The sequence below is a fragment of the Acanthopagrus latus genome, chromosome 7, assembly GCF_904848185.1.
Source record: "Acanthopagrus latus isolate v.2019 chromosome 7, fAcaLat1.1, whole genome shotgun sequence".
NCBI lineage: Eukaryota > Metazoa > Chordata > Actinopteri > Spariformes > Sparidae > Acanthopagrus > Acanthopagrus latus.
The window spans coordinates 12,401,255-12,545,433 of record NC_051045.1 but is presented as its reverse complement, the minus strand read 5'-3'; the positions used below and the strand labels follow the sequence as shown (position 1 = coordinate 12,545,433).

The 144,179-nt window shown below is 42.4% G+C and overlaps 4 protein-coding genes across 15 annotated transcripts in view; 3 read left to right on the top strand and 1 right to left on the bottom strand.

Annotated features, from left to right (window-relative positions):
• Positions 1 to 1,320, top strand: part of ssuh2rs1 (ssu-2 homolog, related sequence 1) — a 7,703-nt gene extending 6,383 nt beyond the window's left edge. For 5 of the 6 annotated variants that reach the window (XM_037103211.1, XM_037103212.1, XM_037103213.1 and 2 more), the window contains 2 exons: positions 1 to 26; positions 573 to 1,320. The exon at positions 1 to 26 is cut by the window's left edge and continues 82 nt beyond it. In XM_037103211.1, coding sequence (XP_036959106.1) covers positions 1 to 26; positions 573 to 713 — 167 coding nt within the window. In that variant the 3' untranslated portion in view covers positions 714 to 1,320. The remainder of the gene's footprint in view (positions 27 to 572) is intronic. The other variant, XR_005075905.1, reaches the window with a different exon arrangement.
• A 60-nt stretch (positions 1,321 to 1,380) lies between these two features.
• Positions 1,381 to 17,342, top strand: LOC119022404 (DDB1- and CUL4-associated factor 1-like). Of its 2 annotated transcripts, none has more exons than XM_037103209.1 (25): positions 1,381 to 1,571; positions 2,963 to 3,083; positions 3,191 to 3,267; positions 3,368 to 3,441; positions 3,537 to 3,650; positions 4,791 to 4,928; positions 5,094 to 5,690; positions 5,931 to 6,032; positions 6,132 to 6,290; positions 7,136 to 7,315; positions 7,475 to 7,684; positions 7,793 to 7,962; positions 8,072 to 8,196; positions 8,604 to 8,839; positions 9,427 to 10,502; positions 10,594 to 10,792; positions 11,183 to 11,265; positions 11,752 to 11,836; positions 11,927 to 12,160; positions 13,216 to 13,309; positions 13,729 to 13,833; positions 13,989 to 14,062; positions 14,169 to 14,264; positions 14,357 to 14,633; positions 15,888 to 17,342. In XM_037103209.1, the coding sequence occupies exons 2-25, from the start codon at positions 2,971 to 2,973 to the stop codon at positions 15,941 to 15,943; spliced, it is 4,674 nt and encodes a 1,557-aa protein (XP_036959104.1). In that variant the 5' UTR covers positions 1,381 to 1,571; positions 2,963 to 2,970; the 3' UTR covers positions 15,944 to 17,342. The 2 variants fall into 2 exon arrangements, with proteins under 2 accessions (XP_036959104.1, XP_036959105.1); XM_037103210.1 differs by lacking the exon at positions 1,381 to 1,571 and adding an exon at positions 1,690 to 1,850.
• A 5,367-nt stretch (positions 17,343 to 22,709) lies between these two features.
• On the top strand, positions 22,710 to 77,276 carry LOC119023286 (dedicator of cytokinesis protein 3-like). Of its 5 annotated transcripts, none has more exons than XM_037105103.1 (55): positions 22,710 to 23,199; positions 31,570 to 31,653; positions 32,883 to 32,923; positions 35,019 to 35,074; positions 38,712 to 38,808; positions 41,196 to 41,344; positions 43,071 to 43,155; positions 44,436 to 44,477; positions 46,321 to 46,475; positions 46,635 to 46,716; positions 47,028 to 47,088; positions 47,175 to 47,322; positions 49,008 to 49,096; positions 51,222 to 51,347; positions 53,762 to 53,886; positions 54,055 to 54,217; positions 54,361 to 54,467; positions 55,920 to 56,091; positions 56,176 to 56,273; positions 56,656 to 56,739; positions 56,872 to 56,972; positions 57,086 to 57,167; positions 57,547 to 57,717; positions 57,961 to 58,023; positions 58,325 to 58,517; positions 58,614 to 58,741; positions 58,962 to 59,108; positions 59,225 to 59,323; positions 59,418 to 59,512; positions 59,712 to 59,787; positions 59,911 to 60,011; positions 60,112 to 60,170; positions 60,261 to 60,409; positions 60,541 to 60,626; positions 60,737 to 60,763; positions 60,858 to 60,953; positions 61,567 to 61,627; positions 61,742 to 61,835; positions 64,371 to 64,519; positions 67,056 to 67,142; positions 67,408 to 67,512; positions 67,857 to 67,998; positions 68,256 to 68,422; positions 70,194 to 70,280; positions 70,452 to 70,631; positions 70,723 to 70,806; positions 70,893 to 71,009; positions 71,140 to 71,264; positions 71,925 to 72,060; positions 72,353 to 72,434; positions 72,634 to 72,749; positions 72,961 to 73,045; positions 73,142 to 73,264; positions 73,403 to 73,485; positions 74,261 to 77,276. In XM_037105103.1, the coding sequence occupies exons 1-55, from the start codon at positions 23,163 to 23,165 to the stop codon at positions 74,867 to 74,869; spliced, it is 6,306 nt and encodes a 2,101-aa protein (XP_036960998.1). In that variant the 5' UTR covers positions 22,710 to 23,162; the 3' UTR covers positions 74,870 to 77,276. The 5 variants fall into 5 exon arrangements, with proteins under 5 accessions (XP_036960998.1, XP_036960999.1, XP_036960997.1 ...); XM_037105104.1 differs by having other exon boundaries at positions 22,711 to 23,199; positions 71,143 to 71,264; XM_037105102.1 differs by having other exon boundaries at positions 22,711 to 23,199; positions 71,122 to 71,264.
• A 2,922-nt stretch (positions 77,277 to 80,198) lies between these two features.
• On the bottom strand, positions 80,199 to 123,780 carry LOC119023614 (poly(rC)-binding protein 4-like). 2 transcript variants are annotated; one of them, XM_037105701.1, is made up of 14 exons: positions 123,282 to 123,780; positions 104,629 to 104,818; positions 104,410 to 104,433; positions 102,490 to 102,522; positions 99,683 to 99,799; positions 95,419 to 95,550; positions 93,371 to 93,499; positions 92,086 to 92,160; positions 90,667 to 90,738; positions 88,343 to 88,384; positions 88,172 to 88,247; positions 87,651 to 87,700; positions 83,538 to 83,707; positions 80,199 to 81,225 (listed from the first exon to the last, which is right to left on the bottom strand). In XM_037105701.1, the coding sequence occupies exons 2-14, from the start codon at positions 104,734 to 104,736 to the stop codon at positions 80,880 to 80,882; spliced, it is 1,374 nt and encodes a 457-aa protein (XP_036961596.1). In that variant the 5' UTR covers positions 104,737 to 104,818; positions 123,282 to 123,780; the 3' UTR covers positions 80,199 to 80,879. The 2 variants fall into 2 exon arrangements, with proteins under 2 accessions (XP_036961596.1, XP_036961598.1); XM_037105703.1 differs by lacking the exons at positions 102,490 to 102,522; positions 104,410 to 104,433; positions 104,629 to 104,818; positions 123,282 to 123,780 and adding an exon at positions 99,904 to 100,012 and having other exon boundaries at positions 80,880 to 81,225.
• Between the last annotated feature and the right edge of the window lie 20,399 nt (positions 123,781 to 144,179).

Sequence of the window (144,179 nt, the reverse complement as noted above, 5' to 3'; positions counted from 1 at the left end):
CCCAGTCATCACGCATTCTACAACAGGTACTATTGAGATATACAGTAATATTTTGTTGATGGTGGTGGAGGAAGTACTCAGATCTTTTACTTAGGGGAGCAAGTATTAAGAGTTTGAAAATAATTGTGTTACAAGTAAAAGTTATGCAATTTTAATCTTACTTTAGTAAAAGTACATACATTTTTAGAATTAAAATATCCTTAAAGTACCCAAAGTAAAGTACTCATTATGTATAATAGCTCATTTTCGAAAAATGAATAAATATTAAGGGATTACTGTCAGTGTCATTAATTTTGCAGCCGGTAAAGTTAGAGCTTCTTTCAGCAGCAACCTGCTGAGTAGCCCAACCTAATCATAATTTATTAGTTGATTTAAATTTTGTAGTAAAAATAGGAAAATGCAATGTAACTTAAGCTGTCAAAGAAATTAGGTTAGGTTAGGTTCAAGTACTACAAAATTGGATAGTATAGTAATAGTTGAGTAAATGTACTTTATCCACCACTGGTTAATGGATAAGCAAGCTTAGTTTTGTGTTTGTGTAACATGCCCATGTCCGCTCTGTTTGTCTGCAGCGTCAAACCATAGAGCTGATCCCCGTTACCAAGGTGACCTACACATGGAAAGGGAAATCACACCTTTACTTTGTTTACGGCAATGAGTTCAAAGTTGATGCAGATAACTATCCCGCTACCTGCTGCTGTACTGTGATGTAATTGCAATGTATATGTATGAAGGTTTTTACTTTCCACACCATCAGATCGCTAAATTGGTCAGTCTTACTGATGAGCTGGGAGTTTTTTTTCTGACATATGGGAAATTCTTACCTTATTTAAGTGTAAGGTTCAGAGGTTAAACAGAAGCATTTCACCTATGAACTTAAAGAATACACACAAAAAAACTGTTAAACTTAGACTACCTGCTAAAAGATTATTAATGGCTATAAAGGCATTTATATTGTCACATGCCATTTGTATGCATGCACTGCAGAAAATAATTGCTTACTGAAGTTATATAAACCATAATCATACTATAGTCCCTGAATCTGGAACCTTTTATCCCTTAATATGGCAGCAGTAATTTTTTGTCGTCTGTAAAAAAAAACAAAACAAAAACAAAACACAAAAACAACTATATGAAACTGAACTATATTTTTGTTGCACCATGATACTTTTTATATTACTAATGTATATTTGAAAGTAATCCATTTGCTCTCACGGCACAAGTGTTTGTTTTGATGTAACTGTATAAAATGTGTATGATCTTGAAAGACCAAAATGTGGAACACCTGCTTTGCAATTATAATAAATTGTTATTTCGCAATGTTTTGGCTGTTGAGTGGTCACGTCATTAAAAGTGGTCCGTCGCTCGTGTGATGACGCGTGGAACGTGTTCGCCATAATGATAATAAACCGTGAACACAAAGCTACATTAAAGCAAATTCAGCATTTGCTGTGAAACGGAGATCGATACGTGAATCCTTACCCGGAAGTGATCGAGTTTGGGCTGAAATCGGTGGATACGAGTCTCGGCCAGTCTGCTCAAACGAGAGAAGAACTGAGCGGAACAACGAGGTAAAGTTAGCATGCTAACTATGTAGCCAGGTCTACCTGTGAGGCTGCAAGCTAGTACCTCAGTGCTGGGCTACATGTACAGGCAGGTTCGAGTATTCACTGAATCTGAAGCAATGCCCCACACGTGTCTGGACAGCCCAGGCTTAATGTGAGCTAAAGCACTGGACATTCAGGATACGTGTGTCGCTAGCAAGCTAAGCAGACCAGCTTCCTTGTTTAGCCACAGGCTAGCTAAGGTTAGCCAAATATCGCAACAGGCAGTATCTCGAGTTTGTCACAGTGAGTATCAGGGATGATGATGTAGGGAGACACACAGAGTGTTAGAGCATAGAGTGCAGTCCCCAATACTATCAGGAAAAAGGCTAAGATATGTTACTCTGAATGCTAACTTGTGACGTTAAAGTCATAGTCCTGCGTGTTTGACAGTTGTTGTCCCTGGAGGGGCTGCTGCACCTGCACACACACACATTTGAGAAGCGACAGAACGAAACTACTCTCGCTCTTTGTTCAGCCGACCTTAGCGACATTTATTCAGATGTTGGGCCAGTTTCAGCGCTCCTTTAGCATTGATTCTACAAGTCAGGGCACTGAAAATCATATTCTCCAATTTTGTGTTTTGAGAGGACCATCTAACATAAAGCTACCGTAGGTGTTTAGTTAGGTTGAGATTAAATTCGATCAGTTTATTTACTCGCTAAAGTATTCAGTGAGCCCTCATGTCCAGTGTATGAGAAAGCGCCTCCATCATCAGGATAGAAATGTTTTATCGCAGGGTGAAGGTGATCACTCAAAACAACTTTGTATTGATTTGCATTTAGCCCTCCCTCTTAAGTGCACCCGATGGACCCAAACCATAAAAGGAGCCTTCAGATCGCCTCACCATGGGGGGGCATTAAGTCCTTACTTCTCTCTTGGTAAACACTACTCTTGCACTGGCCCACTTGTCGAGAATATGGTGCAGGATCTGACTCCATAATATGTTTTGACCACGTCTCTGCAGAGGGATGAACTCTCAAATGTGCATTCACCTTTTGTAATGAGTGGTTTATGCACTGCAGCCCTACTATCATGTATCTCTCTCTCTCTTTATGTAATTGCTGACCGACTGTTCTGGCTGACTCAGTCTGATCACATCCTGCGTTGGCATTAGATATCGCACAAACATCAGAGTCATCAAATGTGAACTGTCAACCGCAGTTTTTGACCCTTTTTATCAAAGTCTTTTCCATGGATCTAAATGCAGATGTCACTTTACTAATTGTTCCAAGTGAAAGAGTAAACCTGTTGGTTCCCCTTTGTTGTCTTTTCATCTTGCCATTTTTGATAGAAAATCAGAATCGAACAGAATCAAAGCTATGGGAATGAATATTAAACATGTGCCATCTTGACAGGCTGCGCTATGGCGTCGGCGTCTGCCAGTGTGGACTCCAAGGCAGAGCTGACTGCTCTACTGGAACAGTGGGAGAGGGAGCAACAAGGCAGCACACAGGAGCTGGTTAACATCCTCACCAAGTCAGTGGTCACGCCCTCTTGGTTTGATGAGAAGTTAGTTTCACATGCTGTGTTCTGCCGGGTGTGACTTAAAGGTGGTAAATGTGTTGTTGCGCTTTGACTTAAAGGATCTCCGAGCTTGTCGAGAAGGAGACGGAGGAGTACCACAAAGCCGACCCAGACCCTTTTGACGATCGGCATCCTGGTATGAAAAGAAAAGACAGAAATTTAGAATGAATAGTGGCAAGATTATCAGGGATTGTAATTGTTGTGTTTGTGTTTGACATTTCCCTCTTGGCCACTAGGGAGAGCAGATCCTGAATGTGTGTTGGGGCACCTGCTCAAGATCCTCTTCAAAAATGATGACTTCATGAACACGGTGAGAATGGATGGACTGATTGGAGACTGTTTTCAGGCCAAAAAAGGGCAACTTCACAGGGTGATTTATGTTTTTTTTTCTGTTTTACTTTCTAGCTGGTGAATAGCTATGTGATGACCAGCAGAGAATTTTCCCTCAATGCAGCAGCTTGCCGCCTGCTCCAGAACATCATGCCTGGATTGGAGACGGCTGTTGTCTTTCAGGAAAAGGTGGGTTATTTCTGACATGATAACAGCAAAACCCTGATACCGTTGCTGCTGTGCCTACTCCGATTAACGAACCTAACCTCCCTGTTGTGAAATGTGTGCATATTCTACAACCTGTTGCTTTCCAAGTCCTTCTATAATGTGTAAATTAGATGTGTTTATTTTTCTGACCAGAAATGTGGGATTTTCTTTTTGCATCCCTCCCCTGGCCGTGCACATTGTTGTCAAGGCAACATAGAGAGTTTAGTGTAAATGGACAAGGACAGTAAAAAACACTCATCAGAACCGTGATCTTTATTCTGAATATTGTCATACTCTGTGGAATATAGTCACAGCTTGAGTGGCAACGTTATATACTATTGTGTTGAACATTCTGACATGAAGTCAACCATCGCAACAGCAAAGAGAAAAGCTGCATTAGAAGAAATACAGCTGACTTCGGTATCGAAGCAGTTGAATTTGGAGTACTCGGAATTCGTTATCAATGAATCGATGTTGCTCATTAACAACCCCATCTTTAGTTAACCAGAGACACCATCACTATCTAAAAATGTCATTTTTGTTTGTTGAGTCAGAGTCCAGCCTGCATGTTAGTTACACTTTGACCACAGTGCTGTGACAGTTGACGTGAGGACATAGATAAACTGTTACCTGACTCTTTTTTTTTTTAAGTCACAAAGTCTTTTAAAGGTTCCTCTGAAGTATCAGCAATATCTACAGTATCAATTATTTTCTTTCAACTGCACAGGGGATCTCAGGCCATCAAATACTATTTGTCCAAAAAGTGAGAATAGGTCAGAGTAACTACACTATTCAGTGTTTTTCTTTATAACCTGTCGAGGTTACTGCTTTTGTTGAATGATGTGTTGTCCCAGAAATAATTGATACACTGATATAATGTTAATATTAAAGTGTACAATGCATTTCAAAGATAAATAAACTTTCTTATTTTTATTTTAGTGTGAAAAAAGTATTGAAACATCCTAAATAAATCATGAATTTAATAAAACCATACAACATAATATCAATAAACTGAAAGATATGCACAATAAGCTGGTAACGTAATTATCATGACTGGTCTGTCTCTCCATATTTTTGTTTCAACACTTATATTCTCCCATTCTGTGTGTTTGTCCTGCTCAGGAGGGCATAGTTGAAAGGCTGTTTAAATGGGCTCAGGAGGCAGAGCAGCCCCTCAGAATCTATGCCACAGGCTTGTTGGCCGGCGCAATGGAGAACCAGGACATCGCAGCCAACTACAGGGAGGAGAACTCTGTTTTGGTCAGTGGCAGTTTTATTTCAATGAAAATAGTGATCTACAGGGTGGCATAATGGCTAATAAAACTGTGTTACCCCACAAAGCATTGAGGCAGTTTACTCCTGGTCAGTGATTGGTGTGAAGGAGCAACTTTCCATGAACTTATTTTTCATGCTTCAATCTGATAGGTGCCTTTGATGCTGCATCGGCTGCGTGAGCTTCAGGATAAGGATGCTGAGAACAAAAGGGAAATCAAACGGCCGAGCCCCAGGAAGACCCTGAGTGAGCCTCTGTTACCTTTGGATGAGGAGACCATTGACGGAGGCTTTGAAGAGACGCCCTTCACGCCAGGCAGGAACGGAGGCGAAAGGGAGGGGGCGGGACCAGAAGAGGATGGCGGAATACCACTCTCGACCATCGAGCCTGAAAACGAGCTTTCGTTTCGCCTCAGCTCCCCTCATAAGACGAGCAGCCGCGCCAACTCGGCCGTTAAGACCATGATGAAGCCCATGTCTGCCCCGGGTTTGCTAACACACCAAAGCATATCTGATGGCAGCGGGTACCTAAGGAGGAGGGCAGAGAGGGAGAGTGGGAGGACTTCGAAACACAAGCTGAATTTCTCTTTGCCAGAGCCAGAGAGGAACTTCAGTGAGCTCTCCAACAGCAGCTGGTCTGAGATGAGCCCTTGGGTGATTGGCAACAACTATCATCTCTATCCCCTGACCCCAGAGATCGAGCAGAGGCTCATCCTGCAGTATCTCACACCCCTGGGAGAGTATCAGGAGGTGTGTCTGTGCTCTGTTTTTCATTTGATGAAATATTTGTAATCCTCTTGTCTTGTCACAGAGTCTCCAGCAGATGTCAGTCTCCATTAATTATGATTAAAGAAATGGGTCTATTCTCCGTCTGTGAAGAGGTGGTTTTGAAGGCACAAACAGGATTTTAATGTTATGTTCTAGCAACTAGTTCTTAAAAAGGGTCCATAGTAAAGCTACTTTACTTGTTCTTGATACTTCTACTTGCAGCTGCTGGCAGTGTTCATGCAGATGGGCGCTCGTGAGCTGCTCATGCATTATATGGATCTAAAGCAGACCAATGACGTGCAGCTCACCTTTGAGGCTCTTAAGGTAAAAACGTGTGTCCTCTGTAGTCGACCCCACATGTTACCCTAACATGAGGTCAAGCCTTTTAGTCTTATTTCTCTACTATTTTCTCTCTTCTCACAGTACCTGGCATCGCTGCTGCTACATAAAAAGTTCGCTGCCGAGTTTGTGGCTCACGGAGGAGTTCAGAAGTTGCTGGAAATCCCCCGGCCGTCTATGGCTGCCACTGGAGTGTCTCTGTGCCTCTACTACCTTGCCTATAACCAGGACGCCATGGAAAGGGTACAAAACTGACACGCGTCATGCAAATGCACAATGAATTAATGAATGCCGGAGAATTGTCAGAATTATGCCAGCGAAATGTTTCTTGCAGCTTTACATGATGATAATATATTAGCAATGTGTCATTATATTGCATTGTACTATGAGATTATCTGAAATGGTACTATTGTGATGTATCTCAAAAGTTGTCTTTACCTGAACCCAACAACCACTTTATAATTTAGTCAGTGAAAGGAGAGATATTAAGCTCATTTTCATAATAATTGTATTTTGGGTTACTACTACTACTACTACTACTACTACTATAGGTTTACATGTCTTAGTCCTATACATCTGTTTTCTCTTACCGTTCAGTGCTGCAGCTCTGTATTCCCCCTCTGAGTGAAATGCTCTGTTTTAGCTTCTGTCTCTTTAAAGCCCCCCAGTCTCCTCTGATTGGTCAGCTCACAGATGCCTCTTCAGGCACCACTAACACCAACAGAGCAGCTGTGCTAAATCAGTTCTTACATGCAGGGCTGAGTCACTAGGCATGAATTATTCAAATGTCTGTCATGGTGACGTAGTGTGATGTCACAAAGTCACAGTAATAAATGTGACACTACTGATGAGGCATTTCAGGAGCGGTGTTTTCTATGGGAGAGATGAGCTTCTTTGGTGTGGAAGATCTTTCGCATTTATGTATAAAACATAATTGGCCTCCTTTTAAGTTAAAGGAGCAACGGACATAATCAAAATGTATCTAAATCTTATCAATTGTGCAAAATATTTAGGTGTACTTTGTCAGTATTACATGGCTCCAGTCGCAGTGCTCATTTGCATTCACTGGTGTGTCCTCTTCTCTCAAGGTGTGCATGCTGCCCCACTCCATCCTGTCAGATGTGGTTGGTTACACGCTGTGGCTGCTGGAATGCTCACATGCGTCCGGCTGCTGCCACGCCACCATGTTCTTCTCCATCTCCTTTTCTTTCCGTGCCGTCCTGGAGCTCTTCGACAGGCAGGACGGGCTCCGCCGCCTCGTCAATCTGGTAGGACAAACCACATGTGATCCTGAGCGTAACCATGGAAACTCAACCATGAAAATACAATTTATTTCAAGGGCTGATAAACTGAGCAGTCGTTGCAGCATCACAACAAAACAGACGTTGATTTTGTGCTTAAACGTGATATGATCTGACTGTTTCCAGATTAGCACACTGGAGATCCTGAACCCGGAGGACCAGGGAGCACGGCTGAGTGATGATGAGATTTTCTCCAGCAGGCAGACGGCCAAGCACACCTGCATGGCCCTGCGCAGGTACTTCGAGGCCCATCTGGCAATCAAGGTGGAGCAGGTGAAGCAGTCCCTGCAGCGCACAGAGGGGGGCGCCCCCATTCACTCCCAGCCTTACTATAAGGTACACAGAGGACGAAGGATGAGGGAAATCTGTGTTAAACAGATGCCATAATTCTTTGTGCTGTTTATGCTTTAGTTGTTGATAGAATTTCCATTCTTTTTTTGCCAGGCGGTCAGTTACAGTCGTGAGCAGGTGGTGGAAATGATGGAGTTTCTGATAGAGTATGGCCCACTGCGACTTTACTGGGAACCAGCGGAGGTCTTTCACAAGCTATCTTGTGTCCAGCTCCTCCTGCAGCTCATCTCCATCGCCTGTGATTGGAGGACCTACTATGGCAGGTATAGTATGAGTCATTCTGATCAAATACCTTTCCCTGTTTTACATATTGTCAGCTCCCACTTCCATACATTAAATGACTTGTGGTTATCCTTCCCCTGTTCCCTGTAGGAGTGATACTGTGCGTTATGCCCTTGACATCCTGAGTATCCTCACAGTTGTTCCAAAGACGCAGCTGTTGTTGTCTGAGGCCGTCGCTGTGCTTGATGAGGGAGGATCTACTGTTTCCACTGTTGGTAGGTCTTATCAAAATGTTTGTTTAAGTTGTTGTCAGGCACTCCTGAAATGTGGTTTAGAAATATCTTTCTCTCTTCCTTAAGTGATTGTTTTTATTTTATGTAGAACATTTTATCAAACAATGCTTGTATACAACCAATTGTCAGTATTCTATTCAAGCAAATGTCCATCGTGCACTGGTTCAGTGCTTTTTGTAAATATGCTGCAATGAAAATTCAAATAAGTATTGATTTCCACAGAAAGTAATAACATGCGGTAGCTTTGTGTTTTGATCATTGTTTATCTCATAACGACTGTGTTCCTGGCCCTGCTGAGCGATGGCGCAGCTCCAAGTGTTATTTTCCTGCAAGGTTTTTCATTTAATTGTTCGTTTTTTGTTTTTTTTTTAAATTTTTTTCCCTCACAGGAATGAGTATAGTCCTGGCAGTGGCAGAGGGAGAGGTTTTTGTAAATGACGCCGAGATTCAGAAGTCAGCTCTGCAGGTCGTCATCAACTGCGTCTGTGCGCCTGACAAACGCATGTCCAGCATTGGCAAGTTCATCGCCGGCACCCCCCGCCGCCGCCTGCCACAGCAGACCAAAGCCAGCGAGAGTGTGCTCAGTAAGATGTGGAACGTGGTGCAGTCTAACAATGGCATCAAGGTACGTTAATTTATACCAGCCAACAAAGCCTGACTGATTTTTATTTATTCAAGGCTGTGCTAAAAACTCTTTTAAGCGCCGACAAATGACAAGTTTATAGTCTTTCTCGTCAGTCTGTAAGAACGTTTAAAGATGTGGCATTGGCTGAAATTTCGGGATGCATTTGGGCATTGTGACAGGCGGCAAATGGACTCGATTTAATGTAGTCGCTCTAACTTGTGAACATTGCACACTTTTAAAACAGTTTATAAAGCCTCTCAATCACCCATAAACACACTCACACATCATCTGTACATGGAATGCAGTGGAGCTGCCATGAAAGGTGCAGTAGAGATCACTATCACTTACTATCCATTATTACTTATTTTTACACGATTCATTTTCATGAAAAGAACTTGGAAGCCACACATCAGTTGATGTGATGGAACCTCACCCAACCTTAACGACGCATAATTTCTTAATTTCCTGCTAGAGTAGGTATCTGCAGGACCACATTTTGACACGATGACACAAAAACACACATCCATACTTCTGACACAGTTCTGTCAGCCAGTGTTTTTAACTTCCCATCTGCGTCTGTCATCTAGGTGCTGCTGTCCCTGCTGACAGTGAAGATGCCCATTACAGATGCAGATCAGATCCGAGCTCTGGCCTGTAAAGCTCTGGTGGGCCTGTCTCGCTCCAGCTCCGTCAGACAGATCATCAGCAAGCTGCCGCTGTTCAGCAGCGGACACATCCAGCAGCTCATGAAGGAGCCGGTGCTCCAGGACAAACGCAGCGAACATGTCAAGTTTTGTAAGTTCGCGGCCGAGCTCATAGAACGGATCTCTGGGAAACCGCTGCTGATAGGTACGGACGTGTCTCTGGCATGGCTGCAGAGGGCCAGTGTTGTCGCTCAGTCCAGGATCTCCTTCCCTGAGAAAGAGCTGCTGCTGCTCATTAGGAACCACCTCGTGGCCAAAGGCCTTCACGACACAGCCACCACACTCACCAAGGAGGCAGAGCTCCCAATGGCATGTCTGTCTCATTCATCACATTCACCCTCTGCTTTCCCTCCTGTCGCTCCTCCCCTACCTGTCCCCCCTGGTTCTACTCTACCTCGCACTCCACGGCTGGCCAATGGTGTTGCGTCAAGACTCGGGAACCACCCCTCTCATTCATCCACCCCAGGATCCAGCAATCCACAAACACGTCCCTCAACATCACAACCTGCTGGGTCATCTTCTGCTGCTTTCCCCTCAACGTCCGTCCCCCACTGTAGCAACGGCTCGCCACTGACTGGGCGAATCGTTTTCTCGCGCGAACGGCAAGCCGGTTGTGCTGCCGTGAGCTGCAAGAAACCTCGGGTGCTGAGACAGAAGTCTGACCACGGGGCCTTCAGCCAGAGTCCGGCTATGAAGAAGCAGTTCGACAGGCACCTGCCCTCCCCCCCTGCGTTAGACAGCATCATCACAGAGTACCTGAGGGAACAGCATTCACGCTGCAAGAACCCTGTGGCAACGTGCCCGCCCTTCTCTCTCTTCACCCCCCATCAATGCCCCGAGCCCAAACAGAGACGGCAAGCACCCATCAACTTTACATCCCGACACACACGGAGAGTTGTATATCCTAAATACGGAGGAGTGGACGGAGGCTGCTTTGACAGACATCTCATCTTCAGCAGGTTGGTGGCTTTCATACATTCATGTCTGCTTAACCGAATGCGCTCCTTCAACAACCATTCCTCTACATTTGTTTTTTTTCCCATTCCCCAGGTTCCGTCCCATCTCGGTGTTCAGGGAGGCAGACGAGGACGAGAGCGGATTCATGTGTTGTGCCTTCTCAGCTCGCGAGCGGTTCCTCATGCTCGGGACGTGCACAGGCCAGCTCAAGCTATACAATGTTTTCACAGGCCAGGAGGAAGCAAGCTACAGCTGTCACAGTTCAGCCATCACTCACCTGGAGCCCTCACGGGTCTGTAGAGGAAAACTACTTGAATATCAACAATTGCATGCCATGTTTTGCTTTTGTTGATGCATGTAGTCTAACTGGTCCTTTTACATGGAAGGTATTTAAAGTCAACCCTCTATAGAAAATGTGTTTTGCAAGTGATCCTTCACATGAACATGTGACTTTTGCTTGGAGTCAAAGTGTGTTGTGGAAATGTGAAACCTGCAGTGCTTTTCAGTGAAGCAGGAGACATTTTACCTCCTGCATTTAACTTTTTGAAATGGAAAAAAAATGTGCGTATTCAGATTCCATTTTTTGTAATTTGAAGTCAGACACGAGTTATATGTATGTATGTTTATATGTCTTAAAACATGTGTGGTGGGGATCTTTAATCGGTGTATTTTCTATTTTTAGGATGGTTCTTTGCTCTTAACGTCAGCCTCTTGGAACTACCCCCTGTCTGCTCTGTGGGGCATGAAGTCAGTCTTCATCATGAAGTAAGTGATTCAACCGATATTCTGATCAGTGACATCCAAAATGCATCGACGTAAACGAATCTGAAATAGTGAAACATTTGTAGTTCAGAACTTCCAGAAAGCGTGTACGACATGACTGCTGTCTGACAACAGAGTTAGTATTGATCAACAGTTGAATCGAGCCACTCTGTGATCCCACTGCCTCCATGTGTGTGATTTTTCTCTACTGCCTTATGCTGTCGAAAAGAGGGAGATGCCGAAAGGAGATGGAGACATGCTGTTTAATTATGCACGCTAACGGCCTGAGGGCAGAAGCTTCAGTTCATGGGACACAAGCACTTGGCTTTATTCATCTGCACACTTTGAGCCAAGGCAATACTGAGACTCTGCCGATGGGTTCAGATTTGTTCTACAGCGTCTTTAAGCCCGTTTTAGACTCAGCTTCTGTACTCAAACTGCCTCTGTGGTTTTGATTAAATGTTGAGACGTTGCTCTTGTTGTCTTTAGGCATTCCTTTCCAGGCGACCATTATGTGGAGTTTAGTAAGCTTTCACAAGACCGGGTCATCGGGACCAAGGAACATATAGCACGAGTACGTATGGCAGTATTTTTTTTTTTACCTGATAAAATGAAATGAAATGGGACAACAAAAATGCTCATGTTTTGCTCTCCTCCTTGCCAGATTTATGATATCCAGACGGGTCAGTTAACTCAAACTCTGAACAACCCGGACCTGGCCAACAACTACAAGAGGAACTGTGCCACCTTCAACCCAACAGACGACCTGGTGCTGAATGACGGCGTGCTGTGGGATGTGCGCACTGCTCAGGCCATCCACAAGTTTGACAAGTTCAACATGAACATCAGCGGCGTGTTCCATCCAAATGGCATGGAGGTCATCGTCAACACGGAAATCGTATCCTTGAGACTTCAGAGTCTGCAGCCATGCCAGCAGCTCCGACTGAGCTGTGGGTATGGGTGTCACCACTGATTTCCCGAATCAATTCAAATCTGCTTTACAATGAGTTGACTCAATTCCTCGTTCAATTTCATTTGGAATATTTTCAGTTACAACACCAATTTTGCTTGGATATGAAAGGGATTGCAATAGAACTAACGCTTTAAAACATTCTAATGCTGTAAATACAACTCTTAACGCCTCAAGAATGGAATTGAATAGTTTTGGAGGTTTGATTTCTGAACTAGCTGCTTTAGCTCTCTATTAGCAGAGCGGTCAGAGGCTCGAAGATGAGGCACTCTCCAAGTTTGATCTGAGGCCGGCCCTAGCTGAAAAGTTAAGATCACTGAAGCTTAATTCACCTGGAAGGGGATGTGAATGTTTGACAAGACATTTGACCAAACACCACCTCTTACCTGAATCAATAGGATTTCTCCGCTTTATCTCAGATTATAAAATATCTGTCGAAATTTAAAGCCCACTCATCCACTGGTTGCTGAGATATTTTCATTCTGGTGCAATATCTGACAGATATTTCCATCCCTAAGAGCCATTAAGCTTGCATAGCTTTAAATGCCATGTATGCCCTTTTTCCAGAGTGTTTAGCAGGACGTCGAGTGCTTACAATGGTTAAAATATGTCTACATGTTTTGAAAAATGAAAATGAAAAATGTCTCTGGTCATTTAGATGAGTGTGTTTACGTCTTCTTACCGTGCTACATCGTTTAAGAGACCCACAAACAATCTTTAACACTGCACCTAAGTGATGATTCCACATGAGAATGTTCCATTAATCTGAAAAATAAATATAGATCACTGTTTAAATTACTAGTCGCTCCAATGATGGGATGACTATTGAGCTTTTATTTCACTGCTTAACATTAAATATTTATTGCACTGAAAATTGATTTTACCACCCTGGGGATGGTTTTTATGGCTGTGTAATTAAGTTTGCAGCAGATTTAGTTGATACAAATGAAAAAGAGTGTAATGGTCCTTAGTTGGCATTTCAGTGGGATCTGCGGACCTTCCACCTCCTCCACACAGTTCCTGCTCTGGACCAGTGCAGAATAGTCTTCAACAACAACGGCACCGTCATTTATGGAGGTAAACAGAGAAGCTGCTGCACGATGGCTAATGTGCCGTGTCTGGCTTCGTGCCCACAACTCGCTCCACAGTCGGTGCGAGTGTGTGAAAGGTGCGGTTGAGTGAAAGTCTGGTAATTATGAAGCAAAGTGAGCACTTGTGTATTTGGGGAGAGGTGTGAATGGAGCCTGTCGAGGTGTGTGTGTGCACCACGGTCGCTCAGAGGCCATATGGGCTGGAGGTTCAGTGTTGGAGCAGCAACAGAGAGAACCAGCTGGTTCATGCCACCCCACAGGAAGAGCCATGGGCGTGTCGTAATGGCTCTGCCCAGACAACGGCCAGTCGATCCTCTCCGGAGCCCAGATCATGGCATGGCAGCTCGCTGTGCACAGTTTTTATTTACTCCCTCACTCATACTGTGGCTCTTTGCTTTTTTGCAGCAATGTTGCAGGCTGATGATGAAGACGACATGATGGAGATGCAGATGAAAAGTCCATTTGGTTCATCGTTCAGGACGTTTAACGCCACAGACTACAAACCAATTGGTAAGGCGTCCTGCCCGCGGCGCCCTCTCACTGATCTTATCTCCTCGTCTTTGTGATACTTCAGATGTTTTGCCCTTTTTGTCCCACTTCATGTTAATTAGTTCAAAATCTTACCATGTTATTGACTTCCGACACGTTCTTCACTCTCTTCTCAGCCACGATTGATGTCAAGAGGAATATATTTGACCTTTGCACTGATACCAAAGACTGTTACTTGGCTGTGATCGAGGTAAATTCTTGTCAAATGAGACTTTTAGAGTATTTTGTGTTGTTATAATTCGGTTAATTCTAGTTTTGAATACTTTTAATTATTTTTCTTCTTGCCTCTCCTGTAGAACCAAGACTCTGTAAACACTGACACAGTGTGCAGGCTTTATGAAGTTGGTCGGCAAAGACTTGCGGAGGAAGAGGAGGAGGATGAAGAGGATCAGGTTCTTAATTGTTTATTTATTTTTGATAATTTAGATTTTGCAGTGCGTATTTAGGCAGAGATTCAAAACTATTATTTTCCTTTTTCTGTTAGGAGGATGACGATCAGGAAGAAGACGACGACGATGACGAGGACTCAGACGATGATGTTGATACAGATCCCCTCATCGCCGAGCTGGAGAACGAGAACGGGGGAGAGGACGAGGATGACGAAGAGGAGGACGATGGCAACGATGAGTTCTCTCCCTCCGATGAAGAGGTGGCGCGGCTTCTCGGAGACGACGTTGACGTCGGGGATGACGATGATGACGATGACAATGATGACGACGACTCCGATAATGATGATGTTGATCTGGACGATGGTGACAATGGTGAGTTGTGCTTCTTATGAAATTTAGTTGTTTAGTTAAAATGTCCTAAATTTTTCAGTTCTTTGAAGCTGGTATACAAATTAAATTGGATAGTACGTAATTTCTGCCATTGGGATCTCTACATAAAAAGCGTGGGATCATGGGAGTTGCCTTCATCGTTAAACAACATTGGCGATTAAAATCTATTGGACGTGATGGAGGCAGAAACCTTCAGAGATGAGTGTACTAGTGTACTACCTGAGCTATTTTGCAAGGAAGAATGGGCAAATATTTCAGTCTCTATATGTGCATCGCTGTTAGAGACTTACCCCAAAAGACCTGCAGCTGTTATTGCAGCAAAAGGTGGTTCTACAGAGTGTTGACCTGGGGTGAATACTTTTGCACACTACACTTTTCTGTTTTTTATTTGTAAAAAAAAAAAAAACATTAAAACCATGTGTCATTTTCCTTCCACTTCACAATTATGCACCACTTTGTGTTGGTCTGTCACATAAAATCCCAATAAAATACATTTACATTTGTGGTTAAAATGTGACAAAATGTGGAAAAGTTCAAGGGGGTGAATACTTTTGCAAGGCACTGTAATGACTGTACTGTGTAAACTGGAGAACACTTTGTAGAATCCAATGTACAGCAGAACAAAATAACAATGGGAGCGATGATGCTAGAACACATAAGATCAGACTTTTGTCCCTGAATCTATTTCCCAGTTGCATGCTGGGAGGCTCTCCAGCACACCTACCTCATGTAAGTGCAATTGTATGATCGGTGCACAATTATGTATATGAATACTTTAAAAAGGCTTTAACTCTCCACTCTAGAGTAGAGTGCACTGTAATAGAAACTCTATCAGGGTGTTAATAACCACCTAGCTGGATGAGAAATAACAGGAGCTTTTAGCCTGATAGCAGCATGTTAGCCTCAATGAATTAAGCTGCATTTGAAGAATGGGGCCCTGATCTGAATTCTCAGGTTAATGATGTAGCTAGGCTGATGTTTGGTCTGCTTTCCGTGCCTTCATGCTTGTCTGGTCACTGTGAAGTAAATGTTGTCCTCCCAGTGGAATTTAAAAACTGCTGTCTTGCTTTTATTCCAGACGTTAACAACAAAAATATGGATGCAGTGCTCTTTTACATTTTGCCAAAGCTGCTTAGTTTTTTGCTATTTTGGCAGTTTTACTCGTCACCCACTGACCTATGAAGCACTGACTCTCCGCTCATTTTCTAAATCTGTATTTGTCTATCTTGCATGCAGACAGCTCCGACAACTCTGACCTTGAAGATGACATCATCTTATCCCTGAATGAGTGAGGAGCTGTCGGCATCTGGGACCGAGGAAGCGGACAACGTGTCAAGACTTCTGCCCTGTAGACATTTGAGCTGCAGAACAGGATGCAAGAAACCAAGATGATATCAGCAGATGAGGTGGGAGATAACTTGGAGCACTGCCAGCTTGAAACCGTAGGTGTCTGCACACCATTGAGACTCTGAGTGACAGGACCAAGAAAGAATAGTCTCTTAGAGATGTAGGGGGGGAAAAAAACATTGCACACAAATTGACTTAGTGGTGGGCAAAAAATGATTGTATTTGATATAGTTTTATAAAACAAGTGGGTTTGATGATGAGCGAAATGTCGAGCATGTAGATGCAGTGAGGAAAAGTTTTATATTTTATCACATTTACGGCTCTTTACATGAGCCTCTTCATTTGGTATTGATTCAATCACTTTATAAGCCGCTGTTTGGTCACAGATTAGTGTTTGTAGAGGAAAAGGCTTACATTGCAGGGCAGCGCGTCTGTATTTGTGTGGCGAAGGATACAATGCTCTCTCAAGCTTGTATTTTTGCCACACCGCTGAGAATAATCACCAAAAAGTACTGGAGTATTGAAATAGGCAGCTAATGTAATGCACAAAAAACGTTGCCGATAGTTCATTAAGCATCCCGCCCGCCTCCGGGTTCTACTATCAACATAAACAGATGACCAAAATGCCACACACAGCAGTGCCACTTGTGAACATCGCCTCCTGATTTCATGATGTAAATAGGAAAATCAAATCAGCTGTGTGCTCTTGAAGAAACCGTAACTAGTGTGGACACTGTAACAAAACTATTCACACCTGCTCACTGTTGGCACACGACATCTGGAGGCTCACCATTGTGTTATTTTACGCCCCTATATTGTGCCATGCAAGGATTTGGGATAAGTGGATGTTTCTTAAAGAAAAGATTACAGGGATTTATGTTGTTGAGAATGGCACAAATCCAGTCACACAATGAAAACGTAACTTAATGTTAGAAAACTGAGGATTCATCACATTTATTCTTGTTATGGACTGATGATATAATAAACCTCACCGCCTTGGAAATCAAATCTGATCTTGCTAAAAAGAGAGAATTCAGAAACTTTGGAAGTAGCTGTTGCTAAAATTCAGCAAAATGAATTTGATTTCAAGTTGATGTTTCCTCTAATGAAGTGATAGGAAGTTTCAGACTCTCAACATTGTGAAAACAAATGCCTTGTACTTGCACACTTTTTGAAAGCAGTGCAAATATTCATGATATTTTTCTCATGTTTCTGCCTTGTATCTTTTCATTTTGCCTGTTTTCTTTTCCATAAGGAACCTTTTATGTTGACTTTCTTGAGACGGTTTATGTACAGCTTGTATGTATCTAAAGTATTTTTACTATAAATAAAGCTGCAAAATTAGTTCTGTGTGCTTCCTGATTGATGTATGTGGGCATTATACATTTAAGAAAATGTTATAGTGGGAGTATCTTAAACATTTGTGGCTGCTTATTAAGGCAGAAAACAAGAGAAATGACATCATCACCTAAAAGCAAGGAGCTCCTGAGGGGAATCTAACAGTAAAACCGTAGTAAATGTCTTTTTGTTTTTTTGTCAACACAAACACTGGCAACCGAACAACCAAGGGGGTACCACAAGGGTTTGTGCTTGGTCCCCTATTATTTAAAATTTACTTATATTTTTATTCCAACACTTGCTCCTACCACTTAGTCCTACCACTCAGTTTTGCACTCATTAACATCAAGGGTTACGGTGTCCCAGTTCTTCTGATTTTTCACAGGCACACTTCAAATAAAGTGTTATGAGAACTTTCATTTGAAAGTATTATGGTCCATTTCTTTATAACAAGCATGAAACAATTGCTGCTAGTTTGCTAATGTCTCAGTAGCTAACTATTTAGCTAGCTTGCTAATGTTACATTGTTATTGCTTTTGATTTTGACATATGACACCCGAAAATTCAAGTCCAGCTGTGAAGTTGCTGCACTTGGTACCGCTCCTCTAACATCAGTGCAGACTGGCAGGGTAGGAGCACATGTTGCTAATCTTAGCCTTTAAAGTATCTACTGTTGTCAGCTGGCAGTAACAATGCAGTGTTCCTTTTTACTGATGACTTGACGGGCAGCGCGAAGTTGTGAAAGAATTGCGAGCGTCCATGCTTTTCTGTCTTCATCAGATAAACTGCAAATGGCATTTGATAATATTTGGATTGCCACAGTAACACCAGAAATCACCACTGCAGAAGACGCCATATTGGAAATGTCCGGTTGTAACATAGACACCAATCGTAAGAGTATCTTGAAGGATTCTCCCATCTCATAGGGGAAAATTTCAGTCGATACTTCTGACTCTCTTCTGAGACCATGAGTATGGGTAAAACTTGAAAATTGGATTAAGCCTTAATATCCATTTTTATGCAGATGATACAATCTGATACATACACAGTTCCTCTCAAAATCAAGCCATGTCGAGATTTTTTAAGGTCCTTCAGATATTTTCTGCATAAAATGAATTGAATTGAAGTTGTTCAATCTTCTGTATCTTATTATTACAGGAATGTGGTTATATAACTTTTTCAGAAAACCTCATGAAGAACAGATGGCTACGATCAGGATCAGAAAAAAATGGGTTTCTTCAATTGTAATGTTTTTTTTTCTCTCTCTCTCTCTCTTGAGATCAACAAAACCATTGAGTAATTGCCATCATTTCTGTGCTTCACTCTGGAAGGATCCTGTACTCATGTTGTTTGTTCCACCTCATAGCAACAAGAAGGAAAAAAATACTCTCTACTACTATTGTTTGTTAATGTATCCTGCTAAAGCTGCCTCAGTATTTCACATCTCTTTTCAAATTGAAAACAGACCACATCCCAGGATTGGCTTAGTCCTGATACGCCACGAGTAGACACTGAACTGGATCTGCCTTCTGGTACTTGGCACCGTATGAACTGAAGGAATTACAAAGGACTCTTAACACCCGTTGATTTAGTCCAAGTGAACTAATCACGCTTCTCCTGCTGTACTCACGTTTCACTTGCAAATTGATAAATTGAGATTAGTAGAATATGCGATTTCTATCGACAGTGTGCCTTTTGTAATACAAAAGTCACAATCTACTTATCAGTCAAAATTCCGATTTCCATGTGATAGAAGTTTTTCAGGCTGCTTCTACAAAGGAGAAACATAGAGAGAATAGACACAGTACAGTTTCCTGAAATTATAGAGTCAGCCCATGAAGTTATAATTGAAACTGCAACACTGTCACCAAAATTGCACACATTTCATTAGAAACACTAGGTCGCCTTCCCCCTCATTTTGCTCTCAGTCTTCATCTTCCTCTTTATTCTCAGTGCTGCTCCATTTTTTTTTTTCTCACCAGCACAGTAGAGGTCACCTGAGGCCTGTGTTTTCAGGGTGAACATATTGTGCTTAATGATGTGATTTGTGCTTAGAGTTTTGCAAAATTGTTCTTTGGAATTTCTGTTTGAGTTAAAAAAAAAAATGAAAAAGCTAAAAAAAAGCTTCTGTGTGGATACAAGCAACACCTGAATTTCGATATATTTAATAATCATAATTTCGTTCTGCTTTACATTTGTTGCATGTGAATAACTGCATCTTTAGTATTTATATGCCTTAAAGACATGACTCAGGTATCTTGACTGTTGAATTGTGCGTGCAGGGATTTACCACCTAATTCTCCCTTTGGCCTTCATCTCAGTTAATAGTATAACACGCTAAAAAATAGTCGGAACCGCTTTATGGCGATCAAATAAGTACTAAACTGTGTGTTTGTCTGCACGTGCATGCACATGTCCTTGTGTGCACAGAGCCCAGAGTGCATGGAAGTATGATCCCGAGGAGTGTAAAGAAATAAAAGTGTATGTGTGTGTGTTTGTCTGAAGGCAGGTGATGGATGAGTTTGCAGGACATGCTTCTTATTACCTCCTCGGCTGGCTCTTATTGTCTGCTGGATTTGGGAAAGTTGAAACAAATAGCAGCTCTCACTGTATTAGGCGATCCCTGTTTGCAGTGGACCTGTGTCTCATCCTGGCAGTGCTGCTGCATCAGAGCTAAATTCAGAGGCTGCTCTCCTCGAGCTGAACAAGTGAAATCATCACTAAAATGCCCTTTGTTCTGGATTTTTTTTTTCACCATTTGTATGCTGCAGTGTTACTGGAGCACATTTTCAGCAGGCTTTGTGGACGCTTTTAATTTGTTATATTTTATAATTTTTTTTCTCTCCCGTGCTTATTAGCGGGGATGCATATTTAGCTTGTAAAACGCCCCACACTCCTCCAGCTTTATGTATGTGATTGGAACACCGCCCACAGTGTTCCACTTGAAGTAATAGACAGATGGGAGTCAGTCACAGCGTCGCTATGATGGAGAGAAATTACCCTGCTGAATACTGCCCTCCCTCCCACACTACATCAAACTCACTGGACGCTCAATATTCACCAAATCACTCTATTTTTCTACTCATGATTGCCTCCTCTATAGGACAAGACAGCTTAGTGCACTGAAATAACAAATGGGTGAGACGCGGTATGACGGAGCTTTTCTGGACCAGTACTGTAAATTCATCTGGGCTTAAACAGAACAAGATGTTTCTGTGACTTGAAGTCTTCCCTAAAATAATTAGTTTATATTGGTGGACATGTGTTGGACTGTTGACGCCAGAGGTTTTGAAGCTTCACAGCAAAGTATTCATTAATATCCCAAAGGCCATTATAACAGCAGCAGCTCACTTAAAGGGTAAGTTTACCCAAAAATTGAAAATTCAGTCACCCACCCACCTCAGACAAGGTGTGTGCCAACCCTTTTAGCTTAGCTGCTACAGTGAAAGTGATTAATCCATTTACTATTGTTTGTAAATGTATACTACTAACTAAAGCTTCCTCAGTATTTCACATCACTTCCCAAATTCAGAACAGACCAGATCTCTGGACTGGCTCACTGTTTGATACCCCACGAGTAAATACTGGACTGGGACTGCCTTCTGGTGTTTGGCACCGCATCAACTGAATGAATTACAAAGGACTTAAACACCTGTTATATTTGTCCAATTGGATGGATGGAAACCTAATCGTTTTCTTTTAGGGAAGTCTGTGATCGTTTCTGATGCTGTTCATGTGTGCTTGTGTATGAATGGCTGTGACTCAAGAACAAGCGTAAAGTCACACACCCTTTGGACTGCTGCGCTAAAGAAAACTTCAAACCAATCATCCACAGGCTCATGTAGAGCTCATTCTCTCATGACATGTTACAATCTGCCAACATATGGCCAATTAAAAATGTCAATCCTTTCAAATTGTAACATAGACTACCTTTTAGCCAAAATCTTCAATGTAGCTGCTAAGCTAAAAGCTTTAGCATACACCCCTGTCTGAAGTCGTCAATAGTGTAAATATTGCCTGTACAACTCAGTTTGGGATCCTCAGAGCTTCTGGGGAATTGGATTATAAATGACGAGCTGCATGGAGCTGTTTGTTTTTTACATTGTTAAAAAAGAACTTGTGATCGTTCCTCAGTCGGTTGGTCTGTTGGTTTGTGACCAGACTTACACAAAAGCTACAGAATGGATTTCCGCCAAATTTGGAGGGTGGGTACATCTCAACCTTGAGTAGACCCCACTGGCTTTTCGTGTGGATCTGGTTAAAGGGACAGGTTCAATAATATTTTTTCAACATTTTTATAAACAGATAGATGCTGATGAAGCTAATCAGGCGTGTTGAGGTGTCTGGTGTCCAGTCTCCATCTACTTGTGCTGTGAAGCTCCAAAAATAAAAAATAAAAAATTGTGGAGGTCAAAACTTCACCTGACTTTCCACCTGCACCTGGATGAGTGCTGAATGACTGAATTTTCTTTTCTTTTCTTGTTTTTTTGGTGAACTCATCCTTCAAGTTAGACGTGAAGCTGTGAAATCACAGGTGAAAAAGCAAGTAGCCACCCCGAACTTGAGATCTGTCATGTAGCTTGTGTATAAATCAGCCCTGGCTTGTGTGATGCAGGGCCTGATGGGAAAATCCACAGTTCTTTAAACAGGAGTTAGTTGCATCTCTCTGTGTGGGAGCATGACTGCACTATGACAAAGCATTGCCGGTAGTGGGTCCATTTCTTTGAAAATGACTCAACCCCATGAGGTGCTCCCCCCCCGCCACATGGCCCCGGCCTGATCTGTTACACCGGGGGCGACTTTACGGCCAGCAGCCCCCTAAAGCAACACATCCAATCAGAAAGAAGAGGAGGAAGCTGAAGAGAAGAATAAGAAGAAGCTCAGAAAATGCAGTTTGTGTTTGCAACTGCCATATATATATATATATATATATATATATATATATATATATATATATATATATATATATATATATATATATATATATATATATGTGTGTGTGTGAGAGAGAGAGAGAGAGAGCGAGCATATATTTGCAATTGCTTGACACATCAGTGTTGACAAAAACGAGTCATGTGACGGCCGTGAAGATGGCGCAGCCTGTAGTATATTGCAGCTCTCTCAGTTTTCCCCCGCACCGGCTCGACAGCTCGGACCTCTGAGCACCGATCGCGACCTATTGCCTCCTAATTACCGCCAGGATCCCGTCCTCCGCTCAGTCAGGCGGGCCGAGCCGAGCCGAGCCTGAGCCGAGCCGGGCCAGCCTATTGTGTGTCAGCTGGACTCGGATTGGCTTGGAAGGGAAAAATCTAGAGAGAGAGAGAGAGGGAGGGAGAGGGAGAGAGAGAGAGAAAGGGGGTAAAAAAGAAGAAGACAAACAAAGAAATGAAATAAATAAGCTTCGAGGAAACAGAAATCTCTCGGTTCCCGCTCGAGACGCGGGGCTGCAGTAACACCTTTTGTGGAGAGCTGAGAAAAAAAAAAAAAAAACGGTCACCGTGCGTGAGTGCGTGCGTGCCTCCCCCCTCCCTTCCTTGCGTGTGTGCGCGCGTTACATTAGGTGGACACGGAGACTGCATCAGACCTGGAGACACAAGCCGGGGACATAACAAGAAGCGGAGACATCATCGAGGGGCTTTCTCATTTTAAATCTAATTTCTGATGGTCCCTTCGCGCACGTTCTCACAGCGTCGGGAGACATGTAGTCCCGCGGACGGAGCAGCCAGGGACCCGCTCGCAGCCTCTCCAGCTCTCGTGTTTCCAGCAGCATCATCTCACGATATCGACATAATGTGGCTCGCGCTACCGGAGGGAAAATAACCAATTATGTGGATACCTACGGAAGAGGAGAAGATCGGAGTTGGTGAGTGTAAAACGCCTGTTTTTGTTCTTCTTCTTCTCTCTTTCTTTCTCTCTGTTTGTTTTTTTTTTCACCGCGACGATTGGTTTGCAGCTTTGATTTTTTTTTTTATCTTTTATTTTTGGTAATCGACTTTAATGAGACGAGCCTCGCGCTGACACCCAGCGCGTCCATCGGCACCTCTCGCAGGCTACCCTAGCCCGTCTTCCTCCCCCACCACCACCACCTCACCCCCCCCACCCACCACCTACCTCCCTGCTGCTGTTAATGCCCATTACACCCAATGAAAAAACACATAATGGCTGATATACAAGGCCAGTGACTGCATAGAAGAGGGAAATTGCGTGGGCTGCTGATACAGCCCACCACCACCACCAACACCACCTTTTAAACAGATGCGCACCATCTCTAGATTTTTTGTGGCTTTGCGAAGAAAAAAAGAAAATGCGTCAGAGAGAGGAAAGCTTTTTTTTTTTTTTGGTCCTTTTTCTTCTTATGAGCGTATCTGGAAAGGGGAGGAGGGGGGGAAGGGGGGGCGATTCGTGTGGAATCCACGAGGGGGCATCGTGACTGCGTCCCTTTCCAACAGGTGTAGGCTGAAAACTAGAGGAAGGAGTCTACCTGTAGACACACAACTACACTACAGCCCGCAGCGCTGCTGTCTCCGTCTCTGTCCCTGCTGCAGACACCCACCGCACCGTGGCTCACTGCGTGTTTTCCCTCCCTGCGTGTGTTGCACTCTGACCCCCACCATCACCACCACCACCACCACCACAAACCCCGAGTTGGAGCAAGACCGGCTCCTTTTCAGATGCAACACAAAAAAAAAGAAAGAAAAGAAAAAGCGAGGTGGAAACACTTTAATAACCCTTTAAGTTGCCATACGGCCCCTTTTAAACCGGGTGCTGAACCCCTACAGCCACGACTATAGCGTCCATAGCGTGTGATTACACTATAGAAGGGGTTTCATTAGGGGGGAATGAGTCATGTCCAGATGCTCCACAGCTTCTTTCCCTTGCAGGGCTACTCATGCTGCCTCGCACATGATACTGCCCACCCCCCCATCCCCCCCTCCTCTCTCTCCTCCTCCTCCTCCTCCTCCTCCTCCTCCTCCTCCTCACATACACACACCCACACATATACACTTTGTTTCGAGGCATCACGTTGGTCATGATCGTTTCGTAAAGACCGCAGGATGAGAGAGAGCCCCCCCGACGGCGAATCCACCGCCATACGATGCGAGCACCTCCAGCGGGCCGCACAGTCATCTTATCGCGTTTTTAATCGCTCTGTAATCAGTCCGTTTATCCACCATGGAATCACTGCAGGTGTTTGTGTGTGTGTGTGTGTTTGTTTTTCAGCAGAGAGGGAGGCAGAAAGGAGTGTGTGTGTGTGTGTGGGGGGGAAGCAACAGTTTCAAGCCTCCGCAGCAGCATCAGTCGGTGCGGACTGACCTGGCGCTGTCCACGGTGCTGAAATGCGGGGAAGCAGAGCCGATGTGTACCTACACAGTACATACTGTACCTTGAACGGGAGGCTTAATTTACTCTGGTCCTCTTCCCCTCATGTAACGTGTTGACATGCGAGGTTCAGTATTTCTGACATCCTTGTAGATGAAGCTGCTGGCCTGTCAGTGCGGCTCCACGCACACACACACACACACACACACACACACACACACACACACACACACACACACAGAGGGCCCCTGTTATCATCTCTCCTCCTGCCTCATCTGTCGTATTAGTGGCACCATTTTGCATATTTTTCCTATCTTCTGTGCTTTATTTTTCTTTTCGCCGTGCGCTGATATGAAGCCGAGCGAGGAGCCGGACGGTACGAGTACACTGTCAGACCTAATTGCGATTCACGATATAATCCAGACATCTACCATCTAGAAAATGCTTTAAAAAACTGCATTGAACATGCTGATATCGCTTTAATCTCACATATTCTGTCTGGATAACAATATTTGTGATGCATCACAGAGTCAGAATCTTAAGGGTGCACTTTAAACTTTAAGATCATCATTGGTTGATTTTTAGGCCTTAACAAACTAAATAAACAAACTATTTTCGTTTTCATGACCAAATAAACTGGATAAACCAACAGACCTTAAAGGACAACACAATTTCATACTGCTTTGCTTTGTTTACATGTGGCGGACCCTGCCACCTTTTTCTTCAAACAGCATTCTGGGGACCTCATTTTCCTCTGAGAGCAGGTTGCTCATTCAGTTACAGAAAAGATGACTATTTTGTGTTTGTGTTATTACCTGTCAATGTTGTGCAATATTAATATTCTGCATTTGGATGTATTCTCCAGAACTACATAGTGCCCCTTTAACTGTACTTCATGTTAGAAAAACACACATTTTATCTGCATCACAGAGAGGACAAAACAGTCAGAAACCTAAACACACAATAATGAATCATAAAGGTCTTCCTGCACAAATAAAGGATAAATAAATGGTGGTAATCTTGTCTCACCTGTCGGTTTTGAGTTTGAAATCTGACGTTTTTTACACACGTCAGATTTAAATGTGCAACATGTAAGACTCTTAGTCACGGATATTCAAGAATTTACAAAAATGATCACCAAAATGTGAAGAAGCATCTGTGGTTTATGAATTTATTGTATTGTAGAGATGTCGACTGAGGTGTGCATGCTAACCAGCTTGCATTGCAAACAGCACCACTCCCATGACGCTACCAGCTCCCAGAGAAGTGCCTGGAGCCAGCTGAGTTAACCAGCTTACGGTTAGCAGTTAGCAGTGATATGCTGTTGGGTTTTAAAATTAAAACAGGTGGCCAATTCTTACACATTGCACCTTTAGATTGTTTTTGTGGGGGGATACAATGTTCAAGCTACGTCCTCAGCCATGGTGACATAAAATAATGGCTAAAATAATTCGGGAACCACTATAGGACTGTGTGTCAATGAGTTAGGCAGCTTTTTCAAGTCATTCAAGATATTCACGATTAATCCCGCTAATGAAAAAATCACCACAGTCACCTTACTGTGAGTGTTGTTTTATTGCGATCTGCGCTAAAATCTTTTGTCGTCACATCGCTAAACCAAGCGAGCCTTTCTGTAGGCTTGTGTGCACTTAATGGGCTCCGTCTAAACAGGAAACAGTTGGAGACCACCTCATGAAATGTTAATGCCTTTTCTTAGAGACGCTGCCTTTTCATTATGTTGTTCTTGGAGTGTTTATGCAGAGAATAACACTAGTTTCTAAATCACATGTAGGGCGGCCATACAGGCCTGGAATCGAATGCACCACGCTGCTGCCCGGCTCTTTTCCACGCTGGAGCAGCAACCGATGTTTATTTTAATCGCCAATTAATCTGTAATTACTTGTTTTGCTCCTAAATTAATAATTAGTGTGTAAAATGTCAAAAGCACCCCAACGTAAACACTCATTATAGAGTCCAAACAGAATATAAGATGTTTGTGAGGTTGTAAGTTGTGGATATTTGCAATTTTATGACGAATGGATAATCAAAAAAATATGAATTCACTCAACAGTCCTCAGTTGAATCTTCCTTGAATGGTTCTGCAAGCTGCACTTTGTTTTTTGAATCTCTTATTTGGGAATGAGTCACTGATGAATTTCGCTCACATAAGCAGCAGTATTAAGAGAATGTATTTACACTTCTGTTGGAAGAGAGCTCCGACTGTAAGTCAGTACCTGCCCACATGAGAGAGAGTGAAGTGAATCAGCCGCCTCTATCTGCGGGCCACATGGACGCGGCTCAGACGAAGAACTACTGTAGCAGTGTGTGAAATAATCAGGCAGGCCGGGCCACCATTATCTGAAATGGACAGCTCGAGGATCAAACGTGTTCATGACGGAACAAAAGATAGAGCTAATGTTCAGCTGAGAGTGGGATTAGAGAGATTAATGTAGTCCAAAGTAGCATTTCATCGTGGTTTTATCCGTGATTTTAACCTTTAATCTAATCCGCAGTGGAGAGTTGCTCAGCCTCATTTTGGTGAGCATCACAGGCTCTGGGTCACAAAGTTCATCAGCGCCGTAGTTTCCTGACATGCACAATAAATGCAAATGCAATAAATGCAAAACACAACGTGTGATGGTCATGTGTACGGTCATTTGGAAGTGCCCTGTAATATGGTCCTGATCTCACAGCAACACACACCCCTGCAGTAGTAAGCCTGGATCTCTATGACGCTCCTCTGCGTCCGTGGCAGAAATCCCTAGGTTAGCAAGACTTGAGCGCAGTAATGTCTCTGAGTAAGTGAGTGTGCATTCAAGTCGTGCTGAACAACATGACTCAGTGGGCGAAACCCAAAGAGCGTTGTGTAATTTTTAACTTTAGCCAGATCTGGGACAAGCCGGGAAAGCAGGACCTTCATGGTCCGTGTGCTCACTTTGCATTACTGAAATGGTTTAAGCAGTTTCAGCCTCAGTTGTACGAGTGATGATTGAGACTGGAGCTAAAAAGGAATTTCCAAGAAAGTGCTGCAGTTAGGATGAACACAGTGTCCTCTTTAATAAATTGTCTCTCAGCACACTGGTGCCATTAGCACTCGGTTGTTTTGAGGGAAAAAAAAAACAGATAATTTATGAGCCATAATAGTGTTTACTGTTGTACTGGCAGGTTTTTTGATGACAGCTCTGCTCTCTCTGCTGAATATTTCTCCCCCGGGGGCTGCCGCTCAGTTCACCGCCGTATGCGTCTCTCACTGATTCGAAAAGCAAGGTCACCATCAGGTCATGCATGTTGTGTTTTAAGCTTACACGTTGAGGAAAATGATTTTTAAAGACATGACGGCATGTCATGTTATCACACTGGATAATGATACTTCTGTTGATCTGTTACAACAGAACGATATACGTTTTTAAATAAATCACAGCTCACATGTTGGATTTGGCTTGATGCTAAAAATGTGCAACATGAACGTGAAGAGTAGGACAGGGGAATGGGTCAGAGGTCACCCTCAAAACACACACCAGCTTTCTATTCAGTATGTGGTGAACAGATTCTCTCTGGAGGTATTTGCATATTTCATGCAGTGCTTTTATGTTTGGTGCAGCAGATGAGAAAGACGTAGTAATGTGACTTGGAACATATTTTTTTTTAAAAACTCTGGTATTACAGTTAGCAGACACAATGTTTGTGGTGGTACGCCTTTCTCTCTTTTAACACCGCGGAGAGCTTTGCATCGCCACATTTTTTTTTTTTTTTTTAGTCATCATCAGCTGTTATAGAAAATCAACTCGAGCTTCTGTTCTCACTTCACGCCAACACAGAGCGAGAAAAAAAAACAAGACTGGGTTCTTCAGAGACTGTTTAAAATAAAACTTTCGGTAGTTTTGTGAGAAAGAAATCGACGCGGCGAACAGTGTGCTTTGAGTTGAATGGTAAATATCTAAAATACTCTGCTGTGTTCTGAGTCTCTAAATCTAAAGCATGTAATATCCACGTATCTTAATTTGGATTGACACCTGCCTGGCTACAGGTTGTTGCCTTTAGATCATTACACCATCATTGCGTGGTTCACTGTTCAGTGAACTCCAGTCATTTTAGACAATATCATTTATATTTAAACTGAAAAGTATCAAGTGACCACAGTGATTTTAGCTTGTAAAACAGAAACAATTGTTTATTTTTTGTGTCTTATTATTATTAGTGTCTTCCTCTTCTTCTTCTTCTTGTTAGTAGTAGTAGTACTGATTATTATATGTAAATGTATTTGCTAATCGCTCTTTACCGTAGTGTACTTGTGCTACTGGAGTGACAATAAACATCTTAATCCCTGAATCTTAAACTCTGAGTTTAAACTCCAATAAAACCCCAATGACTGTGTGAAATGTTGTTCGCCTTGAGATCGGCATTTACACAGGTGTGTATTTCAGTGTGTGCAGCCAAACTGTGTGAGTCATTTTAGATCATGCTCAGCTGTTACTCACTTTAATAAATTGTGTAGAGACCCAATGATTGAATGGCACGACCTGGAGTCTGGTCAGTCTTCTGTCATTGTTTGTGTATGTGTGTATTCTGATGTGTGCATTGAGGTACAAACACACAAAAACACACAGACACACACACACACACACTCACATAAAAGGCAGATGATGTGTTGTCGACCATTTATGCCAGTTGTTTTGAGACAGTTGGAGGTAAAATGAGATTTCTCTTCTCCCTGCCCCCCCTTTTCATAAAGGGCCGTGTATTGTGTTGTTTCAGTGAAACTGATGTGAGGTGCCCACTCTGTTCTCACTGTTTCAAATGATTCAGCTGTTTGCCCATTTTGTTTTTGACCTTTATTCATTCGCTAACGTTGATGATCATCTCTTTGCTGCCGTCAACGTTGTCACTTCGCTTCAGCTACATCTGAGAGTCACGACTAGATTACTCAAAAGGATCCGGTCCCTGTCACGTTGTTCTAAAGTTGCCACCTTGGGGAACTTCTTATCTGTACTATGAGCGCTTCTCAGACCTTTGATGAATTCAAGTACCCCGTAGTGTCATAGTTGGGGGGGAGGATTTTAAATTCTGAAAACGAAGGCCCCCCCTGCTGAGTCTAGACCACTCCATACCGAAATGTTCCCAAAACGAGGATTGGATGAAGCCTGAAAACAAATAAACATTCTTAAAAAAATAGACGCCTTTTTGTATGCGAAAGCAGCTGGAAGATTTAAAAAATGGTGTGTTTTTTTTTTTAAAATTCATTGCAGGTAAAATTTTCCCTTTGTGTGTGAGCAAGAAAAGTGTGACTGCCTTTTAAAAGCAGGCTAGCACAGGACCGAAAAGAGGTGGACGAAGGTGTGGTGAGTTGAGGAGGACAGCAGGGTATCTACTCTTGCACTCAAGCAACACAATCCCCCCTCAAGAAAGTTTACTGGTTACACAATAGCAGCCGCAAGATGCCGTGTTGACTTTGAATGCGACTAAATCGAGGGACAGTCTGGGCTTGATATACTGTTGCCGAGTAGAAAATGTTGCTTTTGCCAACATTTTCCTCCCTGCCTGTCCCGTCAGTCCTTCCAACATCCTACGTTCAACATGTCGAAGTCTAGAAGATGAATTCGGTTAGTTGTGCTTTGATGATATGCTAATGCGCTGTAGCTTTTAGGCACAATGAAAGAATGTTTACACAGCTTGGAGGTTTTGTGAGGGAGGACTATGAAAATATGAGCCTTTGTGACGCTCCTGTCTCTCTCTCTCTCTCTCTGTCTCTGCCTCTCGAACATGACAATCTCATCTGACATGGCCTGCGCTAAAGACTTCTCAAACGGTGTGAGTGCAGGTTTTTGCAATTCAAATTGAATAGAGGCCATTAAGGAATAGGACTCTCAAATAGGAAATACTTAGCCCCGGCTGAAAAAAGGGGCCCTGAGGCAGACTGGAAAAAAAAAAAAAAAAGGTGACAAAGAGGCTCTTTAAGTCCATCCATCTCTCTACCTCTTATACGTGGCCAATACGCTCGACTTGAACTCCGGCGCCGTGCAGCATCCATAAGCTTGCCATTTTAAAAACGCCCCGATCCCCGCAGCAGTAACAGCGAAGGAAGAAAAGCCCTCCAGTTTGTAGATGATCTGTTGCCATAGCTACCCCGAGCACGGGAACGGAGCAGTTGAGGCAAGCGGAGCCGAGCCCAAACCCCTCCTCCTCATCCTCCCCCTCACTGGGTCCCCTGGCTAGTTCATTAACATAATGATTCACATCAAACTCTCCTTGAAGGGCCACCATTTGTAGGTTTTTTTTTGTTTTGTTTTTTTTAAAAATCGTCAGCGGAGCCCTGTCATTATTAAACAAGTTTGCCTTCACTGAAGGCTCGCGCACTGCGTGTTACACGGCTTGGTGGTGCAGCGCTGCACAGACGAGCGCAGGCTCCGGATGACTACATTCTTCTGTGTTTGGTCAGAGACTGCATGATGCTGCAGAAGCAGGAGACACGGAAAGATTTATGCTAATAGTGACTCATGGTAAAGCAGCGTTTTTCGTCGTATTACTTCTACGGTTTGTGTGGGGTCTATTTTCGGATACAGTACAATTAAATTAACATTGCACAAAATCAGGCCGCTTAAGAATTAATTGCCTATTAAAATGACTACCTTCTTCAGGGCGGGAGCTTGTTTACAGTGCACTAAGCGGCGGCTCCTGCGCGACACCGTGATTAGATGTTTGCAATAAACGGCTTAATAAAAAGCACTGCCACAGCCCCAAAACACTTGCAGGGGGATGCACCTTCGTCTAATCAGAGGTCACAAAGATAAAACTAAGCAGAGATCTATATCCGTGATGTAATTTCCCTTGACAGTCGGCATGATGCTGAACCACTATAAGGTCAAATATGTTTTCAGCTCTGTTGTCTCATTGTTTTTCATCTTGTTTCTCACAGTGATCTGCAACTTCCGGTCACCAATATGTCAGGCCCTGGTCCTGGAGATCGGGGAAACTGTACAGATTCTGGAGAAGAGTGAAGGTAATAATCTAATCTTCTTTGGATGAGTACAGGCACAAATATAATGTTTTTTTGTTGAAATAAAAGAGCAGTTCTGGACTGTGGAAACATATCCGAAACTGAAAATTAGGTTTGGGCATTTTTAGCAACTAAGGGTATCTACATCCTACAGCTAAAAAGTTGCCTATATATATGTGGCTACTTTTCAGGCCAAATAAATAAATACATAAATGCAGAATCTTGTGTTGCTCCACCAGAACCTTTCTCCTTTAGCAGCATGGAAAAGCACAAGACCATAAATCCGCTATTCCTGCAAGGAGATAAACATGCTGGTACAAATTATAGGGAAAATAGTGGCAGTGTTCTAAAGAGCATCTGAGTTTAGAGTTATTTTAGATTAGCAGCTGTCGATTTTTAACGGAAATTTCCTTTTCAAACAACAGCACCATTAAACGTAATATTTACCAGTACCAACACCAACCCAAACAAATTTTAATCCATCAAACAGTGGATGAGTTAGCATGAAGTAGCCTAGCTAACTGCTAGCTAACAGAACCCCAGCTAACGTATCAGCTGCCACAGGTTATTTTATGGCCATTAGATTAACTGACTACCACAGAAACCTACTACAGCAGTAGTTACGGACCATAGACTTACGACAAACTAACATAGTAAAAAGCCACTAACCTTAGTTTTACCCTGGGATGAAGCCTAGCTAACTAGCTAATGGAACCCTAGCTAATGTAGCGACTGCTGCAGATTATTTCATAGTCATTCAATGAACTGACTAAAAAATATTCACAGAGGCATTTAAAATAGCATTTATTTGTTTCAAACTGTCAAGAAGAAAAGAATAATCAATTTGTTTGAGTTTTTTTGTGGAAATTACACCATAGCCTACCCTACTGCAGCAGTAGCTACTCATGCTAACAAGTTTTCACAGCAACAGTTGAAACAAAATGTTTTGCTTTTAATTGTCAAGAATCGTTGTGTTGAGGCTAATTTGTAGAGATCATACTGATACCCTCCCATAGACAGAGCTGCAGTAGTGGTTAGCTTGACCAGACTACTTGAAGTCTGATGATTAATCTAATCAGCTGTACACGGTATACATTGTTTACTGTCATAGCTAACATGTTAAAATGGCAAAAATATAATTTTATCAATATGTTAGCTACTGGGATAAAAGCATATAAAACACAGCAACACTGTTGTGATGTTTTCTGATGTGCACTTTGCTCTGCCCCCAGGTTGGTACAGAGGCTTTTCCACCAAGAAGCCTTCTATCAAGGTAATTACACCAACATACTCAGATCACTGGTTTGACATTGTGTGATTCAGTCTGGCTGCAGTATTGTCCATTTAAATGAATCATGAGAGACTTAAACACATGTTAAGACTCATAGGTGAAGCAAAAGGCTAAAAGAAAACAACCATTTGGATTGTGAAAACAAAAAAGTCTTAAAAATGTGTTGGTTCATATAACATTGATTTGCAGGATTGTTCATAATGATAACTGACTTTGCCAGCTAGCACTCAAATAGATTAAAATTCATCCAAACATCTGTGAAACCGGTTGCTTTGTCACACAATGGATTATCCAAACAATATTTAAAAAGTATTTTTTTTTGTATTTGTAAATAATGCTGTGATGTGAGAGACATATGACGTGAAGACATTAGTGACTGATTAACTTATTGAATAGAGCTTTGATTTGACAAAAATAGAAATCTCTTGACCTGTATTTCATGAGGTGCTTTCATAAAGGCACTATTTTAACCAGGTTCTTATCTCATAGCACAGAAGTGCCAAGTGTAGTGCCATCTTCAATGTAATTTACAAATCTTCAACAAGAAACCTATTCAGATAATAAAATGACAAGAAATGATTAAATGTAGTAAAAGAGATACACTGCATGTCTGTTACGTGTTTAATGAACACCTTGCTGCAAGCCAGCTCTATCATTTATTAAAACTGTCGTATGTCAGTTTGCAGATCATCAGAGCAGCAGGGACCCACCGATCTGAGTGCATGCTGTGTTGCTGCTGTGCTGTTTTCTCTGGTGGAGCAGAATTCAGTGGATAAGCCACATCTGTTTACCTTTCAACCAGCAGATGGTGCAGTTAGTGATCAGAAATCCAGACGCTACACCAAACCAAAAAAATACAATTTAGTTGTAATGCATTAAACTAAACAAAACCAAGCTCTCCTGCAGGATGGATGCACCAAACACTTGTTGTGCTGCTATACTGCATCTTTAATCAATGCAGAAAAGAAAGGCAGGACAGAGTGATTTAATCCAAAACCTCTTAGCGCTCACTTCAGTCTATTCGTGCAGCATTGTTTAGAGAAAAATCCTCACTGCACACCGCCCTGTAAGGAGAGATCATAGCTGCGGAATAATACAACACCATCACTGCTGACAGAGATCGATACTTTGCAGTGAGTGGCTGTTATATACGACTGGTACATCTGCTTCCCGTGATTGTTAGTAAAGGATGTTTTATGACAGACTCCATCCGTGATAACCTGTAGCGGAGCCGCAGAATCTTTATACAAGGTCGGAGAACAAGGATGTAACATTGCACATCCACAAATACAATCATGAGAAAAACTGAAATGCTGGATATATTATTAGAAACATGAGAATGGCAGGTAATTTTATCTATTTTTTCGTGTCCACTCTGCTTTAAAGTGAGATGTCAGAAGGCTGAGGTATTACGTGATGCTGCTGGGATGTTTTAAAGGAAAAAAAAGCACAAAAGCCGTCCAGTCCTGGTAAATGTAGGTGTTAGTGGCTACATGCTGTCCTTCTCTACTCTCATCAGCTATTTACAGTTCTTACTAACACCCCTCCATTTTGTTATGTACTCCGCTGCCCACATTCGTTCGCCCCCATACTCTCTCCATGCTGAGAGAATTAGTTGTGCTCACAGTGGCCAATTCTTCACATCTGGCAGATTAGAATAAGAAAGATGAACTGCAAGGGTGGCAGTTGGCACCACGCGGTCTCGCTTGCCCTTCCCCTGCTGAGCCGAGCCACAATAGGACTGTGCATGTTGCTCTGCATCTCACTTCTGCAAATGGTACGGGGATTCACAGGTTTTTTTTTTTTTTTTTTTTTCCCTGTGCATGGCGAAAAATGTTCGCACACAGCAAAGCAGAAACATTCAGAATACATATAAGGGAAGTGTGATCTTGCATTTTCCCTAAGCAAGAGTTGTAAAGCCTTCTTCCTCCCCCCCCCACTCAATACAGTTTAGGTTATTCTACCTTATAACACAAACACAACACAGTACTGTACATTTTGGTTACGTGTCGCAGGAGAATTAGGAACCTAATCCTGTCACACTCTGTAACGTCTCTGCTCCTTCCTCTGTCCACAGGGTATTTTCCCAGTCAGCTATGTCCACTTGAAGAAATCCACAGTGACCAACAGAGGGTAAGTTGAAGGATAAAGTGCGGCTACTTGAGCTTGTGCAGCGTCTTCATTAAAAAATGCAGTCATCCAAATCTATTTAAGATGTTTATTTTGAAACAGAATCAGAATGTATATGTACCACACCCAGGCGTGTATGGGAAAGAAAGACACGAACAAGGTTGCCAGATAAGTAAATGATTGTCCACTCATGACCAGGCAGGCCGTGTCCCCGGTGCCCACATCCACTGTAGCGAAATGGCCATGAAGGGCTGGAATCATCTGTTCTTGTCACAGTACTAAGTTAATTAATCGATTCATTATTTAGACCTTCTAGATGTCTTTGAATTGTGTCTTTTCACCCCTGCCACAAATCTCAGGGAGTCAGGGCAACACTCCACTACAGTAGATGTAATTCAAAAAACAGAGTCGACCAGGGCAACATGTCTAATATGAGGAAACACCCGGTCGAACATCAAATATAGGTATATATCTAAAAGCTTTCCAACATGCTGTTTGGTGCTCTTAAACAGTATGAAATATTTTTCAGTATGTCCAAAATCTTTGTATGAATCCAATATTAAGTGAAGAACAGCGAAACTTCTTTGGATCAGGCAGATTAGATACTGCAGCTGCCATTGCTGCCTTCTCCTTTTCGTTGTTACTAATATTCCTTTTGACACCTATTTATACTTTTTATACATTCCAATACTGTGCTGTTGTTACTTCAGTTTCTACATTTTAGTCAAGGTATCCAGGTTGTGAAAAACTGAGTAAAAACAGTTCAGCCACTTCCAGCTTTTTTAACAGCTTCCTGCCTTTAAAGGTGCAATCTGTAAGAATTTGATTAAACACATCCAGTAATAAATTGAACTTGAACAACAGAATGGGAAGAAATAACAGGTTTGATGTCAAGTCAAAGACATCTGTTTATTGTGTTGCAGAGATATCTACTGCAGTTAACATGCTAACCAGCTATGAGGTCTCAGTCTGGACCGCTAGCTGCACGGCTAGCTAGCTGATGGCAGCAACAGCTAGCAGCATTCAGTGGCTACTCTGCTGATGTGCTTCTCCCCATTTGTTTGGCGTGACCCCTGACAGGTGGCCAGTTCTTACATATTGCATCTTTAAAGCAAAGTCAGTTGTGTATGAAGATCAGATTAAAGTGAAGGAACACCTTGTACATCTGTAGGAAACATTGAATCATCTGTTTGAATGTGTTTATTATGAAGTAGACACACAGTGAGCACAAACAAACAGTTACATTCATTGTAGCAAATAGCATCTTATTTATGAAGGGACTGAAGCTAACACAGCTGTTTGCCTTTACCGATTCATCACTACCAGGCCTTCATTGAGACATGCTGGAAGATGATATGACCAATGATGATAAAAAGCAATTTTGTTTATCTTTACTAGTCAGGACCCTCTCATTACACAGGCACTGTGATACAGGTTTTCCTTTTTTTTGAGAAATTCAGAGCATGACGATTTGTAATGGTCAAGTTTTTAAGACGTTAAAGATGACCGTTAAGAACATCAGGAAGCTGCTGACTCGCATGCACAAACTCTCTCACACAGATGTACATTCGGCGGTCATCTTCAGTTCCCATCACAATAGCCGGTCATGGCTGTAGAGGCCAGAATAAAGGCGAAAACAATACCAGGCAGCAGAGCTCTTTATCAGCCTGAACTCATGGATGTTAAATCTGCAGGCTGGGATCTGTGGCTCAGCGTGGACTGGGGGTTTGCTGTTATATCACCACCCTCCAGTAGAGCTACCACATAGCAGGAGGACTCTCATTTGCACTCAAACAATTAAAAGTACAGACTTTAAATTGACATTATTATACTTCCTCGCTCCAGGAGTTGCACTTTGGGAAATCTGCTTTGCTGTCTCATGGAGTTAATGAGGTGACACACCTACTGCATATCTGTAGCTCTCCCAAAGCATCTTTGCCGCAGACAATCACCCTGACTCATTGTGTAATGCTTCCCTTGTTGCAAAAACTATGATACAGTATTAAAGATAATTCTCTGCAGCAGAGCTCAGTGAGCAAAGTGCAAAGAGTCCCAAGAGATCTAACCTTTGGTTTAATGTTTCCCTTTCAATGTGGTGACACAGGAAGGATGTGTGTTGTAGATTTTATTGGAATGCTCCACCTCAGATAAATCTCATTAGGCTGCATGATATCACCTCTTTGTCATTTCATAGCTGATCTCCAAAAGATTGGCGTGTAGCATCAATGATTTGTGTTTTTTTGTGTGTGTATTTGGCAATGCTGTTACCTTACTTTTGCCACTCAGCCCAGCCCTGTCAAAGGCCCCTTTAAAACAACTTTGTCCGCACCCACACCAAATATAGGTATTAAACCAATGTAGCAACGATGTTTAGGAATGGCATGTTGTAGTTTGGAGGTATTAACTGGCCTTCCATGGATAGCTTTGTGTCCGACCTGATGACTCAAAACAGTGAAATAAATCAGGTGATTTCTGAATGAGGCGTAACGTTATGGGTCAGCTACCCACGTCTCCACACCTCCATTTCCTGCACCAAGCTAGCATGTAGCTAACTAGTGTTACAGCACATTCTCTGACCAACGTTTGTCAACTAGTTATTTCTGTTTCAGCTCTCAATTCATCCAAATTTGCAAGCACATTTCACTGTACCATTGCTGGTCACTGTGGGCTATACTGTCTTTTAAATAACGCTGAGGTGTGATTTCAGTGTGATTTGTTGACTGTGCATTGTGTGGATTAATTGGTCTTTCATTTAACAATATTTAGTGTAATGTCACTTCTGCAAATATAGTGGCACATTTACTCAACTAAACTAAAATCATCAGGACAGAGGAAACAGAATTAAGATTGATTTAAATTTCTGAAATAAATGTTTTTTTGACAGCTCTGATGGAGCTCAGGTTTTATCAGGAGGATGGCTGCTTTGCTCAAAACAGTTTCACTGTATGAACCCAGCCTGTGTGCGTTACCTTTTGGGTGTGTAGATGAGCACGTAACATTAATCAATGTTAAATCCAGACTGATCCTGCAAACATGAAGTTTATGTAACTTATGAAATGAGCGTGCAGCATCTCTCTTAATGGGGACTCTTTCTCCCTATTTAACCCACCATCAGCAAATAGTTAATTTGCATGATCCGGCCCACCTGATTTGGGATTAAACACAGTGCTCGCGGACATAAATGTGATTCATGCGTAACTATTGTCCATATTTGGTTTGGTTTTTTGGATGTTACTGATTTTTCAACGTTATGAAGTTTTTAGTCCGTTAAAGATAAAGAAATATGAAGTTCCTTACAATGTTTAAATGACGCCTTGTTTTGTTTTGGTCTGATAACCTGTGTCAGAAATGTTAACCCTCATTTAAATGCTCTTCTGTTGAGGTGTACTTTACATAATAATTATCAGGTACTTGGCATTCCTCTCATCTTCTTTAAAAAACAAATACTGGGCTCTCACACACTCATTTTAAAGACTGAATAACAATAATGGCAGCAACCATTTATACAGCATTGTAACATCCGTACAACAGCGCCCCCTGTGGTCACACTTGATGAGGCTCAAAGAATATGTTGTAGCACATCAGAGCGGTCCATCCACTGAATGTAATGGTGAATGTTTGTGTGTGTTTTTTCTTTTAGCCTGTGCGAGACGGTGGTGCCCCTCGAGGACCCGATTATCACAGAGACCACCTCCACACTGCAGGAATGGGGCATCTTGTGGAAGCAGCTCTATGTGGTCAGTAGCACTATATTACAGCACATTGCAGTCATATAAAAACACAACGCTATGCAATAAATGTGACTGGAGCTAACATAATCAGAATATCCAAGGGGACTGGGAGAAAAGTAGCTCTTGGAGAAAGAAATTGCATCCATCATTGTTTCTCTTGTGTCCTCCTCAGGGGTTTTGATGGCTTTTCCAGTATGTTTTTCTTAACTGCGCCTAATTCCACACCTGGTTTACAAGGTCTGCCAGCAAGAGTACTGAATGGCCAGACACAAACCCAAACATACATTGACAGCTCCTTTAAATATTTCCCCATAGCATGTCGTTCTGACTGTCACCCTACATTTACATATAGTATCTATGTAGGAGCAGAAATGGTGGCGGGGCTCAGATAATGGCCTACAGACCTGTCGGATGCAATTTCATGCTGTGTCATTCAGCCATTGATTGATCTTGGCCTGCCCCTCACAGTTTCTGCATCATCTTAAGATCCGGCTCTGCTTACCACCTTCAGTCAGCCTTTACTTGCGGGGCGAAAGTGATTACTGGAAAAACCCAAAGCATCCTTAATCCTGCCTCACGTTGGTCGGGCAGGCAGAAGTGGTTGGTAGGGTTTTGAGTTTGGAGCTGAGTGGATACACTGCGGAGCTGGCTGCGAGTCTTTACATAACTCTCACTGAGGACTGAGCAACTACGGAGCCCTAGGCATTGGTGTGATGATGTAACTTCCTCTCAAGCTCGACTAATGTGAAGCGCTGATTTAACAGTGCTCGTTTTGGTGCTCACCCCCTGTGTGATATGGGCCATGTTGCCACAGTGGCATCCATAATAATGGGACACAGTTTTGGCTTGATGTTGATGCATTTCACCTTATTGTTGCCAATTACAATTCATGGTGTTACTTCAGGGAGCAATGGCCTAAGCATAACTGTGTGTCTGTTATAATGCATGTAATTAGCCCTGCAGAATAGATGTCTGAAAGGGCTCATCAACCCTGACAGAAATCTTTGTTTTCAGCAGCTACCAGCCTTTGAAAACGTGCAGTGTTTATCCCCATTAATTTTACAGGGGCATTGTGGCAGCGCTTAATCTTTGCATTTATGTAAACAACCTGGTTGATAATGTGGGCTTGTTGTACCATCAGGGAGAACAGAAAATGCCTGAATTAAAAGTGTTGCCCTTGATCCAGGAGAAACGATGATGAAATGCATGATTGTGAGGAGGTCAAGACAGACTTTTAATTTCATTAAATAAACCAGTGGACTAAATCTCAGTAGCAACCAGTGTTATCAAAATATTTATATATATCACTATATATCAATTCTGAAAATATGAAACAGTTTTAATACACATTTTCTGCGCAGGCAGTAGTCCATATTCATATGGTGGCCATTTTCTTCTGACATCACGCTCAGGGTGGGAAGTTAAAATATTGTACTGCTGAGTTCCAGGTGGCAGGTTGTATAAATGTAAATGTGGAAGAATCTGTCTAATTGTTGTCATTTCATTGTTTCCCGATTGATCAGCAGCTGCGCAGACAATGAATAATGAAACTCTGTAGGGAAATTGTGCCATCTTTCAAGGTAAAACAACATATTTGGTTACACGACAGCTAATGTTAGCTGATGGGTTATCAAATATGTTGCTTAGCCTTAAAATATATCCCTTTTAGATTTTTACTATGCATGATCTTTTTAGTTGTTGATCAGTTGGGCAGCAGTGAAAGTATAATATTTACTCAGATTCCCTACGCTCGTATGACTTGCAATGTGGAACACAGCAACATAACATTATCCCAGCATTTGAACCTCCCACCCTGAGTGTGAGTAAAATGGCCACTGTGTGATTATGGTATATATCCAGGCTTTCTCAATTTCTCGTCTCTCCGACAGCAAGCTTACTTTTGAAGCCATTAAGAGAAAAAAAAGTGTGATATTTAATGTTTACTACAGTCTTTCTGCTGTTTGTCTGCTGCTAGCCAGGAATAGTTCAATCTTTGACTTTTTGCGGTCTTGTTAATTATTGTTTAATACAAAAATCTAAAATCTGATACATTTTTTGGTATCAGTTTTGACCCCTGGAATAAAAAAATTATATCAATTATCGCTATTTATATCGAAAATAGAAATTCAACACTGGTAGCAACACAGAAATGGTTAGCATGTGATTAGAAGGTGATTAATGTCTGAATCATACTAATTGAATGTAAAATACACCAACAGATATCAGAACACTTTCTCAGTTGTCAGCTTTTTAGCTTCAATACACGTTTAATGAAAGAGAAGATATCAGATAATTATGGAAAGAGTTTAATTAATAGTTGATTATTATTTACACATTACATAGTGGGAGGAGATCAAATATCCTAACTAGGTCTTTTTGGCTTCCTTCAATAGAAACACAAGGTGGATCTGTTCCACAAGCTGCGTCATGTGATGAATGAGCTCATCGACCTGCGTCGGCAGCTGATCCAGGGCCATCTCGCCCAGGACCAGACTCGTGAGATCAAGCGGCACATCACCGTCCGGCTCGACTGGGGCAATGAGTGAGTGGACATGCTCGGAGAAAAAAAAAAACAAAAACAAAACCCAAACATTTGTTTTTAACTGTTGGCTACCGCAGAAGATCATATTTCTTTGGCACTGGAGAGATCTCCAACACTGGATGAGTGGGTGCGTAATAGCATCCTCTCTGATGTAATTTCATGGTCATTTAGCAGATGAGTGAATCTCAAGCGGCTTAAAGTCAATGCACATCTCCCTGGAGGAACTGTAAAGCCATAGTCTTACTGTTGCCAGTTTCAAACTCCATCCAGCTGAGCTATGACAGGCGTCCATAACAGAGATAAAGATGTGAGGGCTCCAGCTCGGCTAAGGAGGGGCCATCTGTCAGTTTAATATAACATCACTGCACATAAAAACACACAGTTATTCACTTTGAACCACGTCACCTGATTGGTCATAAATAGAATGTGCTCATATAGAAAACTGTCAGAGGTGGAGCCCACTGTATTTTACACCATTCATGCTGAGACCAGTGCTCTGTAAGTGAACACTGACCTGAGCGCTGTAGTGATCTAATTTCCTGGTCAAAGGATCACTGCAACACTGACAGCACCCCGTGATTTGAGGCTGCGCAATTGTGTTTAAGTGAAGGGTTACAGTATGATATAGGACACCATGAAGCAGAGGTGTAAGGCAACATATTACATCCACTTCAGTGCTGTACTTAACATCTTTAATCCCATAGACCCTTTGGCAGGTCTTCTTTAATGCAAACTCATGTTGAGTGGTTAAGTACAGTTAAAGCCATAAATCCTCATCCCACTACAAGATCCTAATGTTTCCGAAGATGCCAAAAATGTCCTCCGGTACTAGAATAACATAATGCACAAGACTAATCTAAAATTGTCTGTTGGAGCCATGAAGAATGTAGCTTTCTGTATCATAATGAGTGAAAAATTACAGAATGCAGTTTATATGTAAAGAAGTTTTAGGTATTTAAGGTTAATACACTTCTTGGAACACATTGTAATTTTATTACGTTGTTCCACTACATATCTGAGGGAAATGTTGTAACTTGTTTGGTCAGTATCGTACTCTGTTGCTAATTGTTTTACAAATCATTGTTTTGGTGGTGAAAACATTTGATAATCCCATCATGGTGAGAAGGAAAACACTCATCATTCAGAATGACTACCTATAGCAATTCATGTAATAATATATGATAAGTAATCCTGTGTTTTTTTATAAACCAAAGGCAATCCAGGTACTCAAGATGTAAGAAACTGTATCGAACCAAAAAGGAAATCTGTATTTATTTAAAAGCCTTTATTATAGTCGTGTTAGAAGAGGTAAAAAAATTCCAGTTATTCAAGGAACCAACATGTTTAACTACTTATGTTATAACAACAGTCAACAGGAGGCAATCACATTATCCAGATAAATGAAAAATCGCAGTAATTTAGTAGTTGTAATTAGTTACCTCCACCCCTTTCAAACACAAAAGTGGAGTTAAAAAAAACAATATTTGCCTGTGAAATTTATCTTGCAACAGAAATACAGCACTGTTGGTATACGTAAGCACATTACTGGAGTGATTTTACAAACACATGTTTATGAAACCTTCAAGTGAAAAATGAAGACCAAGAATGCACAAAGCTTAACATTTAATATACTTTATTTATTGTTTGAGTCAGAACCTTTATTTGCTTTGTCTTTTTCCTTCTGATTCCTTTCTTAACTGCTGTTTTCTTGGCCTTTCCTCCTCAGGCACCTTGGCTTGGACCTTGTTCCCAGAAAAGAGTTTGAAATGGTGGAACCGGATCAGATCAGCATATCTGAACTATACAAACTGGTATGTTGGGGGGGATTGTTCTCGCATCAGTGCATGCTGAACAAACGCACCCTGTGAATTATGAAACACTATGAATAATGAAATAAATGTATATTCTTAGTAGGATGACAACACATTTAAGTAGAATTCTGCTGGTGTATCTGTTGCCTCAAATGATGCTGTCCTTACACACTGTGAGCTCAGTTGGAGCTCGCTGAGTGCCTTTTGTTTTCATCGCACCGCCTGTTTTTGCATATAAGAACGTTTTGTTGGATGTGAAGGGATGTGTGAATGTACCGATTATCAAACCATCCATAAGAAGGTGACTCACAAGAGAGAGAGCACGATTCAGCTGTCGGAGCCGCCTCATGTGACCTGTTCTTTATGCTTATCTTACCGCCATATTGAGTGTGTCCCTTTCCCCGCATCCATGTGACTCTCGCAAGCGTGATTGCCAGCTAGCAATGCAGATGAAATGCAAAGTGACAGCTCCAGGTGAAGCTATGGGAAAAATGCATGCAAATGAATTTTTTATTGTTGTTTTTTTAAATAAATTACATATTTTAGTCTTGGTTGCTCTAAACCGACAACCAGACTAGAGACGTATTCCCATGAATAAGTAATGCCTCAAATGTATTTTGGTGATATGCGACTTGTGAATCTAAACACACACAGAGACACACACACTGAGGAGACTCACTGAAGCAGATCCAATTTTGGAAATATGCAATTACAGCACAGATGTTATGAAATCTACTGCTGGAGATGGTTATCTAGGAGGGAGATCCTTTCTGGTCAGAAGCTGAAGCTCCGTATGCTGATCAAAACACTCTCCAACTGCCCTGCAGCCTCCCATTATCTCATTGCCATGTTTCTCAGCTTTGCGCGCAGAATGTTTGTGCACTAAATGCTCTGTCCAGAAACAACAGCGTAGCTCTTCCTTGCCAAAAAGCCTCCTGACTCTGTCGATGAAAGCGAGCTTGTTTTTGGCAGGGCACGAGGCCTTGGCACCTCTTCAGGTTGGGGAGTAGAGGAGTCCTTTTAGGCTGCCGAGCAGAGAGGTGTGTGTGGGTGATACTGGCTTTGTCCTCTCCTATCCCACACACTCACGTTTTGCCTCATGTGGGCTTCTATTAGCGCTGCAGGAGAAGTAGTAGAGCTATGAAGCATCGACTGAGGCATTGCTCAGGTGGTGTTTGTCTGAAGCTGCTGTAAGGTAAATAAGTTCAACGCTGTGTGGGAAGAGTAAAGAATGGACCGACTGATCTGACATCTTTCTTTTGAACTCCACTCTTTTTTAGCATGTATCCAGCAGACACTGTGGTCAGCAAAGCACAAACCAGGTATAGTCTTTTCAAAGTTGCTTGTTAACAAAACCATCTAAAACCATACTGTCACTTTAAGTCTCATTTCATTTATTCTCCAAACACTGGAGTGTAAGACACTTTGACTGTCACATTTAGACTCTTTACTATAGGTGGCCATTAATTCTGGTGATCCAATAATGTATCTAGTTCCCATAGAGGAGGATACGAGCATGTAGGGATAAAAAAGCCTTGATATAAAATGTAGATTACAAGGTGTCGACACCATGCTCCATAAAAACCTCACACTAGCGCTGCCAGAGTGGGTCGAATCCCACTGGGACCACATATGCCCCAAGATAGCACAGTAGTGCACTATAGATGTCAACAGAAATTCATGTGTGAAAACACAAACTTATAGACTTGTTGCACTTTGACTCCATTAAGGGATTAAGTACTTTTTTAATATTTGAAGTATGTACAATCAGCTTAGTTTAAAACGAATAGTTTGACATTCAAAAGAAGGAAAACTATGTAGCCACGACAGGTAGCAAGTTAGCTTAGCAAAAAAGACTGGAAACAGGGGGAACAGTGAGCTTAGCTCCGTTTTTAGGTATCAAAATGAAAAGCATACAGATTAGCCTCTGTTAAAACCATAACACATTGTTTGTACACTTTTGTATACTAAATAAACAAAATACATATTCATTAGTGAATTAAAAGGTGCACCATGTAAGGAATACCTACCTTGAATTTATACTCCCATCAAATATGGGTGGCATATCACCAGAATAAATTATAACTGCTGTTAACTGTATTGTTTAACCAACTTTTATCTGTTGACTCAGTTAGCCGTTCAGCTAGCCCAACTACCAAGGAGGTGCACAGGACCGCTAGGAGAAAAGAGGTTTTCAGGCCGGCTGGTTAGCATACTAACTTCTTCTTCTTAGAGATTTGTGGTTAAATTCTGACTATGGAGAATAAAAATGGAAATATTTGTATTTATAGCAGTTCATTATTAGAAATGCCATCGTCAAAGAACAAGAAAGTAATGACAGATTAAGGTCTATGTATTTCAACAAGGTAAATTAAGTGTAAAAAATACACTTTACCATTTTAAACAACCTTTGCATATTCAAGTATATATTACAGAATACACAAGGTGTGCATGAATGCACTGTGAAGTGCCTTTCCTGGTGTGCATGTGTCAAACTGGGAGGACAGAAGCACGTCCATTTATTACACCAAAACATACTAGTGACTCTCAGTATAGTTTTTTAGTGACATGACTGTTTTGGTACAGAGATTTATCTGCCAAACAGTAACTCTACTTGCACTTGATGCTTGGCCAGTGTTAATTTTGAACCAGCATCCACCGGAAGAGATCCATTTCAGAGATTTCATGAATTGATACCAGATTATTCAAATGAAGATCAATTTGAATCAGCTCTTCCCTTTTAACTCTCTGCAAAAATATATATCTAACAGTTCCCTGAATAAGGACCCTGGCAGAGTCCTTTGCAACTGAGACAAAAATGTACAATGAGATGAGACATAATTTTCTTGTCATACATCAGAGAAATACAGAATCTTATCATCACAGGACTGCACTCTCCTCGCAGCCCCTATCAACAAAGACCCACCAGAGCTGCACTTTCTCATCCTTCATTCATCATTTCTTTATTTAGATGGCAGCCTGTATGTCTACTGAGTTTACTGTAAATAGCATGCACATGTGACAGGGTGAAACACTGCAGAGCATACATCAATACATTATTAACCCCGTACAGTACCCCCCCCCCCCCATTGATCTAATAAATAGGCTGTCTATATACAGAGTGGCAGCGAGGACGCTAACGGTCACTTTCTTCTTCGTTCCCAGGGTGACAGCACCAGGCAGCGCCATGGTGACGGTTGCCGTGTCCCCGTGTCGCACCACCTCTTCATCAATCTGAAGAGCTTTACTTACAACAGCATCAGTGAGGACGCCGATGTCTTCTTCTTTCTGTACGACACTCGTGAGGCCAAACAGATCAGGTACACGGAGGCCTCTCAGCGAGCACACAAAAACCCTGAGTGATCCATCAAGGGCAAAGAGATGCAAAGACACTCACACACACACGACTACACAATACTTCTGTTCAGCAGATTGACTGAAGCTATCTGTGGTTGACAGTGAACTGACTTCTTTTGCAGTGAGAAGTTCATGGTGAAACTGAACAAAAATGGCGGACCAAAGAATCCAGAGAAGGTGGATCGTCTCTGTGCCCTCTTCACGGTAACATAATTCTCCCTTTTAGACATGGATACAAATATTAGGGCTGCAACTATCAGTCATTTCATCATAGGTTCATTTGCTGATGATTTTCAAGATGAATCGATAAGAAAATTTCAAAAATGCTGATAAAAAAAATCCAAGAGCCCAAAGAGACATTTGTAAATTGCTTCTTTTGTCCAACCAACAGCTCCAAACCCAGACTCTTCATTTTATTATCATAAATATCGAAGAAACGCAGCAGGTTCTTACATTTACGAAGCTGAATCCAGCAATTATTCCATATTACAAATTTTCCTCTCATTTATCTTTAGGACCTGAGCAGTAAAGACTTGAAGAGAGACCTGTACATTGTTGCACACGTTGTAAGAACTGGTAAGTAAAGTACAGCGTGCAAAATGTGGCATTCAGTGACAGAGATTGCTGATATTCTGAGTGTCCCTCTCCTTGTTCACTACCAGGTCGCATGCTGCTGAACGACTCAAAGAAAGGCCCGCCTCACGTGCAGTACAGACGACCGTATGGCTGCGCTGTACTTGCCATGAGTGACGTTTTCCACACCATCACTGACCTCAAAGAGGAGAAGGACTTTGTGCTAAAAGTTTATACGTGAGTCAACATGAGACACTCCCTCCTCTTCTTGATATGCAGTTGAAGAAATCGGGGATTTTAAAGGGGCAGTTCACGCAAAAATGTAAAATACATATTTTTCCTCTTAGTTTGAGTGTTATTTATCCATCTAGCCTGTTTGAGTTGCAGAGTTTTGAAGATGTCTGCCTTCCCTTGAATATATATTGAACTGAACATTTGATAAACTCAGCATTCGTGCTTATTTCCAGAAATCATGATCCGGTTTCTCAAGATAATCCACGGACCTTGCTGTAAGCAGTTTACACCGTGCAGAAGGAAGCATCCATCTACTCGTGGACGAAAAGCTAGCTGACCATGCTAAGCTTGCTTAGCGGTACAGCTCAGCTGAGGAGGATGGCATTAATGTTTACATCCTGTGCTGTCTCGAGCAAGATCCTCTTGTCCAGGAGTAGATGCACGTTTTCTTCTGATGCGGTTGGTGGGTGTAGTTCAGTAGAAAGAAAATAGTCTGTGGGTTATCCTGAGTAACCGGGTCATGATCTCTGAAAAGAGTCACTGATGTCAGAAAGCCAAGTGTAATGTAGTAACATTACAGTCATCTCTATGGCCAATATTTCAAACAACCTTGATGGATAGATAGCACTCAAGGTAAGAGGAACGAAATATGTACTTGTGATTTGGGGGTTGAACTTTAAAGGAACTAGCGACTATATTTGTAAAAAAATGGTGTGTACACACTTCAGTTTTTCCGCAGTAATCGGCATAATTGCTTGGTAGCTGCGTGGCCTCTGATAAAGAGTCTTTTCAAGAGGTGGGAACGTGTGAATGTTCTGCAAATGTCTTGCATGACAACCTAGTGCTTCAGCGTTGATGCCTGCTGCGTTTTGACCAGAATGATAATGAAGTGTCCTCTGGAAAATCAATAGCTTCTCACCCCGGGCCTGAGATAGGGCACTTGGCGTGTTGTGAATCTGGCTCCTTCTGTTAGGCTTCGCCACAGAGAGCCACTCCTGTATGCCGGCCAACCCGGCAACAGAGGAGGAGGAGAGACGCAGAGAAGAGGAAGGGAAGAGGCTGAGAGAGATGACACTTAGATAATTGAGCAAAGTTAGAGGACAAACACAAAAAACACAAAGCTCAGCGTTTCTCCCGTCCGTCAAAAGCCAGAGTGTCCCCTCTGTCCTCCTCAGCGTCCGCTCTGGGTCAGAGGTCGTTCATGCACTTGGCGATCCTGTTATGACATTTTTCCCGTGTAGTACATTCAGGATAACTACACGGCGCGGCATGAAATAAAGATTTCTAGAATTGAAAGCTGTCGTTTTTATCGGATTCCTTTGCCGAGGCGAAGAGCTCCTCCTTTAAAAAGCAAGCAGTGATTCAGTGCTGAGCTGCCTCCAAACTGTCGGCTCCTATAACGCTCCAGTCTGTGCATTTCCCCATGCCATCCCAGGGGCCTACGGGCCCACAGTAATGAAAAAGGCTGGTAGAGAGCTGGCTGTCAGGTTTGCTTAGTGAGCTGTGCATTTGGGCTAATGTGCTGCTTGATAGCACCTCCCCCTGCTGCTACCTTTTCTCCAGGAGGAAATCGTCTCTGGGACACATGCTGATGATGTAGTCCCCATGCGCACAGTCCTGATCCCTCCATCTGGACCCACTAATGGGTGCTTTGTTAACAGCCCTACCCAACTGTCTGTCCCCCACAGATGTAACAATGAGAACGAGTGGTACCAGATACACGAGAACATCATCCGCAAGTCCAACACCAAGTACTCAGCTCCCAGCACCAACTATGGTAAATATGTTGTCTCTGCAGTTCTGGTACCTGTTTGGGCTGCCCGGGATTAGAATTATACATTTATTTTTGATTTGGTTAGAATTTAAAGAGAAGAAACTCATGAGCAGTGAACAGTTGTTGGGAATGTTTTTGTCTAAAGCAGTTTACAGTGAGTAAGCAGGGGTCCAGGTTCTGTTCAAGAGACCGCTGCCAACAGGTCATGTTACTCTAGACACACATATATATAGTTTTGGTTGTATTGTGGTATTTTATTTTGCAGAGTTTTGAGATTTCTGCCTTCAGCTCAGTACTATGGAGGTTAATTGAATTTCAGGTGCCAAAAGTCAAACAAAAAAAAAATGATATTCAAGCAAAATGATTTTCTAAACACAGAGTCTGCTTAACATGCTGTGTAAACAGGACATTGCTCCTGAACAAAATATACTACTTTTGACCTAAAATGCAATACTTTAAATCAAAATGTCCAACATTATCCTTAAAAACAAGTGAATACAGTTTATTGTAATATATATACAGTATAATAAACTTTTAGGATCTCATGATAAGATTCATTCTTTGGCACGATAACGTTTTGATCACAGTTAATTGCATGTCAACAATCTTCATATATATTTTTATGCTCTGGGAACTACTGGTTGTTTTAGGTTTATTTATCTATTTATGTGATGTTTTTTCTGTATAGGGACTAGTGTGTAGCATAAATTGAGCATTTATTTGCCTCACTGTTGTATTTTTATTTCTGTTGGATGCTCCTCGTGTTACTGTTACTGTAAATCAATGATCAGCTTTGACGTTGTTTACGATTTGATGAAATGTGATGAAGTAGATTTATTTTTCAGATATTAAATGAATTGAATAGTTTGTCATTTGGTATTTTTGCTTTATTGCTGAAAGTTTGAGCGAGAGCTTGGTGCCACTCTCATGTGTGTACAGTAAATAGGAAGCTACAGATGGCAGCTAATGAGTGTAGCACAAGGATTAGAAACAGTGTGAAACAGCTAGCTTGATGCTACCAGCGCCTTTTAACAAACAGTATTCTGTCTGTTGTTTTTTTTTTTTTTTAGTCAGAACAAAAAAGAAGTGTAAGAAATGACACCTTGTGGTTTTGTGGGGACTATTTCTCAGTCTGGAAAAATGACTTCTGCTCCCAGCCAAGATGTAGAAATTGGCCCAAACTGAACTAAATGACTGCTGGTTGTAGGATCATATGACAAATAAGAGAGTTGCATCAATGCTCTCATCTCATTCTTGGCAAGAAAGCAAGCATGGCTACAGAGTATTTTCTTGATTTATCATTTGGTCTTTAAATGTCAGAAAGTAGTTTCCTGTCAACTTGTTTCCCTCTGACCAACTGTTCAACTAAAGATATCCAGTTTAATATTACTGGAGACTATTAGATGTTTACATTTGAGAGGCTTGAACCAGTTTGTTTAGGAGTTTAGATTCTGCCATCAAAGTGAGGAGACATATTTCCCAAAATGTCAAACTATTCCTTTAAGTCTTTTATGTCATGGGCTGAACCAAAAACAGACATTTGTATTTCTGTAGGTGTTTAATTTCTTATTTTTCTATACCCTGGTAAGTCAAATTAGACTGACCTCACTTTACAGAAGATTGTTCTGTATTCATCCAATATCTAATTGTCATTATGATGATAATCATCTGAGGGAGAAAACACGTTGCAATTTCAGGTCACTTTGTGTCTTTTAGTATTTAACAATCTTTCTGTGTGGGATTTTCAAAATGGCTTCACTGTAAGTGTGACTGCTCCTCCATTCACTATTACTTCTCATCTTCTGAGCATCTCAGTTTGATTTATGACTCATGCCTCACAAAAAATCTGTCACCAGCCAAATTTTTTCCTTTCTTCTTTGCGTAATTTCACAACACGCCCCCCCCCTTTCCCTGACTCTGATCATGTCTCTCCATCCACTCCTCTGTCTGCCTTCTCCTCCCCCACATTCTGACTAACGTCCTTTAAATACCCCTATGTCCCTCCCTTCTTCTGCGTCCCTTACCTTTCTTCGATCCCACTTTCCTCCCACAACCTGACACCTCTTCATTTGCCCTTTCCCCCCTATTTTACACACATATGCCCGCCCCTCCCCCCTCCTGCCCCCAGGCCTCATCATTTCCCTGCAGCTGCTGCGAGGTGAGCTGGAGCAGATCAGACGGGAGAACCAGGCTGTGTTCAACAGGGCCCTGGCACTCACACGCAAACTGGGTTTCCCAGACGTCATCCTGCCAGGTAAGGAGTCAAAGAGCAGTAGGCGGTAATGGGGACAGAGAGGTTCAGATGGGAGGAGAGGACCTGGGCCCAGATGGCTTGGAGGGACGGAAAGAGGAGAAGGTCACAGATGAGGGAAGAGAGGGTGCAGGTGAAGGATCACAGAGACGGGGCATGGATGATGTCAGAAAAGCAAAGGATGTGGGTTAAAGAGTTGAAGATAACAGCAGAAACAAAAAGAGCAGAGCGGGCTGTTGTGATGGAGCAATAATCCTGTACAAGTTGGTTTCACAGCACACGCTTCATCTTTATTTATTGGCCATGGAAAATTGTTACACTTACACAAGTAGTGATGACGTTTAAGACATTTTACATGAGTGTTTCCATCAGATACCACTTGGATGGAGTGCGATGGATACTGCAGAGCCCCCCTCCACATAAGAGTGATTTGTCATCTTGGCGGTGTCCGATTTCCACATAATCCAAAAAATGGGCAAAGAGGTGGAGCCGACGTGGGCCAAATGAAGCCTGGTTACTCCTGTCACTCAAGTGCCAATGCCCTCAATTAAGCATAACTTAAAGCATTAGTGTAATTTAAATGAGTCATCCTCCGTACAGTTGTCAAGAGTGGATAAAATTAGCTGCACAGTCTGACAACGTTTTTGTAATAATCAGACTGTTAACTTGTTTATTTTCGCTTCCAAGTTGGGCATTTTAACAAGTGGCCTTTTTTTAAGGGAACTCGAGGAAGGTGCAAAAACTGAAATCATTGTAATTTTTGTAGCAGAATTTCATTTTTTCTTCTTTCCTACCTCATTTATGATCTCACAACCCATCCACTGGGCGTTACGTACGCTAACGTACCTTACTATATAAAGTGGTTAAAACTACACACACCAACCACAGCATTAGTACACATGTACTTTTTACGTAAGACTTGAATGCAGGACTTTGACTTAAGTGAAAGTGCTTTTATCACCACTGGTATTTTGGAGACTCTCAGTCTCTATTGGTGGAAGATCAATATTTAGGTCAGGTGCTGTGCAAATTATGAAGAGCACAGGTCTTCAAAGAAAACTTAAAGAGAGAGAAAAAGGGAGAGGTGTGTGTTTATTTCGGTATATTTCATCAGATAATACCGCTCTGCTCCGTGTCCTCTGAAAATGTATCGTCTTCTTCTCTCCTCTTCTCTCCTCTCCTCACCTCCTCGCCAGCTCCTCTCCAGCTTCTTTTCCAGTTAGCCTGAAATACCTCCCAATATCAACCCTTGTGACTCATCCGTCCCCAAGGAAATGACTCGGTTATAAATAACTATAATCTGATTTTATAAATAACTGCAATATCTTCCTCCACTGTTGCCTCTGATATTTATTCCATTAAACACTGACCTCACAAGAAGGTGCTGAGGCAGTCATGAGCTACAGTGTATTACAACTCAGCGGGGTCATTTCTCATTGACAAGAACAATGATGTGTGGTGCACATCTTAGTCCGCACAGCAGCTTAATTTATGTTGACCGCTCGCGGTTCATCTGTGGAGCAGAGGCTGACGCGTACATTATAACTTATTAACATCGGCGAGGCAGGAGACATGCTTGTTATCATCATCTGGGACTTTCTTAGATGTCTTTGTCCTGTTGTTGAGGGTTACATTGAACCTCAAGCTAGCAGGGCTATGACAGGGCTTTAGGGAAATGATTTTGCGCATGACGTTGTGGTGTGTCAAGCATAAAAGAGGGCTCAGCTGAATTAGCATTGTACTCTTTCAACTTTGTCATAAGAGAGGAATGTACAAATGAATGCAGCAGGTCCAGATTAAGTCTTTTTTTATGCATTTTTGTGAAAAAAAGCCCACAATGTGTTTGTGTTTGTTATGCTAGTGGCTAGCAATGAGGTGGCTCAAGAGGTCTTGTAACCTCATTTCTTACTCCGCACCATGGACAAAGGTGCAGTTTGTAGGATTTAGTGGCATCTAGTGGTGAGGCTGCAGATTGCAACGAACTGAACACCCCTCCCCTACAGTCAGTGTTAGTGTTACATTTGAAAGTAACTTGTTATCTTAAAAGATTATTGCCATTTAAATTGCGACAAGTGACATGTAAGAGTAGCCAAAAATGGAAACCTCTTTTCCAGACGATGCATGACTGCCTTTAAGTGTTTGACCCTACTGACATTTAATAGCATATTTGTTTTATGTCATAACCTGTAACTCAGCCAACATACACAGTTCAGCAGCTGCCTCTATGAGAACGAGAACACACAGGCTCCTGCAGCCTACAGTATGTCATTTTCGTGACCAAGGGAGCCACAAAAGGCAGGGCGCAACCAATGTTTTTTATGTACTAGCTCTTCCCAAGACAAATATACAGACTTTTGTATGTAAAATAGGTGGATTCCTCCTTTAATCAAAGTTTTGTTTTTTTGTAATTGTCATAGGTGACACACGCAATGACCTGTATCTGACCCTGGAGAGGGGGGAGTTTGAGAGAGGAGGCAAGAGTGTCCAGAAGAACATTGAAGTCACGCTCTATGTACTCTACGCCGACGGGGACACACTCAAAGTATGACACATATGTACATGACTTATTATGCACCATATCATTATTAATACATGAGTCATGATGAGTGCAACCTTCATTCCCATACGCCCACACGCTAAAGTTGATATGTCACTGAATGCATATATGTCACTAAAAGTAATCTAATCTGCGCTCGTTTGTTCTCCTCAGGACTGCATCAGTTTGGGCAGCGGGGAGCCCAACACCACCGAGTATCGCTCTTTCGTCCTGTACCACAACAACGGCCCTCGCTGGAGCGAGATGGTCAAGCTACCAATTCCCATAGATCGTTTCAGGGGGTCCCACCTACGCTTTGAGTTCAGACACTGCTCCAGTGAGTCAGTAATGCAGCTCAGTGGCAATCATCTGTCTCTTTATTAGAACGGATGGGATCGCGCGTTGAGTTATACAAATATGGTTTGCGCTGCATAGATGCCGCATGATGATGTGTGTTTATTATGATGTGCTTCCTTTCAGCTAAAGACAAAGGAGAGAAAAAGCTGTTCGGATTTGCCTTCACCCCTCTGATGAGAGAAGACGGGACCACACTGTCAGATGAGAGCCACGAACTGTATGTGTACAAGGTGTGTGCAGGTTTTGACGCACATTTCCGATGTGTGGTGTTCTTCATCAGCTGTAAAAACCAGCAAAGTACACACTTCAGGATCCCTCTAAGTTTGACCCTTTGTGTCCTTAGCTTTCAAATTAAAAGTTGAGTGCTTTAAATTGGCCCTCAGCTGTGGTGGTGTGTGTCTGTGGTGGTGGGGAGTCCACTGCTGGCAGCTCTCTGTGTGTCTTTTATTGCAGTTTCTCAGCAGTGGACAGTGGGTCATGGTGTGCTCCGACAACACGTAATGAAACGCACCATTCATTTTGTCTGCTCTACTTCACCAAAACATGTACAGTAGCTCCTCTGTGATAGTTAAGCTGCCCTGAATGACTCGTTCAGCAGCTTCAGCAACATTTTTTTTTTGTCTGGCGGCTATAACCAACCTCTTCTGGGCTGTGACCCACATCCTTAAGCCCTAAAATTCAAGAATGACCACAGCAATTAGAGAGCTGCCTCGTAAAAAAATATTTCAAGTGTGAAATCATTCACCAAGGAGCTTGAGAATGATGTAAAAAGTAATGTTCATTAAGATTGCCTTTGACTTTGTACCTCTATGTATGATTGAATTGATAATGTCCTATAGTTTAAGGCTGTTATTTTTTTTTTTATTTATTTTTTTTAACTTGCATTGATCTATTAATCTTTAACTCCTGTGACCCCTAAATCATATAGATAGCAATCAGACATTTTAGCATCAGCGTAACTTTTTGTTAGTATGCTAACGTAACATGTTTATGATACCACTAGCAAGCAATATAACATTCTATGAAGCCAGGTATAACATTTTAAAAGATACTAGCCTTTTATATTATGCTCAACAACTTGCTATTAGCATGTGAAATTATAGAACAATATTTTTGCATAGTAGCACAACAATTTAGCATGCTGTGAAGCCAGAGAGCTGAGACATGGCAAAAACTGTAGCATGCTAGCATTATGTTTTTTGATCAGTGTAACCTTTTGTTAGCATAGTTAACCGATTACTCTTAGGATAAGACTTTTACAATGACATTAGCAGGAAGCGTTAGTATGCTCTGAGGTGACGTATAACGTTTTAAGCATGCTAGCATTATGAATTCTGTTCAACATAACCTGCTGTTAGCATGCTAAAGTATCACTCTTGTATAGCGTCTTTGCGTTGGTAAAAACAATAATTAGTAGTATGCTATAAAGCCAGAAAGCCAAAATCCCTGTCAGACATGCTACCATTTTTAACCCATAGAATATAAGTAGGTGTGGTAGCACCACTAATGTTGCATTAGCAAGCAGCATTCGTGTGTTTGGAGGACAGAAAGCTACTCAAAATCTTTTTTTGGGCCATGGCAGGACACAAAACTCTTGCCACTTCACCCCCCAATATGAAAGCCAATCAAATGTCTCTAAACCTTAATGACTCTTCTGTTACCCTCTGGTATCCGTCCTCTAGTGCGATGAGAACGCCACCTTCAGTAACCAGGGCCTGTACCTGAGTCTGCCGTGCTGTAAGGAAGACTTCAACAGCTGCCCCAACCTGCCGGCCAACCTGCCCTTCCAGAGAAGCCCCAAAGAAACGTTCTGGGTCTCCACAATACTCTGCTCCACCAAACTCACACAGAATGGTAATGTTAACACCTTTTCATGCTCTTCTCCATGTTCTTTCGCTTCCTATTCAACTCAATTTTTATTTTTTTGTCTGTTTTCAGTGGACCTTCTGGCTCTCCTGAACTGGAAGGCCCATCCAGACAGGGTGTTGGACATCCTTGGCCGATTACGCCAGATTAGCGGAGAGGAGATTGTCAAGGTCTCTGTCATCGTATTATAGATCTATCGATAATCTATTGATTAACAGTGTTTGCCTCCTGGGAAGAAAATACAGTCAATTTTCTAAGACTACAAATGTTATGTGACTGTTGATTTTAAGTGATATTACATTACAATTTTAATGTATTTATTCACCAGATTATAGTCACAATGAATGTTGATGTCTTTTGGGTATTCTCATATCTGTTACTGCATTAAAACATATTTAACAGTGTTACGAAATCATCTCAGAATCTTAAGACAAAGGTTTTTTTATTGCTGTGTTTTTGGATGAAGGGGCTACCCTTTGTTTCTATTTTGGTTACCATGAAGGCCTTTGATGTGATGGGTGTGCTGAGTGTCGTTCCTTTCTCTCCTCACAGTTCTTGCGAGATGTCCTGGATACGCTTTTTTGTCTTTTAGATGACAACACTGATAAATATGGACCGCTGGTTTTCCAGTCACTGGTAGGAAAATTAAAGGAGCACGGCTATATTCAGCCACATGATTTATTCTGCTTGTAAGCACAGGAGATAAGTGTGTATATATTTTTATAAACAAAAACATTTTGTGTGTGTGGTGTTTGTGTGTGTCATTAGGTGTTCATCATTAACCTGCTCAGGGACAGCCGTTTCTACCACTTCAGACCCGTCATGGACTCCTACATCCAAAACCACTTTGCTGGAGCGTTGGCATACAAGTATACACAACATTTACTTAATTGTTTTCTCTCAAAAAATTACAAACCCACATTTTAATATCTATAAAATTACACTCAATATCAATATTGTCTCTGTAATATCAAACTTGCAGGGAGCTCATTCGCTGTCTGAAGTGGTACATGGACCGCTCGGCTGAGGTCGTCCGACAGGACCACATCCAGGAAGCCATGAGGGTAAAGTATTGCACACTTCCTCTCTGGTCTGTCCTCTGGGATTAATTAGTAAGACGTGGAGAAATAGTCAAACAGAAGGCTGAAAGGAGTAATGTGAAGCCATGTACGACCTCAGTGTGTGAGTGTGTGAGTTCCCTGCTGAGAGAAAGGAAGTTGACAAAAATATCCTCGGATACTGACGTCTACCGAGTGAAACATTTACCTCACGGTCTTTGGATTTCCTTTTCCAATGAGATCACGTGAAGAGCTACTTTGTTGTGTTCTTTCATGTATTGATTTTCGCTGGACGATCAACTACAAACCCAGCCGCTGCTCTGCGCTTATACATAAAATGATGCATGCTTTGACCTGACTGTATTTCTCCGTCTGCATCCTGCAGGCTCTGGAGTACCTGTTTAAGTTCATCGTCCAGTCACGGATCCTGTACTCGAGGGCCACCTGCGGGATGGAGGAGGAGCAGTTCAGAGCGAGCATTCAAGAGCTCTTCCAGTCGATCCGCTTCGTCCTGAGTCTGGACAGCCGCAGCTCAGAGAACCTGGTGTTCACGCAGGTCAGATAGTTCTCACCTCATGACGGACAATTTTCACCAACAATGCACGGCACGTCTCATTCTAACGTTTGTTGTCACTGTCTTTATTTTTATATATTTTTTTGTCTTTTTTTATCCATCCCCTGAGTTTGCATCCACAGTTTTGTTGATTAATTTGTCTTTTTTTCCATTCCGTTTTCATTCTGTGTTCTGTTGACTGATCTTTCAATCCTTTGCCCCCACTGTTGCCCCTTCCTTGGACAGTTTAGGGGTGTGATCAACTGCATGCCTTTCTGTGGTCATGCTGTGGGGCTGTCATCCGTCTCAGTAAGTCACAGCACCCCCCTGTGTTGGTTTCACAATGCAGCAGAGGCTGTGCGTCCTCCAGTTTGCCAAAAACAGGATGATGTATTCTTAAGTAACAGAAACACAGTTGGTGTTTTTGAGTCTTTGTAGGGAGAAATTTGTCATGTTCCCTTTTTTGGCGAGCTTCCTTTTGGGCTATTTGTTGGGTAAAAGGAGCTGTGTGATGATTTTATACATTTTATATAAGTGTCGCTTCATTTTTAAACATGTTCTCTATGTGAACTACAAATTCCCTCTCCTTGTCCTTGGTTTGTCCCCTCAGGCAGCATTGTTGAACAGTTTCCCTGATATCTTTGATGAGCTGCTGCAGATGTTCACTGTCCAGGAGGTAGCCGAATATGTCAGGGGCACCTTAGGAAGCATGCCCAGCACAGTGGACATCGGCCAGTCCATGGATGTTGTCAAACTGCAGTCCATTGCCCGGACTGTCGAGAGCCGCCTCTTCTTCTTCCCTGGTGAGACAAATGCGGCGATCTGTGATCTTTACCTGAAGATATTAAAACTGTCAAACATACAGCCACTCCTTCCTCCTTTCTTTGCCTCGTCCTCAGAGTCTCGTAGTATTCTGCTGCCGGTTGTTCTGCATCACATCCACCTGCATCTGCGCCAGCAGAGGGAGCTGCTCATCTGTTCTGGGATCCTCAGCAGCATCTTCTCCATAATTAAGACTAGCTCCATGGTACAGTACTATGTATCAAATGCATGCAAGACAAATATGACTGAAAACCCCCATGTGATTACACACTAAGGTTTAATTGAAAAAGCAAATGTAATATAAGATTTCCTTTTAAAATAGATCATGCTAATGCAGCTGAAGCCTGTAAGGAGTACCCATTAAGTGGCATGTTTGCATCTCTGTTGTTCACTCAGCGTTTCTCTGCCTGCTGTTTGTGTCTCAGGAGTCTTCTGTTCAGGAGGAAGTAGAGATGATGGTGGAAAGCCTCCTGGACGTGCTGCTGCAGACTCTGCTGTCCATCATGAGCAAGTCTCACTCCGTGGAGACGTCCAGAGGGCAACGCTGTCCCCAGTGCACTGCTGAGATAACTGTAAGCCTCCACCCCACATGTGCCTCTTTGATGTGCATTAAAAACAGGTAGAGCTTAGTGCTGATTAACCCGTCTTAACACGTGTGCGCCCACGTCTGTCATTTTCTTTCACGCAGGGCGAGTACGTCTCCTGCCTTCTCTCACTGCTCCAGCAAATGACTGAGATCCACTTTCACCATCTCCTCAACAACTTCCACAGCAAGGAGGAGCTGAAGGTGAGAGACCGTCTGAGTCACAAGAGCCGAGCCAAATCACCACATTTGCAACACACCTGCACTGCATACCTCTTCTTAATTTATTCCTTGGCAGGAGTTCCTGTTAAAGATCTTCTGCGTGTTCCGCAATCTCATGAAACTGACTATCTTCCCCCGAGACTGGAGTGTCATGAGGCTTCTAACAAGTCAGTGAGTCCGCTTTTTTCCTTTTCCGTCAGGCAGTCTTTTGTCCTGGATATATGGTAAGGGAATACAGCCAACCATTAGATCAGTCTCTCTTCAGATAATCCTGCTGTGAAGGTGACGCTTGTGCTGCAAATTTCTTCATCTATTTTTGGCAGCTACCTTGTTTTGTAAGCTGACAGAGTAATGTTTTGCGTTTCTGCAGCATCATCGTGGTGACAACACAGTTCTTGTCGCCGGCGCTGCACAAGAACTTTTCAGAGGCCGATTTTGATTTCAAGGTGCGTAAAAGGAAAAACAGCACCAAGCCAACGTCGAAGCCATTCCATAATTCATTTTCTGGAATGTAACGATTCACCGTCAAAATAATCAGTCTTTTTTCTTTCGTCTTCGCTTTGTATTAGGTGTGGAACTCCTTTTTCAGCCTCACTGTGCTTTACATCAACCAGCCCAGTCTGCAGCTTGAGGCGCTTGGCCCAGCTAAGAGAAAGAAAGTCCTTGACAAGTGAGAAACCAGCGTTGTATTCATTGTATTCCTTCTCTCCTCCACAGGTTTATTATTTATCTAACTCTCCCTGCTTCATCTTGCACACTTTTCCTTGTAGGTATGGAGATATGAGAGTGATGATGGCTTATGAGCTCTTCAGCATGTGGCAAAAATTAGGTGCGTCAGACAGCCCTCGTACATTTTGTTTTCTTTATCAAATCAGCAAGAGCAGTGTGCCCTAATCTGTGTTGATCTGTGTAAATCCAGGTGACAACAAGCCCCACTTCATCCCAGGAATGATGGGCCCCTTCCTCGGCGTCACCCTGGTGCCTCAGACCGAGGTCAGAAACATCATGATCCCGATTTTCCACGACATGATGGATTGGGAACAGAGGAAAAATGGCAACTTCAAACAGGTGAGCGCGACAGCATCGCGTTCTGAACTCCAGATTGCGCGTGTCGCCGCAGATAAAGATGAAAGATGGACAGCCTTTTTGTCAAATCAACACCCACGTCCTTTGGCTTGAATGTGTGTCTGTGTGTGTAGGTGGAAGCGGAGCTGATGGATAAGCTGGACAGCATGGTGTCGGATGGGAAAGGCGATGATAATCACAGAGAGCTCTTCAGTCTTTTGTAAGCATCAAACCTGTGTTTAGCGAGCCTGTGAAGTGATACTCGGAAAATTGCTGCTCTTTTATTATTTCCCTCTAACGTGTTCCCTTCTATGTGTTGCTTGGCCCTAGGACCCAGCTGTTTGGTCCTTATCCGAGGTGAGGACATATACCCGAGCACATTTTGATCCACATTTCTGTACTTCCTGTGCTCGTCGCCTTTAGTAAAAAGTGTGTTATTTTTTTTGCGCAGCCTACTGGAGAAAATAGAGCAGGAGACCTGGAGAGAGACGGGGATCTCGTTTGTCACGTCGGTCACAAGGCTTGTGGAACGATTGCTGGATTACAGGTACGCTGGGGTTAAAGCAGAAATAGACAACTTTTTAACTTTCTCCCCTGCTTGCGCTTCCCTGTGGTATTCCTGTTGGCATCGCTGTTGTGAAGAAACACCATTAGCCAGACGGCCACCGTGAGCTCCCTGGCTGCTGTCCAAAGCGATAAACAACTGTGAGAATCCCAATTTGACCTGGAGAACCTGATCTCACTGCTATAAAAAGGCAGAGTAAAATCTCTTCTATCACTATCGCAACCAGGTGAAACAATGCCTCTACCTGTTTTGGTTGCACAAAGGTAGTGCTTCCTTTCACATCATCACACTGTGTGATCAGCATTGACTTCAGAACGATGTGTTAAAGCATAAAGTTGTCTGCCACTATGTTATTTATGGGACAAAATATTTGAATGCTGTCTTTCCAGATTAGTGTCGAGTTGAGTCAGTTTTATCTCTATCACTCAAAATCACAATCACGTTGCCTCATTGTGCTTTATAATCTGTACAGTGAACGGCAGCCTCTGGATTTGACAGGGGTCTATCAGTGTCATATATAGTAATAGTTGCACTGATGGTTTATGTCCAGCAGTTGAAAAGCAATGAGAAAAATAAACCATTTTTTATATTTTAGGGACTGCATGAAAGGAGACGAGCTGGAGAACAAGAAAATCGGTGGTTCCGTCAACCTTATGGTGAGAAATTCATCTGATACATTTGACTCTCAGTTTCAGTAAACACATTTGTCAGTATTTTCACAGAATATATGTTAATCATGTGTTTTTTTTTTCTTTTTAATTCATCCCCAGAACTTCTACAAATCAGAGGTGAACAAGGAGGACATGTACATTCGCTACATCCACAAGCTGTGTGACCTGCATCTCCAGGCAGAGGACTTCACAGGTAACAGAGATGTCGGGTGCATAGTTGAGGACGGAGACAGAGTTCTGGGTGCATCATGGCCAAAATTTTAGGCTGATAAAACCCCTTCTCAGGATGTGGCCAGACTGTTGTTAATTTCCCGATAAGTTTATATTAAGTTTGGTTGGGTTCAATCTGATTTGAGGGCTCTTCAGTGTCCAGCTGGTTTGATCAAATGGGTGGAATTGGCCTTTGATTCAGGAAATATTGATCGATTACATCCTTATTTACTTTTGACAAGACAAGAAATTACAAACAGCAGAAAAGGAGGTAAATTGCGCCTGATAAAATCTGCTTTGACTGCATCCTCAGTTTGTATCTTAAAGTCTTTAAAGGCGAGGTTTCAGGACAGAATACATTTTTTTCAGCAACAGTTGTCTGTAAATCGTAAAAAGAAGTATGATCCAAAAAGAGAGTCTCTGGGCATCAGCGTATGAAAAACTGATGAAACTCCACAGCGCAGCAGTCTGGATTCCCTGTTGAGCCGCAGACAAGATTGCTAATAGATAAGAAAGTATGATGAAAACAGACTTGCAAGATAAATAACCTTGACAGGATAAAGAGACGAGCTAAATGTCAGGAGATGGGACGAGATAAATGCGCACTGGCAGCTCAACACGAACACATTAGAACATCTCTTGACAGTCTCAGCCGGGTTTGTTTGTTTCTTTTCATGTGTCTTGTGACTTGGGGATTCATATCACATTTGCATTATACATGAGAAAAAAAAGGCTTAAATTAATCATTTGCTGTAAATTTTAATAAGGTTTGGAAAACGCCACTCTTAATCATGTGAACAGGAAATCAGGGGAAGTTGTCAGTTGTTGTAATCGTGTTAACGGGCTTAAGTGTTCCTGCTTTACTCACAGTGTTGGCAGTGGAGGTTTCATTGTGCGCACGTAAATGTAGCCAAATATGACTAATTAAATGCAACCTTATTCATCAGTTACGTAAAACAAACAACAGGCAGCTGGCAAGTTAATTGAAACACATACTAGTGTTCTACAGAGTCGTCTGTGACTGCACATGTTTTTATAGTGTGAATCATTGCTGGCTTAAAAAAAAAAACTTAAACTTGGACAGAGGCATCTTTCATCTTTGGTTTTATACGGTGGAGTCATGTTCATCGCTGTTTTATTTTAGAGTCGCAACTAACTGATTATATTTATGATAGAAGCATTTGTTAATAACCTTGAGGAGTCTGTAAATTGTGAGAAAATCATGATTTCTTACACTTAAGGTGAGGTAAACACACGCATAAATACAACTTAGTAACCCATAGAGAATTAAAATCCTCACTATTGACACGTTTTGGTTTTTTTTTACTAATCAACCATGGCATTGTTCAGTTTGTCAGCCCAAATCCTTTACTGGCATATACAGATTTTAACCTGATTTGTCGGTGGTTTGAAATGCGTTCCAAATCAGATTTACACTAATGCGTCTCAGATTTGAGACAGCAAATCTGATTTCTCCTGCAGTCTGAACATTCCCTAATTGTTACAGCTCTATGTGACAGTAAACCTCCACACAGTTTAAACAACTTTTTCTTTCGTCACAGTTAATACTCAGTGCCAGGCAGTGCACTTCTTTACAGTGCCTCACAGATTTTACGGCCAAGACAGCCAAATGTCAAAAAACTATTTCACTTTGACAGGAGTCACTAAAAGTTTCTGTCATTTTACATAAAGAATGAGTAATATAGTCAGCTCACAGTCATGTATTTAAATATCCTCAGAAGATATATCTTCTAAGATACTCAGTCTAACCGCGATTTAAAACAGGGGAAAGCAGGACATTTCCATTTTCGCGAGTCTGAATAAACCATTTCCTCCATTTCTGTGTAAAAAAAGGAAGAAAAGAAAAAGGCCTCAGCAATTATTTGAATAGTTGCAGATTATTTTTCTGTGATTTCAACTAATCATTGTAGCTCGACCCAAAAGTGAAATTAAATAGCTTTTACAGCTGACTGAATACACTTGTGTCATACAAACACCCATCTTTTTATTGTATTTGTGTATATGTTTTATATTTCTTTAGTATTTGACAAGTTTAAAAAAACAGTTTATTAAAAAATATATAGATCACACAGAACAAATGTCATAACTATTTAGAAATGTTCAGTGTTCAATAAAAAAAAAAATATTTCCATCCACCTTATTATGGGTTTGACAATTCTGTTTTCCAGTCTCCAGTGTGTGTTCCCATAGTCTTCATTTTCATGTCAGGATTTAAGCAAATGACAAAAAAACTGAGGGAAGCTGATATGATTTGAACTGTGCAGGTGCACTTTTCACCTCTAGCCATCGATATACCAAAACACACCGGCGGTGCTCTGGCAGCTTGTGCTCTGTGCCACTGACTGCGCTTTGTGTCAAACGCCATCTGTTCACAAATCCTAGACCCAAAATGTCTGGAAGGTATCAGTTCATTACTGTGGCACGACATCTGTAGCTGCACTATCATCGCGACGGTTCGGTTTTAATCTGACGACCTTTGACCTGTGCTTGACAACAGAGGCAGCGTTCACCCTGCTGCTGTACTGGGAGCTGCTGCAGTGGGAGGACCGGCCCCTGAGGGATTTCCTCCACTATCCCTGTCAGAGCGAGTGGCAGCGCAAGGAGAACCTGAGTCGTAAAATACTCCACTACTTCAACAAGGGCAAGGCGGGTGGATTTTTTTTTATCTCTTACTATCTACTATCTACTTACCGACTTCAAGACAGTTAAAAGCAAATAATTGGTGACCCACAGCATCTTTTGGCTGAGCTGCAGCTGACACTCAAACAGTAAAAATGATGGTTTTGAAAATGTTTCAAAATGCTGAAGTGATTGTTCTCATCTGCAATGCAGCTGTTCTCAAACACAATCAGATTTTGCCCTCATCAACCCTCATTTCAATCTTCATCTTCATCTCACAATCTTTATCCCAGAATTTTTACCATGTTTTACATCTTTTGCCAATTCCGAGTTATTGTTTTAGCTCCAGTATGAAGATGTGTCCTTTTTATTCTATAAACAAATGTGTTTATCAAAATACTAACTCTTGCTTAAATCTTTTAATCCAGATTTATACGGTGGTGATGAAACACTGAGATCCTTTGTTTAAGTAAAAGTAGCAGCACCACAGTGTATATTATAATATCTGTGTTATGTTATTTGATACTCTGGTAGCACTTTATTTGAAGGGGTGTGATGAACATTAAGTCTGTATGAAATGTTTGTCTCTTGTCACGAGGTATGAAGGTGGTTTTGGCTCCTGAAAGTTAGTTGGCAGTCGTTAGTGTTGAGCTGACTTTAGCAACAGTAAAACTCCCCAAATCACTTTGGCAGTTATTCCCTGGTGTCAAACTGGGCTTTTTTTTTAACTACAAAAAGTGATGTAATGTGATTAACTACATTTACTTCAGTACTGCACTTAAGTTTGAGGCACTTGTATTTTAATTGTGTATTTCCATTTTCTGCTACTGTATTTTTCCATTTGACTACATTTTGCAGGCAAATGTTATATTTTTAACTCCACTAAATGTATTTAATCATTTTAGTTACTAGTTACTTGCACTAGTTACTTGATGCCTGCTGCATCAGAGCAAATTATCTCATTGATTCTATCAGCAATTTGGCAAATGTGTGCATGTAAATGTAGCCATTTTGGTTTGATTCCAATAATATACACTGTTCAATAACAGTGCTCATCGTATGTTTTATATATGAAATAAACATATCAATATAAATGTAGTAAAGTAAACAGATAAAGTAGTGTCAGATTTAGATAAGAAAGTATCTCAGTATTGCACTTGTACATGTACATAACATGTACATACATGTAAATACCACATACAGGTTTGATAACTAAGACAACATCCTCTCAGACAAGACAGAAATGTTATCAAAATAGAATGGTCTAATTGTCAAGGCTTTTCCTGTAATGTCACAGATTTCTATACCAAATATCTTATCATGTATACACACATATATATATATATATATATATATATATATATATATATATATATATATATATATATATATATATATATATATATATATACGTAGCCTTTGCCTACATCACAGCACTCCTCAGTTAGGATCAGATGTCCACACGAATGTGATTTGCTTCCCAGAATCACTCCTCCACGGCTGGTATTCATCCACAAAATGAAATTAGTCGACTGGTCTCTGTGCTTTGGAGAGCACGATGCCCTCTGGACCGGAGCAGCTGAGGAGGAAATAAAAGTGGCCTCCTTCATTAACTCTATGTCATCTCCAGTTTTTATTGCTGCTCGTAGCTGCTCTGTACCTGTGGACTCACCTGCGCATACCAATGTTGAAAATTCACCCAGGACAAACTGAAATTTACATAAGCTTCGATATTAACGCTAGCAGGTTGGTGACACCGATGAATAAATGGTGAGAAAACCTCACTGAACTTGAAACACTCATTCTTACTCACTTATAGAAACAGCAAACTACAAAGATTCGTTTTTGATTTTTTAATACTACCATAAGTAGTGAAGCCATTTTGGTTATTCAGCCAGAAAAAAAATTGCGTAGTTTCTACCAGTTTCTCCCCCTTTAAACACAACAATATAATGTCCCTCATGGTTTGTTTTCAGTACTTCTGAAAATGTTTTAAAATCTTTTTCCTCTTCTCCTTCTCCCTCTTCTTCTTTTTCTTCCTTTTCTTTTTCTTCTTCTTCTTCTTCTTCTTCTTCTTCTTTGTCTTCTTCCACTTACGCTTCTTCTAATATAATAATAATAATGCACTTTATTTATAACGCACCTTTCAAAGCTACATGCTTTACATGGAAAAAAAACAAACTAACATAAAATCATACATTGAATTCAAAGTAAACAGAGATGCCTGTTGATGTTTATACAATTCCATTAAAAGGCAAAATCACAAATAAAGTGTGACATCAGATTGTCCTCTCTGCGTTGATCGTGCACATTTTCAAGCTGTAGTGAATTCTAAATATGACATTTCTAATTGTAGCTGTGAGTTGAATATTAGATCTACAGCAGCTCAGCGGGCAAACAGAACTCGTATGGACCCTTTAAAGGTTCAGATGTAGTCGTCTCATGTTTAGCATGCTGCTGTAGTTTCCCCCTTCTCACATGGTCATTCTAATGATGATTTATTTTTGTTGTCAAGAGCAAATTGAACTTTATTGATTTCTTCCGCTTATGTTTGACTTTGCAGTGCTGGGAATATGGAATCTCCCTCTGCCGGGAGCTGGCTTTCCAGTACGAGACTTTATATGATTACCAGAGCCTCAGCTGGATACGGGTGAGTAAGGCCCCGCGTGCTTCCTGTTTCTGCTGTTTATTATCAAACAATCCTCCCGTGTGATGCTGGGAGGTAAGATTGTTCAGCTCCCTCTGTCGTCCTCCTCCTCTAATATGCAGCGCGAAGCGTGTGTGGCGTCGCAAAACAATGTCCTAATTACCTGTGCACGCCCACACTCATCAGGACCATGCAGCCGATTCAGTGTTGTGTGTGATTAAATCATTATTCACCATGACTCCTTTGCATGTTTATCTTCCTGTGGCAGAAAATGGAGGCAGCGTACTATGACAACATCATCGAGCAGCAGAGGATTGAACCAGAGTTCTTCCGAATGGGCTTCTACGGCAGGAAGTTTCCTTTCTTCCTCAGGGTACGGCTCACAAAGTCTTATCTTGTCTGTCTGACACACTTAGGTTTCTGCTGATGCGTGCAGCTACACTGCTCCTCCATGCTTCAGCAGGAATAAGTGATTACGGGTTTATCTGCATGCTGTTTTATCCACTAGTATTAGAACAACTAAAATAGCACAACTAATGTTATAAGCCCTAGTTGTAGCACGAGTTAAAACAATAACAAAAAAAATATCTAAGATTATCCAGATCTCTTGTTAGTCTGTAGTTCATTAGAGGCGTCAGAGTTATGTACGTCAGTTTCTCGACAGCATGTCACTGCGAGTCCTGGAGAATTCTAAACGCTGTCCTCCTCGTTCTACAGAACAAGGAGTTTGTCTGTCGTGGTTACGATTACGAGCGGCTTGAGGACTTCCAGCAGAGAATGCTGGGGGAATTTCCGCAAGCCATCGCCATGCAGCATCCCAACCAGCCTGACGACACCATCCTGCAGAGTGACGCTCAGTGTATCCTCCTCAGTCTACGGGGCTGCCTGCCTATTTTATGAAGAATATTCTGCATTTTTTGCTTCATGAGTTGATTGAATGAATGATATCTTATAAAAAAATGTTCACAGTTGTAATAGAAACACTGTTGATGCTCCAGAGTCAGACTGTGAGAGCAAACGCTCTCTGTAAGCATTTCCTTTGAACATCCCTCCTCTGTGAATACGTCTGTCTTTCTGTCCGTCTGTCTGTCACTTCCTTGACACTGGGGCTTCTAGACTTGCAGATCTACGCGGTGACTCCAGTGTCAGACATCTCTGATGTGCCTCAGCTGGAGCGTGTGCCCGAGAGGATCAAGAGCTTCTACCGCATAAACAACGTCAGCCGCTTCCACTATGACAGGCCGTTCCACAAGGGGCCCAAGGACCGCGAGAATGAGTTCAGGGTACGGTGAGCCAGCAGTGCCACACTCTCACATTTGAATGAAACACTGGTTATAAAACACGACATGATCGGATTCATGGAGTGAACTGTTCTAGATACAGTACAACAGACCTTTTGCATGATTTATTTAAAGCCAAGTCCATTTGATTTATATAGTCCAAGATACCCTTTTTCTTTAAGCTCAACATTTGGTAAAGAAAACTCCCTCCAGAAAAAAATTTAAGAACACATAAAATATACTAATGACAGTATACGGACAAATAAGATGATTTAATTATAGGGTTTGAGAGTAAGAGAGACAGAGGGGGAGACGGGGACATGAACGCTCCAACAAACAGATGTTTCAGCAGAACAAACATGGACCAAAGGTACCCGGCAAAACAGATTAATTGAGACTGAGAGGAATATGATTTTTAAGGTGATCAGACAGGTATGAAGAGGAATGCCCATTTATGTTTTTTAAGTCATCAGAAGACGAGGATACAGAGCCACTGAAGTGAAGCTAAAACTGATGTAATATGATCAAATGTTCTAGTTTTTTTTTGATGCGGGCTGCAGAATTCTGAACCACATGAAGAATGTTTGGACTCGCAAACATATATTTCATAACTGCAGTCAATATGACTAAATATTGACTGAGGACCCTACTTTAATTACCAAACAAAAAAAAAAAAAAACTATTACAGTCCTATGATTGCAGCCACTAGTCCCAAACATAAACAATGTCAACATGAGTGGTGAGCAGGGATATTAGACAGTCCAAAAACAGAGAGCTGAAAATAAAAATGAATTGCTGTTGCTGTTGTGTGTTCACGTGCTGTTTTTATTTTTTGGGGTGTTTTGTTGCTCATGTTTTTTTGGGTTTCTTATCCATGAGTTTTCCATGTAGAGCTATATAGAAAAAGTGCAGAGATGTGGTATAAAAACACAGTTTAATTAACAGCAGCAGCACACAGAAAGGCAAAACAACATCACAGATATCAAGTGTGGATCAAACAAAAACAGTATCGGGGGACCAAAAGTCAGAATGGGTAAAAAAGAGTCTCATAACTAACATTTCTCCTGTGCACATTAGATCCTCTATACTTCCTCCATGTTTGGTTGAGGTGTTCACATTTTTATCATAACAGTTTGTTTTCTTTTACTTTGTCACTTCTTTGTGAAGCAGCGTTTGTAAATCTGACTGACGGTGGCCTCTGCCTGAACTCCAGGTGCACCACTCAGAACAACTGCAAAATGATGTAATGTTGGTGGGGAAAGGGAAAAGTTTCCATGATCGTGACGTTGTCGGACGGAGACAGAAAACCGCATTAGCGCAGAGGAAATGACCTCGAATTGAAAAACAGTTTTTCAAAGACAATCAGCTGCAGCTATTGTATTTAATACATCTCTATATTGTATTTTTTCTCCAGGTAACTTTCCATAACTTTAAATAAAATGGAACATTATGAGCTCCTTTTTTTAGTTGTTGTACCTTTGCTCACCCACTTGTATCTTGCACAAATACAGCAAATGGTGCTACGAAATCGACAACCCATGAGGCTTTAGACACTTGGACCAGACTTGATACTGTAGTTCGCTCTCACACAGTAACCTACATTTGGGCTCAAACCACAGGAGGACTCTTTACTGAACTGACCTACATGAGGCTCTAAAACACTGTTCTAAGGGTTTGTTTTCCCCCGTCTGGTCATTTATCTACCTCAAACAGTCTGTTGTGTCCTGACACCTTCGTGATGAACCTCTATTCTCTCTGTGTTCATGCTCAACAGAGTCTGTGGATCGAGAGAACGACCCTGATCCTCTCGCGGCCTCTCCCCGGGATCTCTCGCTGGGCGGAGGTGGAAAGGAGAGAAGTGGTGAGTGGAGATCAAGCATTCATTCTCTTCCAGCTGATGCTTCACACGCTTGTCCTCCTGAGGGTTTTAACCCCGGTAGCCATGATTCAGAGGGAGGATGGAATGTGTTTGTATAAACCTACTTCCTCCCCTTTATTATGGATTCTGCTGATTGTGTCTGTTAATTTCCAGGTGGAGGTGAGCCCTCTGGAGAACGCCATCTACGTGGTAGAGAATAAGACCCAGGAGCTGCGGACTCTGATCAGCCAGTACCAACACAGGCAGCATCACGGCAACATCAACCCGCTCAGCATGTGCCTAAACGGGGTCATCGACGCTGCTGTGAATGGAGGCATCGCCAGATATCAGGAGGTAGACGACAGAAAGGAATTTTATTTGTAGATTTTTTTTCACAGAATTTGTGGAATCAGAGATCCTCATCTGTTGCTTCTCGTACAAACAGGCTTTCTTTGACAAGGATTACATCAGCAGCCACCCAGAGGACACGGAGAGGATCACACACCTGAAGGATCTGATGCAGGAACAGGTCAGACTTTGCTTTAAAAGTTCATCAGATCATGCTGATCCGCTGTTCGAACAGACTCACACGATGACGGTGCTTTTTCCCCTCAGGTGCACATCCTCGGAGTGGGACTGGCCGTCCATGAGAAGCTGGTGCACCCGGAGATGCGTCCCCTGCACAAAAAGCTTGTTGATCAGTTCCACATGATGAGGACAGGTTTACATCACGTGAGTTGGCCCACTTGTGACTCTGTTTTACAAGTTTGTGTTGGGAGTCTTGTGTGGGATAAAACGCCCACTGTTTTAATCTGTGCGTGAGCGGTATAAATATTCAGAGCAGTATATGGTTGGGTCCCAGCAGGGCGTGCCCGGCGTGGATCGATTCGGCCCGGCGGGCTGCCAAGGGGTCAACTCTACCAGAGGCATCCTGTCCTCCCACAGCCACATGAGCCCCGAGAGTGTGCGCCTCATGCACAGACACAGGTCAGCCACACACACACAAACCACAAATAGTTGTACTACATTTCTGGTCTCAACCCAAAATTGAAAATGTAAGTGTCAATTTTCTAAATTGAACATCCTGTTTAGAGATTACATGGGGCCAAAGCATTTCCCAGCATGCATTTGGCAAGAAGTCACTACTTTCTCTCAGGACGGTCACATATAGATAAACGCCTTTACATACCGCAAGGCTGGACTGTGTTTCAATATCATTTCATTATCCTGAAACTAAATATTATCTTTGATTTTGTACATCAATATATCATGAAGTGGAATATCTTTTTTTCCCCCATGTTTTTAAACATTGTTTTACAGTAAAGTGATGTCATTTTCTAAACTTCCCAGACTGGTCTACTTCTAATTTTGTACTCACTTGGTCATTATATCCACATTACTGATGATTATTTATTAAAACTATCATTGTGTTAATTTTTTGTGAGAGTAGCAATCGTTAATATTGGGTTATTTCATCAAAAATATTTTGATTTTGTCTCGAAGATCTGGCATTTATGAAGTTCTGTTGAGGAGATTTCAAAAAACAAAGACATATATCTGTCAAGAAAGTCAGCTGCACAGGTTTTACAAGTAAACACACACACACACACACACACACAGTCTCTAACACTGTCTCTGCCCCTGCAGCCCTCTGAATCTTCAGGGTTCGATCCGTCACTCGTCCTCCTCTCTGTCCTCTCACACTTCGAGCGAGGCAGGAAACCTCGTCATAATGACCGACGGTCTGATGGGGGAGCACCCCGAGGACGCACTACACATGCAGGTGAGGCCTGACATAAAATGCACATCCTAACATGAACATTATATGAATTTGTACTGCGCAACTGCATACTGTAAGAAATCGTGAGTCACACATGAAAACTTTTCAGGATATGAAACGTTAAATAAGACTTCAACATTTCTATCTTTGTATTTTAATATAACTGCCTCGATGCACAAAAAAACATCATTAGTTTTACTGCCTGCCGCATGGAAAAAAAAATAAAACCAAAGATGTTTTTTTCTGTTATAGATCAGCGCTCTTCGTTATATATAGAATACTTTTTGTTTTGCAGCCGAGCCCCTCCTCCTCCAGCCTGAGCTCCATCCGCTCCAACTCTTCTCAGATTATTAACTCTGCTCCCTCGAGTGCCAGAGGTGAGTAACACAGCTGCAGAAAAATAATATGTTTTTAAGGAGGTTTTATCAATCACGGACGCTTGAGAATTACAAAACAACTTTCGGATATCCCATCAATTATATAGAGCGCTGTAGTATGGCAAGTCTTTTCTGGTAGATACAAAGAGGTCGCTGCGAGTAGAAAAATAGTTTTTTTTCATTTAATTTGTTTCCCCAGGCTCTCCGTCCTTACCCGACAAGGCCAAACACAACCGGGAAGTGATGATACTGTTGCCGTCTCATCGTGAGAGGGCCAACAACTCCATGTACTACAACATGGCAGAGAACGGACAGGTAGGACAGATCTACAGCACCACAGAGGTGTGTCCAAACACATCTGGTAATCAAAAACTGTGTTTATAAGCTATTCAACTTGTACAAAAGATCAACAGATAATCCGACAGCTAAAATGGAATATTACCAACGAGCCTATTTAAAACTGGAGCCTTACTTTAAAACATAACTGTCACTAATTCACAATGATTCACTGGGTTTCTTGTTACAGAACAACCACATGCAGCGTGCCTTATTCCAGCAAGTTAGCCCCTGTAAGCCATGTGTTGATCCTCACATGAACCTACCAGAGAAAGGTAACGCATGCACAGGTTGAAACGAACAGTATGATGAAGGTTGGATTAATCACAGTGTGTGTTGACATGTTAATGTGTTCTCCCCCCTCCCTCCAGTGTTTCCCAACACTCCCCCCGGCTGGAGTCTGGATGGAGAGAACAGGGAGCAGGTGTCCTACATGCCAGCTTCTACTGGAGGGGTGATCATGCCTCCCGTCCCACCGAGGTCCTTCCCACCAGGTACTTTCTGCTTTTACCTCACACACGAGCGTTATAGGTTGCTAAAAATATATATTCCCATTTCATATTGGACTTTGCTATTCACCTGCTGCAGACGACTCTGTGTGATATTTTCTCCTCGTGAACTTCCCTCTGCAGGACACTTCCTGATGCACTGTGATGCGTTTCACCACCAGAACAGCGACCCTCCCCCCGCCCTGCCTGTCCGCTCACTTCGAAAGGTACAGCCTTCAGAGAAACAACATGTAAAGTCGTGACAACAGCAATTTTTACTTCTTGGAACTTCAGTCCAGTGTTTCCAAATCTGAAGGGGCCAAAGATAAATGTCAGGGGCTGCGACATGACTAATAATTAGTAATATTTAATACTCTATTGTTTTGATTCTCCTCATCCTATTTTCATTTTTTTATTGAATATTGAAAACATCTGAGAAATGTAGAGGTTGGGAAACTTTTTTTAAACATCCTTTTAAATGCAGTAGATTAGAAGTATAAAATAGCAGAGAATAAACACAAGTTTAAGTACCTCAAGATCTCACTTGGTTGACTACTACACTTTGAAGACTGCTTCATGTTGAGATCCACTTTTCGTCCTCCTCTTCCTTCTAATCTTTTTTTCCTTGCTGGTCTTCCCCTTCCTTGAAATGTACATGAATAATTCATGTAGATATGACGCTGAAATTGTAGCTTCGAAAATGAAGCTCCCAGACGTCAGTTTATTAAATATATATCACACCTTCAGATGATTGAGTGTGGAGACATCATATATTTCACTCGGGCAGTCAAGTCATAATTTCGAAGCCCTGTTGAAGTGCCTCGCTGCTTGAAAACTCAGACAGTTTTAGAATGATGAAGCAGTTGTTGACTCCTCACCTGCTCTTATTCCAAACTTGGCTCTCTCTTTCTGACAGCATGTGAAGGCAGCTGTTAATATTCAGGTTGTTGTGATCGAGATAAGCACACCCAGGACACCCTCCCTTTCTCTCTCTCTGTCCAGTCTCCTCTGCACCCGATCCCTGGCTCCCCCACCAGTCCTCAGTCAGCTCTGGGTGGCAGTAACTCCACCCTGTCCGGCAGTGCCAGCAGCGGCGTTTCCTCTCTGAGTGAGAGCAACTTCGGAGGCCAGTATCCAGAGCCGGGCCCCATCAGGAACGACGCCTTGGAGCCTCTTCCCAGTCACCTGTGGTCCCCTCCCGAGGAGTACCTGGCATCTCCCTACCTGCACATCCACTACGGCGGACCGGAGATCGACTCCATGGACCAGGTCCGCCCTTTCCACTACCGCAGCCCCGCTTCGCACCCACACAACCACTCGCATCCCCACGCTCATGCCCACCCGGGGATGGACGGCCACTCCCACGGGCCGCCGCCCCACCACCACGCACCCGGTCACGGCCCTCACCACATCCCCTACCGCAGACCTCAGCCTCCGGCCGTGCCGCCCAAACCCTACCTGCGAGAGGGCTGCATCCCCGAGGAGGAGCTGCCGCCTCAGCCCATCCCGCTGCCCCGCCGGATCTTCCACTCCCCTCACGGCCACAGAGAGGACCAGGGGAAGCACCCCTGGGAGCAGTGCATCAGCGAGGAGCACGAGGAGGCGCAGTGATGAAGATGCTCCAGCTATGTTTTCAGTCAGAGCTTTCTTCTCCTTCTCTTCTCCCCCTTTATCTGCACTGAGCCAAACGAGCAGCCGTAGAAAGATTCTCATGTGAGGCAGCGGGGTTTTGTCGTTTGACCCTTTTTCTTGCTCTGCGGTTTCAGTGCACATGAAGGAGAGAACTGAAGGAGTGAGCCTCGATGAGTCTACAGAAACTACAGGCACAACTGCCGTCACTGCTCCGCGTGGCCTCTCTTAGATTTAACTAAAAGAAAAATGATCCGTCGAACAATGACACAGATCAACTTTGTTCGGAAATTGATATTGATTGTACACACCTGTACAACTTGTCTGTGAGCATGTTTTTTAATTCGAGAATAAATACGACAACAGTTTTGTGAAACATGACAAACCGTGATCATAACCGACGTGATCCCAGGTGCAGTATAAGCTCTGAACTCCCTCCATTTTTATTTATTTTTTTGCTTTTCACGTCATTTTCACAACACAAGGCGACGACCGAAGGGTGTTACTCACAGTGAAGTGACTTCTCTGCTTTAAAATGCTTCATATATATGAATTCTTATTTTGATAAATAAATACATAATACAAAATACATTATAGTGTTTTCAAAGGCTTATGTCCATTATGTTTTTCAAAACACTGTTAAGTGCTCCTTAATAGTGAATCATATCAAATGGCGCACTCTGATCCGTGTTGCTGTCATAAAATCGCAGGTCTTTGTGGTTGGACTCTTGGACCGACACAAATTTCAAGTCACTGACGATTTTCCCCGCCACCGTACCCGTGCGTACGGAAAAACCTACGTGAATGTATCCAGATGAGATGTTTCTATTTGTATTGCACAAGCTGCAATGCTGTTCTTTTTTTTTTGGTTTCTTTTGTTCAAGTGCTTTAAGTTCAGTCCATGTTGAAGAAGTCTCTATTTGTCTCTTCTGTGCGACAAAGATATCTCGAGAGAGAGGAAACTGAGGACAGTGGCGGACAGGTTCCCAACCACCGGTCGTGTCTCATGTTCACGGTGAATGAAGAAGGGAATGGAAACGAGAACTCTCCACACCTCAAACTCAAACCTGCCTGCTGAACACTTACATCATTCTCTCTCTCTCTTTCTCTCTCTCTCTCTCTTTCTCCCGCTGTCTTTTTCCTCCTCTGTGTGGTCATCAGACCGTATTAAGCAGTGAGGGCTGAACCCTGGACAGCTGCGGCGGATTTGCGTTGCGTCTGATGACACTTGACTAGACCCCACCCACCCCCACCCTCCACGCGCGCTGAGTGGCCGGGTGGAGGAGCCCACTCAGACGGCGTTGGAATCGCCTACCTGCCTTAAGTGCACTCAAATGCAGTTTGACCTCTCATCATCCGGACGTTGAGAGAAAGCTCGACAGCCGCTCTCCTTTTCATTCTGTTACACTTTACGCTCCCCTGAAGGAAACAAGACAAAACAAACAAACAAAAAAAAGATATCTACCTAGTGGTGTTTTTGTATGGTTTCGTCCCGCTTTTGGTTCCAGATTGTTGTTTGCTTTGTAGCGCTAATACTTCTTATTCTGCCTGCGGCTCTTTCTCGATCAACCTTCTGCTGTGCGAAAAAAAACGAACGGCGTGTTTCCGACAGAACGCTTGAGGCCCCTGAACTGAGAGAAGAAGTTGTTTATCGCGACGTGTTGGGTTGGAAGGATATAGCTAATATTTTAACAATAACTTGTTTTTCTGGTTGTTTTTTTTTTTTTTTTTTTTTTTTGCAGGTGGATGCTTTTGTGTTACTGTACATCGAGTTGTCAGCTGACTAGACAACATCTATTTTTGTATGTGAGATCATCAGTTGTGTGAACATATTTCAGAAACCGTGCTGAGACTGAAGGCCCCAGGTACTGACCGCATCGGCTGCTGTACTTTGTCTGGAGATGGACCTGAGGTTAGATATATTAGAGTATGTGAGTATCTCTCGTGAGCCCGACGGCACTGAGGATAACCGGTGACTGAAGTGATACTCAAAATATAGGTACAATAGAATTTTTCAATGTAAATTCTGTTATTGTACATACAGCAGTATTGTGAAATATTTTTGAGAATTATTGCAGACGCCCCCAACAAAGGTTTATCGTTGTTCTGTGTATATACATGTACTCCAGAGATCAATGTAATTGATAAATATCTATAATCAGTGTTTGAAAAAGGACAAATCCATTAGACTGTGGCTGTCTCCACCGTTCTTGACTTTGAGTCTTCTCATATAAATACTTTATACACTTTTCAATGTGCTTTCCTGTACATATGGTGTTAGCATGATCAAACAGTGTTTGGTTGTAAAAGTGGTTTTCCTACTCCCATAACTGCTGTGGTATGGAATTCATTAACGATGCCAAACATTAAAGACAATCTTTTATCAGCTCTAACTCTTCCTCCTTACCTTTTGCTGTGCTGTGATTGGTGGAGCGGTATGCCGAGTCGACAGTAGAGGGCGCTGTTCATCATGGAAAGAGACTCAGAATCAGAAAACAGAGTGATGAGAGTGAAGGATGCTTTGTGTGTGTGTGTGTGTGTGTGTGTGTGTGTGTGTGTGTGTGTGTGTGTGAGGCTACATTCAAAGCACTGGTAACAACTAGAAAGAGCAAATTTCTGCTAAGCCCCCATCAGTACAATCAGCCTTACTTCGATGTCAAAAAATATAATAAAATCTGCGGATTCAGATTTTTATTTGGCTCACATTCAAATGTGCACACTCACAGATACTCGCCACCTACATGTACTCTATTTTCACTGTTTTCTCATCAGGATCCATGCAGAAATCCCGGAGAAATTAATGTCAACAAACACCCCACTGTATCTCAAATGTTTAAAAAAAAAAAAAAAAAAAAAAGAAAGGTGGGGATCCATCCCTTTCAACCAGATCCAGAAAAGTCTTTGGTAACTTTATGGTATCCTGGGGACGAGACTCATCTTCTATTACAAGTTTCTTAGAAATCTTGTCAGTTTATTTTTGTGTAATCCTGCTGACAAACAACTATGAACGGACACGGGCGGAAAACACAAATTGAATGAGGTCACCAGGAGTGATGAAGCTACAGAGAATTGACACCCGACTTTGCTGCTCTCCTTCACTGTGAAGGATGAGTTAACCCAAAAATGAAGATTCGGCCTCTGTCTGATCACCCTTGCTTTAAAAACGTTAAAAACAAAAACAACCAAAAAAGACATACAATGTCTCCATACAGCTTATCCAGTGTAATTCTACTCAAGCCCATAAATAATATATTTTCAAATCAATTTGTTGTCTCTGGGCTTCCGTACACTGGGCCAGCTGTGTGCAGACATCTTATTAAGCTGAGTAGATAATGACTTAACTTTCATGTTTGGGTGAACTTAACCTTTTAAGAGCTTTGAAATAAATTTCAGCTCATTGTTTAAGAACATACTGTTCCACTGTCAACACTCTCACAGTGTCACTGTTTTGGCTGCGGTAGCCGGCTCTTCGCAGTGAACAGCCCTAAAAAACAGACACAGTTGGCAAGTTGATGGTGAACACTGCAGAATATTTAACAACCTAAGAGCCAGATTTAAAAAATTTTTTTTTTTACCAAAATAGAAACTAAGAATAATTATGGTGCTCCGGAACTGCTGGATGTGTAAATAAGCGACTGTTTTCTAACAAGTATAACATAAGGTGTTCCAGAGCTATATATGGATGTACATGCACACAACATGTAAGTAGCACTTTGCTTTTGTCAGGTAACATGTGACAGTAGCAGTGAAATGAACTGAGAGTGGAGAAATGGAACAATATTTCCCCAAGTGGAGCAGAGGAAGAGTAAAGCAGCCTAAAATGGAAATACTGAAGTACAGTGCCAAGGACGGGACTTCAAATGCTTGAAGCGAATGCATGTGAGTGTGTGTGTGTGTGTGTGTGTGTGTGTGTGTGTGTGTGTTAACAGTATGTCACACAAACCCCTGGGTCCTACACAAAGAGAAAGAGAAGAAGAAGAAAAAAAACTCAGTTGACAGCTGAGGTCCCGGCGCTCACCAGCTCGAGCTTCACACTGTCACTATAATCAGACTTTGATATTCAGATGCTGCTTTTTTTATTTGATACATGGTAATGCAGCTGGGATTAAAGCGCTCAAATAGGTTTTATTTGTTCATATAAAAAAACAAACACTGTGGCAAATCCTTGAGTATGAATATGGTGAATAATGAGTACTGGTGTGCGGCCTACAGGTGGCACAAGTGTCCCACTATGACTTCCTGTAGGAGGGAATGGTAGAAACAATCACAGAATCTGTTTAGTTTCTTTTATTTGATGATGTTTGAAAAAATTTAATTGGATACAGTAGATTCAGATGTTTTAACGAGAGTGAGGATAAAATAGATAAGAGGATAAATAGATACAGAAAGAAAGAAAGAAAGAAAGAAAGAAAGAAAGAAAGAAAGAAAGAAAGAAAGAGCCCTTCATAACAGACAATCAGGAAAAACTCTCGAAGCTCCTCCGCATCACATTTCGACCTTGTCGCTTGCTGGACTCGATAACGCTGTAAAGTTGTAGGCGTGTGTCTATTTGAAAATGTCTTTGGTAACAATGAGGACTGTGTGCACTCGCAGTGCCTCACACATCCACGATGCAGTCGCACAAAAAATAAATAAATAAATAAATAAAAATAGGAGTCGAGGATGAAAGAATCCGAGCTGCCTCTCCAGAGGATGATGATGCCGCGGTGCATGCTGATGCAGATACTGAATTTTCCATTTTTACAGCATCGCTGTGGCTCCTCTCATTTTACCCACTTTCTCTCTTTCAGTCCTTTTTTATTTCCTCCTCACAAGCTCCTCTGTGTTAAAGCCTCACAGTGTTTGTCGTCTTAAGGGACTTACAGTGAGTCAATTCAGTATGATAATGGGCTCCACACACACACACACACACACACACACACACACACACACACACACAGAGCAGTGTGTGTCTTCGTGTCAGTTACATGCATGTCAGTGCATCGCTTGTCATGCAGGAAGATCTCCTTTTTTCCTCCCTCTCTTCTGGGGTTTCGCTCTGTCTCATTCTGCTGTTATTGTTCGGGGCACAAGAGCACGATGATGTGAAAAGCGTCTCTCATAAATTCTGGCAGCTAGAATGACAAGCTGCCACACCGCCTGTGTTTGGAGGAAAACAGAAATAACCTGGATCTGGCATTGCATCCCCACCCCACCTCCCTCTCCTCCTGCTATATTAATTTGACATTGATGTGGTTCAAGTGTTGTTGTTGTTTTTTTTTTCCCGTGTCCCCTGTGTGCCGGCAGGAACAAACACAGAGACAAACACACATCCAGGAAACAAAGACTTTTAATAAATGAAAACAATACTAATAAATAAAGATTAAACAAGTTGCACGTTCAAAATAAAATCCAACAAATTGAAACGTAACACTGAACGGGGAAAAAAGTACAGTACCATAGCACGGATCGTTACAAAAAAAAAACAAAAAAAAACCTCCCTCCCCCTCACCCCCGAGACATTTACAAATTTTTCTTAAAAACTTCAAGAGGCAAACATAGACATTGTATAAAAGCATCATACAGTAGAGCATTTGTCATCTGAGTATAATTTACAAATTTTATGGAAGGATAAATACTTCAGAGCTGACCTCGAACCTGAGAGACACACATGTGAAAACAGCTGTTTTGGACATGTGCGTCTCAGGCTGAGGTCGCAGCCCGCCTTTTTTTTTAGTGATCGATCGACAGTGATGAGGTGACGATGAGAGCGGTCCATCAACTCATGGGGAAAAAAAAACAAAAACTCAGAAATTATCTATAACCGTAAATAAGTTTTTAATAGCTTTGTCCACACCTCCATTGGTCTCTTCTCTGTTGGTGCATCGTAGAATAAAAGTCAAAAGAGCGTCTCTGCCGGCGGATATGGCTACATCAGGCGTTTGTGAAAGAACACTGCAGCTGTCCTTCACTGGACTCTCCAGAGGAAAAAAAAACAAAAAACGAGACTACGTCAATAAGGAGCGAACTTCTGTCTCTCTGGCTTTTTGATGCAGTTGGCTGAGGAGATTTTGGCGGTGTAGGCGGCCAGGGAGGTGTGGGAGGGCGCCGCGGTGACGGCCACAGCGGGGGCGGGGCTGGACAGAGTCAGAAAGGGGACAGACTTCATCCCCAGCAGGCCGGACAGGGGCATGGCGGCGTAGGGGCTGCCCAGCATGTGAGCCGGGGTCAGGGCGCCCATGGTGGCCAGGGTGGGTGCTGGGGAGGCAGCTGGGGAGGCTGGCTGGGTGAAGGCCATGTTGAGGTCGACCGGAGCTGCCATGGTGGCTGCCTGGGACGTGGATTTGGCTGTCTCTAAACTGCGAGGGGCAGAGAGAGGGGGAGGGATGGCAGAGAATGAAGATTAGAGGATAACACTGTTGCTACAACACTGGGGGAATTTACTGAAATCTGTTAAAGGGGGAAACTCTGCTGATTTTAACACACAGAACTCTGTTTGCGGGTCCAAGGCAGAACCCAGTCTGAAGCCTTTTGTGGCCTCGGACTGGGTTCAAGTGGTGTCAGTCGCCTCAAGTGATGTCAGCTGACAAGTCACTTGAAAATGAAAAAAAAAAAGGAAATTCAGGAGGTAGAAAAAGAAGTCAGGCCACCAGAACTCTGTAGCTGCTCCTTGGCTCTGCTGGAGGCTAATGGCTCGAGGCTACTTCAGCCAGCGCTAGCATGATTCCCCTGAACAGTCAAGATTGCATATTGGGTAACTTCAGGAAATTAAAAATAAAAAATAAAAAAATACACCCTCTTGTTCTGCCTCAGTGATCAAACAAACAAAACTGTTTTGTGATGTCATAGATGTGCAGTGACTGACAACGACCGCCTCCTCCTGACGTCTCTCCGTGCTCTGGCGACATCAGCAGGCAACTAGTTGACATGGGAGGGTCGTCAGCTGATCAAGCGTCTGGGCCCTCGGGCTACATGTGATCCTTCCTCCTGCCCTCGGAAATCTCAAATAAGTCTCTAATACGGTTGTTAGAGAGATCGAGAGAAGCCCTCAGCACCGTTCTTTGCTCTTCTTCCAGCACAAAATACTCTCCACTGCTGTTAACAGATGCTATAGCAGCCATGTTATCCCACTGATGAGCTGCCATTGTTCTTTTCAACAAGCTGCCGGTAACACCATATAGGAAGCTGAGTGGTTCAGTGCCTTTGTGTTTGGCCACGCGAGTGTAGCTTAGAAGCCAGCTGTCTCTTGCGAGGTAATCTCACAAATACATACTCGCCAGCCTCCAGACCTAAAAACTCGGGAGGATTTTTTGAACCAAAGCTGGCTTCTGGGGGCGAAACTCACGAAAAAATATCAGACTGAAGGAGTGTTTCCTGCATTGTAGTGACTTCTGAAGAATTTAAATAATAACAATCAGCATTTCGAAGTCAAATAGTTCTCAGAAAACAACCCAGAAATTCACCCTCATTGACAAATGAAAAACACAGAAGCAGATTTTATACTTCCTTTACTTCAAAAATCAACGTAAGAAAAAGGGAATTTTTCCCTCCAGGTTTGTTGATATTCTTTCCGCCTTGCACTCACTGAGGATGAGGAGCACCAGTGCAGCAGACGACATGCTGTACTGTGCCAAAAAACACGTTCTGAGAACTAAAAGAGTGACAGACTTTGATAATTGTGAGAAATCCATGAGAGGGCAATTAAAAATGCGACTATCTGCTAATAACACAACACGGCAGACACCGTGGAAGACGACCTGCTCACTCTGTAGAAAAACAGAAAGCCTCGGAAACACCCTGATTCACAGTTTCAGGTGATTATACACCAACTGAAAACGTTGTGTTGTGAATATCATATTCAATTTCTGCCCCTAAATCCATCTTCATCCTACATGCTGGACGCTTAAAATGTGAAAAGAATGTTTAATTTTGCAATTAAGTGCAGTCGTTTGCAGTCTATTATATTCTCCTTTTTTGGAAACAAATAATCAAAAGTGCTCCCGAGAACCAGAAGCGATCCTGGTGCGCACAAACGAGGAAGGAAGCGTTACAAAGCCTTTATTATAGCGGCTGAATTATTAAAAGGTCAGTCATTAAAAAAAGGAGGTCTCCTCAGGGCTCCAAACAAGCGAACACATTCAAAGTAATCAAAAGTATTGGAGAACGGTTGCATGAATCATTAGCACAGTCTGAAATATTAATTACGAAACAGGTCTCTCCTACTTCTGTGTAGTTTATTCTCAATACCCGTAAAGAAAGCGACTGAACAAACTTACTTTCTTTAATATGAAGACATTTAAGTTGTTTATTATTTGTACCTCTGATAGTTGGACTCATTTTTAATCTGTATTCATTACTTGTTTGTCTTCTTACCTGCTCTCCAATAATTCACGTGTGGTGCCGTCTGATTTTTATGCAGCAACAAAAAGTTCATTTGAAAAAAGAAGCCAGAGCTCGGCTGCTTTTACTGAATTCCAACAAGACGCCGCTGCTGTGTTTTACAATACAACCAGGCTTTCTACTCATTCCCTCGAGGCCAATTACCCGGCAGCACAAGGACATATCTCATTATCACTTATCACTCTATAGCACAACCTCTGACCCTTTTAAACCAATGCATTCCCTGTCGCCGTGATTCATTAGATGTCTGCGCCGTGCTCCCGGGCCTTACCAGGAGGTAATGAGGTACTGGGCCAAGTTGATGCTGACCGGCGTTCCTGTGATCGTGACATGGCGGTCGCTCGTCCCGTCCAGCTGGCTGCCGATCTTGATCTGCGCCCCCGACACCTGCCTGATCTCGTTGATCTTAGTGCCCTGGCGGCCGATGATCGAGCCGATCAGCTGCGGGAGAACAGAGGGCGGGACGGGTGAGTGAGCGTGGTGGAGAAAGGTGAACGGTGATGTAGAAAGACTTGAAGAGGACAGAATTCAATCACATCATTTGACTGTATCCGGGTTTTTCTTCCCCTTCTCATTGCTGTTCGCGAGCGATTCTCACGAAAAAAAAAAAAAAAGGGGGGGGAGGTGAAACACGAGAGCTGTTGAGTCGACCCTAATGCAGACCACTTCAAATTTTCCAATTACATTGTCTTTAGTGGACTGGTCATCCATCATGCATGTCAAAAGCACTTTTTTTTCCCCCCATAGTCCCTTTAATTGCAAGCTGCGCGTGCACCGGTAAAAGAGACGAGAGAAGGCACATTTGCCTCTCATTAATCTGAGTGGCTAAAAGGTTATTGATTCCTCAGAGTGGTGATGACTTCCCAAACAAATCACTTTCCCAAACGCACGCCAGCCAGATGCATCTCCGCGCTAATGGAAAACATAATGGGAAAATAACTCAAATACACAACATACCAGTCCCATCCGCTTGAGCGTTCCCTCTGCTGGAGAGTAGATTAGACAGTGACACAAGTTTTTATTGCGCTCCAAAATACATTATCACTTTTTGTTGCGCTTACATTACCCAACCTGGGACCCCCCCCCCCCACTGCCTATTAGGGCCCAGCGATATCTAGCTTGGTGGGGCTGCGACGTATCAGCTCAAGTGCAGGGTGTCAGGGCTCAGCGACAGGGTTACGCTGCCAGATAGTGATGAAGTGCTCACAATGTATTTGTGTGTGTTGGAGGCACACAAACAGCGGTCGTGCCGCGCTCGACCCCTGCATTTCACATTCCTTTCCTGAGAAGTAAGCAGCCTGTCCACAATGTCTGATTCGTCACACAGCGACCTGGTTGGTCGTGTGTGGCTATTATTGGCCCTGTAGTTTATTCAGGGGGTGGAGGAGGGAGGGAGGGAGGGGGGGACAGAGAGCAGCCGGGCCTAAAGAGCAACTCCAGAGACAATGGGCCACTACAGACCTCAAATCAGAGATAACCAGATAAAGTCTCCGCTCCACTCGGGACAAGAATCTCCCCCCTGGATGCCGGGCTTTTTAAACCAGCTGTCAGTAGAGCCCAGCTGTCAACACCCGCTTTGGTATTCGTGACCTCAAACAGCAGCGATCCTATACGAAAAACAAAACAAAAATGGAGCTTAATAAAATGGCACAGGGGGACACCGCAGGTATGCTCGCTGTGGTGATTATTTTTCCCTGCGCATACAAATAACAGTAATGCATCACAGCGCTCCTGGTGCTCTTCGAGTATTATAAGTGGCCTATATATTGTTGAGTTCCTGCTGAGGCAGTCATTAAAAAAAATAAATAAATAAAAAAAGGACACAGGAAAGAAGGGATGAGACGGTGCGAGTGCAGCCATTTTTCTTCCGGCTAAATCCTCCCTGCGCACAGAGGTACAGTACATACTGCTGACGGGGGGTGAGCAGTTTCTCAATGCATCTGTGCGTGTGTGTGTGAGGACAGAGTGAGATTGTGTGGCCGGACTGAGGGGTGGTGGTGGTGGCGGGGGCGCAGGGCTGAGGAGGCTCAGTCATGGCTATAAGTCCTCTCTTCTGGAACAATGGCTGGAGCTCACAGCTGTCCCTGTCACGTATAGCACGGCGCTCCCTTCATTCCTCTGATGCATTGTGCCACTCGCCATGTGGGGGTTTACTTATGGAAAAAAGAAAAGCCTTCAGGCATTTCAGAAATGTTGCTGGAGGGGGTTCAGACTGTGTTCTATACGGTACAGTGGAACCCAATCAATCCACGATTTGTTTTTCTCCTCTTCTGTCGATTGATAAACGACAGCAAAGAGAAAATATTATTTTACTATAGTATTTTTTTTTTTACAGATAGTAGAGAACCTTTCAGATGTTGATTTCCTGCCCAGTTTGAAGGATAAAGCTGGTACTGTTGGACTGTATATGTTCCATAACACCGATTGTTTGGAGGGTTGATTTATTATTATATACCTGTTTTTTATTTATTTATGATTGTTTTCCCATTCTCTAATGTCTCTATTTTCTTAGTTCGTTGATATTCATTAAAATCACCGAAGCTCTGACCATGGTATCACTCTCTGAAAAGACGTGTCCTTCTCTTCCTATGAATTGAGTTTTAAAACGAGGATGAGGCCGGCAATATTCTACATTCTTTACTCCCAATCCCACGGAAAAAGGCGAAGGAAAGCACACCAGCGAGCGCGCCTCACTGCTGCGCTGGGTGACATGTTTCCCTCAGAACCTCGGCACTGCAGTTTATTTTGAGTCAGTCCCACACACGCTGTCCTGCTGCTGTAAATACCCGCTACAGCGTACAAATCCACAGGTGAGAACATTCCCCACGTAACTGCAGTATTTACTGTTAGAGGAACATTTGCTAAAAACTAAGCTGCCCAGCTGCTTTAGGACAATTCTCAGCCTTTTGTAAAAAGAATAAAAAATATTTTAAAAGGCCTATACATTTATGATGTATTGGTTAATTTTGATTTTAAAGATTTACATTCATTTGGAAGGGAGAATATTTAGAGGATAACACTGGCTAATAATCATAAATTAAGGGTACATTTATAGTTGATTAAACTTTCCCAGCCCGGCTGATAAATCGGTTAGCTTGTATAATGGTTTCGGCCCAATATGCGCTGGTGTGGAAACTTTCTTTGAAAGAATATAACGCAGAATGATATGCTAAGGATGATTTCTAATAACTACATCCTGGGTTAAACGTACTGTTCCAATGCACTCAAGTCATTTTGCAACAAAGTTGATCGTTGTACTGTGAAATATCCCGCCTCTCTTTGTGTCTGATGACCACATTCACAGGATAACTAGCAAAAATGTGTGTGGATCAGCCAATGAATCTGAATTTCTGACTGCCTAATACTGCAGAAAGTTCTGCTATCGTCAGGCTCTACTGTGGTTCATAGTTGTTTTACTGTTATCACAATGAAACGTAGAGCATTAATTGAGCAAGTGTTTATTTTAAAGTTGCAACTTGTGTTTATGTTATGTTTAAATGCATTCACAAAGCATCTCATTGTCTAGTAATAGTGACATAATTATTCACAAAAGTTAAACAAACTATACATTCACCATATACTAGTGATGTTCCAGTTTAAAGGACCAACACACTCTTTGTTTTGGTCTTTTGTTGCCTCGTCCTTTCTTGTGTCTGACTGTGTGGTTCAGTGGCAGATGAATTCTACATTATAAATGGCCTCATTGGGAATCTGACTTCAGACGACAGCTTTCTTTGTCTCTCATTCCTCTTAATGAAACCGAATAGGAAGCATATCGCGGCAATTAACAGCCAGATGCTTTCTGCCTGAACCAGCCAAACCCGATACGAGAGTTCCCATCTGGAGGTAAATGCAGCCTGACGTTGTTATGAGGAGAATCTATGCGTTGCGATTTCCACCCTCAGATTGGAGAGGCATTTCATCAAACCCTGGCGGAGGCTAAGTGAAGAGGGAAAGGATTTTTGTCTGTTTTCTTATTGGCTGTTTTGACAGCAGACAGCCTCTAAGTAGGTCAGGGAACATGAGAGGATTTACTGAGCACTCTTGGGAGTCACTCTAAGACACTGCAACTGCAGCCCAGACAATAACGCGAAAGGATCCATATCAGCTCAGAATCCCTTTAACCTTGGGTTAGTCCTGGGTTAGAATAATGGGGACAATTAGTACGTTGCCAACATGTCTCTCGTCTCTTTTGAAGTCGCACCAGACGTCTTTGCGGGCGCAGCTACCGCATTCGAAGTCACCTGCTATACCACGCCGCGTACATGTGAGATGAGCGCTGATTTCCTGTTTTTCTCTCGCCGGTTGGTCTGATGGGGAAAAAAAAACAAACAAACAAGGCAAAGAATAAAAACTGTAAAGTTTGGGGGTTGCTTCTCCTTACATCATTGGGAATAAGCAGCTCCTGAGATGTCTGAGAGTTGGAGTCCATCCCTGATGAGAGAGAGTGCAAGCGTTAACTGAATAAAATTGACACATCAGACATTTTTTTTTTAAAATTCATTCAGCTGCACACAAAAACTGCCACTGAGATGCTGGAAAAAGCCTTTTTTTGAGAGCCCAGAACTGCGAGATATAGTAAAGCGGTTAATTTCCATTTTAATGGACCGATGTTTAACACGGCGCTCATTCTTTTCTTTCTCGCAGCTCGCTCACTCTGCGGAACGTATCATTTCACATAATAGTTTCTATGAGGGAGCTATAAAGCCTCGTCTCCGCCTTCCTCACCGACACAGGGACATAATCAGAGCAGCTAATGAAAGCGAGCTTTTACTTCTCACGGCTAAAAGGCAGGTGGAAAAATCTGCGGCAAGTTACGAACGGAGGTGTACTTAATTCAAGACAAATTGTTCAATTAACACAGAATCCAGAGCAAACACTGGCTGTTATTGCTGCTGTACGTACCGGGCATGATAGTCGACGCAGGCTGGGCAATGGGACTCAGGCCTTGCTGCATTGACAGCTGATGTAGCTTGGCCAGCTGTGAAACAGAAAAGCAGAACTTAATGGACTGTACACTAAACCTGGAGCTACTCATGTTGTATTAAATTATGGTATTCCCACAGACGCCCGTACCTCTGAGTGTGGAATGCCGTATTGGTTTTGCAAAGTGTAGGCCTGAAAGAGAGCATCCTGCATTAGGTAAATTACAGCCATAAAACATCACACCCGTGCAATAAATCTGCAGCCTCTTAATGGAAGTGCTTCACTGTCAATACACGGCAGGTTTTTTTCCAGAGGAAGAGAAATGTGTGTTTATAGTTGGGCAGGCGCTGAATAGGCTGACCATATTTTCAACCACAACAAAAACGTTCCCACGTACTCCAAGCGGTCTTTTCTCATACGGAGAGAGTTTTGGTTTTATTTGTCCGAGTTTCGAAAATATACATCTCTGAGATTTCTGCTTCAGGCGGAAGGTGACGGATGCAGCATTACAATTACTATCCTACAGGAACATCTCCTTCCATAACCTGCAGTTCTCAGTGTGAGCAGCTTCAGTAGTGAAAAACATATATATTTTGCGAAATAGACACAGTTCTTGGTTCTTTACCTCTTTACCTCCCTTGAGTCTGGCGCCAAGCACAAAATAAAAATAAATCCTCTACTGTATCACTACATAAATGACCATTAAGCATTGTCGTACATCAAATAAGTTCATATTCAAGTTGTACAGGTCTCCTGCGTATGCATGAACAAGTGTTTATTCTCTTTCTTTTTTTTTTGCAAATGAGCAAGTCACAGACAAATAAAAGTACATTTTGTCATCCTAAATAGTGACATTACTTATGGCTTGGATCAATTGGGCCTGTGACTGGTTTAATCTGATGTTAGACCTCTTATAAGAAACTGGTATAAACCAAAACACACTTATTTAAGATGTGGAAGAAACAAGTGCTGCATTAAAGGAACTGTCAACATTAAATGGAAATCCATTCCATGTTTTACAGCTGTGGGGCCTCATTTATGAAACAGACTTACAATCAATTGCAATCTTAAGTACAACAGGTATAGGTAGTTATTTAAAAAGCTTACTTTGGCATTGAAATTATCTTCATGCAAAGTTTAGACTTGATATGAGCGCATTCTTCCAGCTGGTAACATCAAGGTATTGCAGTTTGGGTTGATAATGTGTCCGAGCCAGTGGTGAACTTGACTAAACCCTCAACCGTGCAGGCATTACATAGTAGTAAATCACAAGACAGGTGACGTCAATTTAAGATGATTTGAGATTCTCAGAACTCGCTTAAACAAGGACGTTTGTGCTCAGTGCCTTTTTTTTTAATCAAACGTAAGCAAACCGCTGAAAATGACCTGAAGACAAAGTTTCCAGATCCATGGTCTCTGAGACAACAAACAGACAAATGAGCTAATTCTAATAAGATCAGGTAAATTAACTATTGAGCTGATAAGAAAATGATGAGGATTGTTTAAAACGCTTTAAACAGGAGAGAGACTCTCCTGGTCCGCAGACAGACCATCAGTTTTTTTCAGTGCTGCAATTAGCACAAACAAGATCTTTTTTCAACCCCACTTTATTGGCTGACTGACACCTGAAGATTGGAAGAAACGCCACTTCCAATATAAATAGAATATAATGACAACAAGGTGTTTCTTAAGTGTAATAAACACAAAAAAACTGCCGATGGAACAAGTGAAAAGTGTCTTGAAAACAATGGTCCTACAAGCTGCTGCATTCACAGCAATCCATCCATCTATCTTCTCTAACTCAAATCTGTCTGACGCCAGCCGTCTGGCTGCTATTACCAGTCCATCCTATATGGTCATAAACTGGAGAGGAGAGCCCAGCCCCTTGAAATGTATCAGTACATTACAGCTGTGTTTATATGGGAAAGCACAAAGGCAGCACAAATTAGTGCCAATAATCCAGTTGTTTACAGCATGATTGATCTCAATTGTTCTGCTCTTTGTATTTCATTACCCACAATTGTTTTTTTTTTTTTTCCCCTCAATCCAGGGCTGATTTGTCAGCGACTGACAGTATCCGCTGTTGTTGTCATTGGCGGAATATTCCTAAAGCTGAAATGTTTCTGGTGCAGAGCTGGGCAGGACTAAAAAAGAGGCTGTGGTGTGCGACGGCATCGTGTTTCGTGGCAGAGGCGGTGGTGGGGGAGTTGGGGGGGGTTGTGGCTCTTATGACAGGTTAGAACAATAGCTGCAGCTTTACGCTCAGCTGTTGTTTTTAATGCCTCATGCCAGATGATGGACTGTGTAAATTTGGACATGCCACACAACGCCTGCTCTCCACTCACCACTCAGCTCCCCCACAGCCCTGAGACTCACTCCTGTGCTCCACAAGTTTCAGACCGACGTTTGTGAAAAACTTGAGCTCATTTCTGCAGCCCATCATTCAGACTTCATGTTAATGATGATCCAATTACCTGCTGGAGGTCCAGGCCGCCCTGGGTGACTGAGTACATAGGGTGGGGTGCGAATTCTGACGCGTCGAACACCTACAAACCCAAGAGAGAAGCGCAAAAAGGAAAATATGCAGCTCATTACTGAAACATCTTCATGTTTTAAAAAGTCAGCATGGTCATTATGTTTGCAATGGGAGTGATGATTAGTGAGAGTAAATGTGTGCTTACCAGCTGGAACATCCACGGTCAGTTTGATGTAAAAATAATGAATATAAACTTCCAATTTCATTTTTTTTTTCTCCCTTCGCTACTGATCAAATTCAGTCTGCGTCGGCCCCTCGAGGCTGCATTTCTTGACACTTTAACACACCTAACAGGCTTATGGGCCATGACTCATCCACAGACCCTTTTCCCAAGACACTTCATTTTCCCCACTGACAAATTAGACAAACATCCCTTATCACTGCGCAGCCTTCATTAAAGCCGTCTCGCACTGACCGGGACCTCGCCCCGAGTATAATTTGATGGCTTATTATGGGAAATATCAAAAACACAAAGCCACTCCATAAATTGACCAGAGTTCTGAGGCAGCACAAACAGTGTCAGAACTGCTGACAGCTATGCCGAGTATCTGGCTGCTGCCGGAGCCAGAGGAGACGGCAGGTCTCCGGTCCCAATCGCTAATCTTGACTCTCTCCGTGGGAGGGTGGGGATCTGTCCCTGGCCCCCATCCCCCACCCCCCCCACACACACGCACAAACACAAACACCCGATCCTCCACCAAGGAGCACCCACACGAGTCTCGTTTCCCTGCAACAGCGAGCCAAGAACTTCAATGAAGGACCAAATCAATTGTTATGTCGTCTCCAGTGACCATATGTTGGGAAGGTGAGTGAGTCAGTTAGAAAATGCTCATCCAGTGGTTCTCAAGCTTTTTGTAGTATGACAATTTCGCTGAGTCTTTTGCTTTGGCCCACTCTAAAATATCTCTTCAACAGTGGACTGTATTAAAATGGCGGCCATTTTCCTCTGTCGTGTAAACTTTGGGGATCTGACAAATTGTTGCCGTTTCACAGCTTGCCAACTGATCAGCCACTGAAAAGATGGTGGAACGCGAACATTTGGAGGGAAATTCGGGACATGTTTATATATCAAACAACATATTTCATACCCTGCAAGCTAACGTTAGCATTCATCAACATCCCAACTGACCTTACTGTCTGATGACACGTGCTACCCTTAACTGTGATAGCCTTGCTAGCTTGAAAGCAGTTTTACAGTTTTTATTCAACTCCTTTCCATTCAAAGTCCAAATTTCCCCCCCCCAAGTCTAAGCCTGACCTCTTGTAAAGCCTCTGACAGTGACGGGAGATTCATCACAGTTTGAGAACCGCTGTTCCGGTGTATCATAGGAAAGCTTGTGTGCTAAAAATCTCTCACCTGGTTCCCTGCGATGAGGACTGCAGCTGGCGAGGGGCTCGGCCGATAGGGGATGGTCGCACCCTTCGGTGGTGACTGCGGAGTCAAAAACAGGACAATGAATCTTTATCGCGAGTCTCACAGACATGAATAAACTTTACAGGCGTACTCTGAAGTCAGAGAGTGCATCACTAAGTGCAAATGGTGTTGAACTCAGTGGTACATTAAGATACAATTAGAATTAATGATGATCTAAACTGCTAATGACACTGACATTATTCTCCCCTTGTTTTTTCTTTTGATAATATTAGTCGTTCTTTGAATAATTGAAGCAGTGTGGTGAGAGCTCTTTGTGGATAACAGCCCCGAGCCTCGGCTTGCATTGGGGCTGCAGACTCGCTAGTGGTTTGCCCTCTGGATACATCAAGCATCCGCTGACAAGGAGACACGTGAAGATAAAATTCTTCAAACACCAATAAGAAAATGAGATTATCCGGTGTACATGGCACCATATATCTTATCAGTAACTGCAATGTTGATGACACTGTTTTTGGCTTTAAAATATAGAGCATCTTTTTTTCTTGCCGGAGCAGTCACAGCAATTTCTTTGTATAACTTTGCATAATTTAAATCTTGGAGCCACAAGCAAGAAGCCGCTGGTACAGAATCCTAATGAAACTTGCAAGCCTTTGAAGAAGGCCCTGGAAAACTGGATCAAACTAGCAATTAGTCAGTCAGGTCCAGCTGCAACGCTAAAACAAAAAGGACTTGTGCACTGCGATGAACACACAGGGAGAAACTGTGCTTTGGGTTGTTTTGCTCTCATCTCCCATTTGATTTTCTCAAGAGAGCTGTTGTCTAAAGGTGGGCAGATTTCGCCGCGGGCCAGTTTGTTTTCTGCTAGCAGCTTAGCGTCCTCTCCAATGCGACTGAGCTCTGACCTGAGAGCTTGCACCTTCCGACTCCGTCCGAGATCTTGCCGAGCGGATTAATGCACGGAAATCCAAAAGAAAAACTGCATTTTCTTGATATCACCTACAGTTAGATACAGCTAATGCCACGTTCAAGCGCTCTGGATACGTGAACTCTGTCACAGGCAGCGTTACGTAACAAAGAAGCAGCCCGCTTAAAAATGCGCCAACTTCTGCTGCAGTGGAATAGACAGCTAATGCTCGCCGGTGAAATTAAAACATGCATGTCAGCGGCCATTATTTCCTGCACGTAGCTGCAGCAGCTGAGCTCTGACAAAATGTCAGCTAGGTGTGTGGGTGTGGGGAGCAGGAGAGAGGAACAGCACGCTTCCTACCTCCAGGATTACTGTGCAGATGAGCTTGACACACTGGATTACGGAGTCCTGATTCCCAGATATCGTCACCCCTCGCTCAGTGGAGTTGGGCAGCAAATCCCCCGCCACCTGTATCTGAGCTCCAGTGCTCTGCAAATGATAGGGGTTTTAAAAAAAAGATTAAGTTTGATGCCGCGGATAAGACAAGGCGTGATTACAATGGCGTGGCTTTCTTTCCGTGTCCTCCTGCCGGATTTGCTGACCTCATACAGTATTTTAACCGCCTGCCCTGAAAAAGCGGCGTGCTTAACTTCAGGTCTTGTCAGGTTAGCGATAAATGAAAAGTCTCCTATGGTCAGTAAATGTAATTCTCTACATTTTGGCAGATATATTCTGAATGTAGCACGCCTGCAGGGAAGAGAGGGCGCTTTTTAAGAATTATCTACATTTGCTGATGTCTGACAGACTGCAGGGTTTTCTTTGAAGTGGTTGCTGAACCGAGCACGTCGCATCGAAATGCTCCTGTGAGTGAGCGTGTGGCAACCGAACCAACAAAACAACTCTGGGTTACGAGCGAGACGAGAAAATCCCTCTAACCACAGAAATCGACTGGATGCCATCACAGATGAAGGTAAGGGCTAAAATGAGAGAGACTCTATTTGTAGACCAGTGCAGAGCTAATGTTACAGTGTCGGACTTCTCTGGCAACAGATCTATTGAGTTTAATCCTAACGTTTCAACCGGGCCTCAACGCAGTCAGGAGTTTTTCCCCTCTTTCAAAGTTGCCACTGCTGAGTCATACTGTGTTTTGTGTTCAGCGATCCATTCGGGCTGCATTAGCCCCATGAATTTCCTGCCTTAATAGTCCAAATCCAATTTAAGTCAGGTGTCGTCCTAAGTGCAGACGCCACGGCTTTGTTTCTGACCAAAATATCTCAAACTGTTGGTTAGATTCACATTAATGCCTATACAGACGTTCATGGTCTCTAGAGGAGGATTCCCAATGTCGCTGATAATCCCCTCACTTTTCATCAGCGCATCTGCTCCCATCCTAGCATCCTACATCTCTCAGTTCAACCCTCTGTTAACACACATTCACCCTAATTTTGTCTTCAGGTCAAGATTCAAGTATTTGATACATTTAATCCAGGTTTTAAATTGAATCAAGGCCTAAAACAGCTGTATGAACACAACAAAACCAATGGGGATCATTTTATCTGCCCAAACCCTAACATGCCCTGCTGGTGCCCATTACGCCACCCACAGCTGGGCAACACAGGACACAACATGGGTACAAAGGTCACATAGGACTTTTAGGATAATAGATCTATGCGCACATAGGACACTAAGAGAGTACACGTGCAGAACTAAAGAACGAGGACTTTTGGAACATAGGCATTTGAGACTTAAGACCCTGGAAGAGTACAGTAGAAACTGGGGAACATAGGACACAAGGTACACAAGACAAAGAACCTCAGGGCAGCATCTATGCAAAACTTCAAAACACTTTGAGAACACAGATCCTTGGGAACATCCTGATGTTAGCACTCAGCACGGCTGTCCCTTGGTACAGCCCCACAGAGTCACTAGCACGACCGTAGACTTAATGGCTCGTCATTTACTGCGTACTAATACTGCTGGTGCATCTTTAATCCCCTAATTACATGTAAACTCTCCTTATTGTCGCTCATCGGCGGGCCTAACACACTTCGCATGTCGTGATCTGCGGCACATTATCCACACATTCATTATTTTATGTACATTTGTTGCCATAAATGAATGCAATCACCATATTTTTTAAACATACTATCAAGATAGATATATGAACTTGCTGTGATTCTGTTCTGAATAAGCAACATCTGCCTTGAATGTATTTAGTGCAAGCAGGAGGACTAACAGGGCAAAGAAACATCAGAACTGTGGAAAAGAGGAAATATCTCTCCCTTCCAGCTGCAGTTTTCTTTCCCCTCATCTCCAGGAGCAGATTTGTTCTGTACATATTTCAGTGCAGGAGAGGCTGGGGCGGGGCGGGGGGGGGAATGGAGTAGATTTGTGTTCTGGCTGCTCACCTCTCTGATCTCCTTTATCTTGGCCCCTCCCTTGCCGATGAGAGAGCCACACTGGCTGGCAGGGATGACAAGCCGCAGGGTGACTGGGGGCTTGGAGCTGATGGTGCCGTTGGCCACCAGCGCAGTCAGGTCCTGGACGGAGATATGAGGAAAAAGAAGAAAAATGTGGCGAGAGTCAGCAGGAAAAAGGAAGAGGGAGAGAGAGAGAGTCCCAGAGGAAAAGATCAGGCGGCAGGGGTCAAGGTGGAGAGAAAAGCCACTGGAGGGTATTAACTCCAACAATTGGGACCGATGGGCCATGAATGTGAATCTAGCGCCAAGCTCACTTTCAGTTCTAGTTCTATAAGGTTATGTTTTAAATACTTTGGCTGAAAGTGGTTGAAATCAAACAGTAGAGACTTAATTGAATTACAAATCACCCTGACCATGTTGTTATGATGAGCCAAGTCAACATGCCCCTGCTTAATAGCAATGGCTCAAAACCCAGAACTATGACAAAGAACTATTGACAACTCGGCCAAGCTCAGCTTCTACTGCATCAACGTGAGCCGAACAACAGACAATGGGATCCATACTGGAGAGGGGCAGCTGGAGCCTTTGGGTGGGCGGCAGACGGAGCAAAGAGCAGGGCGGCATAATTAACCTCCGGCGCTTTCAGCATGAAGTTCAGTTCAGGGTGGGGTCGTTAAAGGTTGTTCAATCATTCATATGAGCTGCAATATTCTCCATGAAAGGGGAAAATATCAATTGACGCACCGCTCGAAAAGCAAACCGTGCTTTGAGCCTTCAACTGGGCCGCATACAGCTGAGCCAGAGGACACTGTCCACGTGTCTGACCCAGTCACCCTGGGATTTCACTCCAGAGATCTTTTCAAAACAACTGAATGAGTGGAGTTATATGAAAGACGAAGTTAAAGGGTAGCCAGAGTTAAATCCACGTGTCATATAAACAGTAACTCACTGCTATTTTCATTTGCTTCCTTCTTTTTCTCGCAACTCACAAAACTGCGGTCAGATTAGAACACATTTTAAGGAAAGGTGCAACGTTTTCAAGTCAGAACATTTTGAGCGTTTTCTTTGCTGAGAGTTCGATGGATCTACGAGACGACAGCCAGTTAACCCCGCTTAGAATAACAACTGAGGAAACAGCTGCCCCGACCTCACACAGACCTAAAAAACTTTTCTTTAAAGCTCACTAATTAAGACATCGTTTGATCTGCACAGCGGGGTCGGGATGACAGGGGAAGTCATTTTAAGAATACCCTCCACTGGAAGGAACAGAGTTCAAGGCATTTGTAACGTGTGGGAGAGAAAATGAGAAGAAGTTTGTTGCCGCTCATTGCATTAACTTTACGTCTCCAGGTCCTCTTTATTATTCTCTTAAAAAACTGCGCTTAAGACACTTGATTGCCTTTGTGGCAGTGGTGTTTCGTTCCTGTTGTCCCCAGTTAGTGTGTTTCTCTCAACCGTGCTGTTGTTATCTGCATTTACTTAGCTTAGCTTCATTGTAGCTAGCCAGCTAGCTTTGTTTCTAGTTGCCGAGGCTGCACAGATAAGTTACTGACACGAGGTGGAAAATCATTTTACATTTTTGGATGCGTGTCGGTGGTTACTGGAGGCAGTTTCCTCGACTGGGTGATTTCAGTGCGTCAGAGCGACACTGACGAACAGCGGCGACTACAGCTGTGAGCTACCTCTGAGGGGACACGCTGCCTAAAATTTCAGAAACAAACAGTACCCTCCACGCACCCGAACAACGACCGCACTGTCTCCTGGCCACAGCCTCGGATTTTTATTCACAGATGTGTGTGTTGTCCGTTAGAAATGTTGACTCATATCACTGACACATTTAAAAAGGTAAACAACCTCAAGGAAACAAAATGTAATGACAAGACCTCGGTGGGGTGAAGTTAAAATGTTCCTCTATGTGTGCAGTTAACCATATCTGACGATTTTAAATGTATATCTACGTGTTTGTGAGTTTAGTCTGTATTAGTAAGCATTTGGATCAAGAACCTCGATGACCTGATGAGTGTGTTCCTGCGCAGGTAGCAAACATCCTGTGTGCGCTCTGCTGTGGGTGGAGACGGAGCTTTAATTAATGAACAGCGTGCCTCTGCGAAGCTTTGAAGTGTAAATACGCCGCGCTGTCTCTCTTCCCATCAGAGTTCAAACCCACAACAAAATGTGTGACAGAATGCAAAGCGCGCTGCTTGTTCTTGAAAGTCTGACTCGAGAGAGAGAGAGAGAGAGAGAGAGAGAGAGAGAGAGAGAGAGAGGATGGCGTGCATATGTAACTTCAAGGGATTTTTCTTTCTTTCTTTTTTACAACACTCCATGATGTTTCCAATAACTGAGAACTTTAAATTTGAAAAAGCACATTCTGATGTGGCTCTTGTGCTCCCTCCGCTCTGCGTCTATATTTAGTGAGGCGGATCGGGCACTCTGACGTCTTGTCTCATCAGGAGGGGGGGGCACACGGCTCGTCTGTACAATCACAAGACTCAAGGGTGTCATTTTCTTGATTTGATCTAAAAATATGAGCCACGTCTTACCACACATACTTCCCCCTTTTGCCATCATCCGTAAGGCAAGGTGGATGTTATGAGCCGGGGCGTTACACAACCACGGCTCACGCAAAGAGTTGCTGGGCCTAAAATCCCCAAAGCATATTGTATCGCTGGTGGGATAAGGACTCTGATACAGGCAGATTATACGGCTTTCATTGCGTATGGTTACTCGAAATACACCTGGGAACAAAACGCACACGTAGTCTCATGCTGTGGCGTGTTTACTGTGTTACTAGAGTATTTTTTCGGGTTATCGGATCACTCCGCATAAATGGGTGTTTTTGCTCTTGAGTGGGGGAAAGAAATACACACAAGTGATCACCTGCCAAATGAAAGAACAGAGCGATCCTGCAGCTCCTGCTAATCATAAAATAACTGAGACGGGAATAAACGCCAGGTCTACTTAGCACTCACTGAAAAAAAATCAGATTATTCCCCCTTTGTTTTTGATTAAAGGTGTTACACGTACAATAACTCAACTATTGTCGAAGTGGCTCGCAGCGGGTCAGCCGCCACGTTGCCATGGAAACTCAAGAGTTTCAGGGTTGAAAAGAGGTGAGAGTGAAAGATCTTTAATGAATACTGTGCTGTGCTCGCAGCCAGCGTGTGTTTACTGAAGGCTGTCGACCTGCGCGGGGAGCACCTGTTTCCCTGCCAATGTCTGCTGTGATGCTAAATCAGAGCAAGGACGGCTCCTTATTCCACCGCATTAATTAGCGCACCGCTGGCCAGTCACCACGCTGATTAATAGGCATACGGAACCTGTCATCTATATCTCATTAGCAGACGATGTGACGACACGCAAATCCTTTCTCATTAACAGGTACAAATCAGCGTCGTTTTGCCCTGTGAAGAGTTTAATGCGTTCTCGGGGAGCGGAGAAACAAATATACAATGTGCATCACGTCAGTCTGGTTACAATAGTCAGCTCAGTCCACTTATCCCCAATTTTTTTTTTTTTATCTGCAGTGTAATCTTATCTGAAAGCACATCAAGTGCTTTGAAACACAGCTAAATTTCTTTCCTTCCATCACTTCAGTTCAGAGAATAATCGATAGTGGTGAAAGCACATTAGTGGTAATGTTGAGATGACGCTCAGGAAGTGATTTCTTCTGATAATGTGGTTAAATGGCGTCTTTCATTTCGACTCCAACGAGACTCTGATAACTACCGAAACTCTGCCGGGTTTCCTCTGTAAAACACTGTTGTTACACACAATTATTATAGTTTTGGTATCCTTAATTAGATTGCGTTTTAAATTTTCGTTTTTGTGTTCAAGTTTCCAGAGTGGGTTTGTTTAGCATTTACTATCTCCGCCAAAGGAGGCTGTTGGTTTGTCAGCAGGATTACACAAAACCCACTGAGCGGGTGTCGACGTGACTTGGATGCAGGATGAGTCTCGGCCTTGAATAGATCCCATTAACTGTTGGTGCAGATCTGGATAAAGAGACACTGTCTAACATTGCGAGATTGTGATAGTTTGGGTTTTTGGTTAGTTGTTTCCTGTTTAATTTGGTAGATTATGTCCTTGTGTCTCATATTTTACTTCTACTTCTTGTCTTTATTGTCTATCTTGTAATAACCTTGCTTAAGACACATAAAATGACACATTTTTCTAACGTTTTTCTGAGGAGATGTGTTGAATTCACTCATATGTGATGCCAATCAATGGCATGACTGACAGTTACAGTTACCTCCTCCAGTTTGTATGTGATCATGGTGAAAGCTCTGAAGACGCAGTCTGTGGAGCCGGTGATGGTGATGATCCTCTCTGGACAGGAGCCCTCAGAGATGTTGACCCGAGCGCTGCTCTGTGGGGAGAGAGGTCATTAGGTTGGTTAATGGCCCGCATTAACACGATAGTTTTTACAAGGGAAATAATTTCTTGCAGATTGTAAGATGAGGAGATTGATACCACTCTCATGTATGTCTGTTAAAAATGACGCTACAGCAAAGCCAGCAGTTCACCAAAAAATGAAAAGACAGTCATTATCTGCTTGGCCTCATTCCAATGGCAAGTCTGGTTAAGTTTCATAGTCCACAAAACATTTTTGGAAGTTTCAGAAATGTTTTGTGGACTACAAAACTTCATCTGACGTTAGGCTTGAGGCCAAACAGATAATGACCGCATTTTCATTTTTGGGTGACCTTTTCCTTTCATTCAACATTTAGAAACAGCTGGCTAGTGACTGAGTTGCCTTTGCACAGGATCATGCTAGCTAGTTTCCCTCTGTTGACAGTTTCCTGAGAAACAAGAAAGGGAACTTAATAAATGAACACAGAGTAACAGCTAGCCTGGCAGCCAGCACCAATAAGCTAACAAATTATAATTTGTCCGTTTACATACAAATACAAAAATGACACTTGGTGAAAAATCAAACAAACATGCTAGCCGTTTTCTCCTGCTTACACTCTTTGTGCTAAGCTAAGCTAACCGGCTATGGATTGTACCTGCATATTAACCGTACAAACATGAGAGTGATATTGATTGCTCTCATCTGACTCTTGGTAGGAGGGCAAACAAACATATTTCCCAAAACTCAAACTTCCCTAAAACTATTCTCTCGATCATCCTGCGGCGAGATTTCAAAATGTCAAGTTCAAATTGGCCACAGACGCAGAAAGGTCAAGTGACATAAGGTAGAGGAGGTGAGACTAAAAGCTACACAGCTCATCTCTGTTTTCAGACTGACAATCTAATAGAGCTTCTCCTCGGGGCATTGCCCCTCAGACGATCAATCTCCAGCACTCCTCTCCTCCATTTTGTGTCCTTGCGCATCCCCGAGTAAAAGTCACAGTGACAGGACAGTGCTGTGACCTCTGGGGCATTTTTATCCATTCACTCCAGTGAGTCACGCTCCCACTGTAGCTGTAAGGCCTGGGGAGTGACTGTCAAGACGAGGCTCATACAGTCGGTAAGTAACAAAAGCCATAACTGGCCGGCTGGATGGATGAATGGATGGATGGCTAGCACGGGTGAGTGGTTTATCCAGCGGCTCGGCAGGGCTGCATTGTCCCATGACCTCACTGTTCCTCTGTTTATCCTTCTGCCTCATAAAGCAAAACCTTAGCAGGCGCAGAAAGAATCAAGTGTGCCGTCACAGTGTCAGCCTAATTACTTTTTAATACAAAGAGTTAACCAAGCAGCATGAGTTTGGCTGCGCCCTTGAGATTTATTAAGAGCGAATGGAGGGGGCTGACTGAGAAGAAGGAAGTTGTTTCAAGCAGGAAAAGAAACAGAAAAGGGATTTGGCGAGAGAGCAGCTAGAGGAGGAGCAGTGAGTGATGGAAAGAGAGAGGGAGAGGATTTAAATTGAAAAAGGTGTCGTTATTGCCCAAAAGGCAATTCGGACAATGTACCTGTTCTGTATGCTTTTCAGACTCAAAGCTCCCAAACAGGCAGAGAGTACTGAGCCTATTAATACATACAGAAAGCCTGAGCAGCATTAGAGGCCTTCTGAGATTGAATTAGGTTTTTCTCTCGAGTGAACCAACAATGACAGAGAAAAGGCAGAGTCATCTTGCAGAGGAAACAGGGGACAAAGCGTGCGTATACAGCCAGTCACTCCAAAACAAACATGCGTACGATCTGATGTCGCCCTGTTGATCTCGTTCTTACAGCATCATAATTAATGTTGCTCCAGTTGTTATAATGTCTAAGTTTTGTGATTCAGAGAAAAATAGCCGCATGGGTGAAGTTATCTTTACAAACACGTGTTTAACGTTGTGAAGGGGTGGGTTAGGGTTAACCCCAACCATGTTTTCCTTCAACCAAACCATTTATTTTCGTCACCTGAACCTTCCCCAAACAGCTACACACAGCTGAAAGGGGCAGAAAATGAAATGATTCAGTCCAGTTGATCAACTTCAACTGTCAAAGTTTCATCCACTAAAAGTGCTCATTTTCTTGTCACTCACAGGCTGAAGCTGTTATTCTCGGGGTTGGACAACATTTTGGAGACGACTCCTGCGGACAAAGACCTTTTTGTTCAATAAAAGAGATCCATTTTGTCTCCTTCAAGGGATGATTCTTGTGTTGCTAGTTACAAAACAAATCTTTTTATCTAACTAAAAGGTCCGTCTCTATAGGAAATCCTTTATGTAACGTTGTAAGACACTTTGAACAAGTTCATCTGTCATTGGCAAAAAAACAACCACTTCTATACAGTCGGAGTTACCCCAAAGGATTTTTTAGCTGTTTTGGAATGAATCATTTACAGACCAAAACATGTAAATACAGAGATATAGGGCCGAGACACATGACACAGAAATTCCCCTTTAAGTGATTAAGCCATGATGACGTGCTCCAGTTTCAGACTTCTAAGTTGACATAATGATCCTAAAGCAACATTAACGATGATGTTCCGGGAACGACACCAACAGAGACATCAGATGCACCACAAACGCACCATCACCAGCAGGCAGTATAAAGGCTTTGCAGGAAGTGAATCATGCCAACGCTAATGTACACGATGAGAACTCTAAACGATGCGCACTGTACCTCTTCTCGTATTCGTTTCACCGTCTCTCCTTTCTGGAAAAGAAGAAGAAGAAGAAGAAGAAGAAGATGAAGGACAGCTTTAAACAGAATCAAATGTGCTTCAGTCTGAAAGGCATCACAGTGTCCTCGAGCTCTGAGTGAAACCTTCCATTTCAAGCCACGAATGTCTGATTGGAAGCGAGCAGAACAAATCTCAGCTAGGGTTTCACTGTGCAGTCTATCGCAGCGGTGTCCTTTTGCACTGCAGATATCGAACACATCTGTGCGTCTGCAGGAGATGTACACCTGCTTGCAAAATGGCTGCACATGGCAGTGTGTGTGTGTGTGTGTGTGTGTGTGTGTGTGTGTGTGTGTGTGTGTGTGTGTGAGAAGACCCCCTGCCAGGGACGAGAACATTTTGTCAGACTTGAGTCACACTGCAGCACATCCTCCGCTGCTTTTTTAGATTGCTTCTTCTCCTTTTTTTTGGCTTACGTCCATCCGAGCTGTCACACCTCTGCTCACACGAATCCACTCCATCCGTCATCTCGCACGCTGCGCTAACTAATGTTAGACTCTAGGAAAAGTTATCATGTACAGTCCATTGTGACAGTGGTGCAGGTCCTCTGTTGATGATACAGAGATGAAAGCGATAGGGAGGACTGGAGGAAGGTGGGGCAAGTTATTAAGCTCGAGCATCACAGATCAAGTGCCTCTCTATGTCGAGGTGTACCGTACGTGCCAAGCTCATCTCCCGATTTCTCTCCCCTTTCTTTTCAGTCTCTGTTTCTCTCTCAGGTGTTTCGATTTTTCAGTGTAGCAGCGTCCAGTGTGACATCTTTCTCTGCAGCGCTCTTTTATTTTCCCAAGTCATTAATTTTTTTTTCTGTCCCTGCTCTTTCTTCTATTGACATCTTTTGTAGGTGTCGTATTACAGGGCACGATTGTTTGAGCCTCTGAAGCAACATGGAGCAGCCAGGCCCTCCTTCACAGACACTTAAAGGGCCCACAAGGGGCCAGTGGTAATATGTCTTTGGAGCTCAGTTTCAGCAGGAGGCTCGCAGTCAATGCACTAATGTTTCTCTGTGAAGGATTACTGTGTTGCATTATGGGTGGTGGTGGTGGTGGTGGTGGTGGGGCGGTCTTAAGAGGGTTGGTTTAAGTCAATTATATTTAGGATTTGAAGCAACAATTTTTTTCTGCAGGGCTTTGAGGGGAATTTATCCTACAGGGGCTTATTATGGATACTGGACACTGACTGCATCTGATAAAGGAACATTGTGTTTCATTGATGAATACATTTAAATACATGCAGAATTATGTGTAGTCACATTGTCACTCCCAACTCATCAAATATGGCAGATTGGTTTGAAATATGAAGCCCTACCCGTCAAATAATGTCGGCCCCTGTATACAAATGTTCATTTTTGGCGATTTTGACATTTATAGCTGATGTTTCAATGTACATATTTATTTAACAATTAATTCATCTATATTAATTATTATTATTGTATTATTATTGTTATTATTGTTATTATTAATATCATTATATATTATATTGTTATTATTAATAATAATAATAATAATAATAATAATAATAATAATAATAATAATAATAATAATATGACATATTATGACCTCAGGAATGTTATTAACATTGCAGTTTGGTTTGTTTTAGGCTCCAAAACGACCTGGTTATGTTAAGGAAAAGATCATATTTAACATACATGACATCAGTTGCGTCATTTATGTATGAATTAAAAGCACATCACTGTTGACTCCTGGTCACAAATGGCAACAGAGCTCCCGTTCTCCAGACTTAAAACTCTGTGAATGACCCACCCAGCCGCCCCCTGATATCACAGCAGATTTAAATGCTGCATTTGATGCGCCGGGAGTGAGAACAGGCTGGTGTAGAAGAATAACGGTATGAATTCTCACCTTTCCTATGATGCTGCCGACTTCCTAAAATGCAAACAGATACAAATTATTGCAAACACATTTTTTAAAAGGAAAAAAAAACATATGCAATCTTTATAAAAACATTTAATTATCTATACATTCTGTGAATTTATGGTGTACAATTTACAGGCAGTTACAAACGAGGGCTGCAGCATTCATTCATTCATTCATGAACAGCATGAGCAGGGAGGCTCGTACCTTTCCGTGCATGAGCAGTCGTAGTGTGAGGGTCACTCCCAAGCCCCCGTCTCCAAAGTCCTGCTCACAGTTCATAGTGATATGGGAGTGGCACGCAGGGAGACGCATGAACAAGGCTCATTCGCTGGTCACACAGTCAGACGAAGGCCAGCACTCGTTCTCTGGCTCTCCGAGGTCCTTTAGTGCTGCACTGAGAGAGGAAATGATAAAATAAAATGTTAAGTATTTAAAAATAACTCATTACCCACTGAACGTTATGAGCCGCTATAAAAGAAAAACTAATGGCCTTCAATTCCAGGAAACTGCATGCTTTTACAGGACCCAACAGTGATCGCTGGCAAGTTGCCATTGGCAACCAATTAATTGCATTTGGTTGCCATCAGTGGAAACACTTTTGACATATAAAAAACAAGAACAACAAACAGCAAAATATGCACTCCAGTCGTGATATATAAATTGCTGTTACAATCGGACAGATGCACAATGGTGCATGTGTGTTGGTGCGATTTAGTCTTGTGACACAGACATCTGTTTTAGAGCTGAAGCAAATAAAGATGTTGCAAACACATTATCATAGACATAAAAAATAAATGATAAATGAACAGTTAATTAAACTTTGGTTAACGGTTGTTAAACTGTACAATTATAATTATCATAGTGTGTTACCAAGCTGTCTAACAAGATTCTGTAAAGCATCAAAACATAATCTAAATATCGTGTTCTTCTGTTCCAGTAATAAAGTTTTTAAACCTTTTAGGTCACATTTTCATTGTTGCTCCTATATATCATGCTCATTTTCAGGTTCATAATTTCATTTTTGGTTACTACTACAATAGTTGTACATGCTTTAGTGCTCAAAAAACACATTTATGTTCTTATACTGTCCTCTGCTGCAGCAGTGTATCCCCCCTCTGTTTGAAAAGCTGTTTTAGCTAATGTCTCTTGAAGGCCCCCCCTCCTAAATAACCAGTCTGCTGATTTGTCAGTTCACACACGCCTGAGCCAGCACAGCTACATCAATTCTTACTTGCCAAACCAGCAGCTAAGCATAAATTATGCAAATGCATGACAAGGTGACATATTGTGATGTCACAAATTTACAGAATTAAAGGTGATCAATAAAACTGACGGGGTGTTTTTTTCTGTGGGAGAGAGGAGCGTGACTAAAAACGACAATCATAGTTTCAGCGATAAACAGTTAAGCCTTGTTGACAACCACTTTATTTTAATATTTTGATTGACAGGACAGGCAACTAGTGACAGGAAACGGGTGGAGAGAAGGGGGATGACATCAGCAAAGGGCCGCTGTGCTCCCAACTGAGCTCGAATCACCGCCTGGCAACCACTTTCAAATGTTACTGTTGAGCCCTGCTGTATCTAATTGCAATGCTGACTGAATGACAATTCCCAGTGATCAATACATTCGGATGAACTGAGGACAAAATGAAGCTAAAAACCAAACACATTCACAGCCATCAAACCCCTTTCAAAGCGCACATTGAAATCAAGTATCTCTGTGAGGATCTTCATTAGTCTGAGTCAGGGGGGATATTGATGGCTATTCAGAACAAAGTCATAATGAAGCCCATAGTGTGCGCAGGATATTGACCACAAGCACCAGCGGTGTCCGCGCTGCGAGCTTCGGACTTGTAACGGACTGTGGGCGGCCATTGATGACTAACACACTGCCTTCATTAACTGACGAGCAGTTTCTCTCCCAGCGAGCTGAGTGAATTTTTCAAATTGACTCTCAGACGAGCGTGGCATGAGATTCATGCAAAGTTAATCAAATTCAATTTTTTCATGAAACCGAAATTGTCTGGGGTTTCTTTGGGGACCCGGTTTTATCTCCTCCATCACAGCAAGTCGGAGGGAAGACAAATAACACTGTTGCGAGGAGACGGAGCAGAATTGACACACAAACAGCAACCAAGAAGCATCTGCACTGAACCAAGAATGATAATGTGGAAGCAGCTACGTGCGTGTCGGTAATGTGACATACGGTACGATGATTAATGTGTGAGATAACTGGCTGCTCAACCAGCTCAGCATGACGTGTTTAATCAGTTCATGGAATTATTCATGTTTCCTTTTGATTTATATTGGTTTACATGTGTCGTTGTGGACAGGGGAGGTAGATACATGCATGCATACTGTCAATGTCTGTAATTAGCAGAACTTAAAGGTTCATTTTCTTTATTAATTAATTAGCTGATTATTCGCTCTTTTCAAGGACTCACAATGATGATCTAAGTATCCTAGAAACCTAAGACTAAGAGTCCTCAACTGTCCTCATATGAACAGATTCAGTTTACTGTCACATAAATACAAAGAAAAGCAGCAAATACTCATATCAGAGAAGCTGAATCCAGACTGTGTTCAGCATCTCGACTCAAACAAGACCAAAGCTGCCAGAACATTCTGTCAGCAGTGCTCGTTGGATGGTCAGATAACTTCCCCCTCACCTGTCTGACGTCAGCTCAGGGCGGGCTGTGTCCAGCTGTTCCTGCAACTTCTTGAATCTGGCAAATGTGACGTCCACACCCACATCATGCTGCACTGTTGGTGAGCACTGTTATTACCTTGAGCTTTCTGTTTGTTCATTCTTGACACAACTATTTCTGGCACTTTTCATGTGAACAGCTGAGTGCAAGTCTAAGAACTTCCAGATCGTCCAGGTGAGTCTGTTTAAGATGTGTTTCATTATCTCATTGTTAATGGTATCAGGTCAGTTGTACTTTGGCACAGTAGAGCTTTGCGCTTCTCTGGAGTTTTAATTATCTGAATGGAGGGTCTGAGGACAATTAATGCCAGCTTAAAAGTCAGGCGATCATTTCAATCATTTCATTTAGTGCTGATGTGAGGTGTGAAGTGAGGTGTGGCCTATATAACATGTCAGTTCTTTTGTCTCAGTATGTGTTGATAAGGCCTGAGGGCCAAACGTCACCAGTTAAAAAAGAAAAATGAATACTGCAGCGTTCGACACTTCAGAGTCTTCTTCTGGTAGCTAATTAAAGCCCTCTGTGTGTGTCACCTTTCTATGATACAGCACCAAATTTCATGGCAATCCATCAAAATTGCTGTCGATATATTCCAGCAAAAAAGAAAATGTCAACGGTGACACGAGAGGAAAAGACGAGGGATCAACAAAGCTGAGTTATTCAGTTTCATCAACCCTGAAGGTCTGTAGAAATCCATCATATTTCAGTCTGGACAAGCCGACTGACCAGCATCACTATTTCTGGACATGCGCCACTAGCATAGATAAAAAACACTAATAAATACATTTTTCAGCGTATTCGCAAATTAATTTCGGTTGATTTACTTATCGACTGTTTGTCTCAGCTGAACTTTCAATACGATGATAAAATGCTTTTGATTTTATACTGAGGGAAATGAGAAGTCCTGTCTTTTTGGATTATCAGGGAGGTGGTATATAAATTCTGTGGAAGTGCCAAAACTCTAAATGCAATCATTGTAATCAAGAAACTGTCCCTTTAAATTAGTCATCAGGACTTTCATAACATTGTGATGTCACACCTAAACACTACAATCACTGCCCTCTGTCGTAGATTCAATAAAAGTACTAGATACTGAAGGCAAAGAAGGCGCTGATTCAGTCCAAACAGAACCCCTCATCAACCTTCCAGGTTTACGTCCTGCGGCTCAGACGATAGACTTTACATTGTGATGAGGTCACAACTTTTTTAATTGTTTTCCTGCTTACCTCAAGGAAAGTTTTGCTATTAGAAAACTTTAATGAAGATAGCAACATAATTGACCTTGTTTGCTTTTTCGACCGCAGGGGATTTTATTTTTTTGCTCCAATATCACAAGTGACCTACGGGTAAAAATTTGAAGCAAAGCTGAGCCATCGTCTCCAGGTGTAAATAGTAAATTCATACCCTCAACAATACCCACAACCCATCCATTGTTGCAACAACACCAGCACAGCTGATGCAGAAACATGTTGGGGCTGACCTACTCAGGCCTGTGGGAGCTGACCAATCAGAGCAGACTAGGGTTTAAGGGAGCTTAAAATGAGAGCATTCAGACAGAGGAGGAATTGAGGAGCTGCATCACTTGACACTAGACTTTTTTATGAGAAAAAAAAAGTGTTATGTAACATTAAAGCAGAATGTGAACACTTCCGAACAGACAACCAAAATAAAAGTGTTGAATTAGATAATATTCGACCTTTAATGATTCCTTTCATTTGAGGAAGGACCACAACTGAAAGTTGAGTCCTTCATCGTCATGAATCCTGTTAGTGACTCATTCAGCAACAACACAGTCACAAACTATCCTCTCCTTTTTCACTCATCAAGGCCACTTGTTCGTCTGCCCAGTGCATTCCAGCCAGCCCACAGAGCCACTGTATACCAGCCTACTGCGGCGGTCCAGCTGACACTGCCTGACATACGTGTGTGTGTGTTGTTTATAAATCTGCATGCCGCCTGTAGTTTCTGGTGAGCTATGTGAGGAGATCATGTTTAATAAATGGATGTTATTTTAGATGAGATCCAATTCCTGAGAGACTTGTTGTAGGCAGGTTTATTGCTTTTGCTCGGTGCACAAGGCCACCTCTGCTTCCCTGATTTATTTATGCAATGGGTGCTTGCAAAGACACATTCAAATGCTCACACGCATCCTTCTTAAGATGTCACAGAGCTCGGCTGCCTGCATGGGTTTAACATTCCCCTCCGTGGACGCGGCTCACTCTGACATGCCAGCCTGTATAGATGTGGTAGGAAGTGGAGCAGAAGTGTCATTTCACTGGATTAAACTGCGCCAAATCAAACTTCCTGTGCTTTTCCGAGGAAGACGCTCATTGGATTGACTTATAGATATATCAGTTAGAGGCTGATCTCCATACAATTTCCATAAATATCAAACAAAGCCTTCAGGGAGGTGTCAGGAAACCATCAGAAAAACGACTCATTTTGCTCACTGTCAGCTGCAGATATATGGCCAAGTAATCATGACTTTAAGCTTGATCGATGCACCCTGAACACATGTGTCTCCACAGAGCACATTTGTGCAACCCGTGGTCTAACTTCATTATGTTTAGGCACTGAAGGGCATGGCTAAAATGTTAGCACTTTATTGCATTAGGAGCTAATGGTCGGAGGGGTCATTATGTGCTGCTTCTGTGGGTTGATAACAAGGCATGTGCTCTGTGTCTGCGTCTGTGTGAGGACGGCGGGCCTCTGAACTCCTCATATCCAAAATCCCAGGCAGCAGCGTTCCAGGATGAACAGAGCTCCTCTGTTCTAAATTAGACCTGGTAACTCAGAACAGGGAATTAGCAAAGTGCAGACTGCAGCGCCAGGCTGCCAGAATACAGTCAGGCCAGGACAGGGAGGCGGAGAGAGCCGGTCCACAGTCCTGCTCCCCTCGCTGGCTGTGTAACCTTGGACCTGCTCTGCCTGACTGAGTCCAGCATGCAGGAGCCCCTTGTTAGCAGCAACCGCTTGGATTCATCTCCATATAAACCGAATTAAGCGTGACGCTGTGAAACCGAATGACTGACACAAAAACAAATGGCCGTAAGAGGCAAAGCTTCAGTCTGTTTTTGGCCAATTTAAAAAAACTGTTAACTGTTACTGTTAACCGCAATCCACAAAACCATTGGATACATTGTCATCAGGGCTGCAATAACGTGATTATTTTGACAGACATTACGATTGCGATATGACTCACAGTTAGTGGGAATGAGCATCACGATGTTCGTTTTTTACTTGAAATCTGTTAATGACGTGACATTTGTTTAGGATTTTTCTTAAATCTGGAGAACATGATTTGTAGTCCAGGGCGTCTCTGCAGCATTACAGTCGTTCATTATGATGCTGTTTTTTTTTTCACTTTTGTCACATTTGGATATTTCAAACTGTTTCAATGATATTTTGATGAACTGTGTGTCCTCATTGCCGTTTCATTCTGGAGAGACATTCACATCCTCCTAAGGTTGAACTGTAAACACTCATTCTGAAGTCATTCTCTGACTTGACACTATAAGGTCAGTTTCATTCCCAAATATTTGGATTCTCATCAGCTTGCATACAACCCAACCGAGACGATGTTGTCAAAGTATGTTTCTGCAAACCACGGACTGGAGATTTCCTTATATTGCAACTTTCCATTTCTTTAGGTTTTATTTTTCTATTCCACACTGTGACATCACTTTGGTCACGGTCTGGTCAGGGTTAGGTACAAAAACATACTGGTTACGGTGAGGGAAACACAGATCAGGCCACGGAGATGGCTGAAAATTGAAAACAGAATACAGACTTTTGTTCACTTCTCAGTGAAGTTTTAGCTAACCCTGCTTTTTGTTAACCGGCTTCCAGTTTTCAGACGTTTTTTCCAAACATGATGTTCCATTACACATTCAGCAGTGTTGCACGATGTTACAGCTACCAACAGGGCAAAAAGGCTTGTTTTGATCCACATTTTCAAGTTTTTTTCCCCCCGCAACTTAGAAATGCACACAGCACTAACACATACCGGAAATCATGAAAATATATCTGTGTTCTAATACAAAGTGTCAAGATTTCTTTCTTTCTTTCTACACACATGGTAGTAAATGAAATACCTTTAGATTTTGATTGTTGGTCATACAAACCATGACATTTTAGGACGATCATTAATTCCTGACAGTAATCATTATCATTACTCCCTGGAAAGAATAACACCTAATAGACGTACATGTTGTTCAGTTTCATCTGCATGGACCCGTACGAATTCTCATGAGCATGAATAGATTCATGTGTATAGGTGTAAATGTGTGTTTACCTGTGCAGAAACTTCTGCCAAAAACTTCAAATATAACACGCATTTAATTGCTAAAATATGTTATAAACTGAAATCATCCTTTAAAATAGAGAAGTATGGGTTGTTGTGTTTTTTCGGTCTCTCTAACATGAAGCAAACATCAAAGATTTCATGGATAAAAGCAGCCAGCATACATCCCTTGACAGCCGCCAGCAGTAGTGTTTTTTTTTTTTTTTTTTTTTTTCCTGGCGATGATTTTTTAGGAGCATCCACACCAGAGACACTGTCAAGATGAAAAGGACGCAGTACAACCGGCTTGTCTAGAGGACTGGACACCTGTTCTGAGGCAACCACGTCCCTCAAACAAACAGACGGCTTAGAGGAAGTGAAAAAGGAATGGGGGACGTGCCCGGTCTCCATGGTGAGAGGTAGAAACAGGGTTCCCCTCTGCATATCGTATACAGGAGGTCGGATAAACAGGCGGCGGTGCGAGAGGATAGGGTGTCCCCGGGGTGGGGCGCATATATAGAGCGGTAAGTGAGAGGGTGTCAACGTGTGCACACGCACACGGCGAGGGCAAGAGGTGAGAGACCGCTCACACACACACGCGCGCTTGCAAGACCTCTGCACACGCTCATAGACACGGCTACATTCAGCAAAACACAGCACGCAAATACTGATGTACAGCTGCTGGGATGAAAGGAGCCGACAATTCACACACACACACCGAAGTGTCTTGTTGAAACACAAGAGTGGACAGGCTTTGATCTGCTGAGAAGTTCCACGGGATGACGCAAGCTCAAAACTCAGAAGTGGTGCCACGTTTGAGTACACGGGGATAACACAATGAGAGCGTCATCTCCTGAGCTGATTGTAAAGAAAGAGTCCTCAGCAGACTCCTCTTCAACCAGTTGGTCAGCAATGTCAGAGCTAAATGAGACGCTCGGGGAACAAACATGTGTGTACAGGGGAGTTCCTATCGACCACATACTGAACCAGAGAGCGGGCGTAAAGGCTCTAAACGGTGGAAAGCGCAGCAGCTGACAGATGCACAGTGAAGAGAGTTTCAGCAGCATTAGGACTCTACGCAGATGATGCCTCTTGGTTAAACGAACTCAGTTCCATTGTTAACGATATATTCAGAGAAAGGCTGCGTGTTTGGATTAGCTTTAACCACATCACAGCCACGTGTCATGCTGGGATTCATCTGTAATGTTGCTTTATGAGCCGAGCCCTCTGCTGATTTAAACGCAGCGGAGATGAGTCTATACACGAAGCGTAAACTCTTTTGCAAATGAGGCACACAGGAATACAGAAATCATTTTGGTGCTGCTTTATATTACGCATTACTTAATAGGTAATAAGGCCCTTATAAGGCTCCAAGAGATGCCTATTATGATTTAGCTTATAATGAATTGTTATTAGGACTATAAGGAGTCAATAATAGTACTAGAAACATGTTTATTGTCAGGATAGAAGACATTTATAAGAAACTCAGTGCTTCCAAGCCACTTTATGTTTTGATGCTGTTTTTCTACATTTTAAAACAAGTCCCCACCTCCTTCAGTTGTTTACAGTGATGCCACATTGTTTTGCTCTGAAGCTATAGAAACGCTTTGTGGACTATGAAACTTCACCCGCCTTTTGATCGGCACGAGGGTCAGTAGCTTATGACTGTATTTTCAATTTTGGGTGAACTAATCCTTAAATCACTTCTAATTGTTTATGATGGCTTTACAAGCACATTTATTGCATTACATTTCTTTAAGATTAACACAGCTTTAAAGAGTGAATGAAACTACTTTAATAGGCATTTATTAACAGTTAACAATGCCTTTTTGAAGGTAAAGGTGCTAAAGTGAAAGAAATCTCTTGTTAATGTTAATAAATCCATTTTTATTCACTTATGACAAGTTTTTAACAGGAAAGGGTTTTTTTTTACCTTTGTTGTGTAGTACAGCTAAAAAAGGGAAACATGCAGTAAAAGAGTTTATAAATCACTTATGATCTTATAATGAATGCGTTTATGATGCCATTCATAAGCACTTGTATAGTCTTATTAACTCATATAAATAATTATAAGCATTTCAAAAAGACTTAAAAAGGCACTATTACCTCTTAACGCTGATTACAAGGCCCTTATTCAGTGTTGCTCTTATTTTTTTCTGCAGTGGCTCCAGAAAAGTGTTTTATACTCAAAAATCCAGCTACTGTGGTTCCTGTCTTTCAAGTATGACTGAGTTCTGACTGGTGCAACACTTGACATGGCGTTACATTTTACCCAACTGAACCCCAACCTCTTCAATCCACGGAGAGGAGAAGAAAAGAAACCCACAAATATAGAAATCTCCCGTAGGAGAGTAACCAAAACTGTGGCAGAAAATTGTCTTCAAAAGGGTTCACCCATGTTGCTAATAACAAAACTGATTTCTTGGCCTTTAAGCTCCATATAAATAGATCCTATAGCTCTATTATTTTACACTTTGACAGGCTAAGTGCAGAACTTTAAGTCTTAATAGCATTTTATCTGAGTTTGAAAAGGTTTCTCCGCAATGGCTGCCCTCCCTCTCCATTGAGATGGGGGGGGAGACAGGAGGCTTTAGTTGTGAAACGGGAGAGGCTTGAAATTAAAGAGCAGTGTTTCATCTCTCAGCATGTCTGTCTCAGCTCTGTCACATATAATGGGAGGGGTCAGCCCTCTGCGCAGAGGGGACTGTCCTCTCCTATCAGCCCCCGGCTTCATCTGGTGTTTAAAGCATAACCGTGTCAGCCTGCAGTGCAAGCCGCCTGTCAACCACACGGCTCCAGAGAGGGTTATCAGACCCCTGGGCTGCCTGCTGCTCCTGGAGCCAGATCGGCTTCCCTGCAGCAGAGACGAGGCCAACAGCCGCAGCCACCGCACCTAAATGTGGGCTGACGCTGATAAGAAGGCCCAACGGCGGCGTGTGTTTTAATTCGGAATCTGTGCGGCTTTAAATGGTGAATGAAACTACAAGAGTTCTTACAGATTGTGTTAACAAATCCGCTGAAGAGGCACAATGACAGTTTCAAATATTAAGAGCTGTGATGAGATTTACTCGTGGAGGATTTTTTTCCAAAGCATCTTCTTTTATGGCTGACATGACAATTTTATAAATAAAGATGAATGCAAAGTTGGTTATTAAATCAGGTTCTGATTCATAACAGAGCCTCAACGATACAGGATTTCTGGGCCAGTATCGGTACTGATATATCCGCATATAATGACCGATATACACAGAATGTATACATAAACACATATTTTTCTAAATTAAAAAATATATTTACACTGATGTATTTCAGGGCATTATTTGGAATGTTGGGAAAAAGGCATGTTATTGTTTTATTAATATCATGTTTTATATGTTGCATTTCATTATAGTGAAATTTTGCACATCTGCTACCCCGGCCGGGACCCTATTGATCTCATCTGATCTCCTATATGTGGCGTATATGAACCGCTCGTCCTTTGCTTTCGGTATTAACTCTACATTTATGTCAGTGCTCCATAGCTCAGTTAAAATAATTCCTTTTTGACATTCATCGTTAATAGTTTTTATATATAGTGTTTTGACATTTTTTTTAACATTTAGACAATCAAATTGTTATTTTTAACTATCGAGGTCAGCTAGCCTAGCTGGCTTCCCCAAAAAGCTCTGCATGTACACATAATAACAGAACCAGTGACCCTTCTCTCAGATCTGTGATTTAAATCCCTTATCTAGGGTTGGATACAGTGTTTCTCTCAGCTCTGCATCCTTTGACAAAATGTGGCAACAATGTCTTATTTATCCAGAATGCCCTAAAGTGTTGGCTTGCATCTGTTTATGTTTGTACACACAGGTACGTACATAGACTACTACATATGTGTAGACGCACTATATGTATATGTATATTTCACCTGGTCAATGAAACATTGTAGATGTCCATTCAGTGGCTGGTGCAGATTGTTCTGCTTATTGTATTACTTTGTATCCTATATATATATTTTTTTTTTTAATTTCTGTATCCTTGAGGGTGGGGGGTTGACAATTCCTTGTCATTGTGATGTATGTTTCTAAAACTGAAAATGTATAAATAAAATATGTAAATCCCTTATCTAGCAGAGGGGTTGGAGCTTTACTGCACACTTTCACGAAATGGTGTAAGACAGTGTGGCGAGCTAACGCCACAAACGGTTATCCTTCAACAGTATCTAAAGGATCACAAATGAACTTGGAATTGTATAATCATGTATTAATCCCAGCATCTGTTTTATATTATGTTAAAAAAAGCACATATATAAGCACATAAATGCTGATCATTATCGGCCGATAACGTCAGTCAGTCAATATCTCGGTCAGGCTCTAATATCAAAACCAATATCCTGTCACAAAGCTTCTTTAGAAAACTAAAGAAGGTTCAAATCCAATGCAAGCTTGTCAACTTTTACAGAGGAGCGATAGAAAGCAGACTCTGCAGCGGGCGAATAAAACTACCCAGAACATCATCAGGACCCATCTCCAGAACATCAGTGACATCTGTGAGGTGGGAGATCTGCGCAGAGCCCAAAGGATATTTAAAGATGACACCCATCCCTGCCACAGTCTGTTCACCCTGCTGCCATCTGGCAAAAGATACAGAAGTATCCGCTTCCGTTCAACCAAACCATCCAGCAGCCTCATTTCTCAGGCGGTGAGACTCCTGAACTCATCTTGAGCACTTAAAACACCTAAAAGTATTTTAGTATTTAAGTATTTTTTCTTGTGTAACATAAAGGGACAACTACTTGCATTTTATTGAAAAATGACAAATGAACCTTGAATCTTGATTCCCCCCCTCATCATAATAGAACTAAAAGTGTCCCACCTCAGCACAAAGAGAGATTATCTCCACCATTAAACCCAAGATCTGTCATATCACAAAGTGGTGTGAATCAATACGTTCGGGGCTTCTTCTTGTCATGGCAACTTACAATCACGTCAATCTGGCGGCAGAATCTGCATAATTACGAGTGAATCCAGCAGCTAATGAACAGCAGCTTAATCGACTCTCCATTATTGCGTTCTATCCTAAGCCATCACAGTTTCTGTGCCTGTCAGGCTGCGGCAGTATTTAGTTAGTTCTGGCTCAGCGGTTATTAATAAGCGTACACCCTTGAAAGAACACGGCCACTCTGCGAGAAACATACATTGATCAAGCGTTGATGCAGTTGTTTTCACAAAGGATCCCGTCTCCTCATTAGGTAAACCCCGAGTTCTTCCTCCTTCTCATTATTGCCGGGAGGGATAAAACAACACAAACATGCAGATAACGAACCTTACAGGGCCACGTTTCTGGGCTGTCAATTGTTATCTCCCCAGTGGCTGCTGGTTCCAGACACACAGTGACACGGTCTGAGCCTGTATTTACACTGGCTTTAGTCAGTATGGGGACAGTGTGGCACAAGCACATATGCTGTACATTCATCACACATGTCCTCCTCTCAGTTTAGGACTTTTCTGGATTAATATCGCATTCAAATATCAAACAAGCGTTGAAAAATATCTTGGTTGATGTCATCAAATTCCTCATTCTATCAGACAGTTAAATCATATATGACGTAAAAAAAAACAAAAAACAAAACAAAATAAAAAAAACAGAAGTCAATAGCAGCTCCTCTCTCTCACAGAAAAACTCTGCTCAATTAAGGCCTCCTCAATAGCCCCATTTTAATTCTGTTACTTTGTGACATCACACTATGTCACCAAGTGACACATTTGTAATTTATACCTAGTGGCACGTAAGAATTGATTTAGCACAGTTGCTCAGTTGTTGTTAGCATTGCTGGCTCAGCTATGTGTGAGCTGACCAATCAGAGGAGACTGGGTTTTCGTGGGGGGGGCCTTAAAGAGGCAGGAGTGTTTCAGACAGAGGGGTTATACAGAGCTGCAGCACTGGACAGTATGAGAAAAATGATTTGTGTTTTGGAGCATTAAAGAATGCAAACCTATTCTAGAAGTAACCAAAAATAAGATTATGAACCTAAAAAAATTGGAGCAACACGTCTCCTTTAAAGACGTTTGTTTCCAAATGTGTAAAAAGCAAACAGGGACCAAATGTTTGTAATTGACATGAAGACATGTCATTTCTTATGTGGATATTTTTTTTTTTTTTATCCATAAGCCATGTGAAAGGCAAAATTCAAAGAAATGTTGACATGGCTTTTTATGTTTGAAAAGAACTGACTGACAAAAAACAAAAAAGAATAGAAGGGACTGAAATGATAATAAGTTGAATATCTGTCTCCTCTTTTTCATATTACAGATCTCTTAGAGCAAACTTCTGGAAGATCTCTCACTGAGCACCGGCCAGTGCTGTTTTCACTGGATTACACAGTTTTATTTGGCTCATGAGACACAAAAATACTTAAAGATGAATTTTGCAGATTAGGTGAACTCGTAGATTTTAACAGCTCCATTTCCTCCTCTTCCATATTCTAGATCTCTTACAGCACATTTGAGAAAAAAAAAATCTCTCGCTAGGCTTTGTCGGCTTGCGCTGTTTTCATTTGATTATACAGTTTGACTTCTCCCGAGTGTTTATCCCTCTGGATTCGACGCTGGAATTTTCTGTTCATTTGCCTCGCCCCAACTTACAATGGAACGCTTCTTATTATTAGAGAGCTTCTATTAGGGCCGTAGATCACTCTGAATGGGTTTTTTTTGGCATGCTGGAGAATACACTTTGGCAGGGTATTAACTCCAGCTTTTATCCCATCCCTCTCACTGGATGAAGGTCACTCTCTCTATCTACAAAATGACTTTCCCTCTCTTCTCTTTCATCCCTGCTTTCCTCCCATCCTCCACACCAGGGCATGAGTCAGAGAATCTGACACCTCGGAGGAGAGAGGAGAGGAGAGGAGAGGAGAGGAGAGCATAGGAGAGGAGAGGAGAGGAGAGGAGAGGAGAGGAGAGGAGAGGAGAGGAGAGGAGAGGAGAGGAGAGGAAAGGAGAGGAGAGGAGAGGAGAGGAGAGGAGAGGAGAGGAGAGGAGAGGAGCGGGAGGGGAACAGTGGAGGGAGAAGGAAGACAAATTGAGGGAAGAACTGGGGTGGGGGTGACGAGGACAGTTTGAGACGACTTGATTGATATCTTGCAGAAACGTGAGAAGGTGCATCCTGGGTCTTGATTCCTCAATGGACATTACCTTAAAAATTAAATTAATCAAAGCGCAGATGGCGCGGGAGTCCTGGCTCCTGTGTTCTGTACAGTATCCTTTACAGTATGGCTCCAAATTGCAGTGTTTACAGCATCACCGCCCGGGCGCTGGGGTATTATTTGCTTCACAACAGTATCATGCACGTTGAAGCCGAAACTACATATTACATAAGCCCCTCAACAAACCGAGCACAAACCCAAAAATAGTGCAGTCCCTGTTAAATATTTCAGGCACTCGGCAGCTGGGGGGGGGGGGGGGGGAAAAAAAGGCTTCTCTCCTTCTCGGTCGCAATACAAAAACAGACACACACATGCACACACACACACTGATGCAGATGGCCAATTGAAAGAAAACCTCCATTTAGTGTACTGTAGAGCAAAGCGGATTACTGTCATGAAGGCAGTCTTCTTCGCTTTGATACGCAGCACTTAGTCGCCGGAGCGGCTGTACTTATGTGGCGCACACCTATCTTCGTTCCTTGAGTCACCCTCTGTACAGTGAAGGCGCACATGAAAGCGGCCCTTTGAGGGCGACTGGTGAACTAAATAAATCACGCTCATGAGACACAACAGGAGAGTCACGAGGCCCGCCGGGGGTCAATCTTTGGAGCTCGACACAGTGCTGTCTTTTCATAGCAGGGGACAGCCCTGGAGCTCCGTCAGCCACTGGGTCAGTCTTAAGAACAGCAACGAGGGTCAGGTTCGGCCCCCTCAGAAGAAAGGCTCCCTTCATAGAGGATCCACGACAAAGGGATCCACCCTACAAAAATGAATAATCACGCATGTGACTTTGGCCTCATGCCTTGTCTTGTATAAGCACAGCACGGTAAAGCACAAGGATAATGAACTCTTAGTAAAAATCTATTACGATCGACGAAGCTGTAAAAGAGGGAGCGGAGCCTCGAGAGTCTGCAGTTATTAGACAGCGACAAGCACAGGTTAATTGCAAAAATGCAGGTTAATAGCTACGGGGGATTTATCTCAAATATTGGAGAAGGAAATTAATTTGTATCACAACAACGCTCCTGTGACAACAAACAGCTAAATTAACGCCTGAGCGGGGGATGACGATACAGGGCTTGCCTCGTAAAAAGTGCAAGGGCAACACAAGCTATTTCACAGCTTATTCCCGCTTGTGAAGGGCTCGCTGCACGGGCGGAGCGTAATCTTGATTAAAAGTATAAAGCGCTGAAACAATCCAAGGAACACTGTAGGATTAAAATGGCTTTATTTTACATGCCGACAGAGGTCCCCACAAGGGTCACTGTCAGCGTTACTGTAGGTTTTAGAAAAATTGAATAATGTCAGACTTTGAGGTTGGCATGAATAAAATGAAATCTCACATGCAATTCACGATGTATCACCAGTGGAGACACGTCTGCTCCCCCATGTTGTGATTGGCTAAATTAACCAGGAAAGCTCTCCTCTCTCTGCAGAACTGTTTTAATAGACTAAAGCTGCTGCAGTCGGGCAGCATTTATCTGATGACTGCAAACTACAAACAACAGCATTCTGTCTGTTTCTCTTCTCCCCCCCGCAGCCTGCAAGAACAGCATCTTAGCAGATGAGGGGGGATTATTGGCAGTTCCCAGACGTTGGAGCAGCACGTGTCAGGTCTGCTTTCTGTTATTTATGAAGCCTCTCGGCCCCAGCCCCTCACTCTGCAGCACAGATGCAGGTGGGGTTTCATTATTGAGGATGCTCTTCCACTTCTTATTAGATCTCCGACTCTCAGAGTGCATTAAGGAATTGCATTTGGACAGAGAGTCAGCAGTACACCATGGTCTGTCTCTGTGCCCCCCACCCCCGAGTCTCTAAAAAGATATGTGTGTCTCTAACATCAGCCAAATTCTACAGTACTTCTTATTCCCTTTCCCCCATTCAGGAATAAATAGACACACATACATACACACTCATAAAAGGAGGAAGATTCTATTCCTTATTGATCTCATGTTATGTGCTTAGGAAGATAAATCTGAATCATGTTCTCCCACTACTTGCAGTGAGACGGTCACACAAATGCGTTATAGCCGAATGAATTCCTCCACAAAGGGCTCACAGTTACACCCCTAAATGATGTGCGATTCTCCAATTGTGTCCCATTGCTCTGCACTTTTTTTTCGTTAGAGAAAACAACGCACACTGGAGGAGGTGCACATGCAAGATTCATGAGCGTCTCCAGGCAGCCAGGACCGCGATTTCCTGAATCAATCAGCTGGTCCACTATCAAGATGCTGTTTTTATTGATTCAATTGTACAGAAGAGCCCCTAAGAGTGATCAGTCTCTTGTATTTAATTCAGGCCTGTTGCTGTGAAGTGGATATATGTAGGCCAGAAGATGCACAACATGTGAGCGCTGATGAAAGAGTAAATGTAAATGAGTAAGTGAAAATTGGACACTTCAGGCTTTAAAAATCTTCAAGATTAAGATTAAGAGCCTGAAGGATACTTGATTTTTGAGACCGATTCAAAGGCAAATATAACTTAACTATTACCTTTACTGTCCAAAATTACATCAGTGCACTCAAAATGTAATCTTTGCCTGACATTTAATCCAATTACAATGTGTCCTCTGCATTCATTCAGGAGCGGTGGACCACCACAGTACAACATTTCCACCACAGATAGATAAAACAGGAAGTTTAACATTAATGTCTCAATAACAAAACAAAAGAATGAGGCCTGGTGTGCAGAAGTCGCCCCTTAATCATGATCAAATAACTAATATAACAGGAACAAAAATAAACTTAACAGGGGATGTTACCCCCTGCTGCCATCGCTGGTGCAAAACAATGACAGAGGAAAATACTGAATTATTCATTATTCAAAGCATCTTTTTCTACAGCGTAATCTCTTAAAAGAAAAAATGCTCATGTCAGCACACACCAGGCGACATACCGACACATCTATTGGTCGCAAAACCAATAAATCAGTCACACACTGTTATCATAATATGAGATTCATCATCTTAGATTCTGCGATACGGCACAGGTGTTTTGTTCTCCTGGTTTCAAGGGATGCATTACAGTAAAGTGACGTCATTTTCTAAACTTACCAGACCGTCCACATCCAAATGACCGACGATTATTTATAAAAATTCTCATTGCGTTAATATTTAGTGCAAGCTATAGATGCAGCCGATACCAATGCAGTCGATAATGACTGATATACTGACCAATAAGATGACCAATAGTCAAACATTGCGGTTATTTTAAAAAGACGTTCATAACCTGTAGTTTCTGCACACCTGAGGGTAAAACAGGCAAAGATTTCCACGCACAATGGCGTCCACATGTCTGGCTCTGTAGTCTAAACAGTGGATATAACAAGAAAATCAGGATACAGCGAGTCTGAGACCTGTCATTCCTGTTACAGCTGTTCATTGGCCAATAAAACAAAACAACCCCCCCCAACTTCCCGGGTTTAAAAATGACCTTTATCTAACCACGTTGTGAGGCTGATGGAGTGCATGCACAAAAGACTTATGGCCAACTTCCTGTTACCTTGAACGGGAATTCAATTAAGCAATCGTGCTGCTGTCCTGGACGTTTCTAATGTTACCAGACAGAAGGACTCAAATTATGACAGTGAAATGGGTCACTGCGGTGGGATTTTTAAAAAAATGATTTTAGTGAATACTGGTGGATCACAAAATGACTTTAAAAGGTCTAGACCTACTTGTACGGGGGTTGTCTGGATGCTGTTCTCGTCCGCTATAAAGTCACAGATATGGAAAAATAGCTCATGATATGGAAATCCCAGCTGTTGAGGAATTTACTGGCTTGATATATATCGTGCATACTGACATAGCATCGATATCGAGGCATTCGGCTAAAAATATCACGATATTCGATCTTTTCGCCCAGTTCTGACATTAATGAAGTGCCTTTGAGGTGAATTCAAGATATCGACATATTCAAATTGTTTGCTGTGATATGACTCTCAGGCCATGAGACCAGTCCAATCAAACGAGGAGTATTTACCGGCTGTCAGTTCATGTAGACAGACAAACACAACTATCTGTGCAGTTTGCCAAATGTGACCATAAATTCCTCAGTTTAATGGTGAGAATCTCCGTCCGAACCGCGCGAGCACTGAGGTTTCCATGTGGGTCAGCTCATCAGGACAGTTTTTCTACCCAGTGTAAGACTAATGCAATTAGGCGCCTTGGTTGAATAATGGTGCTGTCACACACACTCGCTGCCTCAGCACCAGGCAGGCGCCCACAGTACCCGACTTGTTGAGAATGATCCCTGTGTTCACGACCGGCCTGGCCGACCGGGTCCACTTTCATTATCATAAAACCGTCCTCACACAAAGACAGCGATTGTCCCCTTCTGACTTTGTGCCATATGCTGGATTTAACAGCCTCGGTCAGTTTATTTCTGCTTTAATCGAGTCTGCGATTCCAGCTCATATGAGTTAAAAAAGAAAAAAAAAAACAAAACCAAAAAACCAAAAAACACGAGACACTGTGGTGATCTGATTCAGGCTCGTTACAAAGAGTTTGTAGGCCGAATTAGTAAAAGCACACGTCTCTCTGTCCGCTGGGAGTAAAGACGCTGAATGTGACAGCGGACAGCGATCGAGCCTGTCACCCACTGGGCGAGAGAGCTTGTGTCAAGTTGGACAATTGGGAACATGCTGTCCACAAACGTGCCCAATCTAAATATAAGTCACCTACCTGTTCTCATGTAAAAGGTCGCAGGCTGCAGTTCCCACTAAAGTATCCCCATGGATGTGTGCTGCCCGGGCTTTGTATCCACATAGAGTCCAATGACACGGGCGTGCGGTGCGGTGCGGTGCGGACTGTCCTCCTGGTGTGTCAGCAGACTGGAGTGCAGGGCGCCTGTGCGCTGAGGAGGGGAGAAACGCGCGCGCACACACACACACACACACACAAACCAACAAACATTAACACACACGCGCGGGGAGATGCAGGCGGCGGCCACCTCGCTCACCCTGATCCTGATCGCTATTAACCGAGGCAAGCCGTGGGAGCCGAGTGCTCTCTGGGTAAAATATTTTATTTAAAACAACCCTCCAGCGCGTTTGCGTGTCCGCCTCGGCCGGTGTGCTGCGGTCCTGTCCCCGCAGGACCTCCACCGGGAGCGCGGTGCGCTTCTCCCCCGTGCGTCACATTCAGGATCACCGAGGCTCTGCGCGGCGTGAAATCGTGGCGTGACCGCGGGGAAATGACATTAAGCAGAATCAATCAGACAGGATGTGTGCGGTGTTTGCCTCGTCTCAATCACAGGAGCGCTTTGGAAGAGAGATCCACAACGAAAACGTGTTTATTATTTACAGTACTTTTAATTCCACACGTTTTGAGAATCTGACCCGTCACAACACGTGGAGGCAATTATTATTATTATTATGAAAAATACGAGCCCAAATTCGTCAATAAGTCAAAGTTGGTGTGTCTCACATGGAGAACGGAAGCTCTTTTGCATTTTCTTTTGAAGTTTGATGTGTGCGCGCGCGCGTGTGGCCGTGTGTGCGCGCGTGAGCGAGACAGAGAGCGTCGGTCACCTTCTCTCACGTAGCGCCATCTCCTGTTTTCACCCAGACATTGCACTCTGTTCCATCACAACATCAGTGCACTCTTTAAAAAAAAAAAAGAAAAAGGGGGGTGGAGGCACACTGATTTATGTTTTGCGTCATTATCCATCCTCAGCCTCTCTACTCACTCATCCCGCTCGTTGTAAATCGCAGTCACAGCATAAAGTCACTCTTTCTTTTTTAATTATCCGACACGTGGCAAAACATCTGAGGGACACGGTTACGCCGGGCAAAAAAAAAAGTGAGCCTGAGATGAATATTCACTTGACAAACGGCTCATTAATTTAAAAACACTGAAGCAAGAAATGTCGACAGCTCCCACTGCTCCTCCGTGAAAAGGAGGGGAGCGTCTGGGTAATTTGAGGATGACATCTCCATCTATTTCACAAATTATCCAGGGCTGTTTCTGAGGTGCATCTCATTCACGAGCACGCGAGAGAGAAAATGAAGAGAGGATGGATGTGGAGTCGTATTTATATTTCTAAATAAAAGACCTGCTCGACATTTTTACTGCCGGCTCTGTAAGCTGTTACATTTTGTTGCACTTGTCTGTCTGACGGGGAGGTTCTCTCTCCTGGCTGGGAGTCAGAGAGCCTTTCATTACAAGCAGATACCTTCACACAGTTTGGTATTGATAAAGGAAAAGTTCAGTCATTATACTAAGATAATAATAAGATTTCATATTCAAGACCACAATATTTATCTTCCCAGTTCTAGCTTTATATCAGCCCTGGATGAGTAGAGTGTGTAGCACATGTATGTATTTGTAAGAAGACGACAGTGACTGTGACTGATATCACAGATTAACAAAGCTGTGATAACAGCCATTGATTCATGATCACACACATTTAAAGGATAAGTTCAAACAAAAATGAAAATTCAGTCATAAACCACTCAGCTTCATAATGAAAGAGAAAGCCTGGTTAAAATTTGAAATCCACGGAACATTTCTGGAGCGTCACAGCAAAACAGTAGCGCAGCATCCTCTTAAACAGGTGAAGCAGATGGGGACCAGTTTCAAAATGTAGAAAAATCAACTGCATATGGCTTCATACAGCTTGCCTGCTGTAATCTAAGTGTCTGGGAGGCCTCGATGTGCGATGGAGCTCGTGCGCCCGCTTCAGACAAGGTGCGAGCTAACGCTTTTAGCTCTGCCACTAAAAGTGAAGATTTCGGTTTTTAAAAGGGTGTAAATAACGTCTATGGAACATGAATCCTCATTTTTCTTCACACCAACCAAGGATTCGTTGCGAGGCGTGAGGAAACCTTGGGATTTGCCATGCCATTTTTATGTTTGTTTCACATCTTCCTCATTAGCACTGCCCTGCTCCTGTGGCATCTCCGCCTGCACCTCGTCCCCTCTTTACTTTAGTTTGTGTTGTGTTTTTCCCCCTCACTCCTCGTCTGTTCCTCTGTTGTTGTCATGTGTCTTCTGAGTTCCTGTCCTGTTTTCCCATGTCAGTCCACTTTCTCCGATCTTGTTCTACTCCTCGTGTTCCCATACCTTAGTTGGTTTGTACTTTTTTTTTTTTTGACTTTTGTATTTTCTCTGTTGTTGAATCCTTTTGTACTTGCATTTTGGATTTTCTATTGTTTGAGTTTGGGCTGTGGACTATCAGCTTATTTGAAAAGCTGACTTTTTGTTTCAACCTGCCCGCCTTTCTGTGTCTTGCATTTGGGTCCCTTTCTTTTTTTTAACAGTAACAGTTAGCGAAATGCCTTCCTGCAAGACCGCAGATAAGTTCTAAACTTTCTATGATGCAACTATATCTCTGTTCTCTCTTCTTTCTCATTGCGCTCACACTCCGCTTACACTTCAGCTCAAAAATCACTTGGTCCCCGCAGTCAGAGTTGGGGAAAGAATCATGTTTTGAGTTAAAATACCAGTTAGATTCTTCCATGACTTGATTGCATTCAGCGATGCTACTGCTCTCGCATTTTATTGCCCTGTATCCTCTGCCAGAGGGCAGCAGTTCAAAGAGTTTATGTCCGGGGTGTGATGGGTCCCTGAGGATGTTTTGAGCTTTTTTAAGGCACCTTGCACTGTGCAGTTCATCTGGGGAGGAGAGCAGCCAATGATCTTCTTGGCAGTGTTGATGACGCTCTGGAGTGCTTTCCTCTCTGCTGCTGTGCAGCTGACATACCACACACACACATGCAGTATGTCAACACACTCTCTATTGAGCAGCGGTAGAATTACAAGCAGTTTTTGTGACAGATTCTTTCTGAGGAGTCTCAGAAAGTAAAGTCTCTGCTGTGCCTTCTTGATGGTCACTGAGGTGCTGGCACTCCACAACAGGTCTGCCTCAAACTGGATGCCCATGAACCTGAAGTCAGACACCCTCTCCACATAATCCCCGCTGATGCACAGTGGTTGGATCGATCAGCTCCTTCATCTTGGTGGTGTTAAGGACCAGGTTATTGTCCCTGCACCACCCAGTCAGCTGCTCCACCTCGGCCCTGTAGGCATCCCCCTCAGAAATGAGTCCCACTACTGTGGTGTCGTCTGCAAACTTAATAGTGGTGTTGCTGGAGTGGGTGGGGGTGCAGTAATGAGTGTAGAGGGTGTAGAGTCGGGGGCTCAGATTCAAACTAACACCACAAGTGTCTCCACTGCCCCATGACATGAAAGTCATCTAATCATCTAAGCATTTAATGTGATAATGTGATAATGTCAACCTTGGAAATATCTGGTTTGCAGAAACATTAACTGCTGAGATGAAACCCTGGTGACTGGGCTAGTTTTGAAACAAGTCCCCAACTGCTTCAGTTGTTTAGGAGAATGCTGCAACGCTGTTTTGCTCCAAAACTTCATCTGACTTCAACAACGTGGAGGTGAATGATGATTGAATTTTCATTTGAGGGGTGAACTGTTCCTTTTAATAGTGCTTCCCATTTGTGAGATGAGAATTATGACCTTGACAGCTGCTGGATTTTAGCACATTTTAAGCACTTACTTGCAATCATCAGGTGTTTCTGCCCTTAACCCAGCGCAGCGCCGCCGTGAATAAAGTCATATTAGACTTGAAGCTTGAGGAAAGTAATGTAACAGCAAGTCTTAAATCTCTTGACAGGGAAACATAACTTTTAAGCAGGCGATAGAAGAATAATATGCCCTATTATTGTTAATCTGCCACCCATGCAAAGGCAACTCAATGGGGGGTTCTACATAATGGCACCCTATGAATCAAGCACTTAACCATATAAAAGCTTTACTGGCTTGCTGTGGTCCACCAGCTCCAGTGACACTGTTTTTCAAACAGTAGGAGGTGCTGTCTGATTTCAGATCCATCTTGCAGAGACAGGGTGATTTGTAATGGAGGGAAAAAAAGAAGAAGAAGGGGGAAAAAAAAACCCACCACTAACGGTGTGTAGGTCAGCCATCCGTCATGGTGATGTGGCTTTAACACCATAAGGTGCAGTGCCGGATATGACACAGCCATCAAATAGGAGAAGGAATTGTGATTGCGTCAATACTCTCCAGGGATATGATTAACACAGTTAGATCTGCACTTAATCACAGCTGGACAAGCTGAGAGACAGAGAAGCACTAGGTGTGAGATTTCCTCCTCTGTGTGTGTGTGAAGATGTATTTATGCCACAGTGAAAAATGTGAAGGTAGAAAGAGAATGACGTGTAAAATATGGTTTAATTCAATGAGATTATGTATTCAGATCATTTGTAATCAAGTTCGATTAAAGGTCTGACATGCAAACACTGGCCATCTGTACATACCCATACAAGAAGGGGGCAGCACATCACCAGGGCACCAGAGAGCTAACTGCTGCTAACTGTAGCTGCTGTGAGCTAGTTAGCTCAGTTAGCCGTAGTGCTGTTAGCTGACTCTGCTTTTGATGAACAGGAGGCTCGTGTGTCATCTATGCCACAATTTAAAATCCGGACAGGATATGTGCTGGTCAGTTATACAGTTGGCTTGGTGAGGCAGCTCACACATGGCACACTACAAAGGATAGCATGTCATTTCATCACAGACGCTAACTAGCTAACTCAGTGCATTAGCTACAGCTACAGATACCCACTCCCACTCATAAGACTTATCATCAACAGCTCCATAACCCATTGTGCATACATGTTGAAAGGCATACTGTCATTAATACACATTATACAACGTGCGGCACTCGACAGCTCAGCTCGGGCTCATCTGTCATGGCATCGTTTTCTGCTAGTGGCATTCGTCTGAGAGAGGGCAGCCAACATATCCATTTACAAATACACCTTGAAAGAATATGGTGATGATCTTAACTCAGACTGAGCAGGAGATCAGAGGTGGTGGTAAAATTGATTTGATCATTGATTGGTGAGTGTGTGTGTGTTTTGTCAATTATCTTCATTTTATTTATTTTTGTAAGGGAAGTTGTTCCGTTGTGTCAGCCTGATGGTTTCTCGACCTTTCCTGACACATCTCTTATCTTTTTAATTATCTGATTTAATGTAATCCCGTGTGCGTGAAATGTTGATAAAAATCGAGGCTGGAAGTTAGCGATCGTGACGCCAAATTCACAAAAACATTGCCTGCTCTGAAATCAGCCACGGTCTTCCACACCCCCTGTTTGCTTTGGCAGACACAATGTATATCATCTCTGCCTGTCCGGGAGCATTCGAGCTTAACAAACACCTCTCATACTTAATGGCACTGAAACAACGAGAGATGACACCGGGGTAACAACTACAATTACTCAGCCGAAGAACGTCTCTCTCTTCGCTTATGCACAAACAAACACGGCTTAACGTTCTCTGCAAATCAATTTCACTGGATTTTTTTTTAACAAACTTTTTTTTTTTCCCGACAAATGTTGATTGAACACATATTCGGCTCTTGTCTGCTTCCACACGCCAGAGCTCACAGCAGGTTCGACACTCATTAAAGTAACTTCTGCGGTGGCTTGATCTTCTTGAAAGCTGCAGTCGTCTTTGATTCCCTCTCAAGCAAAGAGCAATGGTTTGACATTCTCTTTTTTGATGTTTACTTATCAAACATGAAAGCGATTTCTTGTACAAACCTAACAATAAGTTCCTTTATCGCCCGCATGATAAGACTGCAGAGGCTGAAAGTGTTGTGATGTCCACTACGCCTGCTTAAACAAATGAAACGCATGTCCGCGTGCCCAGTGAACTCCTTCACGGTTTACCACTGTGCCTTTACTGTAGATGCGGAGTGGTGATTTGTATTAGAGAGCAAATTTCCATATATCTTTCTTTGAAGATATATGGATTTGCTTTGAAGCGAATGTATTATTTTGAACAATGGAGGCGAAGGAAACATTGGACGAAGCAGACTGGAGTTGGAATACTAATAGGGAGATTTAGTATTAAATGGCTTACAGAACAAGGATTATGTTTGCCATGGTGCTCTGTGAGTGTTGTTCTGTTCTGTATGTTATTAAACGGGAAAAAAAAAAAGAAATCTCATGCAGAACAGCCATGGAGGACAACAAGCCGCCACCACGCGATGCCATGTTTCCATTTATTTTATAGAAGTATCATGAGGTGTGTCTTAATGAAATTTCATCCCTGGCCTCTTTTGCAATCAGTCAAGGACCCTTCATTAATGCAGTTCAAACAAACACAACGAAAAAAGCAAAAGAAAGTCATGAATATGCTGCAGAGATGGAGAATGAAGGGGGAAAGTGAGGATCAAATAACATAAGAGAAACTGAATGACAGTTATACAAAAAGACAAGGTTAAAGCAGATACAGAGCAGCTTTTGAAGAAATCTACTGATGAGCTTCCCTCAGATCCCCACAGGAACCCGTTCCAGGTGATTAAAGGCACTTTTAGGTGTGTATTTGATATATATATTTTTTTGCTATCAGAGCTGAGATCCCTATCGACAAAGTGAAAGAGGTCATTCACGGATCCTACTAAGGATTATCAACTAAATCTGCAGCTGCACTCGACTTTACGTGGCTTTTATGGCGAGTTTCAGCTCATTGTTATTTTCAAAGATGCACTTTGTAACTTTTCTTCCCGTATAACTTGTGGTAATACAGTCCTTTATTCAACTGTAGATGGACTTCTGGGTGAGCAATGGATCGTCTTTCTCACCCCACTCTGGATGAAAGCATCCAGGTACTCTGCCCTTGTGTCATGAGCCCGCCCCCACCTCTAATCAAACCTGCCGATAAATGAGAATTCTGAAGGCTTTTCCAATTTAATAGGATAGAATAAAAAATACCATATGGATTTGTAGCTAATATGAGCCCAAAGCTGATGGCCAGACAGGCGAGAAATCATGTTATATTGTAGCTGATGCAAGATTGCTGTCATTATATAGAAAAATAATGAAAGAAATAATGGATGAGTGTCCTTTCAGTCCTACTCTCTGTCAAAGTGGACTGACCTGACACAAATACCTACCTTGTTAAATGTCCAGGTAATTTTTCTGCCCTCTATAATCTTTTCTGCCATTAAGCAACTTTATTTAGCTGTTCAATATCCTGTCCAATGTGATGTTACCATAAACTAATTACATCGCTGTAGTGAAGCAGAACCACAGTCTCTACCAAACCGCTTGTGCTCAGAAAAGCGACCGTTAACTATGAGCCGAGCCGAGAAGACAACAGGTCGGGTTTAGCTCCACTTCCAGCGTTACTTTATGCTGTTTGCAGGGTTCACTATGAAAAGGAAGGTCAGCTCTGTTTATGTAAACTACTATCATAAAGTACCCTCTGCTTTCAAGTGGAGAGGCTATTAAACCGAACTCCATTTTAAAAGCAGGTGTTTTAGGGTCGGAAGTTATTTTTTCCACAGTAAAAACCATAGTTACAACTTTTAAAAAGGCTCTTTTTGGATAAACTCTGATCTGCAGACACAATCGGAAAACACGTGTCATTCACTTAGTAACATCATTAAGCGACCTGTGATGAGGCGTTTACCGAGTAGACTGGCCGAGTCTCACGGTTTACCATTTCTATCCTCTCTGTTGATGAAAACCCCTGAAACTACAGATCTTTTGCCATACCGTCTGCTGAAAGTAAAATTAAAAAAGAGTATCACAACCTCTGGGATTTTGTCTTGTTCGACGTGAAAAAATGTTACACAGCAGCTTTTAGTCACCTTGACACTAGGTGTTTTCTGTTTCTCTTAGAGGCCGTTTGTTTTCACTCAAAGAGCGGCATGGTCATGTCTAGTGACAGGACAGTGACGTATGGCTGCTCTCATCCTTAACCAGAAGTAAAAGCCAGTTGTGTTCTAACGTTTACGAACATGCTGAAATTATCTACTCTGACGTCTTATCTCCCATCAGATTGCCTAAAATCACATACTGAATGTCGAAGGCCATTTATACAACATAAAAAAAAAAAGTTTTGATCCGACCTTATGTTAGCACCAATTTGAATTTGAAGCCCTTGTTGCTCTCGTAGCATTGTTTTCAGCCTGTATAGTCTGTAAAACCCACTCTACAGCAGCTGCTCAGGAACAGCCAGCAGACGGACACAACCTGCGACTGGCTGGTGAAGGTAGTGGAGCGTTGAGCAGCTAAAAGAGCCAGATAGTTCCCTCAGGAGATGGTAGAAAACAAAAGAGAGCTCAAACCAACATGCCATAAAAATGGCAGTGTCAAAATCAGTAGAAGGGTGAATGGTGTATCTGGTAGTCCCACTCTGTGCCCAAATCACTTTTATATTCTATTATCTATTCTAACTGCAGCCAGCTGTAGCTGCTGTAAGCAACGTAGCTCACATCATCACATCTGATTATACTGAAGCAGAAATCTATTTTGTAGATTTGTATTTTTACAACAGTGGTGTTAAACTCAACTGTGGGGGCGTCATATTGCATGGAATACCAATTTGTTTGCTTTGAAGGGCGTGCCCATAAAGTTGCTCTATAAATGCTGGATGTCGGATAAATGAGCAACACGTTTCCCCTTATTTGGGCGGTCACATAAGCTTAATCACCATGATTTCAGTTGTTGTGTACAAATACCAATGCCCTAATCTTTTTCACTAATACAGTATTGACCTAATGTGGATTTCCTAAAGAAGTAATCCTAACTATTTACCTATATGTCACCTTAAATATATTTAATCCCCATACGTTTCTCCATGTTTTGTCCACAGTGCAGTGATGATCTCCCCCTGAAGGAAAATATGTAATATGAGCAGATTGCATGTCTCTTAAATCCTCACATCAGCTGAATTCTAAAGAGCAGCAATGGGCGGCTGAAGAGGCGGAGGTCGAGTCCCACCAACAGCCAGTAAAGAGTGACTAAGAAAGTGAATTATGAATGGTCTCGCCTCTCAGCCATCATCGATGTGTCCTTGAGCAAAGCCGGCTTGCGCATGAAAGCGGCTTAAAGGTGTATAACTGTGAGCACAGTAAACACATTATTTACTAAAATCACAAAGTTAGATGCAGGAGAGAGCTCAGAGGTGTGACTTGATATCAACTGTCTCAAAACACATTTACCACGGTAAAAGTGCAGAAAGTTACACCGTTAACTTAGTAAATGTGTTGTTTTTAAAGCAATGTCACTGCACCATACACCTTAATAATTTATAGCTTTAAATGGACTCTACAGATTTGAGACGACAGTGTTTGACATCCTTTGTCTTTAGATTTAAAACAGTAATCTTGACTGAAACATGTGCTGTGACCCCAAATTCCTTTATTTAAACCTGCAGAATGGACATTGTTTCATGCCTAATGGACACAATACTTCCACAGTTTTACAGAGGAGAAGGATCATAACTGTATGTCTCTCCCATCTAATATTAAAAGGTCTCCTCCTGCATCCAGATGAATAAAGCTTAATTCAAACTGTGTTCCAGTTTTAATCCAACTATTCATAAAAAATTACATTTCATGAAGGCCCTAATTTCCATTTTTACAAACTCAAATCTTTTTTTTTTGATGTCTTAATACCAAGACAGCCGCCGTGGCTCTAGGTCGTACGTGTCTTACTTCAGTGCGGGTTAAAAAAAAAAAAAAGGCTGAGGATGAGATCATGGCAGATGTGAGAAGGAAGTGCTCCTCCGGGCTATGTCTAGAAACAGGCTAAAGGATACTGTGTCATCCGCAGGTGCACAAATATGCAATGTAGGCAACATTATGACGGCATGGTTCCTAGTGATGTGGTTGGAAACAGCCTGTAGGCAGGAACATGATCTGATAAGCACGGTGGAGAGTGTGGGAAGTTCTGGCATTCATTTCAATGATGTGCGAAAGAGGAGTAGCTTAAAACTCAGTGGTAATTACAACAACGGGAAAATATATTCTTTTTTTATTCTGCATAATTAAAGATACAATATTGAAACATTTTTGCAATAAGATAAAAAAAAAAAAACAACAACTGGGCCTTCAGTTTGTTGTGTCACTCACTGAGCTGTCCATCTATCCACTGTCTGCAACAAGTTATCCCTTTTGAAGGATTTATTGGGGCGAGTGGCGGGATACTCCCTGGACAGATTCATCACAGGGCTGACATATAGGGATAAATAACCATTCACACTCACACCTACAGGCAGTTCAGACTGTCTCTGGATTGTGGGAGGGAGCCGGAGTACCTGGAGAGACCCCATGCAGCACGGGGAGAACATAGAAAAGAAAGGCCCTGCCCCAGCCTTTACATTTCTGTTTATTGCAACTTTACATTTCTTTAAGTTCAATTTTATCTTGTGATAATATTGTGCTATTGCTCTGGTTGGGTTTAGGCACAAAACCCACTTAGCTATCGTTAGAAATACCTGTTTTGGTCACAAAAAACAAGGCTGGAGATGTCCCGACTTCCTGTCAAAAATTATGTCATTTGTCGCCACAAACACAGCTGAAATTGTCTCGAGGTTTCTTTAAACTATCCAGTGATGTCGTGCTTAGAAATGTTGTAAAGTCGTGGTCCCTCGTCAGAACTACTGAGTGGTACTGAATGGTGCTGAATTTGTTTTGGAAGTAAGTGAAGGAAAGACACAACACAATTTTTGTTGTGTTTTCTTTTTCTTCAAACACAGCTGTTGGGATTCATGACAATGAGATAATATCTGTAAAATGCAGACGGTGCAAGAAGTTAAGCGTTGTTTTAGTGCTCTACTTTATCACCAGACTACACAGCAGCTCCGCTCCTCTGGCCATGAGACCCTCAATTCATTCTCAACACCACAGCATGACAAATAGTTATAATTCTATGACTTAATTAACCTCAGAAAGCCAGAATCTGACCTGGTGACAGGCACTAAGAATAACTAACTTACTGTGCCAACTAATGTTCTCGCTTATGGTTTCATTTGCTTACGCAGGTCAAACAGAGGCATCAGTAATAAAACTCCTTGCAGTACGCTTAACAATGAAGCAACACCTCTTGTGATCCTGTGCTCCTCAAGTCTTTTGTTACGTTCAGACTGAAAAAATGTAATACTGTTTGTTTAAAGTCTTGCAAATAATCAAATTGATGTGACAAAATGAAGAGCAGATTTAATAATGTAACTTATATTGTCACTGTGCATTTTAAACACACAAAAAATGGGGGGTGAAATAATCCTTTCACATAACTCACTAATAACTTCCTATCCCAGGACCCCATCAAAGCCCCCGACTGTAACTTCAGAGACGGAGCTATCTGCTGAGTCTCATGTATCAGGTATGATGAGCACCTTCAAACAGCTTTTGATCTTGAAAGTGCACTGAGGAGGGGGGGAGCAGGTAATGAGATCTGTGCTAGAGCACAATATGGTAGTTTTAACCGCAATAGTGTGGCAGCACCAACTATTATTATGAAATTCCTTTGTAACTTTGGAAGTACTGCAAGTTATGAACCAAAAAGGAGCCTGCGTATCAATATTTAAGAATGAATACATTAGCAACTTTGTATAACTTAAGATCCACACTCGAGGAACTGCATAATGAAGTCCTCACATACTTGTTTGTCTTGCAATTATTGAGAGCAAAGGACAAGCGTTTTTTTCCAGAAGTCGAGCCTTCATTGGTGCAGGTGATTAGCAGTGAAAAAAACCTGACCTCAAGGGTAAAGAATGTTTGTAACTACGCAGCCAACAAAAGGACAAAACAATTACCAAGAGAGACTCAGTTAGAGAGCTGGTTAGCGTGCCAGTTTGTGCCTGTTTCTGCACCCGGGGCTTTAATCACTGAAACCATTGTTTATTCATCAGTTTTTAACCCTTTGCCGTACCATGAAGTTTTTGCTGGGCACATGCTCAGAATGCTTTGACCTAGAAGCTAACTAGCATAGCCACAATATTCCTCTGCTGGCAACTGAACAACTGATGGGAGGGGGTGGGGGCAGGGGGGTTATGGCTATTAAACCTCAATGTGTCTCAATGTCTCAGTATAACTGAAGAAGAAGAAGAAGAAGAAGAAGAAGAAGAAGAAGAAGAAGAAGAAGAAGAAGAAGAAGAAAACACTGTCAGGTTGTTTACTTACACTTTGATTAGATAGATAGTTTAGGATGTTTCTGTATTTCCACTCTGGGATCAATAAAGTATTTCTGATGCTGATTCTGATTTTTACACAGTTTTATTTACTCGGTCGAGCTGTCGTCTTGTTATTGGAAGGTTGCTAGTTTGATTCCCCTGGTATGCATGTCAAAGTGTCCTTGGGCAAAAGATACTGAACCCCAAACAGCTCCTGATGTGCTGGTCGGCACCTTGCATGGCAGCCACCACCATAAGTGTATGAAAGTATGAATTACTGTAAGTTGTTTTGGACAAAAATATAAATGCAACATTGTTGTTGGAGAAGCAGATGTAAGCAAAATGGAGATTAGCATGGTGGATCATCAACTTCAAAAAACAAAAGCAGAAAGTTAAAGGTGTCTGGGTGAGTGGGGAGATGTGGTCAACACAGGTTTTCTAATTCTTCAGGGAGAGCTCTGGTTATTCAGCGAGAACTGGAGGGGAGATTTCTAGTTTCTGTCAACAGTATTATGCTAGCTAACTTTAGCCTCAAGGGCTAGAATACCAAATGGGGATTGGCATGGCACAGCAATTTGGAGTCTGAACGAGTGGGGAGACGTGGTCAACACAGGTTTTGTAATTCTTCAGCTCCGAGATTCCTCTCTTTTTGGTTGTCTACATTGTAAATATCAAACATGGTTGATATTATCAGGGTGTCCCCTTTGGGTTTGTGAGCAGTTCAGGAGGCTTAAGACTTGATCTGTAAAACCTCTCACATTACCAGATAATCGGTGCCAAGCTGCACGTTAAAAACCGATACTGCACTAATAATCATTAAAGTCAAGTGTTTGTAAAAGTATTGTTTGTAACTGAAAATCATGATTTTGCAGCTGCACTGATGCAATTTTGAACAACACTCGGGAGTCATCAATTGACTGTATCAATTCAGTTTGCGTTCACCCATAATCTAAGTACTACAGATATGTTTCAGGACGGGCACTGCAAGTCTTTGCACCATCACTGCTGCACTGCTCTAAATCTCTGCTTGGTATTAATCTGCAGAGCAAAAAAAGGAGGCAGCGGTGTCATTTACATCCATAAGAATAAAAGCAATTCAGGCAGATGAATAGAACAAATACATTATGATTTATATTCGATGGCACACATCTGAGTCTGGGGGGATAAAGGCAAAAAAAAAAAAAAAAAAAAAAAGACTCAAGGTTTTGTTTGTCTGCACATGCCTATACACATTCCAGGAATGTGGAGAATGGCGAGCGGGCGACAACAGAGGCCTTGTATTTGTGGGTCTATCTCCTGCCCACCCTGTAGATTAGCCTCTTATCTGTTAAATGAGACAGTGCCGACAGATTTGGACAACAGGACTTTGGCATCGGGCCCACGCTCCCTGCACTGAGAGCTTTGCTGTATCACAGAGAGTCCCTGTGCCAGAGCTAAGCAGCACAGACAGCCTTGGACCAGGCAGTGGGTGGATACGGGGAGCCACATAATAGGCAGCTACAGATGCTGCTATTCCTTCTCCTTGAAGGCAGCTGATGATTTCTTTTCTCCTGGTCGTCTCTTATCATAGATATGGCAATAACATGGGATTATGAGTGATATACCTGAGAATCTCGATTTAATTCACACTTTTCCCCCACATCACCTGGATGGATGTGTGGCTTTGATTTCCGTAGCGGTTGCCTCATTCAATCTCACTCTGCGCTGTTGCCACGTGACGGGCCAGGTAATAAGGCAGGCTGAAATGCATCCTGCAGTTCTGACTCATGATTTGATCTGGCTTGTAGTCTCCCTTACCCTGGGCCAGAATTGATAGGTAGCATTAAGTATACACCTGGGACCCGAAGTGGGGTCCCTGCGCTTTCTCCCTACTTCCATCGTCCCCGAGCCCAGGGCGACATTAGGCAGGAGCGCTGTTCCACACACTTGGCAGACTGCATCATTAGGCGTGAGTGCCAGTCACAGTCAGGTTCAACGGACAAACGCGGAGCACATTCCTGAGACCTTACACGTTGTGTGCTAGTTAATAAATCTCAGGCCACCGAGGACGGAAAACACAGGAAGGTGATGATTATCTCGACCAGAGGTAACAGGAGAGGACACGGAGTCAGGTTACACTGAACAGGCTTGTCACACTGTGCAGAGACATGACTCCCAGGATATCCCAGATATCTAGGCCACACTGGAGGTAAGTCTTACAGGTACAGGTACCTGTAAGGACTAAATGAAGTAAGAAGAAAACGTCTCTGAGTAAGGTATTATCAGCTGGATTTACGTAAAACATCAAAAGTAAAAGTATTCATTGTGCAGCACAACAAAATTAGTAACAAAAGTAAGTAATTCTTTGTAATGTATCATGTTTCCGTTTCTTGAAGATGTTTAACCCATCTCCCAAGAGGGTTCTTCAGTTCTGATGACCCCTTTTGGATGAATTGTAAAGTGAGTGAGTAAAGTAAGTATTAACTAAAGCTGTCAGACCATTGTAGTGGAGAGAAAGGTACCTTATTTTCCTTTGAAATGTAGTGAAGTTGAAAGTATAAACACTCAAGTGTAGTACAAGTACCTTAAGTTTGTATTCAAATACAGGACTTGACAAAATGTACTTACCACTGCTTTCCACTGCTGGAGTCTACATACATGCTAGCAGGTCTGTGAGGCTCTAACTGCCTCCAATGATGTCACTGAGTGGCTAAGCTGTATTGTGGGTAATGTAGGTGCCAGATTTTGAAATGTGAGAAGAAAGCATTGAATAAAAAAGGTGATATCTCTGTTTCGGCTGTAATGATTTTGATCAAACTGCCCATAATGAGTACGACAGTTTTATAGTGCAACACCTCTGGAGACACAAAGGGCTTTATAATTCTTTAATGCAGTAATACTCCCCAAGACCTGTTTACACACTTCAGTGTGTAAAAGTTATGGAAATCCATTCAATACTTGTTGAGATACTTTATTCTGGACCAAATGGTGCTCATGCGTGCAGATTCGTGTTGTTCACCCACCACATCACAGTCCTGTTATTGTTATCTTGCCAACACTCCATTCAAATGATTCCTTTCTCATAGAGGACGAGACATAACTGAACTTAACTAGGTCATAGCTATTAAACTGATGACTTTGCTCCAAGTGGGGAATTGCTGAGAACTGGTATCATAGTTAATATGTGTAAAGGGTTTCCAAGGACTAAAACTCAGGGCTGTGTAATCACATTACTGCTGACGGATTGGTTTGAGGGTATTTGACACAACTGGTAAAGAGACACGGTACATATTAAGCGGGTATTGAGAAGGTTTTGATTTGATTTCTGCTCTTCATTGGGGTCATCCTGTGGCCAATGTCGATTTGCCAATTTCTATATTTGCTGATGTGTCTGAGAATCATTAGGCCTGTTTGTCTCTGATAACAAAACTATTACCCAAGTCACAGAGGCCATTAGATGCTTTTCCTCAGACTTCCATTTAGCGCGATGAGCTGCATGTTTACCCTATAATGGAGCGGCCTGATCCGCCACTGGTCAAACTTACAGACCTGCTAATGACCAATCCCCTGTAATTGCCTTCTGGGCCTCTGATGGTGGAGTAATTATGCAGTCTCATTTTGCGAATTACCAGTTAACTTGCCTCAGCAGAATGGATTTAATTTAAAGAAATACATGTTAATATGACAGGATGAAACACAAAGAGACTGTTTTCACAGCGCACTGTCTAGGCAACACACCTTATCAATAAAATCCCACAACCGGCAGGTTTGTTTCCTCTGAAGTTTGATTTTTCACACATGGCATAATGAGTATTGATACCAAAATCAATATTCCTATTGACAAAGAAACCTGAATTTAAAAGACATGTGATTTGGAGGGGAATGAAGAAAGGTTGTGAAGATAAAATGTAACACCGACATCACTTTTCACCTGCACAAACAGAAAATGAGTCACAGTGTTGTTAACCATTAAAGGGGTTGTGTGGAACTTCTGCTCTGTGCTGGAAGCCGGTCATTAGTTTACATTAGCGGACTCCATTACAAACCTTAAGTTAGCTCCTGTTCCTCTCTCCTCACGGAGCAGAGAGAGGCACTGAGACGAGGCACTTAAGAACGTGAAGGCATGGATTGATGCGGAAAATCTTTCCTGAGTCGTTCAGAAAGAGAAGAAATCCCAGCAGTGTCATCAGATATGGTTGACAAATCATGGCATCTCACATTCACATATGCTTATTTTTACATTGGGAGCTGGAGGGGATGGTGGAGGTTTGGAAAGCCTACCAAAGCTAACTATTTCACACAAAAAGGAGGACCATCTGCAACCGTTGTTGTGGCGACAAACCCAGGTTTTTCTAAGGTGACAGTGGGACATTTACAGCTATTTTTGTGGCAACCAAAACAGATTATAACTGACTATAACAGACAGTTTTAAGGCAAACCATGATATTTTCCTAACCCTAACCAAGTGGTTTTTGTGCCTTAAACTAACCAGACCATAAGAAGAGTGTTGTGACAAGAGATAAATAGAAAATTTAATCCAAACAAACCACGCTGGAATTGGTAGCTTCCCCTGGTTGGCCAGTATACTGGTGTTGGTGCCAGAAGAGGAGGATCCAGCTCTCATGTCTTCTTCAGGGGAGACAGGACTGCCTCTTTATGTAGTTCTCTGTCTGACTGGATAAAGTGAGCAGACCTTGGTTAAAGACTCTATAACACTGATTACACATTAAAATTATATTACAACAAGAATATGTCACTCACAGCAGCTTGAACACGACGGTAGACGCTACCAAGCACAGAAAAAGTATTGGAGATTTCTTCTGGGGTGTCTTAAATATTGTCACTTATATGAGCACAGCCACTATAGGATGTTATTGTAGTTGGAAGAACCATCATCACAGAGCAGCGGCTCGCTAATGGTCTATTTGAGTGTAAACATGCACAAGTGATGATGGTACCTCTTGGAGGATCTTATTTGTGCAGAACAGAATGAACAGATATCTGTGGGCAGGCACAAACAGGAAGAGTACTCTGATAGGAAATCCTCCATGTTCCCGTTCTATTATGAGCTCGACATAACAAGAGACAGACTGAGCAGACATCCACTGCAGACCGAAAACAAAAATTTTATCAGGTAAATAATGTGTTCCCGGCACATTCTTTGAAGCTTTTCAATGCTCCTGCAAATGACTGGAGCCCAGCGCCTTTTCATGTGAGGACTATACTTCAGGGCGGCTGAGTTATGACTGTGACAAAAATTGTTTGTGAAAAGGAAAAAGGATCTGTGAGCACAACGTATTAAAAGCAGAAAGAGTCTTTCCATTCCTTATTGAGCGAAGCCGAGGAGGCTTGTCCAAAGTAATCTACCATTGTGAGGAAGGGGAGATTGGCTCCATTGAGGGCCTCACTACTCAGCCAACCCCCCTCAGCGGTCCAACGGTCCGCTCACGCTAACCCTTCTAATAAGTCACTTGGAAGAAAATGTGGGGAGTCAGCTGATTCGTAATCTCTTTCTCGGTCTGTGCTCACACATCAAGAGTCAGATTGATATGTGCAATCACATGAAAGCCCACCCTGTGGTGGGGCTATCATGGTCTAGTAGAGCTGCAGGTGTTTTTTGTTTTGTTTTGTTTTGCGTACAGTATGTGTGATTTGGCAGATTGAGAGGTGGGTGATGCATTTGCAAATGAAATCCCTCATGCATAATAAGCCTCAAGTGTTTGGAAACAGGCTGGGAGGATATGTACATATGGAAATGTACGTATTCTCAGCCTGCATTGATACAGTTTACATATGATATCTATATCAGTGGTGTTTTCATTAGATCTGGACACACTTAAGACTAATTATACAATTACAAAGTGCTCCTCATTACTCTCAGTGGTTTTATGATTTTTTTTTAATGAAAATTATTATTTACATGTATTTGGTATTTCATCACCTGCGCATGCTCACTTCAAACAAAACATTTATTTGTACTCTATTTCAAATCTACTCTCTGAAGTCTACACGCAGATTCTACATGCATGCTCTTTTTTTATCATACAGTCGCTTGCAGGGGTGAACATAGAGTCAGTGCGCTTCAGATGATTGACGGGTCTGTGAACTATTACAGACAGGCTCCATTCCTCTATCTTAAAATCCTAATCATGCTTGCCAAGGGCGTTTATTAGTCCACAAAGGCCCTTTTCTTTGTCACCATGAACAGAGTCAATTTTGCTCCGAGATATTCACGCAGCTTATAGTTTATGATAATGTATGATGATGGCATCGTATAAATGACAACACATATTTCACGCAAATCTTTTCCGCGGAGTAAAAGACATCAAATCATTTGTAGGAAAAAGCGAATTATATGAATGCCCATTTCCACCGTGTTATTTGGGAGTATAATGACATCATGATTATTGTTTCATTTTATATTTTTTATTTATTTATTTCTTTTTTTACTGTGCCTCCTCTTCAGTGCTGGTTGTAGGTCTGGGAGATGTTTCTCTTTCACTAAACTTTTCCCTCCTCTTCAATTCTTGTTCCCAGTAGAGCTCATGCCCCATTTAAAACCACAATAATGCAGACGAATACAAGCCGAAGGAGATTTCAGTAAAGAAATGTCACCGTCTCTGTATGCATCTGTCCCACCTTAAAAGGGAAAAGGAACTATTCTCAAAAAACCTTTTGCAGATCATTTCCTTGATTGTTTTAATGTGAATTAATTAAAGGATAAGTTCACCCAAAAATATTTAAAGCGGTCATTATCTACTCAGCCCCGTGTCGATGGAAAGTTGGGTGACGTTTCAGAGTCAACAAAACATTTCTACACAGCAGAACAGCATTGCAGAACTCTGCAGAAGAAGCAAAGTAGATGGGGACTTCAAACTGATTTTTAGCCAAATTCATGGACCCACTTCTGACAGGGCACAGCTACAGTGACTATTTCAGGTTTAAACAACTTCTTCAGATCAATAAAGAATCTGTGGGCTTCCAGGACATTTGGATTACACTACACTACATTTTATGTTTTTAATCTGTTAGTCCTCATCTACTCTATGTTATTTAGGAAAAGGCTGCTACAGTGTTTTGCTGTGAAGCTCCAGAAATGTTTTGAGAACTACGAAACTTCCATCGCCATAGGGTTGAGTAGAATAATGCCTGGATTTTCATTTTTGAGTCAACGGTTCCTTTGAGTTCTAGTTCCCTTTATTGCAGGGGGGAGTTCATACGCAGACTCGACCTTGACTAAACTGAACTATAATGTAATATATAATCATTTCACCTGACTGACAACAGCTCATCCTTGACCTTCTGAACACTTCAACCACCACATGCTTGCACCTTGTGACTAATATCACGGTTGCCTTGCTCAGCAATCAAGTGTTCCTGTTAGGCTGAATGCACTGATGCAAAAGCACACGACTGCAAACTCTGTGCAACATGGTTGTATGATGATAAGCCTTCTTTGCTAAGGTACCCTACACACCTTGTCAATAAAACCCCACAATATCGGACGGGCGTCCGCTTCCTCTGGAGTTTGATTTTCACACATGTCGTGATGTGTATTGATCCCAGAATTGATTTTTTTGTATTGACAAAGAAGGCTGTGAATTTACGTTTGGGGAAATGTTTTGAAGATGAGATTAAAACCCTGACACCGTTTTTTCACCTGCACAAAACAAAATGAGTCACTCTGTTGTTAATCATTTCAGCACAGAACAAATATAACCTTTAGAACGCGTCTGGCCTTCATCTCAGCTGTGACTAGAGTTTTTGTTTTTAGAAAACAAGAGCAGCACTTGACCTCTGTTCCTATAAACACACTTAAAGACGTATCAGAAAGATCTTTTCAAAGGGTGCATTTTACTTCTGTTACTTATAGTCGCACCACCACTTTAGAGGGTACCATCCATTATCAGTTAAATATACGTCCTCCTACTTAATAAGAAGACTGTCTCTCCACAACATGTCGACATACACCTACATCAGAGAATATAGCAGCCACTGATTATTTCTTGACTTGTAGTTTCCTTATTTCTGTCCAGACTTAATTCTGGATCACTGCTTTCTTCTTTTCTTAATATAATAATCCACCGTACCATTTATAACCCACCCAAATAACCTACGTCTGTACTCTTCCAGGCTCTCTGAACGACACAATGACAGTTTCATTCCACCTTTTTTGGTCCTTCTGTACACTTCATTGTACAGCCTCAATAGCATCTGAAGTCCTTTTCACTCAAATTCTTTAACGTTATATAACATACAGCATTTGATCCGTTCCTGCATTCTTGAGCTCCCCCAAGATAAGTGGGACATTGTACTTGTCGCTGTGTTATGTTTCCTTTGTAAAGCCTCAGCATTTTGTTCTCTCTCTTCTTCCTTTTTTCTGACTAGAACCCTATATTGGAGACTGCAGTTTGATCTCCATTTGTTAGGACTGGATAGCCCCTGTCCCTTCTATCACCTCCCATCTCCCCTACAGATATAGTGCCTCCAACTGAGTTGCAATACTTCCTCAAATATATTACTTCCCTTCAATACACTGAATGCACCCTTTTCTTCACCACTTGGCTTTGGCGATATCCAGAATGTTCTATCACATTAATGTCTCGCTCCAATATTGTGACGTTGCTGCTTGTTGTCATGGAATCAGGTGAGA

Bases quoted from the DNA above. Each gene is read 5' to 3' on its own strand.
- LOC119022404 (XM_037103209.1), top strand. From the start codon at position 2,971: ATGGCGTCGGCGTCTGCCAGTGTGGACTCCAAGGCAGAGCTGACTGCT. The intron at 3,442-3,536 runs GTGAGAATGGAT...TTTACTTTCTAG, and splicing joins ATGATGACTTCATGAACACG to CTGGTGAATAGCTATGTGAT. The intron at 14,634-15,887 runs GTGAGTTGTGCT...TCTTGCATGCAG, and splicing joins TCTGGACGATGGTGACAATG to ACAGCTCCGACAACTCTGAC.
- LOC119023286 (XM_037105102.1), top strand. From the start codon at position 23,163: ATGTGGATACCTACGGAAGAGGAGAAGATCGGAGTTG. The intron at 35,075-38,711 runs GTAAGTTGAAGG...TTTTTCTTTTAG, and splicing joins TCCACAGTGACCAACAGAGG to CCTGTGCGAGACGGTGGTGC. The intron at 59,513-59,711 runs GTGAGTCCGCTT...GCGTTTCTGCAG, and splicing joins ATGAGGCTTCTAACAAGTCA to CATCATCGTGGTGACAACAC.
- LOC119023614 (XM_037105701.1), bottom strand. From the start codon at position 104,736: ATGCGTCTCCCTGCGTGCCACTCCCATATCACTATGAACTGTGAGCAG. The intron at 93,500-95,418 runs GTGAGCAGCCAG...TATCATTTGCAG, and splicing joins AGATAAAGGAGATCAGAGAG to AGCACTGGAGCTCAGATACA. The intron at 81,226-83,537 runs GTAAGGCCCGGG...TGCCCCTCGCAG, and splicing joins CAGTACCTCATTACCTCCTG to TTTAGAGACAGCCAAATCCA.